This window comes from Cherax quadricarinatus, chromosome 49, assembly GCF_038502225.1.
Source record: "Cherax quadricarinatus isolate ZL_2023a chromosome 49, ASM3850222v1, whole genome shotgun sequence".
NCBI classification, from domain to species: Eukaryota; Metazoa; Arthropoda; class Malacostraca; order Decapoda; family Parastacidae; genus Cherax; species Cherax quadricarinatus.
In genome coordinates, this window is record NC_091340.1 from 14097758 (window position 1) to 14241936 (window position 144179).

A 144179-nucleotide genomic window follows, 5' to 3' on the forward strand; every position below is an offset into this window, starting at 1 on the left:
TGAGGTATAGTCTTTGTGTTGGTGTGAGGTATAGTCTTTGTGTTGGTGTGAGGTATAGTCTTTGTGTTGGTGTGAGGTATAGTCTTTGTGTTGGTGTGAGGTATAGTGTTTGTGTTGGTGTGAGGTATAGTCTTTGTGTGGGTGTGAGGTATAGTCTTTGTGTTGGTGTGAGGTATAGTCTTTGTGTTGGTGTGAGGTATAGTCTTTGTGTGGGTGTGAGGTATAGTCTTTGTGTTGGTGTGAGGTATAGTCTTTGTGTTGGTGTGAGGTATAGTCTTTGTGTTGGTGTGAGGTATAGTCTTTGTGTTGGTGTGAGGTATAGTGTTTGTGTTGGTGTGAGGTATAGTCTTTGTGTTGGTGTGAGGTATAGTCTTTGTATGGGTGTGAGGTATAGTCTTTGTGTTGGTGTGAGGTATAGTCTTTGTATGGGTGTGAGGTATAGTCTTTGTGTTGGTGTGAGGTATAGTCTTTGTGTTGGTGTGAGGTATAGTCTTTGTGTTGGTGTGAGGTATAGTCTTTGTGTTGGTGTGAGGTATAGTCTTTGTGTGGGTGTAAGGTATAGTCTTTGTATGGGTGTGAGGTATAGTCTTTGTGTGGGTGTGAGGTACAGTCTTTGTATGGGTGTAAGGTATAGTCTTTGTGTGGGTGTGAGGTATAGTCTTTGTATGGGTGTAAGGTATAGTCTTTGTGTGGGTGTAAGGTATAGTCTTTGTATGGGTGTGAGGTATAGTGTTTGTATGGGTGTGAGGTATAGTGTTTGTATGGGTGTGAGGTATAGTCTTTGTGTGGGTGTGAGGTATAGTCTTTGTATGGGTGTGAGGTATAGTGTTTGTATGGGTGTGAGGTATAGTGTTTGTATGGGTGTGAGGTATAGTCTTTGTATGGGTGTGAGGTATGGTCTTTGTATGGGTGTGAGGTATAGTCTTTGTATGGGTGTAAGGTATAGTCTTTGTATGGGTGTAAGGTATAGTCTTTGTATGGGTGTGAGGTATAGTCTTTGTGTGGGTGTGAGGTATAGTCTTTGTATGGGTGTGAGGTATAGTGTTTGTATGGGTGTGAGGTATAGTGTTTGTATGGGTGTGAGGTATAGTCTTTGTATGGGTGTGAGGTATGGTCTTTGTATGGGTGTGAGGTATAGTCTTTGTATGAGTGTGAGGTATAGTCTTTGTATGAGTGTGTGGTATGGTCTTCGTATGGGTGTGAGGTATAGTCTTTGTATGGGTGTGAGGTATGGTCTTTGTATGGGTGTGAGGTATAGTGTTTGTATGGGTGTGAGGTATAGTGTTTGTATGGGTGTGAGGTATAGTCTTTGTATGGGTGTGAGGTATAGTCTTTGTATGAGTGTGAGGTATAGTCTTTGTATGGGTGTGAGGTATAGTCTTTGTATGGGTGTGAGGTATAGTCTTCGTATGGGTGTGAGGTATAGTCTTTGTATGAGCGTGAGGTGTAGTCTTTGTATGAGTGTGAGGTATAGTCTTCGTGTTGGTGTGAGGTATAGTCTTTGTATGGGTGTGATGTATAGTCTTTGTATGAGTGTGAGGTATAGTGTTCGTGTTGGTGTGAGGTATAGCCTTTGTATGAGTGTGAGGTATAGTCTTCGTGTTGGTGTGAGGTATAGTCTTTGTATGAGTGCGAGGTATAGTCTTCGTGTTGGTGTGAGGTATAGTCTTCGTGTGGGTGTGAGGTATAGTCTTTGTATGAGTGTGAGGTATAGTCTTTGTATGAGTGTGAGGTATAGTGTTCGTGTTGGTGTGAGGTATAGTCTTTGTATGAGTGTGAGGTATAGTCTTCGTGTTGGTGTGAGGTATAGCCTTTGTATGAGTGTGAGGTATAGTCTTTGTATGGGTGTGAGGTATAGTCTTTGTGTGGGTGTGAGGTATAGTCTTTGTATGGGTGTGAGGTATAGTCTTTGTGTGGGTGTGAGGTATAGTCTTTGTGTGGGTGTGAGGTATAGTCTTTGTGTGGGTGTGAGGTGTAGTCTTTGTGTGGGTGTGAGGTGTAGTCTTTGTGTGGGTGTGAGGTATAGTCTTTGTGTGGGTGTGAGGTGTAGTCTTTGTGTGGGTGTGAGGTATAGTCTTTGTGTGGGTGTGAGGTGTAGTCTTTGTGTGGGTGAGAGGTGTAGTCTTTGTGTGGGTGTGAGGTGTAGTCTTTGTGTGGGTGTGAGGTGTAGTCTTTGTGTGGGTGTGAGGTGTAGTCTTTGTGTGGGTGTGAGGTATAGTCTTTGTTTTGGTGTGAGGTATAGTCTTTGTGTGGGTGTGAGGTATAGTCTTTGTGTTGGTGTGAGGTATAGTCTTTGTGTGGGTGTGAGGTATAGTCTTTGTGTTGGTGTGAGGTATAGTCTTTGTATGGGTGTGAGGTATAGTCTTTGTGTTGGTGTGAGGTATAGTCTTTGTGTTGGTGTGAGGTATAGTCTTTGTGTTGGTGTGAGGTATAGTCTTTGTGTTGGTGTGAGGTATAGTCTTTGTGTTGGTGTGAGTTATAGTCTTTGTGTTGGTGTGAGGTATAGTCTTTGTGTGGGTGTAAGGTATAGTCTTTGTATGGGTGTGAGGTATAGTCTTTGTGTGGGTGTGAGGTATAGTCTTTGTATGGGTGTAAGGTATAGTCTTTGTGTGGGTGTGAGGTATTGTCTTTGTATGGGTGTAAGGTATAGTCTTTGTATGGGTGTGAGGTATAGTCTTTGTGTGGGTGTGAGGTATAGTGTTTGTATGGGTGTGAGGTATAGTCTTTGTGTGGGTGTGAGGTATAGTCTTTGTATGGGTGTGAGGTATAGTCTTTGTATGGGTGTGAGGTATATTCTTTGTATGGGTGTGAGGTATAGTCTTTGTGTGGGTGTGAGGTATAGTCTTTGTATGGGTGTGAGGTATAGTCTTTGTATGGGTGTGAGGTATAGTCTTTGTATGAGTGTGAGGTATAGTCTTTGTATGGGTGTGGGTGTGATGGGTGTGACGTATAGTCTTTGTATGGGTGTAAGGTATAGTCTTTGTATGGGTGTAAGGTATAGTCTTTGTATGGGTGTGAGGTATAGTCTTTGTGTGGGTGTGAGGTATAGTCTTTGTATGGGTGTGAGGTATAGTGTTTGTATGGGTGTGAGGTATAGTGTTTGTATGGGTGTGGGTATAGTCTTTGTATGGGTGTGAGGTATGGTCTTTGTATGGGTGTGAGGTATAGTGTTTGTATGAGTGTGAGGTATAGTCTTTGTATGAGTGTGTGGTATGGTCTTCGTATGGGTGTGAGGTATAGTCTTTGTATGGGTGTGAGGTATGGTCTTTGTATGGGTGTGAGGTATAGTGTTTGTATGGGTGTGAGGTATAGTGTTTGTATGGGTGTGAGGTATAGTCTTTGTATGGGTGTGAGGTATAGTCTTTGTATGAGTGTGAGGTATAGTCTTTGTATGGGTGTGAGGTATAGTCTTTGTATGGGTGTGAGGTATAGTCTTCGTATGGGTGTGAGGTATAGTCTTTGTATGAGCGTGAGGTGTAGTCTTTGTATGAGTGTGAGGTATAGTCCTCGTGTTGGTGTGAGGTATAGTCTTTGTATGGGTGTGAGGTATAGTCTTTGTATGAGTGTGAGGTATAGTTTTCGTGTTGGTGTGAGGTATAGCCTTTGTATGAGTGTGAGGTATAGTCTTCGTGTTGGTGTGAGGTATAGTCTTTGTATGAGTGCGAGGTATAGTCTTCGTGTTGGTGTGAGGTATAGTCTTTGTATGGGTGTGAGGTATAGTCTTTGTATGGGTGTGAGGTATAGTCTTTGTATGAGTGTGAGGTATAGTCTTCGTGTTGGTGTGAGGTATAATATAGTCTTTGTATGAGTGTGAGGTATAGTCTTCGTGTTGGTGTGAGGTATAGTCTTTGTATGGGTGTGAGGTATAGTCTTTGTATGAGTGTGAGGTATAGTCTTCGTGTGGGTGTGAGGTATAGTCTTCGTGTTGGTGTGAGGTATAGTCTTCGTGTTGGTGTGAGGTATAGTCTTCGTGTGGGTGTGAGGTATAGTCTTCGTGTTGGTGTGAGGTATAGTCTTCGTGTTGGTGTGAGGTATAGTCTTCGTGTTGGTGTGAGGTATAGTCTTCGTGTTGGTGTGAGGTATAGTCTTCGTGTGGATGTGAGGTATAGTCTTCGTGTTGGTGTGAGGTATAGTCTTCGTGTTGGTGTGAGGTATAGTCTTCGTGTGGGTGTGAGGTATAGTCTTCGTGTTGGTGTGAGGTATAGTCTTCGTGTTGGTGTGAGGTATAGTCTTCGTGTTGGTGTGAGGTATAGTCTTCGTGTGGGTGTGAGGTATAGTCTTCGTGTTGGTGTGAGGTATAGTCTTCGTGTGGGTGTGAGGTATAGTCTTCGTGTGAGTGTGAGGTATAGTCTTCGTGTGGGTGTGAGGTATAGTCTTCGTGTGGGTGTGAGGTATAGTCTTCGTGTGGGTGTGAGGTATAGTCTTCGTGTTGGTGTGAGGTATAGTCTTCGTGTTGGTGTGAGGTATAGTCTTCGTGTGGGTGTGAGGTATAGTCTTCGTGTTGGTGTGAGGTATAGTCTTCGTGTGGGTGTGAGGTATAGTCTTCGTGTGGGTGTGAGGTATAGTCTTCGTGTTGGTGTGAGGTATAGTCTTCGTGTGGGTGTGAGGTATAGTCTTCGTGTTGGTGTGAGGTATAGTCTTCGTGTGGGTGTGAGGTATGGTCTTTGTATGTTGCAGCGAGGAGGAGGCTTAAGGCAAGGTGAAATATGGTGACTGAGATCAATATATTATAACGTATCCATACAGAATCAGGAGTGAAGAACCTTTAATTAAGACAGTGTGTGACCATACATGTATAGCTCAACAAGGAGAAGGATTGTTAAGTTTCTTAAGAATGTAGAGAGGTTGGAGCAATATAGATTCAGGGGAAGGTGTGAGGCTGCATCCTGTGAGTAGAGCAAGTTTGAGAGGTGAAGAATGGAGTATCCTCAAGGAATATGTGAGAGTGTTAGGTCCAAGTTAATCTTATTCTATAACGATGTAAGTTTGGAAGAACACTGTAACAGATCCAGTGGCCATATTTGGCACCTCTACAAATTCAACCATTGCTACCCAAACGCATGCCCAACATCACCGTATATATATATATATATATATATATATATATATATATATATATATATATATATATATATATATATATATATATATATATATATATATATATATATATATGTTAATGTCGTGCCGAATAGGTAAAACTGGTTATTTAGCTAGAACTCATTTAAAATTCAGTCCTTCCGAAAATTTTTTCTTACTCGTTTATGGTATATTTTTTTCATTTGTAAACACTGATAATTTTGTACCAAAAGAATCTTAGAAAACTTACCTAAATTTATTATAACAAGCGCAATTTAATTTAGCCTATTCCAACTAAATATCCCCTCAAGGAAGGTTCCTTGATGCTGGTGAGGGGCTCTTGATTTAGGGAATTGGATCTGTGCTCCAGTTCCCCGAATTAAGCCTGAATGCCTTCCACATCCCCCCCCCCAGGCGCTGTATAATCCTCCGGGTTTAGCGCCTCCCCTTTGATTATAATAATAATAATCCAACTAAATATATTTTAGATAAGTTTACAATAATTTAAAAATAAACAAATAATGACATATATATTTTTCGTTAGGTTGATAATAATTTTTGCGAAATTATTGCATACACTAATTTTTGCTTACCTTATTTAGGAAGAAGAGCACTACTATTTAAATAAAAATTGCAAGTTTTACCTATTCGGCACGACATATATACATATATGTGTCGTGCCGAATAGGTACCTATACTCAATGATCTGGTACCTTCTATTAAGTTCACAAATAGAGCATGAAATAGATAATGCTCTACCCTTCCTAGTTTTTTTTAATCCATCACGTCTACAGAAGATTCAGATTTACAGTTATTATTCTGATCATGAATCTAGGGTTAGAAGTAATGTTTCCATTACAATGTTCCTGAGAGCTTTGTGGCCTGAGTATTTAGAAAGTGAAATCAACAAGATATTTAGCATAACCACAAAACTGGGATACTTCAGGGATTTTGTTGAGGTCCTTCAATCACCTAGGAAGACTTTTTGCAGAACTGAACCTGAGGAAACTCCTGCCAGGGAAAAAGTATTGGATTTTGTATACAATGATAATTTGGTGTGCCTGTGGGAGGCACTAAAAAGTTCATTATAAACCTTACTTTCAAAAATACTGGGACAGTGAAACAGAGATTGATTATATGAAGGGAAGAGGGACAAAAGAGATTGTAAAAAAATATAGAGGAATAAGTTTATTGAGTATACCAGGAAAAGTGTACGGTAGGGTTATTATTGGAAGAATTAAAGGTAAGACAGAATGTAGGATTGCGGATGAGCAAGGAGGTTTCAGAGTGGGTAGGGGATGTGTAGATCTAGTGTTTACATTGAAGCATATATGTGAACAGTATTTAGATAAAGGTAGGGAAGTTTTTATTGCATTTATGGATTTAGAAAAGGCATATGATAGAGTGGATAGGGGAGCAATGTGGCAGATGTTAAAAGTATATGGAATAGGTAGTAAGTTACTAAATCTTGTAAAGAGTTTTTATGAGGATAGTGAGGCTCAGGTTAGGGTGTGTAGAAGAGAGGGAGAATACTTCCCGGTAAAAGTAGGTCTTAGACAGGGATGTGTAATGTCACCATGGGTGTTCGGGAGAGGGGTGGGATTAAATTATGGGGAATTAAATACAAAATGGAAATTGACAGAGTTACTTTTTGCTGATGATACCGTGCTTATGAGAGATTCAAAAGAAAAGTTGCAAAGGTTAGTGGACGAGTTTGGGAGAGTGTGTAAAGGTAGAAGGTTAAAAGTGAACATAGATAAGAGTATAGTGATGAGGGTATCAAATGATTTAGATAAAGAAAAACTGGATATCACATTGAAGAGGAGGAGTATGGAAGAAGTGAATGTTTTCAGATATTTGGGAGTTGACGTGTCAGCAGATGGGTTTATGAAGGATGAGGTTAACCATAGAATTGAAGAAGGAAAAGAGACAGAAAACGTTATCTATGGAGGCAAAGAAGGGAATGTACAAGAGTATAGTGGTACCAACACTCTTACATGGGTGTGAATCTTAGGTTGCAAATGCTGCAGCGAGGAGGCGGTTGGAGGTGGTGGAGATGTCCTGTCTAAGGGCAATGTGTGGTGTAAATATTATGCAGAGAATTTGGAGTGTGGAAATCAGGAGGTGTGGAGTTAATAAAAGTGTTAGTCAGAGAGCTGAAGAGGGATTGTTGAGGTGGTTTGGTCATTTAGAGAGAATGGATCAAAATAGAGTGACTTGGAGAGGGTATAAATCTGTAGGGGAAGGAAGGAGGATAGGGATCGTCCTCGAGAAGGTTGGAGGGAGGGGGTAAAGGAGGATTTGTAGACGAGGGGCTTGGACTTCCAGCAAGCATGTGTGAGCGTGTTAGATAGGAGTGAATGGAGCCGAACGGTTTTTGGGACCTAACGAGCTGTTGGAGTGTGAGCAGGGTAATATTTAGTGAAGGGATTCATGGAAACCCGTTATTTTTATATAGCCGGACTTGAGTACAGGAAATGGGAAGTACAATGCCTGCACTCTAAAGGAGGGGTTTGGGATATTGGCAGACTGGAGGAGTATGTTGTGTATCTTTATATATGCTTCTAGACTGTTGTATCTGGGCGCCTCTGCAAAGACAGTGATTACGTGACTCACGAAATCGTAATGACACGATTGTAAACAAACCATACTACAGGTGGGGTTTGAACCCGCGGTCAGAGTCTCAAAACTCCAGACCGTCGTGTTAGCCACTGGGCCAGCTAGCTTAATAAGATTAATCCAACTAGGTATATTTCTACACCATAGGAAGGTTAGCATAGGCACCACTGTGACTACAAATGCAAGTTTTGACAGATTATGTGTGAATGAGGTGAAAGTGTTGAATGATGATGAAAGCATTTTCTTTTTGGGGATTATCGTTCTTTTTGGGTCACCCTGCCTCTGTGGGAGACGGTCAACTTGTTGAACATATATATATATATATATATATATATATATATATATATATATATATATATATATATATATATATATATATATATACATACATACATATGCAAGGAATTCGCAAGAGCAGGCGAAATATACACAAACAATGATCTCTGGCTGAAAGAGACTCGAACCTACGAACCTTGGAACAAAGTACGCAGTGCTTTACCAATCTACCCACACTGGACCAATACCTTGGAGTCCAGCTTGCGCTAGACTTTGATCCAAGGCAGCCAGCTTTCAGGGAGAAGGCTTACAGCTTTTCATCTCATCCTCTGCATGCATCAGCCTTACTAGAGATATTAACAATGCAAGGAATTCCCAAGAGCAGGCGAAATATACACAAACACTGATCTCTGGCTGAAGGAGACTTGAACCTACGAACCTTGGAACAAGGTACGCAGTGCTTTACCAATCTACCCACAATCAGTGTTTGTGTATATTTCGCCTGCTCTTGCGAATTCCTTGCATTGTTAATATCTCTAGTAAGGCTGATGCATGCAGGGGATGAGATGAAAAGCTGTAAGCCTTCTCCCTGAAAGCTGGCTGCCTTGGATCAAAGTCTAGCGCAAGCTGGACTCCAAGGTATTGGTCCAGTGTGGGTAGATTGGTAAAGCACTGCGTACTTTGTTCCAAGGTTCGTAGGTTCGAGTCTCCTTCAGCCAGAGATCAGTGTATATATATATATATATATATATATATATATATATATATATATATATATATATATATATATATATATATTTGTGCAAAACAACCACTGTGAAAGAATAGAGAAATTCCAATCGCTTTCTAGACTACTAACATTATCAAGGAACAATAAAGGTAATGCATCAAAGAAAGGCATATAAAGGGTCTAGACAACACCTTACTATCACATCCCACAACAAAGCAACACCTGATGCGCGACTCATAAGAAAGAACACTGCAGCAGGCCCGCTGGCCCAACTAACTAGACAGGTCCTTCACACAACCCACCAACAAACTATTCTACCTAAGAATTAAGAATTTAAAAATTTAATGTTTGTCCAATGTGTTATTAAATTCTTCCCAAATTCTATTAATTATAAATGGATTTAATTTATATAAACCAGAGAAAATATTCATATTGTCAAAACTACTTTTTATGAACCAAGATTCAGTTATATTCCTGTCGACCATGGACTTGCTTGATACAACTTTCTTAACTTTTTGAAAATCAATTGGATGGTTAAAATCTCTCACATGAATAAATAGAGCATTGGAATCTTGTCCAGTTCTAATGCTATATTTATGTTGTTTTAATCTTAGTTCGAGACTTTTACCAGTTTGACCGTAATAAACTTTATTGCAAATTTTACAAGGAATCTTATAGACACATCCATCAGCATTTTGGGGGGAATTCTTGTTACACTCCAAGTTTTATTACCACTCGGATAGTTTCTTTCTGATTAGAGCATAACATTGGTCAGAGAGGTTGGGGTAATAATAGTAATCTTCTGGAAATCTTATTTTAATGAAGTATATTTATAATACAACATAAAGCCAATAATAAGGTTGAAAGGATATCGGACGTATGTTAGCAGTGGTTTGCAATTGAAGGGCGGGGTAGCAGTGGCAGTAAAGGAGACCAGCCCCTTGCGTGTCACGGGTTAGGAAGTGGGGGGTGGGAGGGTAGCGAGAGTGGATAGTGTCTGGGGTGAGAGTCGAGCTAGTTCCGTAGGTGTTTACATGCCGGCGACTAGCAATACCAGGGTAAAAGTAGATTTTATCAGAGAGGTATTGCTGTACCACTTGAGAGGTTTGCCTGCTATAACAGTAATAGGAGGTGATTGGAATTATGTGATTCGGAGTGGTGATGTAGAACCGAGAGGGGCAGGTTGTGTGTTGAGTGTCCTGAGGGATGTATTGCGGGATGTTGGGGTTGTCGATGTGGTGGGGGATACCTAGTGGGGCGTACGTTCGTCCGTAGGGGATATGAGGTGCGATTGGACAGAATCTATGTTACGCAGGGCATAGATGTGGTGAGGGTGAGAGCCTTCGATGTGGGGTTTTCTGATCACAGGGCGGTGATAGCGAATCTGATGTGGGATGGAATAGTGCGTATTTATTCTGGGTACTGGAAATTTAACGTAAGGCTTCTTAAGGAGGAGGGGGAGGGGCCTTTTTTCAGTGATTGGTGGTTGCATTTTTGGGAGGCTAGGGATAGGGTGATAGATCTGTTAGATTGGTGGGAGATGCAGGCTAAGCCTGAGATAGCGAATTTTTTTAAGGTTAGGGGATGGGAAGAGGCTAGGTGGCGTTATGGGTTGCAAAATTATCTGGAAAGACAGTTGCAAGACTGTTATGATGGGGGAGGTGGTAGGAGAGATGACATGGACAGTCTTCGGGGTAGAATAGCTGAATTACACAATGATAGGTTTGATGCAATCAGGGTTAGGGCAGGGTTAGAGGGTGTATTGTGGGGTGATAAGCCGTCTTGGTTTGTACTGCGTAAATTTCGAGAATGTCAGACGGTAACCACCATATTACAATTGGAGACAAGCCCTGGGGTGGGAGGTTACCCAGAGGGTCGGGTCCTATCCAACACGGAAAGTGTGAGTCTCTATGCTGATAGTTCGTTTAGGGAGAAACGAAGTGGGGGGGGGTCCTGGGAGGGGATTTTTGGAGGAGGGTTCCATAGTGTTTTAAGTGAGCAGGATAGAGTGGGGTTGGAGGGTGGTATAAGTGAGTTTGAGGTAGAAGAGGCATAGACGGTATACCAAATGATTTTTATATTTTGGGGTTTATTAGGCAATGCTTTGTTGGGGTATTGAATCATATGTTAACTAGTGGGAAGTTGGGCAAATCTCAAAGTACGGGTGTTATAGTTTTGGTGCCAAAGCAGAGGGGGGAAGAGTTTTGAGTGCTTATCGAGCAATATCTCTGATGTGCGCAGATTACAATGTTTTTGCGAAAATCTTAGGCAATAGATTGAAGAAGGTCATGGGGTCGGTGATACATGGGGGACAGTTTGAAATTCCAGGGAGGAATATGAGGGTAGGTCATAGATGTATCAGGGATTTCCTCGAGGGTAGTAGTGGGGGCGGTATTCTAGGTCTGGATTGGGAGAATGCTTATGATTACTTGGATAGGATTTTTTGATTGAGAGTATGGTAAGGATGGGTTTTGGAGTGAGGGTGGTGGGATGGGTGAGGACTTTGTATGCTGATGCATCGATGAGAATACAGGTAAATGGTAGGTTGGGTAGTCCTGTAAGCAAGGGGAGGGGTTTGAGGCAGGGGTGTCCGCTCTCCCAAATACTCTTTGCATGTATACAGAATCCTTTCTATGTGCTTGTTGATGGTGGGATGGAAGGGATGGGGGAGGGTGGAGGCTTTTGTGGGGATATTGTGGGTTATGTAGATGATACTACTGTTTTACTTAATGAGATAGAGGATTTAAGTAAGGTGGGAAGGGTACTTGAGATTTTTGGGAATGCTACTGGGATGAGAGTTAATAAGCAGAAATCACGGTTGCTGGAGGTACGTACTTGGGTAGACGGGACCTTGGGGGAGGAGTTTGATTGGATAACTGTAGAAAGGCTTAAGATTTGTGGGATTTTGTATCTGGCAGATGCACAGGAGAGCAGGAGGGTTAATTCAGAAATGGTAATGGACAGAGCTTTGAGTAGGCTTAGGAGTTTCCGGGCCGGCGACGTAACCTTGCATCAAAGGGTTGTGGCGGTAAATACGCTGATTTATAGTAAGGTGTGGGGAGTGGCGGAAATTTATCCCTTAAGAAGTCGGATATTATGGAATTACAAAGGAGAGTATTAAGGTATGTGTGGGGTTTTGGGAGGGTGTGGTTGGGCAAAGATGTGGTAATGACTGCAGTAAGACAGGGAGGATTGGGATTGATGGCATTAGGATCTAGGGTTAAGGCGCTATATGTTAAGCAGAGGTACATTCGGGCAGGGGAAGAAAGGGGTCTTCGAGTGGGGGAGGTGATTGGGGATGTCCGCAAATGGTGGAGTGGCAGGGTCTTAGTGGAGTGTGAAGATATGTTGAGGTTTATGATAAAGGTTTGCAATGTTAAAAAACTCAAGGTAAAACGGTTGGTGGGTGTGGGTCGTCGTCAGGAATCACTGCAGGGGATGGCAGTGTATCCCACATATGATTGGCAAGTGATATGGGTGGAATTTAGTAAACTAACAACACAGGCAGGGGTGAGGGAATTAGTATATAGATTTCTTATGGGGACTTTGGCATCGAAAGATGTGCTGAGACAAATGGGTTTTGTGAGAGAGGCGTCATGCGGTTTTTGTGGGGAAGTTGAAACTGCTTTCCATGTAGTATATTTTTGTTCTGCTTTGGAGGTTGTAAGATGGTGGATGAAGAGGGTTTTCCTTTTATTGGGGGGGGACAGATATCCCCCCTTAGGGCTTTAATGTTAGATATGGGAGGGGTGACCAACGAGGTGGGGAGAGCTATCAGGTACGTAATAGTTGATTACTTGTATGTCTCTTGGGGGATGAGGGAGGTGGAGGGAAACATTAGGATAAAAGCGTTGGCAGCGTGTTTTTATAGGACAGCGTGTTTTTATAGGACAGCGTGTAGGAACAAACAATTATATGGGGGACGATATCCGGAGGGATATCGTGGACTCACTGTTGCACGTTTACTCCGCTTGGTGTCGGGGTAAGAAGGCAAGGGGTTGGTCTCTTCAGTGGTGTGACCTATTGGAGTGATTGGATGCCTGAATGAGGTAGATTGACTGAGTTGCATGGTGTTGATGTGGGTAATAGTTTTGTAGGAAGCCGTCGGAAGGTTGTGTGCCGGATATTGAGTGTATGGGTTTATTGTGGTGTATGTCAGGGGATGGTATGGCATAATCCTTTTGTCTGGTGTGCATCTGTCCTTGTTTGGTGCCGGAAGATTCCTCGTTTTTCTAGAGGATTGTTCTAGGTACCGGGGTATTAAGTGTAACGTTCTGGTGGAGGTGTAACATGAATGTACATGACCTTGTAATAGCTCTGCACTTATGGCTGTTCATTGCATTCCCTGCAAAAGTATAATTGTTACAGTTTCGATTATGGTGTGTCACTAGTCCTGGGGTATGAAGGAAGGCAGGTTCTATTATGTAAGGATGGGGCATCATGACTGGCATATTTGATACTCTGTTTATAATGCATGTAAATCTGTGTAGAAGTATGTTGCCTATTGATACTCGTGTGTTACATGCAATATTTTGGTAGTACCTGCGGAACAAAGGTGAACCAATATATAACAGTTCCGGGGTATGTAGACCTTATGACTTTTGTATACCTACAGTGTTAAAAGTTGTATGTGAGTTTTTGTTTTTCTTTTATCATTATAAGAACCTTTTAGTATAGGGGGTTATATTCATATGTATATGTAGAGGATATACTTTATACATTTGTTTCTGGTGACAACTTTATCCTGTCATACGTTTTTTAAAGTATAATTAAAGGGATACATTATGACCTCTGCACGAGCATATATAAGTTATTTATGGAGTTTATATATACCTTTATATTTGTATGGTAGGTCATATTATATAGTGAATGTTAACCGTCAACATCATCAACCTTGAGTGTTGATAACTGGTTGGGAAGGTCGTAGTGAAGGTCGTAGTGGTCATGGACATGGCCTTGTATGACTCTGTCTTTATTTTGTTGTGTGTGTAGATGTGTATGTGGGAAGCAGTGTCTTAGGTATTGTTCTATTATTGGATGTAATATATATTTTATGTTATTTGGTGTCAAGTGAATTTACGCATTATTTCATGTATAATTCAGTCTTTTCTGTAAGTACACATGTGCACACACATGTATGTGTGTGTATATGTATGTGTATATATATACATATATATATGATTATAGGACTTACTCCTAGATGTTATATATATAAAAAAAATCTTTATATACTGTATCAAGATACAGTAATATATATATATATATATATATATATATATATATATATATATATATATATATATATATATATATATATATATATATATATATATATATATATGTCGTGCCGAATATGTAAAATTGGTCAATTAGCAAAAACTCATTTAAAATTAAGCCCTTTCTGAAATTTTCTCTTATACGTTTAAAGATATTTTTTTTCATTAATGTTAATGTAAAAAATTTTAAATTTTGCACCAAAAGAATCTTAGAAAACTTACCTAACCTTCTTACAACAAGAGCAATTTATTTTAGCCTAACCCAACTAAATATATTTTAGATTTGTTTACAATAATTTAATACTAAAGAAACGCAGTGAAATATATTTTTTTAGTTAGGTTCAGAATGATTTTGACGAAATTATTGCATACACAAATTTTCACTTGTCCTATATGGCAAGATAAGCGTTGCTATTTAAGCCAAGATCGCAAGTTCTGCCTATTCGGCACAACATATATATATATATATATATATATATATATATATATATATATATATATATATATATATATATATATATATATATATATATATATATAATCTGGGATTATTTAGTTAAAAAACACGAATATAAATTCAATGATACATTATATCAAATATTATGAATCTCCTCCAGCTCCTCTAAAGCTGGATGCGAGCCAAGTATGCCACAAGCATTTCCCCTCTAGATGGCTTTGCTAAGGCGCTGGAACTTCAAAGTAGCCGCCCTCGGGTCTCTGGTGGTGTCAATGAGTATAGAACCCTGGTCTCTGAGGTCACAGAATCTCCAATCCCACTGGGACAAATTGATAGTAATGGTGTATGTCTCTGTACTTGCTGATCTTGCACTCCTCCCTGTGATCCGCAGTACCTCCCTGTTGCAAACACTGTGATGGATGTGCCAGTCAGTGTCGACACGCAGGTATAGTCCCATGCAAAAAGCTTGCCATTCTTCCAAGTATAGATGGTGATGCCATTGGTGTGGTTTGCAGAATTGTGAGTATTGCTGGATGCTAGTGATCGGGGCTCTCTCTCGGATTTATAATATCATTGACTTCATTGTGTATTGTATGCCAGGCCTTGGTTTGGAGTAGTTAAGATCGTGTAGACCATACTGGTCAGCCTGTGCATCGCCGCAAATACACGTATATTTCATATACATTGGGGCAGCGAGGCAGAGAACCACTGTAATAAGGAGGGTCTGTGGGTATAGATGTGCTCCCATTGCCGAAATAGAAACTGTTTGGAGGACGTTCCCAAAGTGAAGCACACTCACACCTTGGAGACGGGCTGTCTCCCTATCGGATGTTGCAGCCCTGAACATGTTGGCAAGCACCTTTTCAGCAATGGCAATCCCAACTCGACTGTTCATAAGCTAGTGTTGCACTAGGTTTTGGCACTGGTATATCTAGGATCCTGTATTCCTACTGAGTCAGCAAGGTTGTCCAGAAGAATTTGTTTAATTAACTTGTCTGATGCTGAGGAGGAGGCTAAGAAAGCTGATAGAGCAATCTAGGGGAATCTCTTTACTCCCAACTCCCCAGTTTTGACTGGAAGTGAGGCTTGCAACCATTGTTCATGTTCGAGGGAAAGATTCAGTACGCTCTACAGCATGGTCTTTACGAGGGAGTCATATTTGTTGAGTTTCGGACTGCCGAAGGCTGGGGAGCACCTCAGGAAGTAGGTAAGTTTTGGGATGTGTGTGTGTCAGTGTTTTTCATTTTGCCTTCCATCGTCCTTACGTCTGAGATTTTCTTTTTTACAATCATATCAATGGCACTTGACCCAAGAGGAGCACCAAGGAGAGTGCTATTGGCTCGGTCGATGGTTCGGGCTCCTCGCAAAACAACACTAATATTTTCAAAGATCTGTCGATTAGTAGAAACTATTTTGGATTTGGGAGAGTTTTAAGATAGGCCCAGGCTCTCTCCCATGTCTTATATATTATTTATGTCCTCTAGAAGACATTCTGTAGTGCCAGCAAGGGTACCATCATCCAAGAAACAGATATTGAGCTCACTGGAGAGTCCTGTGACGTCCTTGACGACCAGACAAAAAAGGGGTGAGAGGTTCCCCCTTTTGCACACCCTCACACGAGTCAGTTTCATGGTCCCCAAACAGTACTTTAGAAATCCCACTATAACACGATTGTATGAAAGGATAGAGGGAAGAGAAGTGTCTAGAAACTGTTTGGAGAGCAGAATCCCTTCTAAGTTAAATGTGTTGGCAAAGTCCAGTTTGATCAGGGCTTTTTCATTTGACATGTTATTGATGTATACTCGTCCTGCATGGGCAGCTGTTTCACAGCCTTGTTGAATACCTAACCCGAGCCGTGTTGGTTTCAGCATTGTGGCAGCCTCGACACACCATTCTTACTGCAGCCTTCTGCGACAAGGCGTCGATGGGTTTTGCCAACCGCAATGGGCCTGATTCCTCCATCCTTTCTCCGGAGAACACATAGTGAGGCACCAAAGAAGAGGGATTTAATGGCCTCCAGGACACCGCCAGACAGGCCACACATTGGAAAATTAGATGAATTCAGACAGCAACCTCTCTGAAACATCACCATATGTTGGACTGAACACTTGTTTTAAGTGTTGTGGCTTTAAACCGGTGAAAGCCCTTCTGAGCCCTGTGGGAATGACATGGCAGCTTCCGTCTACTACTTTTTTGCTAATTTGGGCTCTGATTTTTGAGGCTTCAGGTATTCTGTTGTTTGCATTTCCCCGGCGGGTGTTTGTCGCCATAAAGGGGAGATGGATGAGGTTGCTATCTCTAGGGAATGCATTTATTGCCCTAATAACAGATGTTGTTAGGGATTTGTTCCTCCCGGGTGGAACAGCCAGACAAGCATTGTCAAACAGCAGTACGTTGTGCCAGGATCCAGTGGTTACAGGTGCATCATTGACTTTCATCAGATCAGCGAATTTGCTGGCAGCTTGAGGGTGACCTGCTTTGGGGATGTGTAACAGCATCCTTGGTGGATGTTAATTTGACTGCAGATTTTAAGTCCTTTGTAGAGGTGTGGTCAGGGTGGTTGTCAGCTTTGTCTGCTGGGAGGGGGCTGTTGGTTGTTCTCAATTGGAGCTCAGCTCTCTGGGAGCCCAGACATCCACTGTACTCACCTCGTTGTGGTTGCAGGGGTCGATTCACAGCTCCTGGCCCCGCCTCTTCGCTGGTCACTACTAGATCACTCTTCCCGCTCTATGAGCTTTATCATACCTCTTCTTAAGGCTACGTATGGATTCTGCCTCCACTACATCACTTCCCAGATTATTCCACTTCCCGACAACTCTGTGACTGAAGAAATACTTCCTAACGTCCCTGTGATTCATCTGAGTCTTCATCTTCCAAATGTAACCCCTTGTTGCTGTGTCCCATCTCTGGAACAACCTGTCTCTGTCTACCTTGTCGATTCCTCTCAGTATTTTGTATGTCGTTATCATGTCCCTCCTATCTCTCCTGTCCTCCAGTGTCGTCAGGTCGAATTCCCTTACCCTTTATCGGGCAAGTGACCATAAAATTAGAAATTCGAACTGAACTCCCTATGGTGGATAGAGTAACTCAATACGAGGCCAATGAGCCTATATAAATGGATTTCTGATGGTTAGTTTTCGAGAAATTGCTAATCTCCGAAGTCCGAAAATTTTCCCGCTTGCCCGACAAAGGGAGTAAGAATCTGAATGTTGCAAACTTGCAATTGTTAATAAAACACCCAATAACTATTTTATAAATTTATTATACAAACAGACAATATAAAAAAACATAAATGAAACTTGTATCAAAACAGTTTGTATGTATTAGAAAAATATAAAAATGAAACAAATAGCAACAAGGACACATTGCAAAGGGATAAAACTTTCAAGTCCCATATTCCTGAGATTCATGAGGAAGACCAATTATTCTATATTGCTAATTGATGGTATGGTAGTTGCTGAAGCAATTTCTATTACTCTTTATGCACAGATTTACTTTGCATACAGAACACTGGAATGAGGATGTGACCAATTTCTTCGAGTGGCTGCAATACTTGCAATCGTAATACCTTTCTTTTTCTTCACTAATTTCTGTTTTTTGGCTGGCCTTTCTTCCTCCTCATCACCACTTGACACCTCTGCATCCGGTGGCAAGTATTCATCACCACTATCCAGCAATTCTGGGTCATCTACCTCTGGTTCTGAGTCACTGTCATCCAAAATGCAGGCATATTTCGACCTGGTGCTGGAGGGCTCCCCATAAAACAATTTCTCATTGATCTGGAAGGACAATAAAAACCTTCTGTATAGATCCAGACCACTACAGAATTCATATATGCAATAGAATTTTTTTTATAAATATTTATTTTACTGAAATTATACTATGTCACTTCTCGGGCAGGTACGAAAATTTTCGTACTTCCTTTGTTGCACTTTTTTCAACTGCATGCTACACTCACATTATGCTTCACACGGACTTTATTTATATAACAAAATATGCCTAAACTATTCATGTATGCACTAAACACAACAATCAGTACTTACCAACATTGTAGAAGGTAAAATCCAAGACCATATTAGTGGCACTGGATGGAAAAAACCCACTCTGGGCGACGCCAAGCCACGAGTGTTTATGTTTTGATCTCTCAACCAATGGGAAGGCGGCAAACGCCATCATCACTTAGCTGAAGTGACTCAGGGAAGGCTTGTGATTGGTTAGAATTAAAGAACGGGAATCCAGATGCGCAGCGCGTGTAGGATGACACGCGTAAAGGTGCACGTGTTTAAGTCCGAAAATTTTCGGACCTGCCCGAATGTGTGCTCGAATGTTGTCATTTGTGAGATTCAGCCCATACTCCCTGTTGCAAACCTTGAAGAAGCCTCGTGGACGAGTTCCACCACGTTCGCTAAGTGGTAGAAATTCCTGGGAACCGGGCACACCTTGTGACATTGCTGGTGTCGTGGGCGTGGGAGGGAGCCAGCTGTAAGATGATGGGCGAAACAGCATGGCTACATGGGACGCGAGCACCTCGGGAGTACGGAGTGGTGGCGAGAGTAATTGGTGGGGCACTTAAAGGCAACACCCTCGGTCAGGCAGGAACAAGGTGTAGACTGGGATATGTGGGGAGGACCAGGGATAGGGTGCCAGGGAAAGTGGCCTTATCTGATATTATACCATTTAGAATAACGTTAGCCACTGAACACAATAATCACATTGTTCTCACTATGTATGTATGTATATATATATATATATATATATATATATATATATATATATATATATATATATATATATATATATATATATATATATATATATAAATATATATTATATATATATATATATATATAATAATAATTTATATAGATAAGGTGTATGATGAAGACATTGGTGGTAGTTTAGTAAGTGTAAGTATATAAGTGTGGGTAGAAGGTGTGGTGGAGAGAGTGGTGCTATAAAGAAGACAGGTGGTGGAGGCCACAATAACCAAGCCACAGGAGGCATATGAACACTTTTATCAATGTTATTGCTTACTAAATGACCTTGGGAGTCAAGCAGCGACCGGAAATTGGAAACGCAGTCTACCTCTTGTGAAAAAACTTTCTTTCGAGAATAGCAAGAGCCGAGAGAACTTTTTTTTATTCGCTTCTCTCTCTCTCTTTCTCTCTCTCTCTCTCTCTCTCTCTCTCTCTCTCTCTCTCTCTCTCTCTCTTTCCTGCTCTTCACTTCCTGCCTATTATTCACTGAATCTTGCTTTCTCCTTCCTTCTCTCTTTCTCTGTCCATCTACCTCTCCCTATTTCTCTCTAAATCTCTTTCTTATTTAAAGTTCTATAGGATTAAGACCCTTCAAGAGAGATGGATGTCTTGATACTGTTGGTGGTGACGGTGGTGACGGTGGTGACGGTGGTGACGGTGGTGACGGTGGTGACGGTGGTGACGATGGTGACGATGGTGACGGTGGTGACGGTGGTGACGGTGGTGACGGTAGTGACGGTGGTGACGATGGTGATGGTGGTGACGGTGGTGACGGTGGTGACGGTGGTGACGATGGTGACGATGGTGACTGTGGTGACGGTGGTGACGGTAGTGACGGTGGTAACGGTGGTGACGGTGGTGACGGTAGTGACGGTGGTGACGGTGGTGACGGTGGTGACGGTGGTGACGGTAGTGACGGTGGTGACGGTGGTGACGGTGGTGACGGTGGTGACGGTGGTGACGATGGTGACGGTTGTGACGGTGGTGACGGTGGTGACGATGGTGACGATGGTGACGGTGGTGACGGTGGTGACGGTGGTGACGGTGGTGACGGTGGTGACGATGGTGACGATGGTGACGGTGGTGACGGTGGTGACGGTAGTGACGGTGGTAATGGTGGTGACGGTGGTGACGGTGGTGACGGTGGTGACGGTAGTGACGGTGGTGATGGTGGTGACGGTGGTGAAGGTGGTGACGGTTGTGACGGTGGTGACGGTGGTGATGGTGGTGACGGTGGTGACGATGGTGACGATGGTGACGGTGGTGACGGTAGTGACGGTGGTGACGGTGGTGACGGTGGTGACGGTAGTGACGGTGGTGACGGTGGTGACGGTGGTGACGGTGGTGACGGTGGTGACGATGGTGACGAGGTTACGGTGGTGACGGTAGTGACGGTGGTGACGGTGGTGACGGTGGTGACGGTAGTGACGGTGGTAACGGTGGTGACGGTGGTGACGATGGTGACGGTAGTGACGGTGGTGACGGTGGTGACGGTGGTAACGGTGGTGACGGTGGTGACGATGGTGACGGCGGTGGTGATAGTAGTGACGGTGGTGACGGTGATTACGGCGGTAACGGTGGTGACGGTGGTGACGGTGGTGACGGTGGTGACGGCGGTGACGGTGGTGACGGTGGTGACGGTGGTGACGGTAGTGACGGTGGTGACGGTTGTGGCGGTGGTGACGGTAGTGACGGTGGTGACGGCGGTGGTGATAGTGGTGACGGTGGTGACGGTGGTGACGGCGGTAACAGTGGTGACGGTGGTGACGGTGGTGACGGTGGTGATGGTGGTGACGGTGGTAACGGTGGTGACGGTGGTGACGATGGTGACAGCGGTGACGGTGGTGATGGTGGTGACGGTGGTGATGGTGGTGACGGTGGTGACGGTGGTGACGGTGGTGACGGTGGTGACGGTGGTGACGGTGGTGATGGTGGTGATGGTGGTGACGGTGGTGACGGTGGTGACGGCGGTGACGGCGGTGACGGTGGTGACGGTGGTGACGGTGGTGACGGTGGTGATGGTGGTGACGGTGGTGACGGTGGTGACGGTGGGGTCGGTGGTGACGGTGGTGACAGTGGTGACGGTGGTGACGGTGGTGACGGTGGTGACGGTGGTAACGGTGGTGACGGTGGTGACGGTGGTGACGGTGGTGATAGTGGTGACGGTGGTGACGGTGGTGACAGTGGTGACGGTGGTGACGGTGGTGACGGTGGTGACGGTGGTGATAGTGGTGACGGTGGTGACGGTGGTGACGGTGGTGACGGCGGTAACGGTGGTGACGGTGGTGACGGTGGTGACGGTGGTGACGGCGGTGACGGTGGTGACAGTAGTGACGGTGGTGACGGTAGTGACGGTGGTGACGGTGGTGACGGTGGTGACGGTGGTGGTGATAGTGGTGACGGTGGTGGTGATAGTGGTGACGGTGGTGACGGTGGTGACGGTGGTAACGGCGGTAACGGTGGTGACGGTGGTGACGGTGGTAACGGTGGTGACGGTGATGACGATGGTGACGGCGGTGACGGTGGTGACGGTGGTGATGGTGGTGATGGTGGTGACGGTGGTGACGGTGGTGACGGTGGTGACGGTGGTGATGGTGGTGACGGTGGTAACGGTGGTGACGGTGGTGACGGTGGTGACGGTGGTGACGGCGGTGACGGCGGTGACGGTGGTGACGGTGGTGACGGTGGTGACGGTGGTGATGGTGGTGACGGTGGTGACGGTGGTGTCGGTGGTGATAGTGGTGACGGTGGTGACGGTGGTGACGGTGGTGACGGTGGTGACGGTGGTGACGGTGGTGACGGTGGTGACGGTGGTGACGGTGGTGACGGTGGTGACGGTGGTGATAGTGGTGACGGTGGTGACGGTGGTGACGGCGGTAACGGTGGTGACGGTGGTGACGGTGGTGATTGTGGTGACGGTGGTGCCGGTGGTGACGGTGGTGACGGCGGTAACGGTGGTGACGGTGGTGACGGTGGTGACGGTGGTGACGGCGGTGACGGTGGTGACAGTAGTGACGGTGGTGACGGTAGTGACGGTGGTGACGGTGGTGACGGTGGTGACGGTGGTGGTGATAGTGGTGACGGTGGTGGTGATAGTGGTGACGGTGGTGACGGTGGTGACGGTGGTAACGGCGGTAACGGTGGTGACGGTGGTGACGGTGGTAACGGTGGTGACGGTGATGACGATGGTGACGGCGGTGACGGTGGTGACGGTGGTGATGGTGGTGATGGTGGTGACGGTGGTGACGGTGGTGACGGTGGTGACGGTGGTGGTGATAGTGGTGACGGTGATGGTGTTGATAGAATTGACGGTGGTGATAGTGGTGATACTAGCGATGGTGGTGATAGTGGTGATGGTGATAGTAATGGGAGTGGTGATAGTGGTGGTAGTGGTGATAGTGGTAGTATAGGTGATAGTTCTGGTAGTGGTGATAGTGGTGGTAGAGGTGGTATTGGTGGTGGTAATATTGGTCGTGATAGCTGTGGCAGTGGTGGCGGTGATAGTGGTGACGGTGCTGGAGGTGATGGTGCGGTGCTGGAGGTGATGGTGCGGTGGTGGAGGTGACAGTAGTTACAGTGGGTGTGGTGGTGGGTGGTGGTGGGTGGTGGTGATAGTATTAGTGGTGATGTGGTGACAGTGGCATTGGTGGTGGTGGCAATGGTGGTGGTGGTGATAGTGGTGGTGGTAAAAGTAGCGATAGTGGTGGTGGTATGCGGCATGGCCTCCCAACCAGTGAACCAGGCGCTAAGAGTATAATGAGTAGAGGTCCCCCTTGTTATGCTAGCACCTTGGTTTAACCAGCCAATCACAAGGTAACCCACCAAAGTTGTGAAGTTCTGGTACTCTCATGAATCAACATCGACAGACTTACCTCTAAGTCTGATTGAATGCCGTTCTTCCCATGTCTCTTGCTTGCAACTTGTCTTTTGTACATATCCTCTGTAAATATTGCACATATTTTTGCTTACTGTTTGGTGAAGAAAATATGTAAGTATTTACTCTCCACTGCCTCTTGTTTATTTCTCGTTTCTACCTTTGCTATCATCCTACAACCAGATGTGCAGGCCACTAGACTACACCTGTCTAACCATGGTATGGGTGGGGATTGAACTCATGGCTAGTGAGTAGTAAAACTCCAGACCAACGCATTTGCCACTGGGCCAGCGGGCAGCAATAAGATTCATCCAATGGCTAACATGTTGGTCTGGAGTTTTACGACTCAGTAGCCACGAGGTCAGACCCCACCAGTGTCATGGTTTGTTTGTAATTGTGTCATTACGATTTCGTGAGTTACTACACCTGTGTTCGTAATATATATATGGGGTGCCTGTCGTGAAGTCTCTGCATTGTCTCTACAAGCTTGCCTACAGTATTCCGTTGCAAACCTTCAAAGTCGTTGTTACTTGTGTAGGACACTTAGATCATCCTAGCTACATTATAGACGTGCTCCCTTGCTAGCCATGACGCCACGAGATTCACACGTGAGACCTACTCTTACTTCTACGCTAGGCATAGCAGACTCAACAGGTAGGCCGGGCTCCTCTCGAGACTCTTAAATATACGCGTCCAAGACATCCAACGTGTGTGTTTCTTACTCCAGTTATCTCCTGACGAACCCCACGACAGTGGGCTGCTGCATTGTGTGGCAGTGAGCGTAATGCAAATTAGCGTTTGTTATAGTGGGTTATATCACCGACACTTGTTAGGTGATTGGTGACCTAATATGCCCTGCAAAATTTGCCCAGAGCCTACAACGTTGCTGGTGTATTGCTCGTTCTACAGGTACAGAGTATTAACGAGGTCCTACTGCAGGTACAGAGTATTAACGAGGTCTTACTGCTGCACAGCTTCGTTAGTGTATACGCAACAAATTAAGGTTTGACTCGAATAACATGGCGTTCCAATCTGAGATTTCAGCTCCTATAGGAGCTATTAATCGCCAATCCTCGCTTCGATTCCTTTGTAATGGGGGAGGACAAACTCTGCAGTAAAATGACCAATATCCACCTGGGAAAAAACAGGTGATGAATCGGGGTTGTCTCGGGAAGAATCAGCTTCGTTATCGCTTGAGTTGGCTAAACTTAATATTAAGAATACCAGGGAGCAACGTGATTTTGCTAAGGAGGAATTTAATAGAGACAATGAGAGAAGACAGTATCGGTGTACTATGGAAGGCAATTTCATCGTTCAGTAATCTGTATCGCTAGTACCTCGGTTTTCTGATTCTGAGACTGAGCAAGTTTTTGAATCTTTCGAAAATCAGGCTCGAGCTTTACCATTGCCAATCGAGAAACTGGATAACATTGGCTCATACAGCATTATACGGCAAATCTCAGCAATTTACAGCTGGTTTAAGTGATGAAGTTTTCGTTAATTACGAGGATGTTGTGAAAGCAGCTGTGCTCGGAGCATATCAGTGCAATCCCGTCAAATATAGGAGGGAATTTCAACTGAGCAAGTGTCAGTCCCATGTGGTCTATGTTCGTGGACAATCTAAAATGTTCAATATGTGGTGTAAGTCCACCGGTATCGTGAATTTCAGTGGGCTAGTGCACATGGTCCTCCTTGACAGTCTTTTTATGTGAGTTGGACCAGAGTTTTGTGTGTTTTTAGAAGACCATTCAGTGGCAACTGCTATGGAGGGGGCTAGACTTGGTGACATTTAAGGCCAACCGCTCCTTGTCCGAGGGGTTGGCCTGGCAGCCTGGTATGGACAGAGATCATCGTGGACGGACGTCTGAAGTTCGTCCGAAGGTGGAAGATGGAGTTGAAAAACGACGTCTGCCTCAAAAACAGCGAGGAGCAAGAGATAAGATTCCCAAACCCCATGAGAATGGTTAGAAAAAATACCTATGCTTCCCGCTGAAACAAATAATCGAAAAACAGATGTCTGTATGGCACCCTTTTACTTACATGGGACATTCCTGTTCCCTCTTAAAAGAGGAAGTATTTGCAATTTTTGAACAAACCTTATTAAACTCCTCAGTGTTATCAGAAGCTGTATTTTCTCCTTTGCATAAAACATTTATTACAAGTCAGTATTACACTGGGTATTTAACTAGGAGTATCTGGGGGATTCCTCATGAAAGATACTTTGTTGTTGCTGGGCAACACTGTTCTAAATTGTAGATGCTGTCCCAAGCCCATTGTAGCCACAGAAGAATCTTCTTCGATTTTGGCCATAACTCGGGCAATGTCCAGAGGAATGTCTAAAAAACATGCTGACCTATCCTTGGAGGGCTTCGATCTAGAGCTTGATAATTTACTTTACGAGGGAAACTGGCCAGGGCCTCGTGAATCTAGTGAAAAGTTCCTGATCAACCCTTCCTATTCTGCGGTTGCAGGATTGCCAGACGTTTCTGTTTCCATTCCAGAAGGACTGTTCTTTCAAGAAGGGCAACAAAGGGACTCTTCGTTAGCTTCTGCTCTTAAAGCTGCCGTTGGTGAATCTAACTCCAGTCACCCAGTTAAAAATGTCCTTTAAAATAATTTGTTATTTAGTATGAATATCGTAAGGAGGTAGTGGGAGTTATAAACCCAGATATTCTGGTAGCACCAAAGAAATTCAGAGCTCAGGTTTTGAAAATATCTCACAATTAATCCTTAAGAGGACATTTGGGTGTCACTTTTACCCTTTATAGGAAATTGAAGCATTTTTATTCACCAGTGTCAGCAAGTGGGTAAGCCTGGACACTACATTAATCCCGCACCACTTGTCCCGTGCCCACTGATGGAAAGCCATTTGCAGACCTAATCACTGATTGTGTGGGACCCTTACCGAAAGTTAGATAACCAATATCTGTTTTCCGTTATTGACAAAACTACTAGGTAACCTAAGGCATTAGTATTAATACTAAAGCCATTCTTAAGGCCCTCATTAAGTTTATTTCCCACTTGGCATTCCATGATCTATTCAAAAGACCAGGGCACCAATTTAACAGCAAAAACATTCAGAGAAGCTGTCCACAGTGTATCATTCTCACTCCCAGGGCGCCTTAGAAAGATTTTGCCAAACCTTAAAGACTATGATGCGTAGGCATTGCATTCATTTCCCTTCAGACTGGGATGAATCGCTTCCTCTGTGCAGGATTCAACATGATACAGCCCTTTTGACATGATTTTGGGGCATAATGTGAGAGGTCCACAGTACATGCTTAAGGAAGGATGGTTGGGAGAAGATACCTGCAAGACGCCTTTCGATCCTACATCAAGACTGCACGTGACTCGTCAGTTTTCTAAGACCAACCTAAAATCTGCTCAAAACAACATGAAACAGAAGTATGACAAATCTTCTATATTTCGCACCTTTAACCCAGCAGACAAGCTGTCGGTTCAGGAACCTATTCATGGTCACACCTTAAAAGCAAGGTTTATGGGATCGATGCAAGTGGTACAAAAGAATTCTGTTATAGACAACATGGAAGCATGTCTTGATAAACCCAGCTTGGGTATTGGATTACTGTCACCGAAGGTCCCAGTAATGACTTTGTCTTCTATTTCTGACCTGTGGATGACCCTGATTTCCTGTTCACAATTCCTGAGCTTCAAATAAGGATTTCTATCTCAGCTATCCTTCAGGATCCTCACCCTATAATGTCGGGATTTGCAGAAGAACAAGTGGCAACACTCACTCTCCTCTTGCAAAACCTATCCCGACATATTTTCAGATATTCTGAAAATATACAACCTGGGTTATCACAATATGGACATAGGAACTGCTAAACCTATTAAACGTTCTTCCTACAGAGCCAGTACTGAAAAGCCAGAAGCTACTTCAGCAGGAAGTTGCTTTTTTGCTAGAATGTGAATTGATGGAGGAATCATCCGGCCCATGAGCTTTACTGTGCATCCTTGTTAAAAAGCCTATTTGAGGATTCTGGATGTATACCGACTACTGCAAGGTGAATGTGGTCAAAATACTGGATGTTTACCCTCTTGAATTCACAGCCAATATAGTGCACTTTGCAGGTAAGGCCCCTTTTGTTTCTAAACAAGATCTCCTTAGAGGTTTCTGCTAGGTACTTTTAACAGATAAAGCAAAGGAGATTTCTACCTTCATAACTCCAGGAGGTCACTGTCAATGTACTATGAACCCATTTGGAATGAGGAACTCGCCTGCCTCATTTCAAAAATTGATCCAACAGACTATCAAAGGGCTTGAAGGCATGGCAGCTTACTTGGATAATATAGTTTCTGATACATGGGATCAACATTGCAGATGAATGATTCAGAGAACCGGCACGTTGATAAATTAGACACGTGTGCAACTCTTGGGTATCTTTATTGAGAAAACGTTTCGCCACACAGTGGCTTCATCAGTCCATACAAAGGAGAATCTTGAAGAACAGAAGGAAAATGAGGTAATCAGTCCCTCAACCTTGAGTCAATGTGGTCAGTCCATCAATCTTGAATAGAATACGGCATATGTGCGGAGAAGGAGCTTATAAACCGTATGCAGGAGAGGTGCAGCAGTCGTAGGTGGTGTCACATTTGTTCAATGTGGAACTAGGTCGTACCCAAAGCCGTGCCTATGGTTTATAAGCTCCTTCTCCGCACATATGCCGTATTCTATTCAAGATTGATGGACTGACCACATCGACTCAAGGTTGAGGGACTGATTACCTCATTCTCCTCCTGTTCTTCAAGATTCTCCTTTGTATGGACTGATGAAGCCACTGTATGGCGAAACGTTTCCTCAATGAAGATACCCAAGAGTTGCACATGTGTCTAATTTATCAAGGGATCAACATATGTCACATATTGAATACCTCCTTGACAAGTTCAGGACATTTCAGCTAACTGTAAATCTTAGTTTAAGTCATCTTTTGGCCACTCTACTATAACTTTCTTCGGTCATGAAATAGGTAGTGGCAAAGTGACACCTAAATTTGCCAAAGTTTTTGCTATTAAAAATTATCCCGTTCCTTCAGATAAGAAATCTCGGCAAAAGTTCTTAGGAATAATAGAATATTATAGGAAATTCTGTAGAAATTTTGCAGATGTGGTAGCTCCCTAACCTATCTCATCAGTCCTAAAACTAAATTTTGTGGGATCTCCAGTTGTCAAGAGACTTTTGACAGTGTTAAGCGTCTCTCTTACGCGCTACTCCCATGCTACTGTCTCCAGATTTTTTAAAAACATATATCTTACAGAATGATGGAGGGGGGAAGTGTTAATTTAAACATCTGATGAAGGATGCATGCAGTCCATGGTATATTTATTCAGGTAAATACCAGGTGTATCAGTAGGTCTATTCAGCCAATGAAAAGGAAGCCATGGCCCTGGTATTTGCCCTGGAATATTTCGGCATTTTCTTGTCCAACACATCACATGTGGTCACCATCCTCAGTGACCACGGTCCTCTGACTTACCTCAGCCCAGCGAGGAACATAAATACTCGTGTCATGCATTGGACATCATGGTTGTAACCTTTCCATATGTCACAATGCTGGCAAAGATAATGTGTTGGCAGACATCCTCTTCAGATCATAATTTATTAGGATGTTTTAGGGATAAATGGGTAGTAAGCTCATTTACTTTCCTTATTGCCATAAAGTAAAATTTGAATAAATCTGGCCATAAGATTTTTATTTAGGGAACACTTTGCTCCCACTTGTAAATGTCTTGAAGCAACGTGAGTCCTGCTCTCTGCTGTCTTGCTCCGAGCTTCTGCCTGACTTGAAAATTCCTTTGAGTTGAACACTTTCTGTACATATCGTCTGTGTATATTGTATATATTATTGCTGTTTGGTGAAGGAAATTTAGGTATTTACTCAGCTGTCTTTTACTCATTACTCGTTTCTATTTTCGTTATGGTGCTACAACCAGGCCACTATACTACACTTTTTCTCGTAATATGGCGAGAGTAGTGACTTTGGTAATAATAGTGGTGATAGTTATGGCGGTGTTAGTGGTGGTTGTAGTGGTGGTTGTGGTGGTGGTGATAGTGGTGGTAGTGATAGTAAAGACGGTGTTGGGATAGTGGTGATTGTGATAGTGGTGGTAGTGACAGTGCCGAGGGTGATGATAATTGTAGTGGTGGTGACAGTAAGACACAGTAAGACGCAGTAAGACACAGTAAGACGCAGTAAGACACTGCTCCATTACTTCCTACGTGCTTCCTCCAGCCTCTAATGCTTCACTTATTCTTAAAACACTTAAAGAAGTTTAGAAATTTTCTCCTGTGAAGAATTTGCATATTACATCACTGTTAGTTGGTAAAGCCTTCCTTAGTGGGTGGTTGCAGTGTTAAGATTGTCACGGTAAGTGGGTAAAACCATACTTAGTGGGTGGTTGCAGTGTTAAGATTGTCACGGTAAGTGGGTAAAACCATCCTTAGTGGGTGGTTGCAGTGTTAAGATTGTCACGGTAAGTGGGTAAAACCATCCTTAGTGGGTGGTTGCAGTGTTAAGATTGTCACGGTAAGTGGGTAAAACCATACTTAGTGGGTGGTTGCAGTGTTAAGATTGTCACGGTAAGTGGGTAAAACCATACTTAGTGGGTGGTTGCAGTGTTAAGAGTGTCACGGTAAGTGGGTAAAACCATACTTAGTAGGTGGTTGCAGTGTTAAGATTGTCACGGTAAGTGGGTAAAACCATACTTAGTGGGTGGTTGCAGTGTTGAGATTGTCACGGTAAGTTGGTAAAACCATACTTAGTGGATGGTTGCAGTGTTAAGACTGTCACGGTAAGTGGGTAAAACCATACTTAGTGGGTGGTTGCAGTGTTAAGATTGTCACGGTAAGTGGGTAAAACCATACTTAGTGGGTGGTTGCAGTTTATGATTGTCACGGTAAGTGGGCAAAACCATACTTAGTGGGTGGTTGCAGTGTTAAGATTGTCACGGTAAGTGGGTAAAACCTTACTTAGTGGGTGGTTGCAGTGTTAAGATTGTCACGGTAAGTGGGTAAAACCATACTTAGTGGGTGGTTGCAGTGTTAAGATTGTCACGGTAAGTGGGTAAAACCATAGTAATGAGTATGGATATATTGACTTATGCTCTGATATTAAGAATCTTAATAGTAACTGTCATGGAGTAACTCTGGGTAATGATAATTTCAGAAATTGTGTAAAAACAAAGATGAATAGGAAAAATGTGCAGAAGAAAAAACATATGATGGTATTTTATGCTAACAGTCGAAGTGCAAGAAATAAAATTAATGAACTACGTTTGGTAGCATGTGCTGGGAACCTTGATATCATTGCATTAACTGAAACGTGGTATGATTTAAAGAGTCGGGATGTTACTGCTGAGTGTAATATTCAGGGATTTAAGTTGTTCAATGTGGATAGATGTAATGGGAAGGGGGGAGGAGTTGCATTGTATGTTCGAGAAAATATTAATTGTTGCATAAAAACAGGTATAAAAATAGATGGAGCAGTAACAGAGTCTGTTTGGGTAGAGTTCGTGGAGGGTCAAGAAAAACTAATTTTAGGTGTAATATACCGACCTCCAGGCTTGGATCACGATAGAGGGAGACTTCTTTGGGAAGGCTTCTGGACACAGTAACATAGTCATAGTAGGGGACTTTAACTTTAGTCAAATTGACTGGAATTCTTAGACAGGTAATCTAGAGTCCAGTGACTTTATGGAAACAGTTCAGGACTGTTTTCTGAAACAGAGCGTAACTGAGCCTACCAGGGGTAATAATTTGCTAGACCTAGTCTTGTCAAATAAGGAAACACTCGTGAATAGTCTGGAGATCACTTAAGAGCTTGGCGCAAGTGATCACAAATCCATCACTTTTAGCATTAATTGGGAATGCAAGAATAATGATAATACAGTAAAAATCCCTGATTTTCGTTCTGCCGATTATAATGGACTAAGGGAACATCTGTCTAATCTTGATTGGGGTTATCTAGCTAATGATTTTATTGACGATAATCATACCCATGAATATGAAGGGATCTGCTTTTATGATTGTTTTCTTAATAATGTACACAGTGCCCAGAGTATATACATTCCCCAGAGAGAAATTAGGTCTAATAATAATGATCCCAAATGGGTTAACAGGAGGCTAAAGCATCTATTAGGGGAGAAAAGGGGAATTTATAGGCGCATCAGAAGAGGAGAGGTTAACCTTACTGACCAATATGTTCAGCTTAAAAGAGAAGTAAAAAAGGCGATTAGAAAGGCTAAACGTGACTATGAAATTAGAGTTGCTAATGAAACAAAGACTAATCCAAAGGGGTTCTTTCAAGTGTATAGGACGAAGGTGAAGGAAAAAGTAGGACCTCTGAAATCTGGGAATGTACAGCTGACGGATAATGAACTGGAAATGTGTTCCTTATTTAATGACCATTTTTTGTCAGTTTTTACACAGGAAGATGTAAATGAGATTCCAGTAATTAACAATTATTTAGTTCCTGATGAATTTAAGTTAGCTAATATTACTGTCACGAGGAACATGGTTATTAAACAGATAGACAAACTGAAACAAAATAAGTCCCCAGGACCCGATGAGTTGTTTTCAAGGGTACTTAAGGAATGCAAGATGGAGCTTAGTCAGCCATTAACGAGTGTATTCAATGCGTCCATCCTTACCAGTGTTGTGCCAGAGATGTGGAAGATGGCTAATGTGGTTCCTATATTCAAATCAGGGGATAAGTCCACACCTTCAAATTACCGTCCAATAAGCCTGACATCTATAGTGGGCAAGTTATTAGAATCAATTATAGCTGACATTATCAGAAGTCACCTTGAAGAACATAACTTGTAAAGTAAAAGGACACAAGTGCAACTAATGTGACATTTATTGTGGCAACGTTTCGCTCTCCAGGAGCTTTATCAAGCCATTACAAACAATACATGGACACAGAGGGTATATAAAGGCTCAGAGTGAGGTGAATACTAGTGAGGTACCATTCCGATGTTCACTAGTGGTAGTAGTAGTAGTAGTAGTGGTAGTGACAAAAGCAAACAATTCGTACATGAGTAAAAGGATATAAAAGCTATTACTTGGGTAACATAAAAATAGGTTGGACAAATATAAACTGGAATGAGGCAGGTTGTTTCAGTGTTCACTCTCTGTGCTTTGTGTAGTATAACAGGAGAGACTATGTGATGGCAGGGTTTACTGTTTTCAGGAGGATTCTTGCTAAGACTTCGGAGATGGTGAAGCTGCCGTTGTTTTGTTTAATTGTATTCGAAACAGCGATCAGTGCTGATTCAAGGCACTTGCGTGTGCGGAAATTAGTTTCTTTTATCACTAATTGGGCGTCTCTGAATTTCATAAGATGATTGGTGGAATTTCGGTGTTGTACACAGGCGTTGTTTAAGTTGTCGTTCCTACATGCGTATATGTGAGACACATATGCAACAGTTAGGTATCTTTATTTCGAAACGTTTCGCCTACACAGTAGGCTTCTTCAGTCGAGTACAGAAAAGTTGATAGAAGCAGAAGATACTTGAAGACGATGTAATCAGTCCATCACCCTTAAAGTTTTGAGGTGGTCAGTCCCTCAGTCTGGAGAAGAGCATTGTTCCGTTGTCTGAAACAATATGAAGTTGAAGTGACAGAATGGGGCTTTATATAGTGCCAGGAGGTGAGACGTAGGTTGCTTTGGGAGGGCAGGTCCCTCTCAAACCCAGCCGTTCTCACTAGTAGAGGTTGTCGAAGTTGATGGTCTGTACCAAGATACCCTTGTGTTGCAGTGTCTGACAGAATGAACATTAAAATGGTATAAAATACCGACAGATTGTTAGGTAAGACACATATGCAACAGTTAGGTATCTTTATTTCGAAACGTTTCGCCTACACAGTAGGCTTCTTCAGTCGAGTACAGAAAAGTTGATAGAAGCAGAAGATACTTGAAGACGATGTAATCAGTCCATCACCCTTAAAGTTTTGAGGTGGTCAGTCCCTCAGTCTGGAGAAGAGCATTGTTCCGTTGTCTGAAACAATATGAAGTTGAAGTGACAGAATGGGGCTTTATATAGTGCCAGGAGGTGAGACGTAGGTTGCTTTGGGAGGGCAGGTCCCTCTCAAACCCAGCCGTTCTCACTAGTAGAGGTTGTCGAAGTTGATGGTCTGTACCAAGATACCCTTGTGTTGCAGTGTCTGACAGAATGAACATTAAAATGGTATAAAATACCGACAGATTGTTAGGTAAGTATCTTCTGCTTCTATCAACTTTTCTGTACTCGACTGAAGAAGCCTACTGTGTAGGCGAAACGTTTCGAAATAAAGATACCTAACTGTTGCATATGTGTCTTACCTAACAATCTGTCGGTATTTTATACCATTTTAATGTTCATTCTGTCAGACACTGCAACACAAGGGTATCTTGGTACAGACCATCAACTTCGACAACCTCTACTAGTGAGAACGGCTGGGTTTGAGAGGGACCTGCCCTCCCAAAGCAACCTACGTCTCACCTCCTGGCACTATATAAAGCCCCATTCTGTCACTTCAACTTCATATTGTTTCAGACAACGGAACAATGCTCTTCTCCAGACTGAGGGACTGACCACCTCAAAACTTTAAGGGTGATGGACTGATTACATCGTCTTCAAGTATCTTCTGCTTCTATCAACTTTTCTGTACTCGACTGAAGAAGCCTACTGTGTAGGCGAAACGTTTCGAAATAAAGATACCTAACTGTTGCATATGTGTCTTACCTAACAATCTGTCGGTATTTTATACCATTTTAATGTTCATTCTGTCAGACACTGCAACACAAGGGTATCTTGGTACAGACCATCAACTTCGACAACCTCTACTAGTGAGAACGGCTGGGTTTGAGAGGGACCTGCCCTCCCAAAGCAACCTACGTCTCACCTCCTGGCACTATATAAAGCCCCATTCTGTCACTTCAACTTCATATTGTTTCAGACAACGGAACAATGCTCTTCTCCAGACTGAGGGACTGACCACCTCAAAACTTTAAGGGTGATGGACTGATTACATCGTCTTCAAGTATCTTCTGCTTCTATCAACTTTTCTGTACTCGACTGAAGAAGCCTACTGTGTAGGCGAAACGTTTCGAAATAAAGATACCTAACTGTTGCATATGTGTCTTACCTAACAATCTGTCGGTATTTTATACCATTTTAATGTTCATTCTGTCAGACACTGCAACACAAGGGTATCTTGGTACAGACCATCAACTTCGACAACCTCTACTAGTGAGAACGGCTGGGTTTGAGAGGGACCTGCCCTCCCAAAGCAACCTACGTCTCACCTCCTGGCACTATATAAAGCCCCATTCTGTCACTTCAACTTCATATTGTTTCAGACAACGGAACAATGCTCTTCTCCAGACTGAGGGACTGACCACCTCAAAACTTTAAGGGTGATGGACTGATTACATCGTCTTCAAGTATCTTCTGCTTCTATCAACTTTTCTGTACTCGACTGAAGAAGCCTACTGTGTAGGCGAAACGTTTCGAAATAAAGATACCTAACTGTTGCATATGTGTCTTACCTAACAACCTGTCGGTATTGTATACCATTTTGATGTTCATGCGTATATGTGTTCATTGAGGCGGGTGTCGAGGTTTCTTGCTGTTTCACCTACGTAGATCTTGTCACAGCCTCCACAGGGTATAGTGTAAACTCCTGCATTGACTGGTTCGTGGTGCTTGGGTTTTGTCCTGGTTAGATCCTTTATTGAAGTGGTAGAAGCGATGGCGACTCTGGTGTTAGCTTGTGAAAGTACTTTTGAGACGTTTAGTGCAACCTGGCTGTTGGGAAGAATTATAACTTTGTTGGGAGCGATGTTGATGCGTGGAGAATTGATGATCTGAAGAGCTCTTTTCTTGCAGTCTTTGATGAAAAAAGAAGGAAATTGTAACTCAGTGAATGTTTGGTGAATGTAAGTACATTCCTCGTCAAGAAACTCAGGACTACAAACTCGGTATGCTCTTAGGAAAAACCCGATGATGATGCCTCTTTTGGTCTTGGTATCTTGACTGGAATAGAAGTGTGTGAGATCATTTTTATTGGTGGGTTTCCGATAAACTTGAAATCTTAGGTTGTTGTCTACTTTGTGAATGAGGACGTCGAGGAAAGGTAGCTTGTCATTGGACTCTTCTTCTAGTGTAAACTGAATCGCTGGTTCAACTGCGTTGAGCCTTGCCTGAAGATCCCGTACATCAAAACGTTTTGGAGTTATTACGAGGACATCGTCCACGTAACGTAACCAAGTGACGCTTGAAGGGATGATGTTGGCGAAGTGTTCGGACTCTAGGTGTTCCATGTATAAGTTGGCTAGGACGGCACTTATTGGGGACCCCATTCCCATGCCGTAGGTTTGTTTGTAGAGCTTGTTATTGAAGGAAAAACAGTTGAAGTTAACACAGAGTTCAATCAAGTCAACAAAATCTCCGGGAGGTAAAGGAAGATTAAGGTCCTGGTTGACTTTACGTCGTAGAACCTCGATGGCTTTTTTGGTAGGTACTTTTGTGAAGAGGGAAGTCACATCCAAACTGTTTAGTTTCTTGTTACGGATGGAGAGGTTACGGATGCGGTTGAGAAGGTCGCCTGAGTGTTTAAGATGAGCGGGGCTGATGGTCCCCAGAAGAGATTTTGTTGACTTGATTGAACTCTGTGTTAACTTCAACTGTTTTTCCTTCAATAACAAGCTCTACAAACAAACCTACGGCATGGGAATGGGGTCCCCAATAAGTGCCGTCCTAGCCAACTTATACATGGAACACCTAGAGTCCGAACACTTCGCCAACATCATCCCTTCAAGCGTCACTTGGTTACGTTACGTGGACGATGTCCTCGTAATAACTCCAAAACGTTTTGATGTACGGGATCTTCAGGCAAGGCTCAACGCAGTTGAACCAGCGATTCAGTTTACACTAGAAGAAGAGTCCAATGACAAGCTACCTTTCCTCGACGTCCTCATCCACAAAGTAGACAACAACCTAAGATTTCAAGTTTATCGGAAACCCACCAATAAAAATGATCTCACACACTTCTATTCCAGTCAAGATACCAAGACCAAAAGAGGCATCATCATCGGGTTTTTCCTAAGAGCATACCGAATTTGTAGTCCTGAGTTTCTTGACGAGGAATGTACTTACATTCACCAAACATTCACTGAGTTACAATTTCCTCCTTTTTTCATCAAAGACTGCAAGAAAAGAGCTCTTCAGATCATCAATTCTCCACGCATCAACACCGCTCCCAACAAAGTTATAATTCTTCCCAACAGCCAGGTTGCACTAAACGTCTCAAAAGTACTTTCACAAGCTAACACCAGAGTCGCCATCGCTTCTACCACTTCAATAAAGGATCTAACCAGGACAAAACCCAAGCACCACGAACCAGTCAATGCAGGAGTTTACACTATACCCTGTGGAGGCTGTGACAAGATCTACGTAGGTGAAACAGCAAGAAACCTCGACACCCGCCTCAATGAACACATATACGCATGTAGGAACGACAACTTAAACAACGCCTGTGTACAACACCGAAATTCCACCAATCATCTTATGAAATTCAGAGACGCCCAATTAGTGATAAAAGAAACTAATTTCCGCACACGCAAGTGCCTTGAATCAGCACTGATCGCTGTTTCGAATACAATTAAACAAAACAACGGCAGCTTCACCATCTCCGAAGTCTTAGCAAGAATCCTCCTGAAAACAGTAAACCCTGCCATCACATAGTCTCTCCTGTTATACTACACAAAGCACAGAGAGTGAACACTGAAACAACCTGCCTCATTCCAGTTTATATTTGTCCAACCTATTTTTATGTTACCCAAGTAATAGCTTTTATATCCTTTTACTCATGTACGAATTGTTTGCTTTTGTCACTACCACTACTACTACTACTACTACCACTAGTGAACATCGGAATGGTACCTCACTAGTATTCACCTCACTCTGAGCCTTTATATACCCTCTGTGTCCATGTATTGTTTGTAATGGCTTGATAAAGCTCCTGGAGAGCGAAACGGTGCCACAATAAATGTCACATTAGTTGCACTTGTGTCCTTTTACTTTACATATTGTCGGTAATTCTACCAACTTTATTACAGAACATAACTTGATAAATGAATCTCAGCATGGATTCACGAGAGGTCGTTCCTGCCTGACAAACTTGCTGACGTTCTTCAATAGAACATTTGAGGCAGTTGACAGTGATAAGGAATATGATATTGCTTATTTGGATTTTAGTAAAGCTGACATTATCAGAAGTCACCTTGAAGAACATAACTTGATAAATGAATCTCAGCATGGATTCACGAGAGGTCGTTCCTGCCTGACAAACTTGCTGACGTTCTTCAATAGAACATTTGAGGCAGTTGACAGTGATAAGGAATATGATATTGTTTATTTGGATTTTAGTAAAGCCTTCGACAGAGTACCTCACAAGAGACTCTTAAGAAAAGTGGCAGCTCATGGTATAGGAGGTAAAGTTCTAGCATGGATTGAGGCATGGCTTACCAATAGAAAGCAGAGAGTTACAATTAATGGAGTGAAATCTGAATGGGGATTAGTCACTAGTGGCGTTCCACAAGGATCAGTTTTAGGCCCTCTCCTGTTCATAATTTACATTAATGACCTTAATGAAGGGATTACTAGTGACATGAGTAAGTTTGCTGATGATACAAAGATAGGCCGTATAATTCACTCTGGGGAGGATATCAATGAACTCCAGGACGATTTGGACAACTTAATGTCTTGGTCTGAAAAATGGCAGATGAAGTTTAATGTGGATAAGTGTAAGCTGTAATAAAGTTGGTAGAATTACCGACAATATGTAACTAATGTGACATTTATTGTGGCACCGTTTCGCTCTCCAGGAGCTTTATCAAGCCATTACAAACAATACATGGACACAGAGGGTATATAAAGGCTCAGAGTGAGGTGAATACTAGTGAGGTACCATTTCGATGTTCACTAGTGGTGGTAGTAGTAGTAGTAGTAGTAGTGGTAGTGACAAAAGTAATACAATATGGTAGAGCAATTAATTCGTACATGAGTAAAAGGATATAAAAGCTATTACTTGGGTAACATAAAAATAGGTTGGACAAATATAAACTGGAATGAGGCAGCTTGTTTCAGTGTTCACTCTCTGTGCTTTGTGTAGTATAACAGGAGAGACTATGTGATGGCAGGGTTTACTGTTTTCAGGAGGATTCTTGCTAAGACTTCGGAGATGGTGAAGCTGCCGTTGTTTTGTTTAATTGTATTCGAAACAGCGATCAGTGCTCGCTGTTTCGAATACAATTAAACAAAACAACGGCAGCTTCACCATTTCCGAAGTCTTAGCAAGAATCCTCCTGAAAACAGTAAACCCTGCCATCACATAGTCTCTCCTGTTATACTACACAAAGCACAGAGAGTGAACACTGAAACAAGCTGCCTCATTCCAGTTTATATTTGTCCAACCTATTTTTATGTTACCCAAGTAATAGCTTTTATATCCTTTTACTCATGTACGAATTAATTGCTCTACCATATTGTATTACTTTTGTCACTACCACTACTACTACTACTACTACTACCACTAGTGAACATCGAAATGGTACCTCACTAGTATTCACCTCACTCTGAGCCTTTATATACCCTCTGTGTCGATAAATTAGACACATGTGCAACTCTTGGGTATCTTTATTGAGGAAACGTTTCGCCACACAGTGGCTTCATCAGTCCATACAAAGGAGAATCTTGAAGATTCTCCTGTTCTTCAAGTTTCTCCTATGTATGGACTGATAAGAACATAAGAACATAAGAAAGGAGGAACACTGCAGCAGGCCTGTTGGCCCATACTAGGCAGGTCCTTTACAATTCATCCCACTAACAAACATTTGACCTACCCAATTTTCAATGCTACCCAAGAAATAAGCTCTGATGTGCAAGTCCCACTCAAATCCAACCCATCCCACTCATGTATTTATCCAACCTAAATTTGAAACTACCCAAAGTCCTAGCCTCAATAACCCAACTAGGTAGACTGTTCCACTCATCTACTACCCTATTTCCAAACCAATACTTTCCTATGTCCTTTCTAAATCTAAACTTATCTAATTTAAATCCATTACTGCGGGTTCTCTCTTGGAGAGATATCCTCAAGACCTTGTTAATATCCCCTTTATTAATACCTATCTTCCACTTATACACTTCGATCAGGTCTCCCCTCATTCTTCGTCTAACAAGTGAATGTAACTTAAGAGTCTTCAATCTTTCTTCATAAGGAAGATTTCTAATGCTATGTATTAATTTAGTCATCCTACGCTGAATGTTTTCTAACGAATTTATGTCCATTCTGTAATATGGAGACCAGAATTGAGCTGCATAATCTAGGTGAGGCCTTACTAATGATGTATAAAGCTGCAGTATGACCTCTGGACTTCTGTTGCTTACACTTCTTGATATAAATCCCAGTAATCTATTTGCCTTATTACGTACGCTTAGGCATTGCTGTCTTGGTTTAAGGTTGCTGCTTACCATAACCCCCAAGTCCTTTTCGCAATCTGTATGGCTAAGCTCTACATTATTTAACTTATAAGTGCTAGGGTTATGGACACTCCCGAGCTTCAGAACCTTGCATTTATCTACATTGAACTGCATCTGCCACTTTTCTGACCAAGAGTAGAGTTTGTCTAAATCCTCCTGAAGTTCCCTAACATCTACGTTTGAATCAATTATCCTACCTATCTTCGTGTCATCGGCGAATTTGCTCATATCACTAGTAATTCCTTCATCAAGATCATTGATATATATTATAAACAACAACGGGCCCAAAACTGATCCCTGTGGAACCCCACTTGTTACTGATCCCCACTCGGATTTAACCCCATTTATGGACACTCTCTGCTTCCTGTCTGTGAGCCATGATTCGATCCACGAGAGCACCCTTCCCCTAATGCCATGAGCTGCTACTTTCTTCAACAGTCTTTGGTGCGGAACTCTATCAAATGCCTTACTAAAATCTAAGTAAACAATATCAAATTCTTTATCGTGATCAACAGCCTCAAAAGCTTTACTGAAGAAAGTTAATAAATTAGTTAGACAAGACCGGCCTCTTGTGAATCCATGCTGAGTATCATTAATCAAGCTATGCTTATCGAGATGGCTTCTTATAATCTCAGCTATAATTGACTCTAGTAATTTGCCTACAATTGAGGTCAGGCTTATTGGGCGGTAATTTGACGGTAACGACTTGTCCCCTGTTTTAAAAATAGGAATTACATTAGCCATCTTCCACATATCAGACACTACACCTGTTTGAAGAGATAAATTAAAAATATTAGTTAATGGTTCACAGACTTCCATTTTGCATTCCTTAAGAACCCTTGAAAAAACCTCATCAGGACCCGGTGACTTATTTTGCTTCAGTCGGTCTATCTGCTTCACAACCATCTCACTAGTGACTGTGATGTTACATAATTTATCTTCTTCTGATCCACTATAAAAATTAATTACCGGAATATTATTAGTGTCTTCCTGTGTAAAAACCGAGAGAAAATAATTATTTAAAATCGAGCACATTTCATTCTCTTTGTCAGTAAGATGCCCATAGTTATTTTTAAGGGGACCTATCTTATCTCTGACTTTTGTTCTATAGACCTGGAAAAAACTTTTTGGGTTAGTTTTAGAATCCCTAGCAACTTTAATTTCATAGTCCCTTTTAGCTTTTCTTATCCCCTTTTTAATGTCCCTCTTAATGTCAATATACTGATTCATAAGATGACCCTCGCCTCTTTTGATACGTCTATAATTTCCTTTCTTATGCCCTAGTAGATATTTCAGCCTATTATTCATCCATTTTGGGTCATTTTTATTTGATCTAATTTCCTTATAAGGGATAAACGTTCTTTGAGCAGCATGTATTGTGTTCAGAAAACTGTCATATTGATAGCTCTCTTCGTTACCCCAGTCAACAGATGATAAGTGTTTTCTAAGCCCATCGTAATCTGCTAAGCGAAAATCTGGGACTGTTACTGAGTTATCCCTACTATCATACTTCCATTCAATTCTAAATGTAATTGATTTGTGGTCGCTAGCACCCAGTTCCTCTGAAACTTCTAAATTATTAACAAGGGATTCATTGTTTGCCAGAACTAAGTCAAGCAGGTTATTACCCCTTGTAGGTTCTGTCACAAACTGCTTCAAAAAACAATCCTGAACTACTTCTAAGAAATCGTATGATTCTAAATTCCCAGTCAAGAAATTCCAATCAATATGACTAAAGTTAAAGTCTCCTAGAATTACTACATTATCGTGCCTTGTGGCCCTAACAATTTCCTCCCATAGTAGTCTCCCCTGGTCCCTATCTAAATTTGGGGGACGGTATATCACACCTAAAATTAATTTTTCATGCCCCTCTGAAAATTCTATCCAAACAGACTCTGTATGTGTTACTTCAGACTTAATACCCGTTTTTATGCAACAGTTCAAGCGATCTCGGACATACAGTGCCACCCCACCCCCCTTCCTGATACTTCTATCTACTTGGAACAATTTGAAACCCTGAATGTGACATTCTGCAGGCATGTCCCGACTTTTTGAATTAAACCACGTCTCAGTAATGGCAAATACATCTATGCTACCTGCACTAGCAACTAGTCTCAACTCGTCCATCTTATTCCTAGCACTGCGACAATTTGTGTAATAAATATTTAATGACCCTCCTCTCTCTTTACCCTTCCTGCTCCTTTCTGTTATTCCACTAAACCTATTACTGTCCTTGTCAATTAGTGCCACTGGCTTTCCAATATCCACCTCATTTTGCCTATTACTAGTTCTCCTAGTACTCGTGTTACTACCCTGCGACTTCACGTCAGTGGTGACGTGTACTTAGCTCTGTGAAGACCTGTTTGTGTGCTCTTGAGTGGTGACCTGTACTTTGAGTGCTGACCTGTACTTAACTCTGAAGAAGTGTCTTGTTTGCTCCCGTGGACTGAACCAAGATGCCCTCCATCGAGCAACTTTACCAGCAACTTAAGGAAGAATTGAAGGCAGCGAAGATGGAGATACGGCGATTGACCGAGGAAAACAAGAGGATTCTTAGTAGTCCTCCTGTTTCGAGTCCTCAGGTCAAGAAGGGATCGTGGTCAGTGGCTGGACAGCAGGGGACGACGAAGTTGACGATCAAGAAGACGAATGGAAAGCCGGAAGCGATGAAGAAGAAAGGGACTGCTGTTGAAACTCCCGTGGAAACCTCCAACGCATTCTCGGTGCTACCCGACGAATGTGAGTCTACTACTGGGATCGTCACGACGAACGACAAGGAAGGTAAGAATATTGTTGTTGTTGGGGATAGCCAGGTTAGATACATGGATAGGGCATTCTGCTTGAAGGACAGGAGTAGGAGACAAAGGGTATGCTTTCCTGGGGCTGGGATGGAGGACATTGTTAGCCGGCTTGACAACATCATGAACGGTAATGGGATCAATCCTATTATTTGCCTCAGTGCTGGAGGCAGTGATGTAGGCAAGCGTAGAAGTGAGGATTTAGTTAGAAAGTTCAGGACAGCTATAGACATGATTAGGAAGAAGGGGGGGCGCCCTGTTATATGTGGCATTTTGCCAAGAAGAGGTGTTGGTAATGAATGGTTGTCCAGAGCAATTGGTATTAATTGTTGGCTGGATAAACACTGTAAGGATAATGCAGTACCATTCATTGACAACTGGGACAACTTCTATGGCCGAAATGACATGTATGCCAGGGATGGGGTTCACTTATCCAGGGCAGGTGTGGGTTTTCTTGCTAACTCAGTTGAGGGGGTTGTTAGGACTTTAAACTAGGATTAGTTAGAGGTATGGGTTTAGAAATGATTAATAATGAGTATGGATATATTGACTTATGCTCTGATATTAAGAATCTTAATAGTAACTGTCATGGAGTAACTCTGGGTAATGATAATTTCAGAAATTGTGTAAAAACAAAGATGAATAGGAAAAATGTGCAGAAGAAAAAACATATGATGGTATTTTATGCTAACAGTCGAAGTGCAAGAAATAAAATTAATGAACTACGTTTGGTAGCATGTGCTGGGAACTTTGATATCATTGCATTAACTGAAACGTGGTATGATTTTAAGAGTCGGGATATGACTGCTGAGTGTAATATTCAGGGATTTAAGTTATTCAATGTGGATAGATGTAATGGGAAGGGGGGAGGAGTTGCATTGTATGTTCGAGAAAATATTAATTGTTGCATAAAAAAAGGTATAAAAATAGATGGAGCAGTAACAGAGTCTGTTTGGGTAGAGTTCGTGGAGGGTCAAGAAAAACTAATTCTAGGTGTAATATACCGACCTCCAGGCTTGGATCACGATAGAGGGAGACTTCTTTGGGACGAAATTGTTAGGGCTTCTGGACACAGTAACGTAGTCATAGTAGGGGACTTTAACTTTAGCCAAATTGACTGGAATTCTTTGACAGGTAATCTTGAGTCCAGTGACTTCATGGAAACAGTTCAGGACTGTTTTCTGAAACAGAGTGTAACTGAACCTACCAGGGGTAATAATTTGCTAGACCTAGTCTTGTCAAATAAGGAAACACTAGTGAATAATCTGGAGATCACTGAAGAGCTTGGCGCAAGTGATCACAAATCCATCACCTTTAGCATTAATTGGGAATGCAAGAATAATGATAATACAGTAAAAATCCCCGATTTTCGTTCTGCCGATTATAATGGACTTAGGGAACATCTGTCTAATCTTGATTGGGGTTATCTAGCTAATGATTTTATTGACGATAATCATACTTATGAATATGAAGGGATCTGCTTTAATGATTGTTTTCTTAATAATGTACACAGTGCCCAGAGTATATACATTCCCCAGAGAGAAATTAGGTCTAATAATAACGATCCCAAATGGGTTAACAGGAGGTTAAAGCATCTATTAGGGGAGAAAAGGGGAATTTATAGGCGCATCAGAAGAGGAGAGGTTAACCTTACTGACCAATATGTTCAGCTTAAAAGAGAAGTAAAAAAGGCGATTAGAAAGGCTAAACGTGACTATGAAATTAGAGTCGCTAATGAATCAAAGACTAATCCAAAGGGGTTCTTTCAAGTGTATAGGACGAAGGTGAAGGAAAAAGTAGGACCTCTGAAATCTGGGAATGGACAGCTGACGGATAATGAACTGGAAATGTGTTCCTTATTTAATGACTATTTTTTGTCAGTTTTTACACAGGAAGATGTAAATGAGATTCCAATAATTGTAATAAAGTTGGTAGAATTACCGACAATATGTAAAGTAAAAGGACACAAGTGCAACTAATGTGACATTTATTGTGGCAACGTTTCGCTCTCCAGGAGCTTTATCAAGCCATTACATTGTAATGGCTTGATAAAGCTCCTGGAGAGCGAAACGTTGCCACAATAAATGTCACATTAGTTGCACTTGTGTCCTTTTACTTTACATTCCAATAATTAACAATTATTTAGTTCCTGATGAATTTAAGTTAACTAATATTACTGTCACGAGGAACATGGTTATTAAACAGATAGACAAACTGAAACAAAATAAGTCCCCGGGACCCGATGAGTTGTTTTCAAGGGTACTTAAGGAATGCAAGATGGAGCTTAGTCAGCCATTAACGAGTGTATTCAATGGGTCCATCCTTACCAGTGTTGTGCCAGAGATGTGGAAGATGGCTAATGTGGTTCCTATATTCAAATCAGGGGATAAGTCCACTCCTTCAAATTACCGTCCAATAAGCCTGACATCTATAGTGGGCAAGTTATTAGAATCAATTATAGCTGACATTATCAGAAGTCACCTTGAAGAGTATAACTTGATAAATGAATCTCAACATGGATTCACGAGAGGTCGTTCCTGCCTGACAAACTTACTGACGTTCTTCAATAGAACATTTGAGGCAGTTGACAGTGATAAGGAATATGATATTGTTTATTTGGATTTTAGTAAAGCCTTCGACAGAGTACCTCACAAGAGACTCTTAAGAAAAGTGGCAGCTCATGGTATAGGAGGTAGGGTTCTAGCATGGATTGAGGCATGGCTTACCAATAGAAAGCAGAGAGAACATTAAAATGGTATGAAATACCGACAGATTGTTAGGTAAGACACATATGCAACAGTTAGGTATCTTTATTTCGAAACGTTTCGCCTACACAGTAGGCTTCTTCAGTCGAGTACAGAAAGGTTGATAGAAGCAGAAGATACTTGAAGACGATGTAATCAGTCCATCACCCTTAAAGTTTTGAGGTGGTCAGTCCCTCAGTCTGGAGAAGAGCATTGTTCCAGACTGAGGGACTGACCACCTCAAAACTTTAAGGGTGATGGACTGATTACATCGTCTTCAAGTATCTTCTGCTTCTATCAACCTTTCTGTACTCGACTGAAGAAGCCTACTGTGTAGGCGAAACGTTTCGAAATAAAGATACCTAACTGTTGCATATGTGTCTTACCTAACAGAAAGCAGAGAGTTACCATTAATGGAGTGAAATCTGAATGGGGATTAGTCACTAGTGGCGTTCCACAAGGATCAGTTTTAGGCCCTCTCTTGTTCATAATTTACATTAATGACCTTGATGAAGGGATTACTAGTGACATGAGTAAGTTTGCTGATGATACAAAGATAGGCCGTATAATTCACTCTGAGGAGGATATCAATGAACTCCAGGACGATTTGAACAAATTAATGTCTTGGTCTGAGAAATGGCAGATGAAGTTTAATGTGGATAAGTGTAAGGTACTTGCCCTTGGTAATGAAAATAACCCTCGAAGCTATAATCTAGGTGAAGTAGAGCTTGGTCATACAGAATGTGAAAAAGACTTGGGAGTCATGGTAAGCAGAAATCTAAAGCCAAGACAGCAGTGCCTCAGTGTGCGGAACAAGGCCAACAGATTACTTGGATTTATCTCAAGAAGTATAAGTAACAGAAGTCCAAAAGTTATTTTACAGCTCTATACATCACTAGTGAGGCCTCATTTAGATTATGCTGCTCAGTTTTGGTCCCCTTACTACAGGATGGACATAGACTCATTAGAGAACATACAGAGAAGAATGACTAAAATGATTTACTGTGTAAGGAACCTCCCTTATGAAAATAGACTTAAAGCCTTAAATCTCCACTCTCGGGAGAGGCGTAGAATGAGGGGAGATATTGATAAATTAGACACATGTGCAACTCTTGGGTATCTTTATTGAGGAAACGTTTCGCCACACAGTGGCTTCATCAGTCCATACATAGGAGAAACTTGAAGAACAGGAGGAGAATGAGGTAATCAGTCCCTCAACCTTGAGTCGATGTGTTCAGTCCATCAATTTCCTCCTGTTCTTCAAGTTTCTCCTATGTATGGACTGATGAAGCCACTGTGTGGCGAAACGTTTCCTCAATAAAGATACCCAAGAGTTGCACATGTGTCTAATTTATCAACATGTCGGTTCTCTGAACCATTCATCTACAAACCCGAGGGGAGATATCATTGAAGTGTATAAGTGGATGACGGGCATAAACAAGGGAGACATTAATAAAGTACTGAGGGTGTCGAACCAGGTAAGAACCAGGAATAATAAGAACATAAGAATGTAGGAACACTGCAGAAGGCCTACTGGCCCATACGAGGCAGGTCCAAGTCCCTACCGGCTTAAGCCAATGCACCCAACCTAGTCAGGTCAGGTCACATTGACTTAAGGGAGGAACACGGCAACCGACCTGTTAGCACAAGCTATCAGGTCCAACTCACACCCACCCACATCTACTCATGTATTTATCCAACCTATTTTTAAAGCTACACAACGTTCTGGCCTCTATAACTGTACTTGGGAGTTTGTTCCACTCATCCACAACTCTATTACCAAACCAGTACTTTCCTATATCCCTCCTGAATCTGAATTTTTCCAACTTAAAACCATTGCTGCGAGTCCTGTCTAGGCTAGATATTTTCAGCACACTATTTACATCCCCTTTATTTATTCCTGTCTTCCACTTATAAACCTCAATCATATCCCCCCTAATTCTACGTCTTTCTAGAGAGTGCAGTTTCAGGGCCCTTAGTCTATCCTCATAGGGAAGGTTTCTGATACATGGGATCATCTTTGTCATCCTCCTTTGTACATTTTCCAGAGAATTTATATCCATTCTGTAATACGGTGACCAAAACTGTGCAGCATAATCTAAATGAGGCCTAACCAAGGATGTATAGAGTTGAAGAACAACCTGAGGACTCCTATTATTTATGCTTCTTGATATGAAGCCAAGGATTCTATTAGCTTTATTGCGAACACTTATGCACTGTTGTCTTGGTTTCAGATTACTGCTAACCAGAACTCCTAAATCTTTTTCGCAATCCGTAATATTAAGATCTACATTATTTAGTTTATATGTGGCATGGTTATTGTCCTGTCCAACATTTAGAACTTTGCATTTGTCTATATTAAACTGCATCTGCCACTTCTCCGACCACTGCATCAGTCTATTCAAATCTTCCTGGAGTGCTCGAATGTCCTCGTCAGAATGAATTCGACGGCCTATTTTGGTGTCATCGGCAAACTTGCCGATGTCGCTCTTTATGCCCTCATCTATGTCGTTTATGTAGATTGTGAACAGCAGGGGGCCCAACACTGACCCCTGTGGAACACCGCTCGTGACGCTTCCCCACTCTGATTTCTCCCCATTTATGCAAACTCTCTGCTGCCTATTTGTCAACCATGCCTCTATCCAGGAAAAAATTTCTCCTCCTATTCCATGTGCTTTAATTTTCCTCAATAGTCTCTGATGTGGGACCCTGTCAAAAGCCTTACTGAAGTCCATATACACAATATCATATTCATTACCATGATCTACCTCCTCAAATACCTTAGTGAAAAAAGTTAATAAATTCGTAAGGCAGGAACGCCCCTTTGTAAAACCATGCTGAGATTCGTTGATTAATTTATGCTTTTCAAGGTGGCTACGAACTGCCTCGGCAATTATTGATTCCATAAATTTTCCCACTATGGAGGTTAGGCTTATTGGTCTATAGTTCGAAGCTAAGGACCTGGATTTAAGTTGGATAAATTTAGATTTAGAAAGGACATAGGTAAGTACTGGTTTTCTAACAGAGTTGTAGAGGCGTGGAACAGTCTTCCCAGTGGGGTGATAGAGGCTAGGACCTTGGGTAGCTTTAAGAAGAGACTGGACAAATATATGAGTGGGAGGGGCTGGGTTTGATTGGTGTCAAGGGGTACGGGAGTTATTTCTTGAGTAGCTTTAGGTAGATGTCGTTTTGATAAGGACCTGCCTCGTATGGGCCAGTAGGCCTTCTGCAGTGTTCCTACATTCTTATGTTCTTATACTTAGTGGGTGGTTGCAGTGTTAAGATTGTCACGGTAAGTGGGTAAAACCATACTTAGTGGGTGGTTGCAGTTTATGATTGTCACGGTAAGTGGGTAAAACCATACTTAGTGGGTGGTTGCAGTGTTGAGATTGTCACGGTAAGTGGGTAAAACCATACTTAGTGGGTGGTTGCAGTGTTAAGATTGTCACTGTAAGTGGGTAAAACCATACATAGTGGGTGGTTGCAGTGTTAAGATTGTCACCGTAAGTGGGTAAACCATACTTAGTGGGTGATTGCAGTGTTAAGATTGTCACGGTAAGTGGGTAAAACCATACTTAGTGGGTGGTTGCAGTGTTAAGATTGTCACGGTAAGTGGGTAAAACCATACTTAGTGGGTGGTTGCAGTGTTAAAATTGTCACGGTAAGTGGGTAAAACCATACTTAGTGGGTGGTTGCAGTGTTAAGATTGTCACGGTAAGTGGGTAAAACCATACTTAGTAGGTGGTTGCAGTGTTAAGATTGTCACGGTAAGTGGGTAAAACCATACTTAGTGGGTGGTTGCAGTGTTAAGATTGTCACGGTAAGTGGGTAAAACCATACTTAGTGGGTGGTTGCAGTGTTAAGATTGTCACGGTAAGTGGGTAAAACCATACTTAGTGGGTGGTTGCAGTGTTAAGATTGTCACGGTAAGTGGGTAAAACCATACTTAGTGGGTGGTTGCAGTGTTAAGATTGTCACGGTAAGTGGGTAAAACCATCCTTAGTGGGTGGTTGCAGTGTTAAGATTGTCACGATAAGTTGGTAAAACCATCCTTAGTGGGTGGTTGCAGTGTTAAGATTGTCACGGTAAGTGGGTAAAACCATACTTAGTGGGTGGTTGCAGTGTTAAGATTGTCACGGTAAGTGGGTAAAACCATACTTAGTGGGTGGTTGCAGTGTTAAGATTGTCACGGTAAGTGGGTAAAACCATACTTAGTGGGTGGTTGCAGTGTTAAGATTGTCACGGTAAGTGGGTAAAACCATACTTAGTAGGTGGTTGCAGTGTTGAGACTGTCACTATTAATGGGTCGGTTACAAAATGCGATATCTATTAGGTAAGGATATTCATCCTTCTCTAGCATCTAGTGTTTCTGGTTTAATAACAGTTTGTCAGAGAGTATTCTAGTCCATTTATCCTGTAAATTATGTGGCTTCTCAATAGCGCTTCTTGGATTGCTTGTAGATGAACACAAACCAATCAAAGTTGAAATCTTTAATAACAAAAGTGTCTGGGTGGCAATAATTACAGTTAATGTTAACTTGAATAATTAAGGAGATAATCTCCTACACAAATCTTAGAGTATAACATATTATGTTTATATATATAACTTATTCTAATACTGTACATAAAATCAAACGGTTCTATGGGTACATCAGATAGTATACAGTAATATTGTTAATAGTTACCGTCTGGTTAGATGCTAATGATGAGAAGTACTCAAAAGTACACGGGTAATGGTTTGTAAGTGTTTATTTGTGTAAGTGCTCGGTATGTGCTCGGATTGACTCAGCTTACACTTAGAATGTGACTGACAGTGTATCCCTAAATAATCTAACTTCTGGACAATCAAGTCAATCAAACAGCTTGCTTGAACAGTATGACGATCTTTTAGCCAAACAGCAATAATGCTCGAAGCAGTAGTGAACAGCACAGCGTCTGGCAAGGAATCGAGGAGAACAAATCGACCTTAACTGAGGACCTTCAGCAGATTCTTCTGAAAAGGCTAAACTCCTTTATTAGTGAAATTAAGTTCAGCATTTCTGATTTACCGACTACGACAGTGTAAAGATGACAGAACAAATGTAGGTCTAGAGTTGAACTTGGAACCAGAGATATAGAGAGTGTCTTACGACACACAACCTCTGAAAACCTCAAATATCTCCGGCTCACCACTGGAGACATACACTACCAAAAACAGTGTAAATAACCCGAGCTGAGGAGAACAGTGTTCTCCCGGACAGATCAGAGACGGAAGTGTTTCCAACACCAGGACCAGCGAGAGAAACAGGGCCGGCAGATACATCTTCGAGTGACTCTTACCAGCTTATGCCTGGCACAAACTACAAAACAAGCGGGCAGGTAGTTTATATCGTTGGTGCAGCCAATCAAAAACTCTCCTTCAATGAGCACAATGAGAGATGTAGCTGCTACATCCTAACTACATACATAAGCTAATAATGTAAGTCAAATAATAACATAAACCGTAAAATTTTCATTTTAGCTATTAACGAAAAACATCAGCAGTATAATATTAAATAAAAAAGCAATATATACATAATATTTATTGCGTCCTATTCTGGGGAGGCAACATGGTCAAGCATTCCTTAGTGGGTAGTGACACTGTTGAGACTCACTGTTAGTGGGTAAAACATTCCTTTGTGAGTGGTGGTAGTGTTGTGACTGTCATTGTTAGTGGGTAGAACCTTACTTAGTGGGTGGTGGCAGTGTTGTGACTCAATGTTATATGCAACAGCCATGTGTAGCAACCATATGTACATGTGTAGCACCTATGAGTACATATGTAGAACCCATGTGTACATGTGTAACATGTATGTTTATATGTGTAGTATCCATGTGTACATGTGTAACACCTATGTGTACATACGTAACAACCATGTGTACATGTATAGCATCCGTGTGTACATGTGTAGCACTCATGTGTAACAACCATGGGTGCTACACATACGTGCAGCACCCATGTATAGCACATAAGTGTTGCTATTTCTCTTCTCATACTCCCCTGTCTTTCCATCTCCTCTCACCACAGTCTCCTGCTTAACCTTCCTGCTCTTTTCATTCCCTTCGGTGCTTGGGATGGTGCACCACCTCTCTGAGATGGTGCACCACTTCTCTGGGATGGTGCACCGCCTCCCTGGGTGGTGCTCACCCGCGCGGATAAAGACCAGTCCACATTGTTGGCCGTCAAAGGCATGCCAGAACTGCCCCTCCTCCCGCACTCCAAATTGACTGGTGGTTCTGCTGACTCATAAACCAGTCGCTGGAAGAGCCCGAGTAAGAGAAATTTCTGATTGTGCAAAGACGCTCCACTGCTCAGGATCGACCCCAGAAAACTGGGGGACACTAAGCAAAATAGGATTGGCTGTCGGCCTGGGGATGAGGAGAAGCCTCGGGGCTCAGGGAACGATGGCGGACTTTCGTAAGCAAAACAGAATTGGGTTTCTGAGGCGAGACGAAGCCGTCAGCGAGGCTATTTTCTGCCAGGATGAGAACAACCGGCCTCCAGCTCTTTATTGCACCTCTCAAGATGCATAGTTGACATTTAGCAGCGGTGGCAGAGACGCAGAGAGATGTGTCCTCAACACCAGTGGTGAGAGATGAGTCCTCTGAGAGACTCAACACCAGAGGTGAGAGATGAGTCCTCTGAGCGACTCAACACCAGAGGTGAGAGATGAGTCCTCTGAGCGACTCAACACCAGAGGTGAGAGATGTGTCCTCTGAGAGACTCAACATCAGAGGAGATAGATGTGTCCTCAACACCAGAGGTGAGAGATGTGTCTTCTGAGAGATTCAGCACCAGAGGTGAGAGATGTGTCTTCTGAGAGACTCATCATCAGAGGTGAGAGATGTGTTCTCTGAGAGACAACACCAGAGGTGAGAGATGCGCTTTCTGAGAGACTCAACACCGGAGGTGAGAAATGTGTCTTCTGAGAGACTCAGCACCAGAGATGTGTCTTCTGAGAGACTCAACACCAGAGGTGAGAAATGTGTCTTCTGAGAGACTCAGCACCAGAGATGTGTCTTCTGAGAGACTCAACACCAGAGGTGAGAGATGTCATTACTGTAGGTATCACCTAAGGAGGAGGATACTTCCAGATTCTTGGATCAAGAACTCAATGTACAGTTATTTCGTATACTGGTGTGTGTGTGTGTGTGTGTACTCACCAAATTGTGGTTGCAGGGGTCGATTCATAGCTCCTGGCCTCGTATGTGTGTGTGTATGTGTGTGTGTACGCACCTATTTGTGCTCAGCTATTTGTGGTTGTAGGGATAGAGTCGTAGCTCCTGGCCCCGCCTCTTCGCTGGTCTCTACTAGGTTCACTCTTTGCTCCAAGATCTTTATCGTACCTCATGTTAAAGCTAATAATGGATCCGACGTCCACTACGTCACTCTAGACTGTCCCACTTCCTGACAACTTTGTAATTTGGCTTCTCCGGTCCTTCTCCTGTTGCTTTCATTTCCACTGTTAACTCTACAATGTAGTCGAAGCTCAGGACCACGTGATCACTAGCTCTGAGGAGCCTTTTAAATGTGATGTCCGAAATGTCTGAACTGCTCAAGGTGAATACGAGGTCCAGCCTTGTTGGTTCATCCCCTTCTCTCTCTCTCTCTGGTAGTGTCCCTACTATGTTGGTGCATGAGGTTTTCTAGTACCGCCTCCATCATCATAACCCTCCACGTTTCTGGTTCCCCATGTGGCTTCAGGTTTTCCCAGTCAATCTCCTTGTGATTGAAATCACCTACAACTAGTAACTTTGCCCTACCCATGTGGGCCCTTCTGGCCACCTCAGCTACTGTGTCTACAGTTGCTCTGTTGCTCTCATCATGCTCTTGTCTTGGCCTCCTGCTATTCTCTGACGGGTTGTACATCCCTTTAATCACCACCTTGGGAAAACTGTAATCTCAAAACTCCACTGGTTTTTGATGAGCAGTGCAACTCCTCCTCCCCCTCTGTTTACTGCGTCTTTCCTCCTGATCTCATATCCGGATGGAAAGATCACATCTGTTATCATCCATGTGACCTTCGTTTTCATGAGTACTATGATGTTTGGGGATGCCTTCATGATTCCTTTGTGCCACTCCTCACACTTATTTGTTATTCCATCTGCATTGGTGTACCATACCTTCAGATTCTTTTCCAATACTGTGTTCTGGAGCGTTTATGGGGACTGGGGGAGTGGGAGATCTATGAGGATGGTATGGGAGGTTGCTGTGAAGGTGGAGCCTGTGATGGGGGGGGGGCTGTGGTTGCAGAGTGTGGGCTGTTTTGGGTTAATTTGATGGTTGCAATGGGGTTGTTGGGGTTAAGGGTGTTCTCTGGGTGGTTCTGAGGGAGGTTGTGTTTGCTGGTCTTCCCGAATCTGGGTTCCCCTGCCCATCTCTCTTTAGTGCCCTTGCGTCTTTGTAACCTCTCAGTTTCAGTCATTCCTCTTACGTTCTGTCACGGTCGGGTACACTCACTGGTAAACTGATGAGCCCCTGAGTCGTGGTTTCTGATGCAGGATTCTGTTTCACCTTTTCTGACTTGAAAATCGACTGGACGATTTTTTTTACTCTTGAGTATCCCTCTATTCTCTGAAAATTTGTCAACTGGGTTATGTCTTCATCTCCTGTCTATTTCATGATATTTTCAATCAATATCTCTTTCCTTGCCCATGTTATCTTTCTCCTGAAGCCCATGAATAAAGACTGACCTCTCACATTGCATTTCCTCTCCATATTTTAGGGTCCGACGGCCTGACAGCGCCTCTGCAGGGGACCTGTCGCCTTCCCTTCCTTCAATTCCTTTCCTGTCAGCTGTACCTGTACCCAGTGGCATGCCACCTGTACCCAGTGGCATGCCACTTTCACTCCATGACTTTTCCTGGGCCTCACAGTGGCCTGATAGGGCCTCAGCATAGCACTTATCTAATATTTTTCCTTCGGTCCCATCGCTGGTTACCATCGCCATGATGTGTGTACTCATCCAGTTGTGGCTGCAGGGGTCAAATCATAGCACCTGGCCCTGCTTCTTCAATGGTCGCTACTAGGTTTATTTTCCCCTGCCTCATGAGTTTCACCATACCTCTTCTTAAAGGTAGGTATGGATCCTGCCTCCACTACATCCACTACAGTGTGTGTGTGTGTAGGTGTGTGTGTGTGTGTGTGTGTGTGTGTGTGTGTGTGTGTGTTAAGTGAGGCAGCAGGAGTGTACTAATCACTCTCCTGAGACAAAGTTGATGTCTCCTCAGTGATTAGTTTAGCCATCAGGGTATTGTGCGGCGAGAGGGAGGTGGTGGTAGTGGTGGTGGTGGTGGTGGTGATGGTGAAGGTGGTGGTGGTGGTGGTGGTGGTGGTGGTGGTGCTGGTGGTGGCGATGGAGGTATCCGTGGTAGTGGTGGTGGTATTGTTGTTGGTGTTAGTAGTGTCGGTGGAGAGAGGCAGTATGGGGTGGAGGGAGGCAATGTCTGGTGGAGAGAGGCAGTGTGTGGCGGATGGAAGTAGCGTGTGGTGGAGGGAGGCAGTGTGTGGTGGAGGGAGGCAGTGTGTGATGGTGTAAGACAGTGTTCAGTGAAGAGAGGCAGTGTATGGGGGTGTGAGGCAGTATGGGGTGGTGGTGGGAGGAAGTGTGTAATTGAGAGAGGCAGTATGTGGTGGAGGGAGGTAGTGTGTGATGAAGGTAGGCAGTGTGTGGTGGAGGGAGGCAGTGTGTGGTGGAGGGAGGTAGTGTGTGTGGTGGAGGGAGGCAGTGTATGGTGGAGGGAGGTAGTGTGTGTGGTGGAGGGAGGCAGTGTGTGGTGGAGGGAGGCAGTGTGTGGTGGAGGGAGGCAGTGTGTGTGGTGAAGGGAGGCAGTGTGTGGTGGAGAGAGGCAGTGTGTGGTGGAGAGAGGCGGTGTGTGGTGGAGCGAGGCAGTGTGTGGTGGAGAAAGGCAGTGTGTGGTGGTGTTAGGCAGTGCATGGTAAAGCGAGGCAGTGTTTGGTGGAGGGAGGTAGTTTGTGGCAGAGCGAGGCAGTGTGTGGTGGAGCGAGGCAGTGTGTGGTGGAGCGAGGCAGTTTGTGGTGGAGGGAGGTAGTTTGTGGTGGAGCGAGGCAGTGTATGATGGAGAGAGGCAGAGTATGAGGTGTGAGGCAGCGTGTGGTGGTGGTGGGAGGCAGTGTGTAATTGAGGGAGGCAGTGTGTAGTGGAGGGAGGTAGTGTGTGGTGGAGGGAGGCAGTGTGTGGTGGAGGGAGGCAGTATGTGGTGGAGCGAGGCAGTGTATGGTGGTGTGAGGCAGTGTGTGGTGGTTGTGGGAGGCAGTGTGTAATTGAGGTAGGCAGTGTGTAGTGGAGAGAGGCAGTGTGTGGTGGAGAGAGGCAGTGTGTGATGGAGCGAGGCAGTGTGTTGTGGAGGGAGGCAGTGTAGTGTATGGTGGTACAAGGCAGTGTGTGGTGGAGGGAGGTAGTTTGTGTTGGAGCGAGGCAGTGTGTCGTGGTGGTGGGAGGCAGTGTGTAATTGAGGTAGGCAGTGTGTAGTGGAGAGAGGCAGTGTGTGTGGTGGAGGGAGGCAGTGTAGTGTGTGGTGGAGCGAGGCAGTGTGTGGTGGAGAAAGGCAGTGTGTGGTGGTGTTAGACAGCGCATGGTGAAGCGAGGCAGTGTGTGGTGGAGCGAAGCAATGTGTAGTGGAACGAGGCAGTGTGTGGTGGAGGGAGGTGGTTTGTAGTGGAGTGAGGCAGTGTGTGGTGGAGCGAGGCAGTGTGTGGTGGGGCGGGGCAGTGTGTGGTGGAGGGAGGTAGTTTGTGGTGGAGCGAGGCAGTGTATGGAGAAGAGAGAGGCAGAGTATGTGGTGTGAGGCAGCGTGTGGTGGTGGTGGGAGGCAGTGTGTAATTGAGCGTGGATATGTGTAGTGGAGGGAGGTAGTGTGTAGTGGAGGGAGGCAGTATGTGGTGGAGGGAGGCAGTATTTGGTGGAGCGAGGCAATGTATGGTGGTGTGAGGCAATGTGTGGTGGTATTGGGAGGCAGTGTGTAAAATTGAGGTAGGCAGTGTGTAGTGGAGCGAGGCAGTGTTTTGTGGAGGGAGGCAGTGCAGTGTGTGGTGGATCGAGGCAGTGTAGTGTGTGGTGCAGCGAGGCAGTGTGTGGTGGAGCGAGGCAGTGTGTAGTGGAGCGCGGCAGTGTATGTTGGAACAAGGCAGTGTGTGGTGGAGCAAGGCAGTGTGTGGTGGAGCGAGGCAGTGTGTGGTGAAGCGAAGCAATGTGTGGTGGAGCAAGACAGTGTGTGGTGGAGGGAGGTAGTTTGTGTTGGAGAGAGGCAGTGTGTGATGGAGCGAGGCAGTGTTTTGTGGAGGGAGGCAGTGTAGTGTGTGGTGGAGCGAGGCAGTGTAGTGTGTGGTGCAGCGAGGCAGTGTGTGGTGGAGCGAGGCAGTGTGTAGTGGAGCGCGGCAGTGTATGTTGGAACAAGGCAGTGTGTGGTGGAGCAAGGCAGTGTGTGGTGGAGCGAGGCAGTGTGTGGTGAAGCGAAGCAATGTGTGGTGGAGCAAGACAGTGTGTGGTGGAGGGAGGTAGTTTGTGGTGGAGCGAGGCAGTGTATGATGGAGAGAGGCAGAGTATGTGGTGTGAGGCAGCGTGTGGTGGAGGTGGGATGCAGTGTGTAATTGAGGGAGGCAGTGTGTAGTGGAGGGAGGTAGTGTGTGGTGGAGGGAGGCAGTGTGTGGTGGAGGGAGGCAGTATGTGGTGGAGCGAGGCAGTGTATGGTGGTGTGAGGCAGTGTGTGGTGGTTGTGGGAGGCAGTGTGTAATTGAGGTAGGCAGTGTGTAGTGGAGAGAGGCAGTGTGTGGTGGAGAGAGGCAGTGTGTGATGGAGCGAGGCAGTGTGTTGTGGAGCGCGGCAGTGTATGGTGGAACAAGGCAGTGTGTGGTGGAGCAAGGCAGTGTGTGGTGGAGCGAGGCAGTGTGGTGAAGCGAAGCAATGTGTGGTGGAGCAAGACAGTGTGTGGTGGAGGGAGGTATTTTGTGTTGGAGAGAGGCAGTGTGTGGTGGAGCGAGGCAGTGTTTTGTGGAGGGAGGCAGTGTAGTGTGTGGTGGAGCGAGGCAGTGTAGTGTGTGGTGCAGCGAGGCAGTGTGTGGTGGAGCGAGGCAGTGTGTAGTGGAGCGCGGCAGTGTATGTTGGAACAAGGCAGTGTGCGGTGGAGCAAGGCAGTGTGTGGTGGAGCGAGGCAGTGTGTGGTGAAGCGAACCAATGTGTGGTGGAGCAAGACAGTGTGTGGTGGAGGGAGGTATTTTGTGTTGGAGAGAGGCAGTGTGTGGTGGAGCGAGGCAGCGTGTGGTGGAGCGAGGCAGTGTGTGGTGGAGAAAGGCAGTGTGTGGTGGTGTTAGGCAGTGTATGGGGAAGCGAGGCAGTGTGTAGTGGAGGGAGGTAGTTTGTGTTGGAGCGAGGCAGTGTGTGGAGGAGCGAGGCATTATGTGGTGGAGCGAGGCAGTGTATGGTGGTGTGAGGCAGTGTGTGGTGGTGTTGGGAGGCAATGTGTAATTGAGGTAGGCAGTGTGTAGTGGAGAGAGGCAGTGTGTGGAGAGAGGCAGTGTGTGATGGAGCGAGGCAGTGTGTTGTGGAGGGAGGCAGTGTAGTGTGTGGTGGAGCGAGGCAGTGTAGTGTGTGGTGCAGAGAGGCAGTGTGTGGTGGAGCGAGGCAGTGTGATGGGAGCGCGGCAGTGTATGGTGGAGCAAGGCAGTGTGTGGTGGAGCAAGTAAGTGTGGGGTGGAGGGAGGTAGTGTGTGGTGGAGCAAGGCAGTGTGTGGTGGGGCGAGGCAGTGTGTGGTGGAGCGAGGCAGTGTGTGGTGGAGAAAGGCAGTGTGTGGTGGTGTTAGGCAGTGCATGCGAAAGCGAGGCAGTGTGTGGTGGAGGGAGGTAGTTTGTGGTGGAGCGAGGCAGTGTATGGTGGAGAGAGGCAGAGTATGTGGTGTGAGGCAGCGTGTGGTGGGGTGGGAGGCAGTGTGTGGTGGAGGGAGGCAGTATGTGGTGGAGAGAGGCAGTATGTGGTGGAGAGAGGCAGTACGTGGAGGAGCGAGGCAATGTATGATGGTGTGAGGCAAGGTGTGGTGGTGGTGGGAGGCAGTGTGTAATTGAGGTAGGCAGTGTGTAGTGGAGAGGGACAGTGTGTGGTGAAGAGAGGCAGTGTGTGATGGAGCGAGGCAGTGTTTTGTGGAGGGAGGCAGTGTAGCGTGTCGTGGAGCGAGGCAGTGTGGTGGAGCGAGGCAGTGTGTAGTGGAGCTCGGCAGTATATGGTGGAACAAGGCAGTGTGTGGTGGAGCAAGGCAGTGTGTGGTGGAGCGAGGCAGTGTGTGGTGAAGCGAAGCAATGTGTGGTGGAGCAAGACAATGTGTGGTGGAGGGAGGTATTTTGTGTTGGAGAGAGGCAGTGTGTGATGGAGCGAGGCAGTGTTTTGTGGAGGGAGGCAGTGTATGGTGGAGAAAGGCAGTGTGCGGTGGTGTTAGGCAGTGTATGGTGAAGCGAGGCAGTGTGTAGTGGAGGGAGGTAGTTTGTGTTGGAGAGAGGCAGTGTGTGGTGGATCGAGGCAGTGTGTGGTGGAGCGAGGCAGTGTGTGGTGGAGAAAGGCAGTGTGCGGTGGTGTTAGGCAGTGTATGGTGAAGCGAGGCAGTGTGTAGTGGAGGGAGGTAGTTTGTGTTGGAGCGAGGCAGTGTGTGGTGGAGCGAGGCAGTATGTGGTGGAGCGAGGCAGTGTATGGTGGTGTGAGGCAGTGTGTGGTGGTGGTGGGAGGCAATGTGTAATTGAGGTAGGCAGTGTGTAGTGGAGAGAGGCAGTGTGTGGAGAGAGGCAGTGTGTGATGGAGCGAGACAGTGTGTAGTGGAGGGAGGCAGTGTAGTGTGTGGTGGAGCGAGGCAGTGTAGTGTGTAGTGCAAAGAGGCAGTGTGTGGTGGAGCGAGGCAGTGTTTGTGGTGGAGCGCGGCAGTGTATGGTGGAACAAGGCAGTGTGTGGTGGAGCAAGGCAGTGTGTGGTGGAGCGAAGCAATGTGTGGTGGAGCAAGGCAGTGTGGGGTGGAGGGAGGCAGTGTGGGGTGGAGCGAGGCAGTGTGTGGTGGAGAAAGGCAGTGTGTGGTGTTAGGCAGTGCATGGTAAAGCGAGGCAGTGTGTGGTGGAGGGAGGTAGTTTGTGACAGAGCGAGGCAGTGTGTGGTGGAGCGAGGCAGTGTGTGGTGGAGGGAGGTATTTTGTGGTGGAGCGAGGCAGTGTATGATGGAGAGAGGCAGAGTATGTGGTGTGAGGCAGCGTGTGGTGGTGGTGGTGGGAGGCAGTGTGTAATTGAGGGAGGCAGTGTGTAGTGGAGGTAGTGTGTGGTGGAGGGAGGCAGTGTGTGGTGGAGGGAGGCAGTATGTAGTGGAGCGAGGCAGTGTACGGTGGTGTGAGGCAGTGTGTGGTGGTGGTGGGAGGCAGTGTGTAATTTAGGTAGGCAGTGTGTAGTGGAGAGAGGCAGTGTGTGGTGGAGAGAGGCAGTGTGTGATGGAGCGAGGCAGTGTGTTGTGGAGGGAGGCAGTGTAGTGTATGGTGGAACAAGGCAGTGTGTGGTGGAGGGAGGTAGTTTGTGTTGGAGCGAGGCAGTGTGTGGTGGTGGTGGGAGGCAGTGTGTAATTGAGGTAGGCAGTGTGTAGTGGAGAGAGGCAGTGTGTGTGGTGGAGGGAGGCAGTGTAGTGTGTGGTGGAGCGAGGCAGTCTAGTGTGTGGTGCAGCGAGGCAGTGTGTGGTGGAGCGAGGCAGTGTGTGGTGGAGAAAGGCAGTGTGTGGTGGTGTTAGGCAGTGCATGGTGAAGCGAGGCAGTGTGTGGTGGAGCTAGGCAGTGTGTGGTGGAGCGAAGCATTATGTAGTGGAACGAGGCAGTGTGTGGTGGAGGGAGGTAGTTTGTGGTGGAGTGAGGCAGTGTGTGGTGGAGCGAGGCAGTGTGTGGTGGGGCGGGGCAGTGTATAGTGGAGAGAGGCAGAGTATGTGGTGTGAGGCAGAGTGTGGTGGTGGTGAGAGGCAGTATGTAATTGAGGGGACAATGTGTAGTGGAGGGAGGTAGTGTGTGGTGGAGGGAGGCAGTATGTGGTGGAGCGAGGCAATGTATGGTGGTGTGAGGGAATGTGTGGTGGTGGTGTGAGGCAGTGTGTAATTGAGGTAGGCAGTGTGTAGTGGAGAGAGACAGTGCATGGTGGAGAGAGGCAGTGTGTGATGGAGCGAGGCAGTGTTTCGTGGAGGGAGGCAGTGTAGTGTGTGGTGGAGCAAGGCAGTGTAGTGTGTGGTGCAGCGAGGCAGTGTGTAGTGGAGCGCGGCAGTGTATGGTGGAACAAGGCAGTGTGTGGTGGAGCAAGGCAGTGTGTGGAGCAGCGAGGCAGTGTGTGGAGGAGAAAGGCAGTGTGTGGTGGTGTTAGGCAGTGTATGGAGAAGCGAGGCAGTGTGTAGTGGAGGGAGGTAGCTTGTGTTGGAGCGCGGCAGTGTGTGGTGGAGTGAGGCAGTGTGTGGTGGAGCGAGGCAGTGTGTAGTGGAGAAAGGCAGTGTGTGGTGGTGTTAGGCAGTGTGTGGTGAAACGAGGCAGTGTGTGGTAGAGCGAGGCAGTGTGTGGTGGAGCGAAGCAATGTGTGGTGGAGCGAGGCAGTGTGTGGTGGAGGGAGGTAGTTTGTGGTGAAGCGAGGAAGTGTGTGGTGAAGCGAGGCAGTGTGTGGTGGAGCGAGGCAGTGTGTGGTGGAGGTAGGCAATGAGTGGTGGAGAGAGGTAGTTTGTGGTGGAGCGAGGCAGTGTATGGTGGAGAGAGGCAGAGTATGTGGTGTGAGGCAGCGTGTGGTAGTGGTGGGATGCAGTGTGTAATTGAGGTATGCAGTGTGTAGTGGAGAGAGGCAGTGTGTGTGGTGAAAGGAGACAGTGTGTGGTGTAGCGAGGCAGTGTGTGGTGGAGCGAAGCAATGTGTGGTGGAGCAAGGCAGTGTCTGGTGGAGGGAGGTAGCTTGTGTTGGAGCGAGGCAGTGTGTGGTGGAGTGAGGCAGTGTGTGGTGGAGCGAGGCAGTGTGTGGTGGAGCGAGGCAGTGTGTGGTGGAGCGAGGCAGTGTGTGGTGGAGCGAAGCAATATGTGGTGGAGGTAGGCAGTGTGTGGTGGAGGGAGGTAGTTTGTGGTGGAGCGAGGCAGTGTGTGGTAGATCGAGGCACAACCACCACCACTTCTAGCACAACCACCACCACTACTAGCAATACCATCACCACTACTAGCACAGCCACCACAACCACTACTAGCACAACAACCACCACTACTAGCACAGCCACCACAACCACTACTAGCACAACCACCACCACTACTAGCACAACCACCACCACTACTAGCACAACCACCACCACTACTAGCACAACCACCACCACTACTAGCACAGCCACCACCACTACTAGCACAACCACCACCACTACTAGCACAACCACCACCACTACTAGCACAACCACCACCACTACTAACAATTCCACCACCAGTACTAGCACAACCACTACCACTACTAGCACAACCACCACCACTACTAGCAATACCACCACCACTATTAGCACAACCACCACCACTACTAACAATACCACCACCACTACTAGCACAACCACCACAACTACTAGCACAACCACCACCACTACTAGCACAACCACCACCACTACTAGCACAACCACCACCACTACTAGCACAACCACCACCACTACTAGCAATACCATCACCACTACTAGCACAGCCACCACCACTACTAGCACAGCCACCACAACCACTACTAGCACAACCACCACCACTACTAGCACAACCACCACCACTACTAGCACAACCACCACCACTACTAGCACAGCCACCACCACTACTAGCACAACCACCACCACTACTAGCACAACCACCACCACTACTAGCACAACCACCACCACTACTAGCAATTCCACAACCAGTACTAGCACAACCACTACCACTACTAGCGCAACCACCACCACTACTAGCAGTACCACCACCACTACTAGCACAACCACCACCACTACTAACAATACCACCACCACTACTAGCACAACCACCACCACTACTAGCACAACCACCACCACTACTAGCAATACCGTCACCACTACTAGCACAACCACCACCACTACTAGCACAACCACCACCACTACTAGCACAACCACCACCACTACTAGCAATACCGTCACCACTACTAGCACAACCACCACCTCTACTAGCACAACCACCACCACTACTAGCACAACCACCACCACTACTAGCAATACCGTCACCACTACTAGCACAACCACAACCACTACTAGCACAACCACCACTACTACTAGCACAACCACCACCACTACTAGCAATACCGTCACCACTACTAGCACAACCACCACTACTAGCACAACCCCCACCACTACTAGCACAGCCACAACCACTACTAGCACAACCACCACCACTACTAGCACAACCACTACCACTACTAGCACAACCACCACCACTACTAGCACAACCACCACCACTACTAGCACAACCACCACCACTACTAGCACAACCACCACCACTACTAGAACAACCACCACCACTACTAGCACAACCACCACTACTACTAGCACAACCACCACCACTACTAGCACAACCACCACCACTACTAGCAATACCACCACCACTACTAGCACAACCACCACCACTACTAGCACAACCACCACCACTAATAGCACAACCACCACCACTACTAGCACAACCACCACCGCTACTACCAATACCGTCACCACTACTAGCACAACCACCACCACTACTAGCACAACCACCACCACTACTAGCACAACTACCACCACTACTAGCACAACCACCACCACTACTAGCACAACCACCACCACTACTAGCAATACCGTCACCACTACTAGCACAACCACCACCACTACTAGCACAACCACCACCACTACTAGCAATACCGTCACCACTACTAGCACAACCACCACCACTACTAGCACAACCACCACCACTACTAGCAATACCGTCACCACTACTAGCACAACCACCACCACTACTAGCACAACCACCACAACTACTAGCACAACCACCACCACTACTAGCACAACCACCACTATTACTAGCACAACCACCACTACTAGCACAACCACCACCATTACTATCACAACCACCACCACTACTAGCAATACCGTCACCACTACTAGCACAACCACCACCACTACTAGCACAACCACCACCACTACTAGCACAACCACCACCACTACTAGCACAACCACCACCACTACTAGCACAACCACCACCACTACTAGCACAACCACCACCACTACTAGCACAACCACCACCACTACTAGCACAACTACCACCACTACTAGCACAACCACCACCACTACTAGCACAACCACCACCACTACTAGCAATACCGTCACCACTACTAGCACAACCACCACCACTACTAGCACAACCACCACCACTACTAGCAATACCGTCACCACTACTAGCACAACCACCACCACTACTAGCACAACCACCACCACTACTAGCACAACCACCACCACTACTAGCAATACCGTCACCACTACTAGCACAACCACCACCACTACTAGCACAACAACCACCACTACTAGCACACTCACCACCACTACTAGCACAACCACCACTACTACTAGCACAACCACCACTACTAGCACAACCACCACCATTACTATCACAACCACCACCACTACTAGCAATACCTTCACCACTACTAGCACAACCACCACCACTACTAGCACAACCACCACCACTACTAGCAATACCGTCACCACTACTAGCACAACCACCACCACTACTAGCACAACCACCACCACTACTAGCACAACCACCACCACTACTAGCACAACCACCACCACTACTAGCACAACCACCACCACTACTAGCAATACCACCACCACTACTAGCACAACCACCACCACTACTAGCACAACCACCACCACTACTAGCACAACCACCACCACTACTAGCACAACCACCACCACTACTAGAACAACCACCACCACTACTAGCAATACCGTCACCACTACTAGCACAACCACCACCAATACTAGCACAACCACCACCACTACTAGCACAACCACCACCACTACTAGCACAGCCACCACCACTACTAGCACAACCACCACCACTACTAGCACAACCACCACTACTACTAGCACAACCACCACCACTACTAGCACAACCACCACCACTACTAGCACAACCACCACCACTACTAGCACAACCACCACCACTACTAGCACAACCACCACCACTACTAGCAATACCGTCACCACTACTAGCACAACCACCACCACTACTAGCACAACCACCACCACTACTAGCACAACCACCACCACTACTAGCACAACCACCACTACTACTACCACAACCACCACCACTACTAGCACAACCACCACCACTACTAGCACAACCACCACCACTACTAGCACAACCACCACCACTACTAGCACAACCACCACCACTAATAGCAATACCGTCACCACTACTAGCACAACACCACCACTACTAGCACAACCACCACCACTACTAGCAATACCGTCACCACTACTAGCACAACCACCACCACTACTAGCACAACCACCACCACTACTAGCACAACCACCACCACTACTAGCAATACCGTCACCACTACTAGCACAACCACCACCACTACTAGCACAACCACTACTAGCAATACCGTCACAACTACTAGCACAACCACCACCACTACTAGCACTACCACCACCACTACTAGCACAACCACCACCACTACTAGCACAACGACCACCACTACTAGCACAACCGTCACCACTACTAGCACAACCACTACTAGCAATACCGTCACTATGATAACCTTCATAAAGAGACTTAAATTGTTTTATCGATACATTCTTTAGCGCCTTCTTGCTCGGGAAAGTAGTGGGCGGTGGGTGGGTTAGGTGGGCTCTGTGGGTGTGTGAGATGGGTGGTGTGAGTGGGTGAAGTTGGTGGTGTGGGTTGGTGAGGAAAGTGGTGGGTGGGGGTGGTGGGTGAGATGGGTGGTGTGGGTGGGTGAGGTTATTGGTGGGTGGGGAGGGAGAGGTGGCAGGGTGGGTGGGTGAAGTGCATTGTATGGGTTTGTGAGGTAGGCAGTGGGTGGGTAGGCGATATAGGGGTGAGGTAGGTGGGTGAGTTGGATGAGGTGGACGTTAGGAGGGTCGGTGGGTGATGTGGGTGGGTTGGTAAGTTACGTGGGTGGGTGGATGAGGTATGTGGTGTGAGTGGGTGAGGTAGTTGGGTTGGTGAGGTGGGCGGTTGGTGGGTGGATGGTTGGGTGAGATAGGTGGGTAGTGAGTAAGGTGGGCGGTGGGTGGGCGGTGTGGGCAGATAGGCGGTTGGGAATGGTGAGTGGGTGAGGTGGGCGGTGTGGGTTTGTGAGGCTGGCAGTGGGTGGGTGATGTGGGTGGGTGAGGTGGGTCGGTGACGGAGGGCGGTGTGGGTTCTTGAGATTGGCAGTGGGTGGGTGATGTGGGTGAGTGAGATGGTCGGTTGGTGGGTGGTGTGAGGGTGAGGTAATTGGGTGGGTGAGGTGGGCGATGGGTGATATAGGGGTGGGTGGGTCGGTGGGTGGTGTGAGGTGATGTGAATGGGCGATGTGGGTGTGTAGGTGAGTTAGGTGGGTGAGGTGGGCTGTGTGGGTGGGTTTATATGGAGTTTACCTGGAGAGGTAGGTTGGTGGGTGGTGGGTGAGTTGATGGGTGGGTGATGTCGGTGGGTGATGGGTGAGGTGGGCAGTGGTTGGGTGAGATGGGCAGGCGGTGTTTGAGGAGGGCGGTGGATGGGTGAGGTTGGCAGTATGTATGTGGGTGAGGTGGGTGGGTTTATGGTGGGGGGTTGGCGTGACTGAGGTTCGTGGGTGGTTGAAATGGGGTGGTTGAAATGGGGTGGGTGAAGTGGGTGGGGTGAAGTGGGTGGATGGGTGAGGTGAGCGGTGGGTGGGTGGGTAAGGTGAGTGGGTAAGTTGAGTAGGTGGTGGGTCGGTCAGTGGGTGTGGGGTTGGTAGGTGAGGTGTGAGGTGGGCGGGTGTGGGTGAAATAGGCGGTATTTGTTGGAGAGGTGGGCGGTGTGGCTGGGTGAAGTGGGCGTTATGGGTGGGAGGGTGAGGTGGGCGGTGGGTGGGTTGGTGTGTGAGATGAGCGGCGTGGGGGGGTAAGGTGGTCGGTGGGTGGTAGGGTGGGCGGTGGGTGGGTGGTGTGAGGGTGGGCGGTGGGTGGGCGTATATGTCAGTTTTTTTCTTTTATTCAATAAAACAGTAAAGTTTTTATCTTCTTTATTTACCTGTTAATTTTTAAGTTTATTTTCGGTTAGTTTGTAATAAAATTTTATTATTTAATATTTTGACATTAATTTTTAAGATAATTATCAAAATGTCTTAGAAATTTCCGGTTCATAAATTATCTATAATAATTTAAATGACATTATTATTAATAATAATAGTATTTATATTATCATATTTATTTAAATTTTATAATTATTATTATTATTATTATTAATTATTATTATTATTATAATTATTATTATTATACATCTATCACTACGGAACACCCTAACAGGAGCTGTGAATCGACCCATGCAACAGTAAGTAAGTACACAACAGTTAGTAAGTACACAACAGTTAGTAAGTACACAACAGTTAGTAAGTACACAACAGTTAGTAGTACACAACAGTTAGTAGTACACAACAGTTAGTAGTACACAACAGTTAGTAGTACACAACAGTTAGTAGTACACAACAGTTAGTAAGTACACAACAGTTAGTAGTACACAACAGTTAGTAAGTACACAACAGTTAGTAGTACACAACAGTTAGTAAGTACACAACAGTTAGTAGTACACAACAGTTAGTAAGTACACAACAGTTAGTAGTACACAACAGTTAGTAAGTGCACAACAGTTAGTAGTACACAACAGTTAGTAAGTACACAACAGTTAGTAGTACACAACATTTAGTAAGTACACAACAGTTAGTAGTACACAACAGTTAGTAGTACACAACAGTTAGTAGTACACAACAGTTAGTAGTACACAACAGTTAGTAGTACACAACAGTTAGTAGTACACAACAGTTAGTAAGTACACAACAGTTAGTAGTACACAACAGTTAGTAGTACACAACAGTTAGTAGTACACAACAGTTAGTAGTACACAACAGTTAGTAGTACACAACAGTTAGTAAGTACACAACAGTTAGTAGTACACAACAGTTAGTAGTACACAACAGTTAGTAGTACACAACAGTTAGTAGTACACAACAGTTAGTAGTACACAACAGTTAGTAGTACACAACAGTTAGTAAGTACACAACAGTTAGTAGTACACAACAGTTAGTAGTACACAACAGTTAGTAGTACACAACAGTTAGTAGTACACAACAGTTAGTAGTACACAACAGTTAGTAGTACACAACAGTTAGTAGTACACAACAGTTAGTAAGTACACAACAGTTAGTAGTACACAACAGTTAGTAGTACACAACAGTTAGTAAGTACACAACAGTTAGTAGTACACAACAGTTAGTAAGTACACAACAGTTAGTAGTACACAACAGTTAGTAGTACACAACAGTTAGTAAGTACACAACAGTTAGTAGTACACAACAGTTAGTAAGTACACAACAGTTAGTAGTACACAACAGTTAGTAAGTACACAACAGTTAGTAGTACACAACAGTTAGTAAGTACACAACAGTTAGTAGTACACAACAGTTAGTAGTACACAACAGTTAGTAGTACACAACAGTTAGTAGTACACAACAGTTAGTAAGTACACAACAGTTAGTAAGTACACAACAGTTAGTAGTACACAACAGTTAGTAGTACACAACAGTTAGTAGTACACAACAGTTAGTAAGTACACAACAGTTAGTAGTACACAACAGTTAGTAGTACACAACAGTTAGTAGTACACAACAGTTAGTAGTACACAACAGTTAGTAAGTACACAACAGTTAGTAGTACACAACAGTTAGTAAGTACACAACAGTTAGTAGTACACAACAGTTAGTAAGTACACAACAGTTAGTAGTACACAACAGTTAGTAAGTACACAACAGTTAGTAGTACACAACAGTTAGTAGTACACAACAGTTAGTAGTACACAACAGTTAGTAAGTACACAACAGTTAGTAGTACACAACAGTTAGTAAGTACACAACAGTTAGTAAGTACACAACAGTTAGTAGTACACAACAGTTAGTAAGTACACAACAGTTAGTAGTACACAACAGTTAGTAGTACACAACAGTTAGTAGTACACAACAGTTAGTAGTACACAACAGTTAGTAAGTACACAACAGTTAGTAGTACACAACAGTTAGTAGTACACAACAGTTAGTAAGTACACAACAGTTAGTAGTACACAACAGTTAGTAGTACACAACAGTTAGTAGTACACAACAGTTAGTAGTACACAACAGTTAGTAGTACACAACAGTTAGTAGTACACAACAGTTAGTAAGTACACAACAGTTAGTAGTACACAACAGTTAGTAAGTACACAACAGTTAGTAGTACACAACAGTTAGTAAGTACACAACAGTTAGTAGTACACAACAGTTAGTAGTACACAACAGTTAGTAGTACACAACAGTTAGTAGTACACAACAGTTAGTAAGTACACAACAGTTAGTAGTACACAACAGTTAGTAAGTACACAACAGTTAGTAGTACACAACAGTTAGTAGTACACAACAGTTAGTAAGTACACAACAGTTAGTAGTACACAACAGTTAGTAGTACACAACAGTTAGTAGTACACAACAGTTAGTAGAACACAACAGTTAGTAGTACACAACAGTTAGTAGTACACAAGAGTTAGTAGTACACAACAGTTAGTAGTACACAACAGTTAGTAGTACACAACAGTTAGTAGTACACAACAGTTAGTAGTACACAACAGTTAGTAGTACACAACAGTTAGTAAGTACACAACAGTTAGTAGTACACAACAGTTAGTAGTACACAACAGTTAGTAGTACACAACAGTTAGTAGTACACAACAGTTAGTAAGTACACAACAGTTAGTAGTACACAACAGTTAGTACACAACAGTTAGTACACAACAGTTAGTAGTACACAACAGTTAGTAGTACACAACAGTTAGTAGTGCACAACAGTTAGTAGTACACAACAGTTAGTAGTACACAACAGTTAGTAGTACACAACAGTTAGTAGTACACAACAGTTAGTAGTACACAACAGTTAGTAGTACACAACAGTTAGTAGTACACAACAGTTAGTAGTACACAACAGTTAGTAGTACACAACAGTTAGAAAGTACACAAAGTACACAACAGTTAGTAGTAGTACACAACAGTACACAACAGTTAGTAAGTAGTAGTAGTACACAACAGTTAGTAGTACACAACAGTTAGTAGTATACAACAGTTAGTAGTATACAACAGTTAGTAGTACACAACAGTTAGTACACAACAGTACACAACAGTTAGTAGTACACAACAGTTAGTAGTACACAACAGTTAGTAGTACACAACAGTTAGTAGTACACAACAGTTAGTAGTACACAACAGTTAGTAGTACACAACAGTTAGTACACAACAGTTAGTAGTACACAACAGTTAGTAGTACACAACAGTTAGTAGTACACAACAGTTAGTAAGTACACAAGAGTTAGTAGTACACAACAGTTAGTAGTACACAACAGTTAGTAGTACACAACAGTTAGTAGTACACAACAGTTAGTAGTACACAACAGTTAGTAAGTACACAACAGTTAGTAGTACACAACAGTTAGTAAGTACACAACAGTTAGTAGTACACAACAGTTAGTAAGTACACAACAGTTAGTAGTACACAACAGTTAGTAGTACACAACAGTTAGTAAGTACACAACAGTTAGTAGTACACAACAGTTAGTAGTACACAACAGTTAGTACACAACAGTTAGTAGTACACAACAGTTAGTAGTACACAACAGTTAGTAGTACACAACAGATAGTAGTACACAACAGTTAGTACACAACAGTTAGTAGTACACAACAGTTAGTAGTACACAACAGTTAGTAGTACACAACAGTTAGTAGTACACAACAGTTAGTAGTACACAACAGTTAGTAAGTACACAACAGTTAGTAGTACACAACAGTTAGTAGTACACAACAGTTAGTAGTACACAACAGTTAGTAGTACACAACAGTTAGTAGTACACAACAGTTAGTAGTACACAACAGTTAGTAAGTACACAACAGTTAGTAGTACACAACAGTAAGTAGTAAGTACACAACAGTTAGTAGTACACAACAGTTAGTAAGTACACAACAGTTAGTAGTACACAACAGTTAGTAGTACACAACAGTTAGTAGTACACAACAGTTAGTAGTACACAACAGTTAGTAGTACACAACAGTTAGTAAGTACACAACAGTTAGTAGTACACAACAGTTAGTAGTACACAACAGTTAGTAGTACACAACAGTTAGTAGTACACAACAGTTAGTAGTACACAACAGTTAGTAAGTACACAACAGTTAGTAGTACACAACAGTTAGTAGTACACAACAGTTAGTAGTACACAACAGTTAGTAGTACACAACAGTTAGTAGTACACAACAGTTAGTAGTACACAACAGTTAGTAGTACACAACAGTTAGTAGTACACAACAGTTACAGTACACAACAGTTAGTAGTACACAACAGTAGTACACAACAGTAGTAGTACACAACTGTTAGTAGTACACAACAGTTAGTAGTACACAACAGTTAGTAGTACACAACAGTTAGTAGTACACAACAGTTAGTAGTACACAACAGTTAGTAAGTACACAACAGTTAGTAGTACACAACAGTTAGTAGTACACAACAGTTAGTAGTACACAACAGTTAGTAAGTACACAACAGTTAGTAGTACACAACAGTTAGTAGTTAAACAACAGTTAGTAGTACACAACAGTTAGTAGTACACAACAGTTAGTAGTACACAACAGTTAGTAGTACACAACAGTTAGTAGTACACAACAGTTAGTAGTACACAAGAGTTAGTACACAACAGTTAGTACACAACAGTTAGTAGTACACAACAGTTAGTAAGTACACAACAATTAGTAGTACACAACAGTTAGTAGTACACAACAGTTAGTAGTACACAACAGTTAGTAAGTACACAACAGTTAGTAGTACACAACAGTTAGTAGTACACAACAGTTAGTAGTACACAACAGTTAGTAGTACACAACAGTTAGTAGTACACAACAGTTAGTAGTACACAACAGTTAGTAGTACACAACAGTTAGTAGTACACAACAGTTAGTAGTACACAACAGTTAGTAGTACACAACAGTTAGTAAGTACACAACAGTTAGTAGTACACAACAGTTAGTAGTACACAACAGTTAGTAGTACACAACAGTTAGTAGTACACAACAGTTAGTAGTACACAACAGTTAGTAGTACACAACAGTTAGTAGTACACAACAGTTAGTAGTACACAACAGTTAGTAGTACACAACAGTTAGTAGTACACAACAGTTAGTAAGTAGTAGTAGTACACAACAGTTAGTAGTACACAACAGTTAGTATTAAACAAAAGTTAGTTAGTACACAACAGTTAGTAGTACACAACAGTTAGTAGTACACAACAGTTAGTAGTACACAACAGTTAGTAGTACACAACAGTTAGTAGTACACAACAGTTAGTAGTACACAACAGTTAGTAGTACACAACAGTTAGTAGTACACAACAGTTAGTAGTACACAACAGTTAGTAGTACACAACAGTAGTAGTACACAACAGTTAGTAAGTACACAACAGTTAGTAGTACACAACAGTTAGTAGTACACAACAGTTAGTACACAACAGTTAGTACACAACAGTTAGTAAGTACACAACAGTTAGTAGTACACAACAGTTAGTAGTACACAACAGTTAGTAGTACACAACAGTTAGTAGTACACAACAGTTAGTAGTACACAACAGTTAGTAGTACACAACAGTTAGTAGTACACAACAGTTAGTAAGTACACAACAGTTAGTAGTACACAACAGTTAGTAGTACACAACAGTTAGTAAGTACACAACAGTTAGTTAGTACACAACAGTTAGTAGTACACAACAGTTAGTAAGTACACAACAGTTAGTAGTACACAACAGTTAGTAGTACACAACAGTTAGTAGTACACAACAGTTAGTAGTACACAACAGTTAGTAGTACACAACAGTTAGTAAGTACACAACAGTTAGTAGTACACAACAGTTAGTAGTACACAACAGTTAGTAGTACACAACAGTTAGTAGTACACAACAGTTAGTAGTACACAACAGTTAGTAGTACACAACAGTTAGTAGTACACAACAGTTAGTAGTACACAACAGTTAGTAGTACACAACAGTTAGTAGTACACAACAGTTAGTAAGTACACAACAGTTAGTAGTACACAACAGTTAGTAGTACACAACAGTTAGTAGTACACAACAGTTAGTAGTACACAACAGTTAGTAGTACACAACAGTTAGTAGTACACAACAGTTAGTAGTACACAACAGTTAGTAGTACACAACAGTTAGTAGTACACAACAGTTAGTAGTACACAACAGTTAGTAGTACACAACAGTTAGTAGTACACAACAGTTAGTAGTGCACAACAGTTAGTAGTACACAACAGTTAGTAGTACACAACAGTTAGTAGTACACAACAATTAGTAGCACACAACAGTTAGTAGTACACAACAGTTAGTAGTACACAACAGTTAGTAGTACACAACAGTTAGTAGTACACAACAGTTAGTAAGTACACAACAGTTAGTAGTACACAACAGTTAGTAGTACACAACAGTTAGTAAGTACACAACAGTTAGTAGTACACAACAGTTAGTAGTAGTACACAACAGTTAGTAGTACACAACAGTTAGTAGTACACAACAGTTAGTAGTACACAACAGTTAGTAGTACACAACAGTTAGTAGTACACAACAGTTAGTAGTACACAACAGTTAGTAAGTACACAACAGTTAGTAGTACACAACAGTTAGTAAGTACACAACAGTTAGTAGTACACAACAGTTAGTAGTACACAACAGTTAGTAGTACACAACAGTTAGTAGTACACAACAGTTAGTAGTACACAACAGTTAGTAAGTACACAACAGTTAGTAGTACACAACAGTTAGTAGTACACAACAGTTAGTAGTACACAACAGTTAGTAGTACACAACAGTTAGTAGTACACAACAGTTAGTAGTACACAACAGTTAGTAGTACACAACAGTTAGTAAGTACACAACAGTTAGTAGTACACAACAGTTAGTAAGTACACAACAGTTAGTAGTACACAACAGTTAGTAGTAGTACACAACAGTTAGTAGTACACAACAGTTAGTAGTACACAACAGTTAGTAAGTACACAACAGTTAGTAGTACACAACAGTTAGTAAGTACACAACAGTTAGTAGTACACAACAGTTAGTAAGTACACAACAGTTAGTAGTACACAACAGTTAGTAGTGCACAACAGTTAGTAAGTACACAACAGTTAGTAGTACACAACAGTTAGTAAGTACACAACAGTTAGTAGTACACAACAGTTAGTAAGTACACAACAGTTAGTAGTACACAACAGTTAGTAGTACACAACAGTTAGTAGTACACAACAGTTAGTAGTACACAACAGTTAGTAAGTACACAACAGTTAGTAGTACACAACAGTTAGTAGTACACAACAGTTAGTAGTACACAACAGTTAGTAGTACACAACAGTTAGTAGTACACAACAGTTAGTAGTACACAACAGTTAGTAGTATACAACAGTTAGTAGTACACAACAGTTAGTAGTACACAACAGTTAGTAGTACAAAACAGTTAGTAGTACACAATAGTTAGTAAGTACACAACAGTTAGTAGTACACAACAGTTAGTAGTACACAACAGTTAGTAAGTACACAACAGTTAGTAGTACACAAGAGTTAGTAGTACACAACAGTTAGTAGTACACAAGAGTTAGTAGTACACAACAGTTAGTAGTACACAACAGTTAGTAGTACTCAACAGTTAGTAGTACACAACAGTTAGTAAGTACACAACAGTTAGTAGTACACAACAGTTAGTAGTACTCAACGGTTAGTAAGTACACAACAGTAGTAGTACACAACAGTTAGTAAGTACACAACAGTTAGTAGTACACAACAGTTAGTAAGTACACAACAGTTAGTAGTACACAACAGTTAGTAGTGCACAACAGTTAGTAAGTACACAACAGTACACAACAGTTAGTAGTACACAACAGTTAGTAGTACACAACAGTTAGTAGTACACAACAGTTAGTAGTACACAACAGTTAGTAGTACACAACAGTTAGTAGTACACAACAGTTAGTAGTACACAACAGTTAGTAGTACACAACAGTTAGTAGTACACAACAGTTAGTAGTACACAACAGTTAGTAGTACACAACAGTTAGTAGTACACAACAGTTAGTAGTACACAACAGTTAGTAGTACACAACAGTTAGTAGTACACAACAGTTAGTAGTACACAACAGTTAGTAGTACACAACAGTTAGTAGTACACAACAGTTAGTAGTACACAACAGTTAGTAAGTACACAACAGTTAGTAGTACACAACAGTTAGTAGTACACAACAGTTAGTAGTACACAACAGTTAGTAGTACACAACAGTTAGTAAGTACACAACAGTTAGTAGTACACAACAGTTAGTAGTACACAACAGTTAGTAGTACACAACAGTTAGTAGTACACAACAGTAGTACACAACAGTTAGTAAGTACACAACAGTTAGTAAGTACACAACAGTTAGTAGTACACAACAGTTAGTAGTACACAACAGTTAGTAGTACACAACAGTTAGTAGTACACAACAGTTAGTAGTACACAACAGTTAGTAGTACACAACAGTTAGTACACAACAGTTAGTACACAACAGTTAGTAGTACACAACAATTAGTAGTACACAACAGTTAGTAGTACACAACAGTAGTACACAACAAGTACACAACAGTTAGTAGTACACAACAGTTAGTAAGTACACAACAGTTAGTAGTACACAACAGTTAGTAGTACACAACAGTTAGTAAGTACACAACAGTTAGTAGTACACAACAGTTAGTAGTACACAACAGTTAGTAAGTACACAACAGTTAGTAGTACACAACAGTTAGTAGTACACAACAGTTAGTAGTACACAACAGTTAGTAAGTACACAACAGTTAGTAGTACACAACAGTTAGTAGTACACAACAGTTAGTAGTACACAACAGTTAGTAGTACACAACAGTTAGTAGTACACAACAGTTAGTAAGTACACAACAGTTAGTAGTACACAACAGTTAGTAGTACACAACAGTTAGTAGTACACAACAGTTTAGTACACAACAGTTAGTAGTACACAACAGTTAGTAGTACACAACAGTTATTAGTACACAACAGTTAGTAGTACACAACAGTTAGTAGTACACAACAGTTAGTAGTACACAACAGTTAGTAGTACACAACAGTTAGTAGTACACAACAGTTAGTAGTACACAAGAGTTAGTAAGTACACAACAGTTAGTAAGTACACAACAGTTAGTAGTACACAACAGTTAGTAGTACACAACAGTTAGTAGTACACAACAGTTAGTAAGTACACAACAGTTAGTAGTACACAACAGTTAGTAGTACACAACAGTTAGTAGTACACAACAGTTAGTAGTACACAACAGTTAGTAAGTACACAACAGTTAGTAGTACACAACAGTTAGTAGTACACAACAGTTAGTAAGTAGTAGTAGTACACAACAGTTAGTAGTACACAACAGTTAGTAGTACACAACAGTTAGTAAGTACACAACAGTTAGTAGTACACAACAGTTAGTAGTACACAACAGTTAGTAGTACACAACAGTTAGTAGTACACAACAGTTAGTAGTACACAACAGTTAGTAGTACACAACAGTTAATAGTACACAACAGTTAGTAGTACACAACAGTTAGTAGTACACAACAGTTAGTAGTACACAACAGTTAGTAGTAGTACACAACAGTTAGTAGTACACAACAGTTAGTAGTACACAACAGTTAGTAGTACACAACAGTTAGTAGTACACAACAGTTAGTAAGTACACAACAGTTAGTAGTACACAACAGTTAGTAGTACACAACAGTTAGTAGTACACAACAGTTAGTAGTACACAACAGTTAGTAGTACACAACAGTTAGTAGTACACAACAGTTAGTAAGTACACAACAGTTAGTAGTACACAACAGTTAGTAAGTACACAACAGTTAGTAGTACACAACAGTTAGTAGTACACAACAGTTAGTAGTACACAACAGTTAGTAGTACACAACAGTTAGTAGTACACAACAGTTAGTAGTAGACAACAGTTAGTAGTACACAACAGTTAGTAGTACACAACAGTTAGTAGTACACAACAGTTAGTAGTACACAAACAGTAGTAGTAGTTAGAACACAACAGTTAGTAGTACACAACAGTTAGTAGTGCACAACAGTTAGTAAGTACACAACAGTTAGTAGTACACAACAGTTAGTAAGTACACAACAGTTAGTAGTACACAACAGTTAGTAGTACACAACAGTTAGTAGTACACAACAGTTAGTAGTACACAACAGTTTGTAAGTACACAACAGTTAGTAGTACACAACAGTTAGTAGTACACAACAGTTAGTAGTACACAACAGTTAGTAAGTACACAACAGTTAGTAGTACACAACAGTTAGTAGTAGTAGTAGTACACAACAGTTAGTAGTACACAACAGTTAGTAGTACACAACAGTTAGTACACAACAGTTAAGTACACAACAGTTAGTAGTACACAACAGTTAGTAGTACACAACAGTTAGTAAGTACACAACAGTTAGTAGTACACAACAGTTAGTAGTACACAACAGTTAGTAGTACACAACAGTTAGTAGTACACAACAGTTAGTAGTACACAACAGTTAGTAAGTACACAACAGTTAGTAAGTACACAACAGTTAGTAGTACACAACAGTTAGTAAGTACACAACAGTTAGTAGTACACAACAGTTAGTAAGTACACAACAGTTAGTAAGTACACAACAGTTAGTAGTACACAACAGTTAGTAGTACACAACAGTTAGTAGTACACAACAGTTAGTAGTACACAACAGTTAGTAAGTACACAACAATTAGTAGTACACAACAGTTAGTAGTACACAACAGTTAGTAGTACACAACAGTTAGTAGTACACAACAGTTAGTAGTACACAACAGTTAGTAAGTACACAACAGTTAGTAGTACACAACAGTTAGTAGTACACAACAGTTAGTAGTACACAACAGTTAGTAGTACACAACAGTTAGTAGTACACAACAGTTAGTAGTACACAACAGTTTGTAAGTACACAACAGTTAGTAGTACACAACAGTTAGTAGTACACAACAGTTAGTAGTACACAACAGTTAGTAAGTACACAACAGTTAGTAGTACACAACAGTTAGTAGTACACAACAGTTAGTAGTACACAACAGTTAGTAGGTACACAACAGTTAGTAGTACACAACAGTTAGTAAGTACACAACAGTTAGTAAGTACACAACAGTTAGTAGTACACAACAGTTAGTAGTACACAACAGTTAGTAGTACACAACAGTTAGTAGTACACAACAGTTAGTAGTACACAACAGTTAGTAGTACACAACAGTTAGTAGTACACAACAGTTAGTAGTACACAACAGTTAGTAGTACACAACAGTTAGTAGTACACAACAGTTAGTAGTACACAACAGTTAGTAAGTACACAACAGTTAGTAGTACACAACAGTTAGTAGTACACAACAGTTAGTAGTACACAACAGTTAGTAGTACACAACAGTTAGTAGTACACAACAGTTAGTAGTACACAACAGTTAGTAGTACACAACAGTTAGTAGTACACAACAGTTAGTAAGTACACAACAGTTAGTAGTACACAACAGTTAGTAAGTACACAACAGTTAGTAGTACACAACAGTTAGTAGTACACAACAGTTAGTAAGTACACAACAGTTAGTAGTACACAACAGTTAGTAAGTACACAACAGTTAGTAGTACACAACAGTTAGTAGTACACAACAGTTAGTAGTACACAACAGTTAGTAGCACACAACAGTTAGTAAGTACACAACAGTTAGTAAGTACACAACAGTTAGTAGTACACAACAGTTAGTAGTATACAACAGTTAGTAGTATACAACAGTTAATAGTACACAACAGTTAGTAGTACACAACAGTTAGCAAGTACACAGCAGTTAGTAGTACACAACAGTTAGTAAGTACACAACAGTTAGTAGTACACAACAGTTAGTAAGTACACAACAGTTAGTAGTACACAACAGTTAGTAAGTACACAACAGTTAGTAGTGCATAACAGTTAGTAAGTACACAACAGATAGTAGTACACAACAGTTAGTAGTACACAACAGTTAGTAAGTACACAACAGTTAGTAGTACACAACAGTTAGTAGTACACAACAGTTAGTAGTACACAACAGTTAGTAAGTACACAACAGTTAGTAATTTCACAACAGTTAGTAGTACACAACAGTTAGTAGTACACAACAGTTAGTAGTACACAACAGTTAGTAGTACACAACAGTTAGTAGTACACAACAGTTAGTAGTACACAACAGTTAGTAGTACACAACAGTTAGTAGTACACAACAGTTAGTAAGTACACAACAGTTAGTAGTACACAACAGTTAGTAGTACACAACAGTTAGTAGTACACAACAGTTAGTAGTACACAACAGTTAGTAGTACACAACAGTTAGTAGTACACAACAGTTAGTAGTGCACAACAGTTAGTAAGTACACAACTTTTAGTAGTACACAACAGTTAGTACACAACAGTTAGTTAGTACACAACAGTTAGTAGTACACAACAGTTAGTAGTACACAACAGTTAGTAGTACACAACAGTTAGTAAGTACACAACAGTTAGTAGTACACAACAGTTAGTAGTACACAACAGTTAGTAGTACACAACAGTTAGTAGTACACAACAGTTAGTAAGTACACAACAGTTAGTAGTACACAACAGTTAGTAAGTACACAACAGTTAGTAGTACACAACAGTTAGTAGTACACAACAGTTAGTAGTACACAACAGTTAGTAGTACACAACAGTTAGTAGTACACAACAGTTAGTACACAACAGTTGTACACAACAGTTAGTAGTACACAACAGTTAGTAAGTACACAACAGTTAGTAGTACACAACAGTTAGTAGTACACAACAGTTAGTAGTACACAACAGTTAGTAGTACACAACAGTTAGTAGTACACAACAGTTAGTAGTACACAACAGTTAGTAGTACACAACAGTTAGTAGTACACAACAGTTAGTAAGTACACAACAGTTAGTAGTACACAACAGTTAGTAAGTACACAACAGTTAGTAGTACACAACAGTTAGTAGTACACAACAGTTAGTAGTACACAACAGTTAGTAGTACACAACAGTTAGTAGTACACAACAGTTAGTAAGTACACAACAGTTAGTAGTACACAACAGTTAGTAGTACACAACAGTTAGTAGTACACAACAGTTAGTAGTACACAACAGTTAGTAGTACACAACAGTTAGTAAGTACACAACAGTTAGTAGTACACAACAGTTAGTAGTACACAACAGTTAGTAGTACACAACAGTTAGTAGTACACAACAGTTAGTAGTACACAACAGTTAGTAGTACACAACAGTTAGTAGTACACAACAGTTAGTAGTACACAACAGTTAGTAGTACACAACAGTTAGTAGTACACAACAGTTAGTAGTACACAACAGTTAGTAGTACACAACAGTTAGTAGTACACAACAGTTAGTAGTACACAACAGTTAGTAGTACACAACAGTTAGTAGTACACAACAGTTAGTAGTACACAACAGTTAGTAGTGCACAACAGTTAGTAGTACACAACAGTTAGTGGTACACAACAGTTAGTAGTACACAACAGTTAGTAGTAACAAACAGTTAGTAGTACACAACAGTTAGTAGTACACAACAGTTAGTAGTACACAACAGTTAGTAGTACACAACAGTTAGTAGTAGTACACAACAGTTAGTAGTACACAACAGTTAGTAGTACACAACAGTTAGTAGTACACAACAGTTAGTAGTAGTACACAACAGTTAGTAGTACACAACAGTTAGTAGTACACAACAGTTAGTAGTACACAACAGTTAGTAGTACACAACAGTTAGTAAGTACACAACAGTTAGTAGTACACAACAGTTAGTAAGTACACAACAGTTAGTAGTACACAACAGTTAGTAGTACACAACAGTTAGTAGTACACAACAGTTAGTAGTACACAACAGTTAGTAGTACACAACAGTTAGTAGTACACAACAGTTAGTAAGTACACAACAGTTAGTAAGTACACAACAGTTAGTAGTACACAACAGTAGTACACAACAGTTAGTAAGTACACAACAGTTAGTAAGTACACAACAGTTAGTAGTACACAACAGTTAGTAGTACACAACAGTTAGTAGTACACAACAGTTAGTAGTACACAACAGTTAGTAGTACACAACAGTTAGTAGTACACAACAGTTAGTAGTACACAACAGTTAGTAAGTACACAACAGTTAGTAGTACACAACAGTTAGTAAGTACACAACAGTTAGTAGTACACAACAGTTAGTAGTACACAACAGTTAGTAGTACACAACAGTTAGTAAGTACACAACAGTTAGTAGTACACAACAGTTAGTAAGTACACAACAGTTAGTAGTACACAACAGTTAGTAGTACACAACAGTTAGTAAGTACACAACAGTTAGTAGTACACAACAGTTAGTAAGTACACAACAGTTAGTAGTACACAACAGTTAGTAAGTACACAACAGTTAGTAGTACACAACAGTTAGTAGTACACAACAGTTAGTAAGTACACAACAGTTAGGCCTCACAATTTTCCCGTCGTGGAAATCCCCCCCATCCCCCCCCAAAAAAAAAAATCCCACAATACAACATTGTTGGGCGATAAGACTGAAGTTTCTATTACAATTTAAAAGTTGTGGGAGAAATATCAAATTGGGAAATTAGGAAGTTGTGGAGGACACTGCTCTTGCCAGAGTCACACTTCACAAGATGTGAGCTTAGAGCTTGAGTGTACTGGAGCAGGAACTTTTGTACACTTGAGTCTTTGTAGCTGGAGTAACTGTGACGTGATAAAGCTCTGTGGAGTGAAACATTACTTGATAAAGCTCTACATAGTGAAACGTGCCTTGATAAAGCTCTACATAGTGAAACGTGCCTTGATAAAGCTATATACAGTGAAACGTGCCTTGATAAAGCTCTACACAGTGAAACGTGCCTTGATAAAGCTATATACAGTGAAACGTGCCTTGATAAAGCTCTACACAGTTAAAGGTGCCTTGATAAAGCTCTACACAGTGAAACGTGCCTTGATAAAGCTATATACAGTGAAACGTGCCTTGATAAAGCTCTACACAGTGAAACGTGCCTTGATAAAGCTATATACAGTGAAACGTGCCTTGATAAAGCTCTACACAGTGAAACGTGCCTTGATAAAGCTATATACAGTGAAACGTGCCTTGATAAAGCTCTACACAGTTAAACGTGCCTTGATAAAGCTCTACACAGTGAAACGTGCCTTGATAAAGCTATATACAGTGAAACGTGCCTTGATAAAGCTCTACACAGTGAAACGTGCCTTGACAAAGCTATATACAGTGAAACGTGCCTTGATAAAGCTATATACAGTGAAACGTGCCTTGATAAAGCTCTACACAGTGAAACGTGCCTTGATAAAGCTATATACAGTAAAACGTGCCTTGATAAAGCTCTACACAGTTAAACGTGCCTTGATAAAGCTCTACACAGTGAACTATGACTTAATAAAGCTCTACACAATGAAACATGACTTGATAAAGCTCTACACAGTGAAACATGATAAAGCTCTACACAGTGAAACGTGTCTTGATAAAGCTCTACACAGTGAACTATGACTTGATAAAGCTCTAGATAGTGAACTATGACTTGATAAAGCTCTATACAGTGAAACATGACCTAATAAAGCTCTAGATAGTGAAACATAACTTGGTAAAGCTCCACACAGTGAACTATGACTTGATAAAGCTCTACGGAGTGAAACACGACTTGATAAAGCTCTACGGAGTGAAACACGACTTAATGAAGCTCTACACAGTGAAACATGATTGATAAAGCTCTACGCATTGAACTATAACTTGATAAAGCTCTACGCAGTGAAACGTGACTTGATAAAGTTCTCCAGAGTGAAGCATGACTTGATAAAGCTCTACAAAGAGAGTAACAAGACTTGATAAAGCTCTACACAGAGAGTAACAAGACTTGATAAAGCTCTACAAAGAGAGTAACAAGACTTGATAAAGCTCTACACAGAGAGTAACAAGACTTGATAAAGCTTTACAAAGAGAGTAACAAGACTTGATAAAGCTCTACAAAGAGAGTGACAAGACTTGATAAAGCTCTACAAAGAGAGTAACAAGACTTGATAAAGCTCTACAAAGAGAGTAACAAGACTTGATAAAGCTCTACACAGAGAGTAACAAGACTTGATAAAGCTCTACAAAGAGAGTAACAAGACTTGATAAAGCTCTACAAAGAGAGTAACAAGACTTGATAAAGCTCTACAAAGAGAGTAACAAGACTTGATAAAGCTCTACACAGAGAGTAACAAGACTTGATAAAGCTCTACAAAGAGAATAACAAGACTTTATAAAGCTCTACAAAGAGAGTAAGAAGATTTGATAAAGCTCTACAAAGAGAGTAACAAGACTTGATAAAGCTCTACACAGAGAGTAACAAGACTTGATAAAGCTCTACAAAGAGAGTAACAAGACTTGATAAAGCTCTACAAAGAGAGTAACAAGACTTGATAAAGCTCTACAAAGAGAGTAACAAGACTTGATAAAGCTCTACAAAGAGAGTAACAAGACTTGATAAAGCTCTACACAGAGAGTAACAAGACTTGATAAAGCTCTACAAAGAGAGTAACAAGACTTGATAAAGCTCTACACAGAGAGTAACAAGACTTGATAAAGCTCTACAAAGAGAGTAACAAGACTTGATAAAGCTCTACACAGAGAGTAACAAGACTTGATAAAGCTCTACAAAGAGAGTAACAAGACTTGATAAAGCTCTACACAGAGAGTAACAAGACTTGATAAAGCTCTACAAAGAGAGTAACAAGATTTGATAAAGCTCTACAAAGAGAGTAACAAGACTTGATAAAGCTCTACAAAGAGAGTAACAAGACTTGATAAAGCTCTACACAGAGAGTAACAAGACTTGATAAAGCTCTACAAAGAGAGTAACAAGACTTGATAAAGCTCTACAAAGAGAGTAACAAGACTTGATAAAGCTCTACACAGAGAGTAACAAGACTTGATAAAGCTCTACAAAGAGAGTAACAAGACTTGATAAAGCTCTACAAAGAGAGTAACAAGACTTGATAAAGCTCTACACAGAGAGTAACAAGACTTGATAAAGCTCTACAAAGAGAGTAACAAGACTTGATAAAGCTCTACAAAGAGAGTAACAAGACTTGATAAAGCTCTACAAAGAGAGTAACAAGACTTGATAATGCTCTACACAGAGAGTAACAAGACTTGATAAAGCTTTACAAAGAGAGTAACAAGACTTGATAAAGCTCTACAAAGAGAGTAACAAGACTTGATAAAGCTCTACAAAGAGAGTAACAAGACTTGATAAAGCTCTACACAGAGAGTAACAAGACTTGATAAAGCTCTACAAAGAGAGTAACAAGGCTTGATAAAGCTCTACACAGAGAGTAACAAGACTTGATAAAGCTCTACAAAGAGAGTAACAAGACTTGTTAAAGCTCTACAAAGAGAGTAACAAGACTTGATAAAGCTCTACAAAGAGAGTAACAAGACTTGATAAAGCTCTACAAAGAGAGTAACAAGACTTGATAAAGCTCTACAAAGAGAGTAACAAGACTTGATAAAGCTCTACAAAGAGAGTAACAAGACTTGATAAAGCTCTACACAGAGAGTAACAAGACTTGATAAAGCTCTACAAAGAGAGTAACAAGACTTGATAAAGCTCTACAAAGAGAGTAACAAGACTTGATAATGCTCTACACAGAGAGTAACAAGACTTGATAAAGCTTTACAAAGAGAGTAACAAGACTTGATAAAGCTCTACAAAGAGAGTAACAAGACTTGATAAAGCTCTACAAAGAGAGTAACAAGACTTGATAAAGCTCTACACAGAGAGTAACAAGACTTGATAAAGCTCTACAAAGAGAGTAACAAGGCTTGATAAAGCTCTACACAGAGAGTAACAAGACTTGATAAAGCTCTACAAAGAGAGTAACAAGACTTGTTAAAGCTCTACAAAGAGAGTAACAAGACTTGATAAAGCTCTACAAAGAGAGTAACAAGACTTGATAAAGCTCTACAAAGAGAGTAACAAGACTTGATAAAGCTCTACAAAGAGAGTAACAAGACTTGATAAAGCTCTACAAAGAGAGTAACAAGACTTGATAAAGCTCTACAAAGAGAGTAACAAGACTTGATAAAGCTCTACAAAGAGAGTAACAAGACTTGATAAAGCTCTACAAAGAGAGTAACAAGACTTGATAAAGCTCTACAAAGAGAGTAACAAGACTTGATAAAGCTCTACAAAGAGAGTAACAAGACTTGATAAAGTTCTACAAAGAGAGTAACAAGACTTGATAAAGCTCTACACAGAGAGTAACAAGACTTGATAAAGCTCTACACAGAGAGTAACAAGACTTGATAAAGCTCTACACAGAGAGTAACAAGACTTGATAAAGCTCTACACAGACCAATACATTTTGTGTCAATAATATTTTACAACATCATAGTATATTATTTTTTGGAATAAATATTACCTTTATTTTTGCTGTCGAGCCAAATTCTCTTTACTTGTAAGGAATTTGAGAAAAAAATTGCTTTAAGAGTTCTAAGAGGTTCTTTCATTGTCTCGAGAAGGCTTAGGTTCCCTGTTTATTCTTAAGGTGCGAAGTTTCCCACTTACCAATGCACCTACTTACTCGTAATTATGTACCTACTTTTGTAATTAGGTTTCTCAGAATGGTTTTTAAGGTCTTTTTCTACTAGACTCTCCACTCTGAGAGTACTTAAGCTTCTGATTATGCTTTTAATTATTCACTGTATTTATAATGAGAGGTGTATATATATATATATATATATATATATATATATATATATATATATATATATATATATATATATATATATATATATATATATATATATATGTATGTAAGCAAAAAGAAAACAGTAAACAGGTGATATCAGAATATGCAAAACAACCATTGTGAAAGAGTAGCGAAATTCCAGAAACTTTCGTGGCTTCTCACATTATCAAGGAACTATAAAAAACAAAACATCAAAGGAATATAAAGGGTGAAGATCACACCTCACCATCACGTCACCACAACACAGCTACACCTCACACACACGTGACAACACCCGACTCTGAAACCCACCTAATACTCTAACCAAGAATTAAGATTTATTACTTGTCTAATGTATCATTAAATTCTTCCCAAATTTTATTAATTATAAATGAATCCAATTTATATAAACCAAAGGAAATATTCATATTTTTTTCCTGTCGACCATGTATTTGAACATAAGAACATAAGAACATAAGAAAGGAGGAACACTGCAGCAGGCCTGTTGGCCCATACTAGGCAGGTCCTTTACAATTCATCCCACTAGAAAAACATTTGCCCAACCCAATTTTCAATGCTACCCATGAAATAAGCTCTGATGTGCAAGTCCCACTCAAATCCAACCCCTCCCACTCATGTACTTATCCAACCTAAATTTAAAACTACCCATAGTCCTAGCCTCAATAACCCAACTAGGTAGGCTGTTCCACTCATCAACTACCCTATTTCCAAACCAATACTTTCCTATGTCCTTTCTAAAGGACATAGGAATCTTGTCCAGTTCTAATGCTATATTTATGTTGTTTTAATGTTAGTTCGAGACTTTTACCAGTTTGACCGTAATAAACTTTATCGCAAATTTTACAAGGAATCTTATAGACACATCCGTCAGCATTTTGGGGGGAATTCTTTATCAAAAGTTTTTTTTTTTTACTGTATCAAGATTTTTAAGACTTTTAACATCAAAGTTGTATTTGAAAATCTTGATACAGTAAAAAAAACTTTTGATAAAGAATTCCCCCCAAAATGCTGACGGATGTGTCTATAAGATTCCTTGTAAAATTTGCGATAAAGTTTATTACGGTCAAACTGGTAAAAGTCTCAAACTAAGATTAAAATAACATAAATATAGCATTAGAACTGGACAAGGCTTAGAAAGTTGTATTAAGCAAATCCATGGTTGACAGGAATAAAATATAATCATGTTCCATAAAAAGCAGTTTTGAAAATAATATGAATATTTCCTTTGGTTTATATAAATTGGATTCATTTATAATTAATAAAATTCGGGAATAATTTAATGATACATTAGACAAGTAATAAATCTTAATTCTTGGGTAGAGTATTAGGTGGGTTTCACAGAATCGGGTGTCGTCACGTGTGTGTGAGGTGTAGCTGTGTTGTGGTGATGTGATGGTGAGTTGTAGTCTTCACCCTTTATATGCCTTCATTTGATGTTTGTTTTTTATAGTTCCTTGATAATGTGAGAAGTTACGAAAGTGCCTGGAATTTCGCTATTCTTTCACAGTGGTTGTTATATATATATATATATATATATATATATATATATATATATATATATATATATATATATATATATATATATATATATATATATATATATATCATAAATGGCCTGGGACACCTGGTCGTAATGAGAATTAGAGCAAACAAACTCAGCAGTAGACTATAATGCATATTTACCTTCACCCACCATATATAGGTATATATACTATGTACAATATGCACAGATAGAATATTTAGTGTATACCACAGCGACAGATGGCAAAGCAGAAGCCAGAGAGAGTGCACCGTACTCAACCAGCAGGTAGGCAAGTCTGCCAGTACTTACCGCAAGTGAACCATGTTGCTTCAGCTTTGGTGGGCTTGCCTGTGATTTGTCAATGGACCAAGTTAATGATTTAATGATGGATACCCTATCGATCGTTAAACCCTTAGCACCCAGTTTCCTGGTTGGGAAACAGCCTATATGGGAGCATGACATACACCGAATAAATTGTAACATACTCTTTGCATGCCACATCTAACCCCAAAAGGGCTCTAATAGCCAGAACTAGGCCTCCACTTCCATGGGTAGCGTGTTGTCATGGCTCAACTTTTCTCGAGACTCAAAGTTAAACTATATCCTAGAGCGAGGCAGCAGATCAGTAGGGCTAATGTTGGTTCAAGACACATGAGGATGACAGCAGAAAGTCCCTTCATTATAAAAGAGCCCCATCAACATCATTAAGAAACATTTATGAAGGAGGAAAAAGAACTAAGCTACCTATATTGTCCCTAACACATCCTAACCTAAACTAAACATGGAAAAGTAAATTGACCAGCCCATTTTTTGTCTTTACTGGCAATATGTACAACTCTAATGTCCATCTCATCAGACGTGTGCAGTGGTTTTTCATGGAGTTGAGGTAGACAAGTGGGTTGTGATCACTGTAGACTGTGACCATTTGGGATGACTGCCCCACGTAGACCTCGAAATGTTCCAATGCAAGTATCAGAGCTAGGGCTTCTTTCTCTATAGTAGGCCCTTTGGTGAGGTTGATACCTAGCAGAGAAGTATGCTACAGGCTGCAGGCACTCTTCCCCAGATTTTTGTAGTACTGCCCCTACCCCGACTCACATGCATCAACCTGTAACACAAAAGGTTTTGAAAATTCGGAAGACAGGAGAATGGGTGCAGTACAAAGTAACCTTTTGGCTTTATTCAATGCTTGATAACACTCTGGGGTCCAATGAAATTTTTGTTTCTGACTGGTAAGTGAGGTTAGGGGGGCTACATCGTCTGCAAAGTTCTTACAGAATCATCTATAGAAACCTTCCATCTCTTAGAAATGCTGGAGGGACTTTCTATTATAATGGTACTGGGTAATTCTTAATGGCAAGAATTTTAGCAAACTTAGGGGCAACTTTACCACTACCTACTTCATTTTCCCAAAAAGCAGTAGAAGACTGGCCAAAGGATGACTTCTATAGATTTACAGCTAACTGAAAACTCCTAAACTTCTCAAAGAGATCTTTAAGTCAGGAAGCATTCTTGTCCCACATATCGGAAACTACTACTATATCATCCAGATAACCTGCCATGCTTTCAAGTCCTTTAATAGCCTGTTGAATGAGCTTCTGGAACGTTGGTGGAGAGTTCTGCATTCCGAATGGGGTCACTATACTGATAGTGACCTCTTGGAATAATGAAGGAAGAGATTTCCTTCACCTTATCTGTCAAAGGGACCTGACAGTAACCTTTAAGGAGGTCTAGTTTGGAAACAAAAGTAACCTTACCCACAAAGTCCACTACGTCTTCCAAACGTGGCAGAGGGTAAGCATCTGGAATAGTGACCTCACTCACCTTATGGTAGTTTGTACACATTCGAAAACTTCCCATCAGATTTCTTAACAAGGATGCAGAGTGAAGTACACAGATTGGATGACTACTCCACTAAACAATGTTCTAACAGAAATGCTACATCCTCTTGAAGTAGCCTCTGTTTTTCAGTATTAGCTCTGTAGGGGGAGAGTTTAATTGGCTTAGTCTTCATCATGATATCCCAGGGTACATTGTTTGGGGACATCCAAAAATATGTCAGGGTAAGTTTGTAAGCGGGCAGTTAAGCTGGGCAGTAAGGCTTATTATTTGATTTTTAGTTAGCCCCACCATTAAAGGTGCTTGAGGAGGACAGAATTAGGAAGCTTAACTTGAATTTCTGGAATGGCATGTAAAGAATCAGCAATGACAATCAGTAATGATTGTCCTCTACAGAGGCAGAGGACAATCATTACTGGAACTTTATGTGGGTTATTAAATATTTTGATCTGATTTATTTTGTAAATTTTACTTTTCGTGAAGGAGGGATGTTAATGTTGCAGTTTTATAACTAAAATGTAAACACCCTTTCTGGCAAGACAGTGACGGAGTGAATATTGATGAAAGTTTTTCCTTTTCGGGCCATCCTGCCTTGGTGGGAAACGGCCGGTGTAATAAATAAAAAAAATAATTGGAAGTTCCCACATAATTTACATTAGAGATTTTACTTATGATTTGCATTGGTCCCATGAGTCTAGCTTTTAAGGTGTGGCCAGGTACAGGTTCCTGTACCATCACCTTGTTTCCTGGATTGAAGGAGCGAAACCTTGCCTTTCTGTCATACCTCTGTTTCAGAGTGTTTTGAGCAGATTTTAAGTTAGCCTTAGCCAACTGACAGGCCACCTGCAACTTTGAAGAAGGGTTGTAGAGTGCTATGCAGGTGTCTTCTCCCATCCATTCTTCCTTGAGCACTCGCAGAGGGCCTTGTACATTGTGACCGCAGTTTAGCTCAAATGGACTGTACCCTGTTGATTCATGGACTATTTCTCTCATTGCAAACAACAACAGAAGAAGTAATTCATCATAGTCTGTAGAAAAATGCATGCAAAAGGTTCTCATCATTTAAAGCACCTGTGAGCACTTGCACTTTGCCGTACAATGTTCCCCCGGCCACCTCAATGCTTGAACCTGTTTTTCAAATGCCTCGAAAAACTGTTCAGACTCAGACTCAACAAAGCGAGGTACTAACAGCACTGCCCCTTGCACACTAAAGTAGTCACCAACAGTCTACTTAAATTGCCTCCTCTCCTTCTCTCTATTTAACTCCTCTTTAGCAAATGCTCGCTGCTCTCTGGTTGTTTCGAGATTAAATTTAGCTAATTCAAGTGCCAACGAAGCTGACTCGCCCAAAGACAAACCTGGTGCACTACCTGCTTCACGAGACTGCTGGTCTGATTGCTCTGGTGTTAGCTCTCCCACATTATGAAGGAACCTAAGCGGAGATCTGCGATTAATAGCCCCTGTGGCGGGAGATACCTTAGTTTGGTGCGCCATAGTTGCTTCGTGAATTTATTAAAGATCGAAGATCGTTGGTGTTCTATGCCAATGGAATGAGCAATTCGCCAGCAACGAAGGTTTAGGAGAGTATACTTAAACACCAACCACCTTACCCTTGTTGGTGGCATAACCCACTATAAAATGCTGTTTGCAATGCACGCAACAATAGCAATAACACTGTACCACTTGCAGGATACACACACAGTAGCAAGACTGACAGGTAATACAAAAAGCAATAGTGATGCAGTCTGAACGATACCAAGATCAGCTCTTGCTCCAGCTCCAGCTCCCGGATAGGGATCCCATATTATGAACACAGGTATATTATAGCCTGCGACCTGGTCGTAATAGGTTTTAAAGGGAAGCAAACAAACTCAGCAATAGTATGTAAGTTGTATTTCCTGCGCCAGGTATAATTTGCAAGATATATACATGTACAGCTATGTACAGAGGGCAAATAGTAAGTGTACCATATGGTGACAAGATAGCAAAAGCAGAAGCCAGAAAGAGTGCAGTGTATCAACCAGCAGCTCAAGCAAGTCTGACAATTCACTTGACACAAGTGAACCACGTTGCTTCAGCTTTGGCGGACTTGCCGGTGATTGGCCAATGAACCAATGTACTGATTTAATGATGGGTATCCTATGATCATTAAACCCTTAGCACCTGGTTTGTTGGTTAGGCAGCCTATATGGGAGTGTGGCATATGGTGAATAGATTGTAACATACTCTTTGCATGCCACACCTACCTAAATCAGCCTTAAAACATAGATCTATCAATTTGAACTAATTTTGCAGCTACCCAATGTTAATGTCGGGTGGAAGGATGTGTTCAGGGTCCCCACAACTGCAGCATCAAATTATTTACATCGAATCCAGTCATCGAATTCTTTGGTACCAATCAATTTTCACATCCTCCCCACCTGCAAAGGTAGATGCTAAGTCTAGATCAAGTTCATTTTCCACATGCCCCCACAGTGGGCCCTGGTCATGAACGCTATCTGACCACTCTTGTTGAGGAGACGCTGGTCTAACTTCGACTGTCCAGTTTCCATCGTGTGGACCACTAGGGGTAGAAGCTTGTCGGTTCCCACAGTTTTAACGCCTTTCATTTTAACTTTCTCCTCTCTCACATGTCTAGCCTTGTCTAAGTAGCTCTGTACTTTCCCAACCAGCAGCCCATATGCCCTGGTAGCCTTCCTTCCCACTGAAACGAAGTTCCCTGGGTTTATTGACAATCTATTTCCACTTTGAGGTGTCCCATAAAAGTGTTTTCCCAAAGTGGTTGAGTGTCCTTTACTTCTTGCTGGTTCGACTTACCTGGCGGTTCATCTTGTACTCCAATACTCACTTTAACTACTCCCTCTGCTATCATGGTTTCGGAATACACTGGTCTGCATTTGAAATGTTTTTAACTTTTATTCATGATTGCGTTCTTACATATTCTTGGGCTGCTGATTGTAAATATCTAAACCATTTTGAATAAACTACAAATTAATGATAAAAAATGTGAATATATAATAAATTGTTAATTTATTAAAATTAGGCAAGTAATCATGGAAAAGCACATTCTGTTAGTTTTAAGAACATATGAATTCCAGATCAACATGAATCAAATCAAATTATTTTATTAAAAAAATATGTTCCTAATGGTTAGCCTACATACTGAATCAAAGGAAGGAGGACCGCTTTGATTTTCGCTTGTGCTGTGCATCGAGACCATTACGTTTCAAAGACTAGCAGTAATCCACAATCATGCTGACATTCCATTTGCCCTGGTATCGAGTTTCCATAGTGCAAATATCCTGATGGAACCGCTCTCCTTGTTCCTCACTGTAGTCGCCACAATTGTTGGGAAAATAGTCAAGATGTGAGTGCAAAAAGTGCATCTTCACACTCATTCTAGACCTAAGTTGCTGGAAACTTGAAATCAGGTCTTGGATCATTTTTTTCATATTCTGGAGAACGCATGTTTCCCAGGAAGTTGTAGACAATCTGCTTGAATGAAAATCAGACATTCACCTCGACACCTGCTAATGCTTCATCAAAATGCTTGTCCTTCATCAATTGCTGAATCTGAGGGTCAACAAAGATTCCTGCCTTTAGCTTGCCTTCACTTATACGAGGAAACTTTGACTCCAGGTACTTGAAAGCAGTTCCATTCTTGTTCAAGGCCTTCACAAAATTTTTCATAACTCCTAATTTGATGTGGAGTGGTGGCAGCAAAATTTTCTTGGGGTCAATTAGTGGAACAGTTTTCACGTTGTGATTTCAGGGTGAGAAGCTGATTCTTGGTGGCCAGCCTTGTTGTTCATAGTGCTGGCTGTCTGCCCTACTATCCCAAAGACACAGAAACAGGGATACTTGGTGTATCCACCTTGAAGACTTAGTAGGAGAGCAATAACGTTTAAATCATCACAAATGAGAAAATTGTGATTCTGGTACTTGATTACAGATATTAGTGTCTGCATATTTGCGTAAGATTCTGACATTTGGACACTATGGCCAAATGGGACAGATGTAACATTTAAGTCGATAAGGTAAGCATTTTAATTGGTAATATACCACTTTCTCATTTACTTATGTTATACGAAAAGAGAAAAGTAACGTTTTCGTATAACTTGACAACCTGATGTGACAGAGATGAATAAAAAACCCAATGAATCACTATTTTCCATATATATATATATATATATATATATATATATATATATATATATATATATATATATATTATATATATATATATTATATATATATATATAAACACGCTAGATAACAGGGATATCTTGCTACTCCAACTTACACTTTGGTCACACTTCACAGACATGCACATGCATATATATATATATAGATACATCTTGGTTTTTCTCCTTTTTCTAAATAGCTCTTGTTCTTCTTTATTTCTGCTATTGTCCATGGGGAAGTGGAAAAGAATCTTTCCTCCGTATGCCATGCGTGTCGTATGAGGCGACTAAAATGCCGGGAGCAATGGGCTAGTAACCCCTTCTCCTGTAGACATTTACTAAAAAATAGAAGAAGAAAAACTTTATAAAACTGGGATGCTTGAATGTGCGCGGATGTAGTGCAGATGACAAGAAACAGATGATTGCTGATGTTAGGAATGAAAAGAAGTTGGATGTCCTGGCCCTAAGTGAAACAAAGCTGAAGGGGGTAGGGGAATTTCGGAGGGGGGAAATAAATGGGATTAAATCTGGAGTATCTGAGAGAGTTAGAGCAAAGGAAGGGGTAGCAGTAATGTTAAATGATCAGTTATGGAAGGAGAAAAGAGAATATGAATGTGTAAATTCAAGAATTATGTGGATTAAAGTAAAGGTTGGATGCGAAAAGTGGGTCATAATAAGCGTGTATGCACCTGGAGAAGAGAGGAATGTAGAGGAGAGAGAGAGATTTTGGGAGATGTTAAGTGAATGTATAGGAACCTTTGAACCAAGTGAGAGAGTAATTGTGGTAGAGGACCTGAATGCTAAAGTAGGAGAAACTTTTAGAGAGTGTGTGGTAGGTAAGTGTGGGGTGCCAGGTGTAAATGATAATGGGAGCCCTTTGATTGAACTTTGTATAGAAAGGGGTTTAGTTATAGGTAATACATATTTTAAGAAAAAGAGGATAAATAAGTATACAATATATGATGTAGGGCGAAATGACAGTAGTTTGTTGGATTATGTATTGGTAGATAAAAGACTGTTGAGTAGACTTCAGGATGTATATGTTTATAGAGGGGCCACATATATATCAGATCACTTTCTAGTTGTAGCTACACTGAGAGTAAAAGGTAGATGGGATACAAGGAAAATAGAAGCATCAGGGAAGAGAGAGGTGAAGGTTTATAAACTAAAAGAGGAGGCAGTTAGGGTAAGATATAAACAGCTATTGGAGGATAGATGGGCTAATGAGAGCATAGGCAATGGGGTCGAAGAGGTATGGGGTAGGTTTAAAAATGTAGTGTTAGAGTGTTCAGCAGAAGTTTGTGGTTACAGGAAAGTGGGTGCGGGAGGGAAGAGGAGCGATTGGTGGAATGATGATGTAAAGAGAGTAGTAAGGGAGAAAAAGTTAGCATATGAGAAGTTTTTACAAAGTAGAAGTGATGCAAGGAGGGAAGAGTATATGGAGAAAAAGAGAGAGGTTAAGAGAGTGGCGAAGCAATGTAAAAAGAGAGCAAATGAGAGAGTGGGTGAGATGTTATCAACAAATTTTGTTGAAAATAAGGAAAAGTTTTGGAGTGAGATTAACAAGTTAAGGAAGCCTAGAGAACAAATGGATTTGTCAGTTAAAAATAGGAGAGGAGAGTTATTAAATGGAGAGTTAGAGGTATTGGGAAGATAGAGGGAATATTTTGAGGAATTGTTAAATGTTGATGAAGATAGTGAAGCTGTGATTTCGTGTATAGGACAAGGAGGAATAACATCTTGTAGGAGTGAGAAAGAGCCAGTTGTGAGTGTGGGGGAAGTTCGTGAGGCAGTAGGTAAAATGAAAGGGGATAAGGCAGCCGGGATTGATGGGATAAAGATAGAAATGTTAAAAGCAGGTGGGGATATAGTTTTGGAGTGGTTGGTGCAATTATTTAATAAATGTATGGAAGAGGGTAAGGAACCTAGGGATTGGCAGAGAGCATGCATAGTTCCTTTGTATAAAGGCAAAGGGGACAAAAGAGGGTGCAAAAATTATAGGGGATAAGTCTGTTGAGAATACCTGGTAAAGTGTATGGTAGAGTTATTATTGAAAGAATTAAGAGTAAGACGGAGAATAGGATAGCAGATGAACAAGGAGGCTTTAGGAAAGGTAGGGGGTGTGTGGACCAGGTGTTTACAGTGAAACATATAAGTGAACAGTATTTAGATAAGGCTAAAGAGGTTTTTATGGCATTTATGGATTTGGAAAAGGCGTATGACAGGGTGGATAGGGGGGCAATGTGGCAGATGTTGCAGGTGTATGGTGTAGGAGGTAGGTTACTGAAAGCAGTGAAGAGTTTTTACTAGGAACGAGAGGCTCAAGTTAGAGTATGTAGGAAAGAGGGAGATTATTTCCCAGTAAAAGTCGGGCAGGGTGGCCCGAAAAAGAAAAACTTTCACCATCATTCACTCCATCACTGTCTTGCCAGAAGGGTGCTTTACACTACAGTTTTTAAACTGCAACATTAACCCCCCTCCTTCAGAGTGCAGACACTGTACTTCCCATCTCCAGGACTCAAGTCCGGCCTGCCGGTTTCCCTGAATCCCTTCATAAATGTTACTTTGCTCACACTCCAACAGCACGTCAAGTATTAAAAACCATTTGTCTCCATTCACTCCTATCAAACACGCTCACGCATGCCCGCTGGAAGTCCAAGACCCTCGCACACAAAACCTCCTTTACCCCCTCCCTCCAACCTTTCCTAGGCCGACCCCTACCTCGCCTTCCTTCCACTGCAGACTGATACACTCTTGAAGTCATTCTGTTTCGCTCCATTCTCTCTACATGTCTGAACCACCTCAACAACCCTTCCTCAGCCCTCTGGACAACAGTTTTGGCAATCCTGCACCTCCTCCTAACTTCCAAACTACGAGTTCTCTGCATTATATTCACACCACACATCGCCCTCAGACATGACATTTCCACTGCCTCCAGCCTTCTCCTCGCTGCAACATTCATCACCCATGCTTCACACCCATATAAGAGCATTGGTAAAACTATACTCTCATACATTCCCCTCTTTGCCTCTAAGGACAAAGTTCTTTGTCTCCACAGACTCCTAAGTGCACCGCTCACCCTTTTCCCCTCATCAATTCTATGATTCACCTCATCTTTCATAGACCCATCCGCTGACACATCCACTCCCAAATATCTGAATACATTCACCTCCTCCATACTCTCTCCCTCCAATCTGATATCCAGTCTTTCATCACCTAATCTTTTTGTTATCCTCGTAACCTTACTCTTTCCTGTATTCACTTTTAATTTTCATCTTTTGCATACGCTACCAAATTCATCCACCAACCTCTGCAACTTCTCTTCAGAATCTCCCAAGAGCACATTGTCATCAGCAAAGAGCAACTGTGACAACTCCCACTTTATGTGTGATTCTTTATCTTTTAACTCCACGCCTCTTGCCAAGACCCTCGCATTTACTTCTCTTACAACCCCATCTATAAATATATTAAATAACCACGGTGACATCACACATCCTTGTCTAAGGCCTACTTTTACTGGGAAATAAGCTCCCTCTTTCCTACATACTCTAACTTGAGCCTCACTATCCTCGTAAAAACTCTTTACTGCTTTCAGTAACCTACCTCCTACACCATACACCTGCAACATCTGCCACATTGCCCCCTATCCACCCTGTCATACGCCTTTTCCAAATTCATAAATGTCACAAAAACCTCTTTAGCCTTATCTAAATACTGTTCACTTATGTGTTTCACTGTAAACACCTGGTCCACACACCCCCTACCTTTCCTAAAGCCTCCTTGTTCATCTGCTATTCTATTCTCCGTCTTACTCTTAATTCTTTCAATAATAACTCTACCATACACTTTACCAGGTATACTCAACAGACTTATCCCCCTATATATATATATATATATATATATATATATATATATATATATATATATATATATATATATATATATATATATACATATGCCATGCCATGCGCTGGCATGGCAAGACGTGTGGCGGGCTAGCTGCGGGATTTTCAATTATAACTCCGGATCAACGAGGCTGACCAGGTTAAGACTCAACAGGACTTATTGTGAATATCCTGGGAAGATTCCAGTGAAGCGAGAAGACATTTCAGTGCACCGTTTCAAGGTAAATTGTGGAAGTGTTGTGCAGTTTGTAAAGGTTGGTGAGTGGTGGTAGTGAGGAAGACGGCCAGTGGAGGGGTGGGGAGTACAAGGCCTACACTGTGTATGAGTACCGGCCAAGATTATCGTACATATAAACCTCGAAAAGCTCTTACAAAAACATGTATATCCAGCACCATGCACCATGCTTCCAGTTAACTTGTAAATGATTGTGTCGATGCATGGACTATTTAGAGGCATATGTTATGGGAAAACAATGTGAAATTAATGTTAACGAGGGAGTGACCAGTCAGTGCATCCACCCCCACGTCACGGGGGTGGGTGGAGGAGGCGGGATGTGTAACTAGATGGTGAGTGAACACATTGGTTCAGCAGTGCCCATACCCACATTGTTCATAGCGTACATGGGAAACAAATAAAGTTATGTGTATTGTAAGACAGTGTGAACAATATATAGTGCGCAAGTCCATGTGTATTGTACTTCCCGGGATAACCCCACTCAACAACCTGCGCCTCCCCCACCTAATTCCCAGGGGAAGTTTTTCGCTTCCCCTTCCAGCCCCTCAAACTCCACCAGGCCACCACGGTCAAGTTCACTACCTTCCACGCACCATACCCACCCAGCATGTCATATTCCACTCCTATTGTCTAGTCTAGCAGATGGATGCCAACCAGGAGGAAGCAAGCAGCCAGGGAAATGGCACGGTTGGCAATACTAGGAGAGGCAAGTGTCGGTCATGCTTACAGCTTCGTTGTCTCAACTCGAATGGTTTCCTCCGCAAACACGGTAGTTGCCCTGGTTCAGGATGTCCTCCTGTGGAAAGTGATGATCCAGAGCCACCTCAGGCACCTGAACCCTCTCCAACAGATTTCATCTCATCAGACAATCTCTTGGAAGCAATTAAAGCAACAGGTACCAGGACACTCACACATATTCCCAAAGCAGCCCGTCCACACGCAGCTGGGAAACTTACAGACCTCCTGAAAAAAGTAAACGATGGTTCCACTATCTTAAATGCTCCACCAACCATCAAGGTATGGCACAACTTGCTACTTTTTGGCAATGTCTGCTTAGCTGTGCCGGAAAGAAGGGGAAAGAGGCTAGCCTCAATGATAATTAAATCCTTAAGAGATTTTCCTAGAGTTGGTAAGCTCATTCGCCTTCCCCGTCAACACAAAAAAGGGAGAGGCAGAACCCCCACTCACTCTACTGACAGTGAAAAAGTCAGAGTCCAGGTGAGCAAGAAAATTGAAGAGGGCAACACAGTGGGGGCAATAAGAATTATTACCAGTGAAGATACAGTTGCTCCCAGGGATGCTGACACGGCTGAAGCACTTAGAGGAAAGCACCCTGCCAGGGAAACCAGTGGCACCAACAGTTCCAACACCTCTGTCCCCACTATGGAACCATTGATAGTGGAAGACTCAGACATTTACAAAGCAATAATGTCATTCCCATCTGGCTGTGCTGGGGGTTACACTGGAATAAGGCCACAGCATTTAAAGGAAATGGTTAATCCAGTTATTGGGGAAATTGCTGAGACACTGCTTTCAGAGATCACAAGGTTCGTCAACAATTCCTTGGCTGGTCTGATCCCTGATGAAATTAGACCTTTCTTTTTTGGTGCAACACTTTGTGCACTTAAAAAGAAGGATGGAGGAATTCGGCCAATTGCAGTAGGCAACACCTTACGCCGCCTCGTATCCAAAGCTGCTGTCCGAAGTATTCGTGCACAGGCAGCCATGATGCTTCAACCAAACCAACTTGGCTTTGGGGTCTCTCAAGGAAGTGAAGCAGCGGTTCATGCAACAAGGGCGTATATCAACAACCTGCCTGAGGACAATGCAGTGGTAAAATTAGATTTCAAGAATGCGTTCAATCTCCTGAAAAGAGACGTGGTATTAGCAGCAGTACAAGAACATTTCCCTGGTCTCTTCCCTTTTGTTTCAGCCGGGTATAGCAAGGAATCAATGCTTCTCTTTGGAGAGCATGAAATTACATCATCGGAGGGTGTCCAACAAGGAGATCCTCTTGCACCATTCTCTTCTGTATAGCAGTTAGGGAAATCACAGTCAGACTGACCAGCGAGCTAAACATCTGGTTCCTAGATGATGGCACACTAGCAGGTACAAAAGAGTCCCTCCTACATGACCTTACACAGGTAATGACACGGGGACAGGAAATGGGTCTCATCCTGAATCCATCCAAATGTGAAATCATCTCAGTCAGTCAACAAGTGATAAATGCAGTGAGATCAAAACTACCAGGAGCAGCAGTCATTGCCCCCACAAATAGTGTCTTGCTAGGAGCACCTCTGGGAAGCAATGCCATTGACACAATTCTCAGGAAGAAATTGGAAGAGTTAAGGAGAATGGAACAACGAATAGGCAATCTGGACACCCACGATGCCTTGTACCTTCTCACAAAGTGCTTGAGTCTGCCCAGGTTGACATATTTCCTAAGATGTGCACCTTCATATGATAACCCTATACTGCACGAATATGACAGTATTCTGAGGCAGATTTTTACGAAAGTACTTAACCTTACTCTAGAAGACGGGCAGTGGAACTAAGCTACACTTCCAGTCAGACTAGGAGGCATTGGTGTCCGCAAGTCATCACAGATTGCGTTACCTGCTTTTCTGTCCTCGTGTATTGCATCCAGAGAGCTTGTAGCAGCGATTCTCCCTGAACATCTTAGGGACAAGATAGGAGTCCAGGACCAAAAATTCATTGACGGAGCAATGATCTGGGATAATCTAACGGGCTCTGGAGCCAGACCTGCTCCCCCCAACAACTACAAACAATCGCACTGGGATGGTCCAATACTGGAAAATATTGCCTCAACAATGCTTCAGTGTGTGTCAGGGAAGGATAGAGCCCGCCTCCTGGCAGTGAGAGCCCCTCATGCTGGGGACTTTCTGTTGGCTGTTCCCAACTCCAGCCTTGGCACACGTCTCGACCCACAGACCATCTGCATCGGTGTTGCCCTTCGACTTGCCGCCCCTATTCTCGCCGAACACAGGTGTATTTGTGGCAGTGAAGCAGCAGACCGATTCGGGTACCATGGTCTTGTGTGCCGTAAATCCGAGGAAAAGATTGCAAGACATGAGGAGGTTAATAACATTATCAAGAGGAGCCTCACAACAGCTGGATGCCCAGCAGTAAGGGAGCCACCCCAACTATGCAGATCTGATGGCAGCCAGAAGCGTCCAGATGGTATCACCCTTCAAGCCTGGACAGATGGGAAGCAGGTGGTGTGGGACTATACATGTGCATCTACCTTGGCTGATACCTATCTCCAATACACCAGGGAGGAAGGAGGGGCAGCTGCCAGCTTCAGGGAGTCCCAAAAGTCTAGAAAATATGGAGAACTTGCCCATCATTATATGTTTGTTCCCATAGGCTCAGAGACCCTTGGCTCATGGGGAAAGAGTGCATCTAAATTCCTTAAGGAGCTGGGAAAAAGACTCATCAGGGTAACTAGGGATCCCAGGGCAGCTAGTTTTCTGTTCCAGCGGCTCAGTGCGGCTGTTCAAAGGGGTAATGCCTGCTGTATTTTGGGCACACGCCCCAGCTCTGAGGAGCTGGATGAGATTTTCGCCTAATAATCGGTGATACACACGTAACAACATGTACCGTATATGCCACCTTTATATCAATAATGTATCTCTTAAATCTTCTGTACCATATTATGTAATAAAATATTCTTATTAGTAAAAAAAAATAAATATGAAAAGATGGGGTGGTAGGGGAAGTGGAATATTCAAACGGCTTCAGGAAGAAATCCAAATATTTTTCCTTGAAGCCTTTTTATCCACTTCTCTGAGGCTATGGGTCCCACAATTTACACCAGAGGTGGACCCCATTATATATATATATATATATATATATATATATATATATATATATATATATATATATATATATATATATATATATCTATATATATATATATATGTGTAATATATCCAACTGGGGACCTGTATAAGCCAATACTTTCCTTAATAGTCCCTCTTCTGGACAGTAAGTTTTGCATCTAATCGGCTCCCTCCAGAATTCTAACATTTTTGACTGTGTCGGTGGTAATACCTTGATCTAGCAGCTTTACACCAAGCTACTTCAGTCGCTGAACTGCTGCATCAAGGCCTCTAGCAAAGTTATACTGCTTCTTCGATGTCTACCTTATTTAACGGTGACATCTACATCATCAAGTACTGGGTGAGTCCTCACTTATAGCCCCTCCCAGTGCCACAGTAACTCTGCTGGTGGCCTTCAACTTTAATTTAGCCGCCAGCTTCTCTGTTATCATAGACTTCTGTGCTCCAGCGTCAAAGAATACTGGAGTTGTTTCGGATCTCTTCCCGTTCACAACCCCTGCAGTGATAGTAGCTAAATCAGCACAACCTCTGTAACTCCCACACGAACTAGAGACTTCGTCCACACTCATTACGTTGGCTACCACTTCAAGCACAGACTCCTCTTTCTATCTCACTATCAGACACATCCTTACTAGCCTGGGGTTCCCTTTCATTAAAGGGACAGTGCAGCATGATGCTTGCCTCGGCCGAAAATATAGAACTCCCAAAGATGTGCCTGGCAACCCTCTGCCTCGTGTTCACAACAACACCTTAAGCAGAGCTGCAACTGTCTTAGTGTCTGTTGTCTACTGCTCAGTGCTGCATAATTAAAACACCTCGTACTAGTGTGTTCACCTTTACAGAACACGTATATGTTAGTCCGAGGGCCTCTGAAGTTATGTTTAGAGGTTTTTGTACGAAACACTTCTTGGCCACAGTATACTCCAACATTCTTGGCCACAGTATACTCCAACATTCTTGGCCACAGTATACTCCAACATTCTTGGTCAAAGTACAAACCAACATTCTTGGCCACAGTATACTCCAACATTCTTGGTCAAAGTACAAACCAACATTCTTGGCCACAGTATACTCCAACATTCTTGGTCAAAGTACAAACCAACATTCTTGGCCATAGTATACTCCAACATTCTTGGTCAAAGTACAAACCAACATTCTTGGCCACAGTATACTCCAACATTCTTGGTCAAAGTACAAACCAACATTCTTGGCCACAGTATACTCCAACATTCTTGGTCAAAGTACAAACCAACATTCTTGGCCACAGTATACTCCAACATTCTTGGTCAAAGTACAAACCAACATTCTTGGCCACAGTATACTCCAACATTCTTGGTCAAAGTACAAACCAACATTCTTGGCCATAGTATACTCCAACATTCTTGGTCAAAGTACAAACCAACATTCTTGGCCATAGTATACTCCAACATTCTTGGTCAAAGTACAAACCAACATTCTTGGCCATAGTATACTCCAACATTCTTGGTCAAAGTACAAACCAATATTCTTGGCCATAGTATACTCCAACATTCTTGGTCAAAGTACAAACCAACATTCTTGGTTATAGTACACTCCAACATTCTTGGCCATAGTATACTCCAACATTGTTGGTCATACCACACTCCAACATTCTTGGTCATAGTACACTCCAACATTCTTGGTCATAGTACATTCCAACATTCTTGGCCGTAGTACACTCCAACATTCTTGGTCACAGTATACTCCAACATTCTTGACCACAGTATACTCAACATTCTTGGCCACAGCATACTCCAACATTCTTGGCCACAGCATACTCCAACATTCTTGGCCACAGTATACTCCAACATTCTTGGCCACAGTATACTCCAACATTCTTGGCCACAGTATACTCCCACATTCTTGGCCACAGTATACTCCAACATTCTTGGCCACAGTATACTTCAACATTCTTGGCCACAGTATGCTCCAACATTCTTGGCCATAGTATACTCCAACATTCTTGGCCACAGTATACTCCAACATTCTTGGCCACAGTATACTCCCACATTCTTGGCCACAGTATCCTCCAACATTCTTGGCCACAGTATACTTCAACATTCTTGGCCACAGTATGCTCCAACATTCTTGGCCTCAGTATACTCCAACATTCTTGGCCATAGTATACACCAACATTCTTGGCCATAGTATACTCCAACATTCTTGGCCATAGTATACTCGAACATTCTTGGCCATAGTATATTTGAACATTCTTGGCTATAGTACACTCCAACATTCTTGGCCATAGTACACTCCAACATTCTTGGCCATAGTACAAACCAACATTCTTGGTCATAGTACACTCCAACATTCTTGGCCATAGTATACTCAAACTTTCTTGGTCATAGTACGCTACAACATTCTTGGTCATAGTACACTTCAACATTCTTGGCCATTGTACACTCCAATATTCTTGGTCATAGTACACTCCAACATTCTTGGACATAGTACACTCCAACATTCTTGGCCATAGTATACTCCAACATTCTTGGCCATAATATACTCCAACATTCTTGGCCATAGTATACTCCAACATTCTTGGCCATAGTATACTCCAATATTCTTGGCCATGGTATACTCCAACATTCTTGGCCATAGTATACTCCATTCTTGGCCATAGTATACTCGAACATTCTTGGCCATAGTATACTCGAACATTCTTGGCCATAGTATACACCAACATTCTTGGCCATAGTATACTCCAACATTCTTGACCATAGTATACTCAAACATTCTTGGTCATATTATACTCCAACATTCTTGGCCATAGTATACTCCAACATTCTTGGCCATAGTATACTTCAACATTAGTGGTCATAGTATACTCCAGCATTCTTGGCCATAGTATACTCCAATATTCTTGGCCATAGTATACTCCAACATTCTTGGCCATAGTATACTCGAACATTCTTTGTCATAGTATACTCAAACATTCTTGGCCATAGTATACTCGACCATTCTTGGCCATAATATACTCCAACATTCTTGGCCATAGTACACTCCAACATTCTTGGCCATAGTACACTCCAGTATTCTTGACCATAGTATACTCCAACATTCTTGACCGTAATATACTCCAACATTCTTGGCCATAGAATACTCTAACATTCTTGGCCATAGTACACGCCAGCATTCTTGACCATAGTATACTCCAACATTCTTGGCCATAATATACTCCAACATTCTTGGCCATAGAATACTCCAACATTCTTGGCCATAGTACACTCCAACATTCTTGGCCATAGTACATTCCAACATTCTTGGCCATAGTATACTCCAACATTCTTGGCCATAGTACTCTCCAGCATTCTTAACCATAGTATACTCCAACATTCTTGGCCATAGTACACACCAACATTCTTGATCATAGTACACTCCAACATTCTTGGCCATAGTACACTCCAACATTCTTGGCCATAGTACTCTCCAACATTCTTAACCATAGTATACTCCAACATTCTTGGTCATACTATACTCCAACATTCTTGGCCATAGTACACTCCAACATTCTTGGCCATAGTATACTCGAACATTCTTGGCCATAGTATACACCAACATTCTTGGCTATAGTATACACCAGCATTCTTGGCCATAGTATACTCCAACATTCTTGGCCATAGTATACACCAACATTCTTGGCTATAGTATACACCAGCATTCTTGGCCATAGTATACTCCAACATTCTTGGCCATAGTATACACCAACATTCTTGGCTATAGTATACACCAGCATTCTTGGCCATAGTATACTCGAACATTCTTGGCCATAGTATACACCAACATTCTTGGCTATAGTATACACCAGCATTCTTGGCCATAGTACACTCCAACATTCTTGGCCATAGTATACTCCAACATTCTTGGTTATAGTACACTCCAACATTCTTGGCCATAGTACACTCCAACATTCTTGGCCAAAGTACACTTCAACATTCTTGGCCATAGTTCACTCCAACATTTGTGATATGGGCTTTATATTTGTCTCCCGAGAGTTTATAGTAATTATTTATTGTATTATAGGGTAGTGGCTTCTCTCTCACTTGTACTCAGATGAGACACGACATGTTTCAGCCCCTCAGTGAGTTGTTGTATCGTAAAATGGTTAGTCCAGTACTTCAGATGTAATTCCTGTATTGTAGTACCGGCTAATTTTCTTAAAACTGCCTGGCTAACAGACTATTTAGAATTCCCCGTCATGCAAATCTCTGAGGCTGTTTGTTAAACTCATTAATTGAATACAGAACTTCTCTAGGCTCCGACTGCTGTGACAGCAGCCTTCTAAATCCAACAGCTGATACCATGTGGCTATGTTTATCTATATTCACAAACATGTCTTTCAATTGGTCCTTGGCATGCTTGTAATTGGCATCGGTGGTTGGGTAGTGCCTGACCAGGTCTTAAGCTGGGATCGTCAATAATGCAGTTTGACCGCATCCAACAAATCAGACTGTTGTCTATCCCGGCCTTAAAACTGATCCCAAACGTGATGTACTCTGTTAAGGTATCATTATACGTTGGGAAATTTAATTGTGGTAACCTAGGCAATATAATTACTGTAGTCTAACTGCTTGTAACTCCAGCTGTATTAGTGCCAGTACCTGGCACGTTTGCCTTTATGCCTTCAGTTGATCATTTCACCCTTGTCATGACACGCTTCATTCTCTTTGGCAAATTTGTCCTGAGATTGCTTGTAAATGTCACTGGGCTTATTATTCTCAATAGTTTATTGCTCATATAACAAGAATGCCGTCTCATAGGCCTCCCACTTTTCATCTATAAGCTTCAGACAGCCTTGTAAATCATTGCAATCTACATTAATGCGTTGACTTCCCTGTATATGTTGCGTGCTCCTTTCAAGTGCCCTTTGTATGCGGCCTCTTACCGTTTTAACCTCACTAGCACTGAAAGGAACTCTGCTTGATTTTATTCCACCATGGTCGTATTTTAGTGTCCTAGTGGCGAAAGCTCTTGCTTCACACGGTGAGGGGTCCGGGTTCGATTCCCGGCAAGGGTAAAAACATTGGGCGTGTTTCCTTACACCGATTGTCCATGTTCACCCATCAGTAAAGTTGGTACTTGGGTGTTAGTGGACTGGTGTGGGTCGCATCCTGGGACACTGACCTAATTTGCCCGAAATGCTCTGCATAACAAGCGACTTTCTATATAGTAGTATGTCACTGATGTCAGCTATGGTCTGTATACCTTGTACATGTACTTATAGTAAATAAAGATATTATTATTTAACATTATTAATTCGTCGGTCGTACAACTTGAATTAGCTCCCGCACAACATCACACAGAGTTGGGGAAGAACAAATGCGTCTCGATGCTCTTCAATAAGTGTATCAATTTTCATCATATACTGATTCGACTCTGAATATTGAACGTCGTCAGCCTTCAAACTTAACTGAAATGGTTTAGTATGCAAGTTTACATACTGAATACGGTTCTTTAATAGTTTATAATTTATGCTTCATGCGATTCGACTGTAATCATAGGCAGCAATTTTGTACTTTCCTCCTGGTGGTGGGAACCCGTGTTCTACCAGGATTATTGTGATTCTCGAGCCACAGTTCTCGTGAAAGGAATCTGCTACTCGTAAAATACTTTCTACGATATTAATAGGTACACAGCCTGGAACAATATCATTACCTCCCAGAAACAAAACTGTCAGGTGATGTGAATGGCTTCCTGCCATCTTCCATCGCGAAACTTTATTAAAATTTAATACTCTAACCCCAGGTGCTCTGAATATCTTTACAACCTGGGATCTCTGGGAAGGTAATTGTTAGTTGACTGTGACCTACCAGCGCAGTTTCCTACATATATCGTTGTTAAGATACCTTAATCTAGGACTTTGTTTATAGGTGGAGAGTATACTTAACCTAGTAAACTCTATTTACCGTCCACTGATACTTACATAGCTTAATCTATACACTGGTACAAGCCATAACCCTACACACTAATATGAGTCAAGAATAACAAAAAATTACACTGTACGAAACGCAGTCTTTAAACAAGACTAAAATTCACTCTATTAGCACAGATAAAAGTTACAATGCTACTTGTTATCAACCCAACAAATACATAAAATTTGTGTGTGAAAGTAACTTGGCCTAACTGCGCCTAACTTGCCTAATTCATTGTAATCAGTTAGATGAGCTAAATCTAGCCTAACTTTTATAACTGTTGTGAAACAGTTAGTGTGTAAATATTGTAAATATTCAAACTTACAAATTTGTTTAGCCTACTTATTACATCAGGGTAAATAGTTCAGTATACAAGTATCTTTAACCTATTTCTGGCTTGCTAATTACTGTAAATAACTTAACGTGTGTGTAGTTAAAGTTGCTGCCTTAGCCTAACTTGTGTAAATCACCAAGTACAATCTATGAGCAAAGTTAGACTAACTTCCCTGGTAAGTAACTGCGGCTTAGCTTTATCAAGGCTTAAACTAGCTAACTCCACAATCCACCTTCAAAGGGTCAATAAAGTAATCTATGTTGGAACTTGTGAGACGACCATCCTGGCGATCACTGTTGACACAGATAACACAAGACTCCTCGAGTTCCGTTCTCACACACATCCCTAGGGTACACTTGCCTGGTTAGGCAAAACTCTCGCTTCACACGCTGAGGGGTCCGGGTTTGATTCCCGGCAAGGGTGAAAACATTGCGCGTGGTTCCTTACACCTGTTGTCCATGTTCACCCATCAGAAAAATGGGTACCTGGGTGTTTGTCGACTAGTCTGGGTCATATCCTGGAACAAAATTGACCTAATTCGACAGAAATGTTACATATAACAAACGGATTTCTATATAGTAGTATGTCATTGATCTCAGCTAGGCCATAGGCCTAGTACATATACCTTGTATATGTACTAGTAGAACCAAAGACATTTATTTATTTATAATCATCTATGCTACAGGAAATTCCTTCCTCCATACACGAACAAGAACAGACAAACTTGGATTGTGGAGTCGATACTAACTAGAAATCCCCTGATTCTACCCAGGCTACTTAGATTTCTAATGACTTTCCTCCTCACTTCAAGATGCCAGGTGGACTGAAGGACTGATTCCTGCAAGTTGTTAAATATTATTAACCCAGGCCTACACCTTGAGGAACCCTAAATTCATGGGGGTTTCCCTAACTAACATGTATGTACACACAGGGATACTAACTTCTGGTCTAATATTCAATGGGTAGTTACTTTTACAATCTTAGCTGCTAATTTACCTTAGTGTGGTCTTCGGCCCTCTCCCAACCACAAGCAAACTATTCTGTGTTTCCCCCAGTAATTTTGTAAACCAGGTGGGATACTGAGCTTAGAGCTCCTAGTGAGTTGTTGTGGTCATGGAAGCTGATGCCAGAAGCGTGAGGGAGGGCCCTGCTTGCCTCTACTTCACCTTGCTTGTGCAAAGAGATGCTAGCTTTCACAATGTACCTAATCTCCTTACTTAATATAACATATTAATATCTAAGGCTGCGTTACTAACTCTAATATTATTTGCTAACAATTTAAACCTATCTATATCATCCTTAGAAAGTAGATCTACCATTATGAACTAGTCTTGCAGCTGCTCAGTGTTACTGACGGGTGGAACAATGTGTTCAGGGTCCCCACAACTGCGGCATCAAATTATTTACATTGAATCCGGCCGTGGAATTTTTTGGTACGAATAAATTCCCACATCAGTGTTTGCAGTCTTGAGGCAGTGTTAGTGACAATGGTACAATACTTGTGTAGTATATGCGTATTTGTTCACTTGAACGGCTCTCCTAGGCCACCATTTTCGGGGTTCGTTCTTGGGGTGAATAGTGAGGTAACAATAACACTAATAGGTAGACTGTTATGGTGCACTGGCGAACAAGATGGAGCCTGGCCTTCTTGTACGCCTGCCCCCGATCCTGGTAGGAATCTAACTAGGCCGAAGCCCTAAGCGGGCCTTCGGCCTAGTTACATTACAGTAACTGACAGAGCGCCCCACATAGAGGTGAATATATAAGTATATACTACACAAGTATAGTACCACTGACATAGGCAGTGGTACAATACTTGTACCACTTGAAGACAGTGTTGGCGGCCTTAAAGACATTGTTGGCATCATTGAAGACGATGTTGGCACCCTTGAAGACAGTGTTGGCACCCTTGAAGACAATGTTGGCAGCCTTGAAGACAGTATTGGCAGCCTTGAAGACAGTGTTGGCAGCCTTGAAGACAATGTTGGCAGTCTTGAAGACAGTGTTGGCAGCCTTGAAGACAGTGTTGGCAGCCTTGAAGACAGTGTTGGCAGACTTGAAGACAATGTTGGCAGCCTTGACGACAGTGTTGGCAGCCTTGAAGGCAGTGTTGGCAGACTTGAAGACAATGTTGGCAGCCTTGAAGACAGTGTTGCCACCCTTGAAGACAGTGTTGGCACCATTGAAGACAATGTTTGCAGCCTTGAAGACAGTGTTGGCAGCCTTGAAGACAGTGTTGGCACCATTGAAGACAATGTTGGCAGATTTGAAGACAGTGTTGGCAGCCTTGAAGACAGTGTTGGCACCCTTGAAGACAGTGTTGGCACTCTTGAAGACAATGTTGACAGCCTTGAAGACAGTGTTGGCAGTCTTGAAGACAGTGTTGGCACCCTTGAAGACAGTATTGGCAGCCTTGAAGACAGTGTTGGCAGCCTTGAAAACAGTGTTGGCAGCCTTGAAGACAGTGTTGGCAGCCTTGAAGACAGTGTTGGAACCCTTGAAGACAGTGTTGGAACCCTTGAAGACAGTGCTGGCAGCCTTGAAGACAATGTTGGCAGCCTTGAAGACAGTGTTGGCAGCCTTGAAGACAGTATTGGAAGCCTTGAAGACAATATTGGCAGCCTTGAAGACAGTGTTGGCAGCCTTGAAGACAATGTTGGCAGTCTTGAAGACAATGTTGGCAGCCTTGAAGACAATATTGGCAGCCTTGAAGACAGTGTTGGCAGCCTTGAAGACAATATTGGCAGCCTTGAAGACAATGTTGGCAGCCTTGAAGAGAATGTTGGCAGTCTTGAAGACAATGTTGGCAGCCTTGAAGACAGTGTTGGCAGCCTTGAAGACAGTGTTGGCAGCCTTGAAGACAATGTTGGCAGTCTTGAAGACAATGTTGGCAGCCTTGAAGACAATGTTGGCAGCCTTGAAGACAATGTTGGCAGTCTTGAAGACAGTGTTGGCAGCCTTGAAGACAATGTTGGCAGTCTTGAAGACAATGTTGGCAGTCTTGAAGACAGTGTTGGCAGCCTTGAAGGCAGTGTTGGCAGCCTTGAAGACAGTGTTGGCAGCCTTGAAGACAATGTTGGCAGTCTTGAAGACAATGTTGGCAGCCTTGAAGACAATATTGGCAGCCTTGAAGACAGTGTTGGCAGCCTTGAAGACAATGTTGGCAGTCTTGAAGACAATGTTGGCAGCCTTGAAGACAATGTTGGCAGCCTTGAAGACAGTGTTGGCAGCCTTGAAGACAGTGTTGGCAGCCTTGAAGACAGTGTTGGCAGCCTTGAAGACAGTGTTGGCAGCCTTGAAGACAGTGTTGGCAGCCTTGAAGACAGTGTTGGCAGCCTTGAAGACAATGTTGGCAGCCTTGAAGACAGTGTTGGCAGCCTTGAAGACAGTGTTGGCAGCCTTGAAGACAGTGTTGGCAGCCTTGAAGACAATGTTGGCAGCCTTGAAGACAGTGTTGGCAGCCTTGAAGACAGTGTTGGCAGCCTTGAAGACAGTGTTGGCAGCCTTGAAGACAGTGTTGGCAGCCTTGAAGACAGTGTTGGCAGCCTTGAAGACAGTGTTGGCAGCCTTGAAGACAGTGTTGGCAGCAGAGACGAGAAAACAGAGTTAACTCAGTCTGGGTGAACTTATAAAAATAAAACTCTAACTTAAGTTACATCACCATGGAGACGTCACTGTCAGTGAAGACGTCACTGTCAGTGAAGACGTCACTGTCAGTGAAGACGTCACTGTCAGTGAAGACGTCACTGTCAGTGAAGACGTCACTGTCAGTGAAGACGTCACTGTCAGTGAAGACGTCACTCTCAGTGAAGACGTCATTGTCAGTGAAGACGTCAGAGTCAGTGAAGACGTCAGTGTCAGTGAAGTCGTCAGTGTCAGTGAAGACGTCAGTGTCAGTGAAGACGTCACTCAGTGAAGACGTCACTGTCATTGAAAACGTCATTGTCAGCGAAGACGTCAGAGCCAGTGAAGACGTCAGTGTCAGTGAAGACATCAGTGTCAGTGAAGACACTGTCAGTGAAGGCGTCACTGTCAGTGAAGACGTCATTGCCAGTGAAGACATCAGTGTCGAAGTAAGCGTCCAAGTCTGTTTCACAGAACCTGGGTACTAATGAGGCTGCCCTGTGCAGGTCAAAGGTCAAGGTTGGAGTAGCGGACGACTTACTCTTTTCCTCCTCTTTTTGCCTCTCGAATCTGATGTTTTCCCTCTCGAACTCTTCTTTATACAGCAGGCGCTGGGATTCCAGTTGCTCTGTTTGCAACTTTATAAGATGTTCCAGACGTTGAAAGTGTTCGAGTGAGATACGAGTCAAAGGTACTGTAGGAATGGGAGGAGTGTGTCCCTCTAGGCGAAGCTTGGGACGAGCTCTATCTCCGGTCGTCCTCACATGACCAGGGCTAGCTAATGGGCTCTCATTACACGAATCAGCTGGCACGTTGTCCCGAGACATAGCCTCTGCTCCCAAAGTGAGGCCTTCAAATGAAGCCACCAAATGAGCTACTCCTAGGGACAAAGATTCCTCCGAGGGTGTCTTGCCATGCGAGTCCAACATTGGAACAGTGTCAGAGGCCTGATAAAACAATATGTTCTGTATTATAGAACGGACGGAACTCGCTCTATAACGATTGTTATAAGAAACTCCCAAATTTCTAGCCAGTTGCCAGCATTGTTGTAGTGGTAAAGTCTTCAGTGTATCTGGAGTCAGGTCCTTCACCAACTGTGATATGTCACGATCCATGGTCAAGAAGTTCAAAGATCCCGAAACAGGCCCCCACTTGTTACGGTTCGAATCTTAATCTTTAGCCAGGTTAGTGCACTCCGTAACAATACACTTCATAGAATGAGAAGATACTTCCAAACTTAGAAATGTAAGGCACAAATAATAGTTACTCAGTCTTTTCCTAGTCTCTTTTTATTTAAAAGCTTAAATACTTTAGATATTCACAAATATCTATTAAATATTACTTTGTCAGAAACTTTCCTTCACATAAGAAAACTCTTAAATAGAAAGTGCATCATAGACCCCCTCTGGAGACTGTCAATATGGTCACTACACTTGTTAATGATCAGAGGAATATTACTGCTTCCTCAATAGTGACATTACTTGTACGCAAGTACAAGAGAAGTAACACTTTCACTGAGTAACTCCCTGGCTTAAGGAATATATCACAAAGTTCTAAGCTTGACACTGGTCGTCACATCGTAAACTGAGGGTAACAATACATAACTGTCCACAGACTTCACTTCAGAATAAATCTCAAGCTGGTTCAGGAGTTTCTACAACACAATTCTCTATCCAAGTGAGAATAAGGTGGAGTACTGGAGGGTAGCTCAGTCAATGCACACTGAGTCGACAGAGAGAGTGAACTGAATTAACACAGTTAATCCCTACATGACATCAACTCGCTGTTACTTACCTACTCAACACATTACTCAAAATACATACATATATATATATATATATATATATATATTTATATATATATATATATATATATATATATAATATATATATAGATATATTTAGTAGTAGGTTGGTAGACAACAACCACCCAGGGAGGTACTACCGTCCTGCCAAGTGAGTGTAAAACGAAAGCCTGTAATTGTTTTACATGATGGTAGGATTGCTGGTGTCTTTTGTCTGTCTCATAAATATGCAAGATTACAGGTACGTCTTGCTACTTCTACTTACACTTAGGTCACACTACACATACATGTACACGTTTATTTATACACACTCATCTGAGTTTTCTTTGATTTTATCTTAATAGTTCTTGGTCTTATTACTTTTCCTTTTATATCCATGGGGAAGTGGAATAAGAATCTTTCCTCCGTAAGCCATGCGTGTTGTAAAAGTCAACTAAAATGCCGGGAACAATGGGCTAGTAACTCCTTTTCCTGTAATAATTACTAAAAAGAATAAGAAGAAGAAAATTGTCAAAGTGGGAAGTCTGAATGTGCGTAGATGCTGTGCAAATGATAAGAAAGAGATGATTGTGGATGTTATGAATGAGAAGATACTGGATGTCCTAGCTTTAAGTGAAACAAAGCTGAAGGGGGTGGGAGAGTTTCAATGGAGAGGAATAAATGGGATTAGGTCAGGGGCTTCAAATAGAGTTAGAGCTAAAGAAGGAGTAGCAATAATGTTGAAGGATAAGCTATGGCAGGAAAAGAGGGACTACAAATGTATAAATTCAAGGATTATGTGGAGTAAAATAAAGATTGGATGTGAAAAGTGGGTTATAGTAAGCGTGTATGCACCTGGAGAAGAGAGAAGTGTAGAGGAGAGAGAGAGATTCTGGGAAATGTTGAGTGAATGCGTGGAGAGTTTTGAATCAAGTGTGAGAGTAATGGTGGTTGGGGATTTCAATGCTAAAGTGGGTAAAAATGTTATGGAGGGAGTAGTAGGTAAATTTGGGGTGCCAGGGGTAAATGTAAATGGGGAACCTTTAATTGAGCTATGTGTAGAAAGAAATTTGGTAATAAGTAACACATATTTTATGAAAAAGAGGATAAATAAATATACAAGGTATGATGTAGCACGTAATGAAAGTAGTTTGTTAGATTATGTATTGGTGGATAAAAGGTTGATGGGTAGGCTCCAGGATGTACATGTTTATAGAGGGGCAACTGATATATCGGATCATTATTTAGTTGTAGCTACAGTTAAAGTAAGAGGTAGATGGGAAAAGAGGAAGGTGGCAACAACAAGTAAGAGGGAAGTGAAAGTGTATAAACTAAGGGAGGAGGAAGTTCGGGCGAGATATAAGCGTCTATTGGCAGAAAGGTGGGCTAGTGCAAAGATGAGTAGTGGGGGGGTTGAAGAGGGTTGGAATAGTTTTAAAAATGCAGTATTAGAATGTGGGGCAGAAGTTTGTGGTTATAGGAGGGTGGGGGCAGGAGGAAAGAGGAGTGATTGGTGGAATGATGAAGTAAAGGGTGTGATAAAAGAGAAAAAGGTAGCTTACAAGAGGTTTTTACAAAGCAGAAGTGTTATAAGAAGAGCAGAGTATATGGAGAGTAAAAGAAAGGTGAAGAGAGTGGTGAGAGAGTGCAAAAGGAGAGCAGATGAAAGAGTGGGAGAGGCACTGTCAAGAAATTTTAATGAAAATAAGAAAAAATTTTGGAGTGAGTTAAACAAGTTAAGAAAGCCTAGGGAAAGTATGGATTTGTCAGTTAAAAACAGAGTAGGGGAGTTAGTAGATGGGGAGAGGGAGGTATTAGGTAGATGGCGAGAATATTTTGAGGAACTTTTAAATGTTGAGGAAGAAAGGGAGGCGGTAATTTCATGCACTGGCCAGGGAGGTATACCATCTTTTAGGAGTGAAGAAGAGCAGAATGTAAGTGTGGTGGGGGTACGTGAGGCATTACGTAGAATGAAAGGGGGTAAAGCAGTTGGAACTGATGGGATCATGACAGAAATGTTAAAAGCAGGGGGGGATATAGTGTTGGAGTGGTTGGTATTTTTGTTTAATAAATGTATGAAAGAGGGGAAGGTACCTAGGAGAGCATGTATAGTCCCTTTATATAAAGGGAAGGGGGACAAAAGAGATTGTAAAAATTATAGAGGAATAAGTTTACTGAGTATACCAGGAAAAGTATACGGTAGGGTTATAATTGAAATAATTAGAGGTAAGACAGAATGTAGGATTGCGGATGAGCAAGGAGGCTTCAGAGTGGGTAGGGGATGTGTAGATCAAGTGTTTACATTGAAGCATATATGTGAACAGTATTTAGATAAAGGTAGGGAAGTTTTTATTGCATTTATGGATTTAGAAAAGGCATATGATAGAGTGGATAGAGGAGCAATGTGGCAGATGTTGCAAGTATATGGAATAGGTGGTAAGTTATTAAATGCTGTAAAGAGTTTTTATGAGGATAGTGAGGCTCAGGTTAGGGTGTGTAGAAGAGAGGGAGACTACTTCCCGGTAAAAGTAGGTCTTAGACAGGGATGTGTAATGTCACCATGGTTGTTTAATATATTTATAGATGGGGTTGTAAAAGAAGTAAATGCTAGGGTGTTCGGGAGAGGGGTGGGATTAAATTATGGGGAATCAAATTCAGAATGGGAATTGACACAGTTACGTTTTGCTGATGATACTGTGCTTATGGGAGATTCTAAAGAAAAATTGCAAAGGTTAGTGGATGAGTTTGGGAATGTGTGTAAAGGTAGAAAGTTGAAAGTGAACATAGAAAAGAGTAAGGTGATGAGGGTATCAAATGATTTAGATAAAGAAAAATTAGATATCAAATTGGGGAGGAGGAGTATGGAAGAAGTTAATGTTTTCAGATACTTGGGAGTTGACGTGTCGGCGGATGGATTTATGAAGGATGAGGTTAATCATAGAATTAATGAGGGAAAAAAGGTGAGTGGTGCGTTGAGGTATATGTGGAGTCAAAAAACGTTATCTATGGAGGCAAAGAAGGGAATGTATGAAAGTATAGTAGTACCAACACTCTTATATGGGTGTGAAGCTTGGGTGGTAAATGCAGCAGCGAGGAGACGGTTGGAGGCAGTGTAGATGTCCTGTCTAAGGGCAATGTGTGGTGTAAATATTATGCAGAAAATTCGGAGAGTGGAAATTAGGAAAAGATGTGGAGTTAATAAAAGCATTAGTCAGAGGGCAGAAGAGGGGTTGTTGAGGTGGTTTGGTCATTTAGAGAGAATGGATCAAAGTAGAATGACATGGAAAGCATATAAATCTATAGGGGAAGGAAAGAGGGGTAGGGGTCGTCCTCGAAAGGGTTAGAAAGAGGGGGTAAAGGAGGTTTTGTGGGCGAGGGGCTTGGACTTCCAGCAAGCGTGCATGAGCGTGTTAGATAGGAGTGAATGGAGACGAATGATACTTGGGACCTGACGATCTGTTGGAGTGTGAGCTGGGTAATATTTAGTGAAGGGATTCAGGGAAACCGGTTATTTTCATATAGACGGACTTGAGTCCTGGAAACGGGAAGTACAATGCCTGCACTTTAAAGGAGGGGTTTGGGATATTGGCAGTTTGGAGGGATATGTTGTGTATCTTTATACGTGTGTGCTTCTGAGCTGTTGTGTTCTGGGCACCTCTGCAAAAGCAGTGATAGTGTGTGAGTGTGGTGAAAGTGTTGAGTGGTGGTGGGGGTGTTTTCTTTTTGGGGATTTTCTTTCTTTTTTGGGTCACCCTGCCTCGGTGGGAGACGACCGACTTGTTGAAAAATATATATATATATATATATATATATATATATATATATATATATATATATATATATATATATATATATATATATATATATATATATATATATATATACACATCATGAATTAACTGAAGTCGACGGAAATTTCTTCACCAGGATACCGTCAGAGTAATAAAAACATTCTTCCTTACCCGCAGCTTCCATCTCGGTAAGCGCTTGATCCCCTGCCTGTTTCAACGACGGGTCTCCAAGCTGTTCTTTCACTAAATTTTCCCGATTATTGTTATCATCATCATCATCATCATCATCCAGGGCTTGTGGAATGGGCAGAAAGCAGGTTTCATCCCAGGAAAGGGAAGGACTACTCCAGTTCAGGGGATCAAGAGCCCCTCACCGGCATCAGGGAATCCACCACTGATTTGGGTCGCCTCCTTCACCTGGCCTTCTCAGGTTCACCTACCGCCAGGCACTCCTTCACCTGCTCCTATTACTCCTTTAAGGATCCCTGCTTGAGGTCCTGGGTCTTGAAGACCTTCAGGGGAAAGGTCTTGTTGAAGGTCCCGTCTTGAGCAGGTCCTCAGGGGAGACAATCTCATAACACGATGCCCTTGTCAACTGAGGGAAGTGCTCCACCATCCTACCTCCTTTATTAAAGAAGAAGGAAATTCACCATCTCTGTTTCCTCTCTCTCTCTCTCTCTCTTTCTCTCTCTCTCTTTCTCTCTCTCTCTCTCTTTCTCTCTCTGTTACTAGATATTTACACGAAGAGGTGTATTTTTCTTAACATATACGTGCGGAGAAGTATGTCTGGTGGTGATCATATTACGTGCAACCTCTGACCTAAATGTTGTCGATAGGATTTAAACCCCATTAACTATTAACCAATCTCTCTCTCTCTCTCTCTCTCTCTCACACACACACACACACATCATTGCTTCGTCTCTGTCCTCAATATCTTTATCTTCTTTTCTCGTCAGTGTTTCCTATCCTTCTTCCCTCTCTCCCTTCTTTCTCTACTCTCCACGCTCTCCATTCTCTGCCTCTCACATTGCTCCATGTCTTCGCTCGCCCTCTCATCACTCCCTCTCATCCCTCCCTCTCGTCTCTCCGTCTCGTCCACTCCCTCAAGTGAACACTCAGGGTAAGTCAGTGGAGCAGTTCCAACCAGTGGGTTAACTCTCCCCTTCTCTCTACCTCCTTCACTCCTTTCTTCCTTCCTACTATCACCATCTCTTATTTATTCTTCTTATTTACCTCCTACTTTCCATCTCTTGAAATACATCTATATCTACTTCAATTAACTCCATCTCTCCATTTACTTACATCTTTATCCTGTAGAGTCTCTCTTATCCCATACCTTTCTCTCCTTCTTTACTCTTAATACCTCCTTCCCTCTTTTCTACCTTATCCTTCCCCTCATCTTAAAACTACTTCATTTGTAATATTTTAATCGCGTGTGTACTCAGCGAGGCTCCTCCAGCTCTTGGTCCAGAATCTTAGCAGCGTATCAATACAACGATCTATATAAGTTAGCATCTTGCTCTCTGTCGTACTTAAAAACTCTCGATACGTCTTACCTACACTCAGCTCCTCCTCCCAAGCATCCCACTTTTATTCTGTCCTCTGCATAAGTATTTCCTACCGTCTGTGTACCTCAGCTTCCATCTAAGTCGCTTGTTGGTGACTTCTACCCCAAGATCTTCAATGTCGTGATCATGTCTCCCTTGGTTCTTTATTTACCAGTGGCAGATGGGTTTGGTTCCCTTGTTTTTCTACGTCGATCATTCCTCGCAAGTTTCAGGTCTAATTTGGATGGAACTGTTTAGAACTTTGCAAGCTTTTGTGTGCTTGGTAGACATGATACGATAACAAAGATGTCAACACAAGAGGTACTAGAACCCTGACATGATGCGACATTATCATGACCAGGGTAAGTTGAGCCTCAATGTGGTATGTAAGTACCCTGGTGAGGATACTGTTATATCAGTTTTCAGGTGTCTCTCCTAGTTTGTTCATCTTTGTGTTCTTATACTGCGTCTTCTTCTTCCTATAACACAATGTTCTTCACTTGCTGTCCATCTTGGTGTTCTCTGGCCTCCTATACATGTTATAACAGTGTTCTTCACCTGTTGTTCCTCCTGGTGTTCTCTGGCCTCCTACATATGTTATAACACAGTGTTCTTCACCTCTTGTTCCTCCTGGTGTTCTCTGGCCTCCTACATATGTTGTAACACAGTGTTCTTCACCTGTTGTTCCTCCTGGTGTTCTCTGGCCTCCTACATATGTTATAACACAGTGTTCTTCACCTGTTGTTCCTCCTGGTGTTCTCTGGCCTCCTACATATGTTATAACACAGTGTTCTTCACCTGTTGTTCCTCCTGGTGTTCTCTGGCCTCCTACATATGTTATAACACAGTGTTCTTCACCTGTTGTTCCTCCTGGTGTTCTCTGGCCTCCTACATATGTTATAACAGTGTTCTTCACCTGTTGTTCCTCCTGGTGTTCTCTGGCCTCCTACATATGTTATAACACAGTGTTTTTCACCTGTTGTTCCTCCTGGTGTTCTCTGGCCTCCTACATATGTTATAACACAGTGTTCTTCACCTGTTGTTCCTCCTGGTGTTCTCTGGCCTCCTACATATGTTATAACACAGTGTTCTTCACCTGTTGTTCCTCCTGGTGTTCTCTGGCCTCCTACATATGTTATAACACAGTGTTCTTCACCTGTTGTTCCTCCTGGTGTTCTCTGGCCTCCTACATATGTTATAACAGTGTTCTTCACCTGTTGTTCCTCCTGGTGTTCTCTGGCCTCCTACATATGTTATAACACAGTGTTCTTCACCTGTTGTTCATCCTGGTGTTCTCTGGCCTCCTACATATGTTATAACAGTGTTCTTCACCTGTTGTTCCTCCTGGTGTTCTCTGGCCTCCTATATATGTTATAACACAGTGTTCTTCACCTGTTGTTCCTCCTGGTGTTCTCTGGCCTCCTACATATGTTATAACAGTGTTCTTCACCTGTTGTTCCTCCTGGTGTTCTCTGGCCTCCTAAATATGTTATAACACAGTGTTCTTCACCTGTTGTTCCTCCTGGTGTTCTCTGGCCTCCTACATATGTTATAACAGTGTTCTTCACCTGTTGTTCCTCCTGGTGTTCTCTGGCCTCCTATATATGTTATAACACAGTGTTCTTCACCTGTTGTTCCTCCTGGTGTTCTCTGGCCTCCTACATATGTTATAACAGTGTTCTTCACCTGTTGTTCCTCCTGGTGTTCTCTGGCCTCCTACATATGTTATAACACAGTGTTCTTCACCTGTTGTTCCTCCTGGTGTTCTCTGGCCTCCTACATATGTTATAACACAGTGTTCTTCACCTGTTGTTCCTCCTGGTGTTCTCTGGCCTCCTACATATGTTATAACACAGTGTTCTTCACCTGTTGTTCCTCCTGGTGTTCTCTGGCCTCCTACATATGTTATAACACAGTGTTCTTCACCTGTTGTTCCTCCTGGTGTTCTCTGGCCTCCTACATATGTTATAACACAGTGTTCTTCACCTGTTGTTCCTCCTGGTGTTCTCTGGCCTCCTACATATGTTATAACACAGTGTTCTTCACCTGTTGTTCCTCCTGGTGTTCTCTGGCCTCCTACATATGTTATAACACAGTGTTCTTCACCTGTTGTTCCTCCTGGTGTTCTCTGGCCTCCTACATATGTTCAATAATTCAGTAAGGTTTAGGTTTGTCTCCTAGACTTACTGTTTGATGGGGTCGTCTGAAGCAACCAATAGAAATAACGACCTCGTTTGACCTGCACTATTGCCAACAATGGTTCAATTTGTGGCTGAGGTAGCGGTCCTGGTCCATGTTTCAGTGCTGGTCCAGGTGGCAGTCGTGGTCCAGGTCTCCTGCACTACATGATGCTTCAGGAGGTTTGTCAGTGAGTAGTTCAGGTGATGTATCACGGTGCACCGTCTCCCTCCTGCCTTCCTTCACTCCCTCCTACCCTTCCTTCTCTGTTTAATTCCTCTCCTCCCTTGCCTTTCCTTGCCTCCATCCTCCCCTTCCCTTCCCTGCCTCCATCCTTCCCTTCCCTGCCTCCATCCTTCCCTCCCCTCCTCTGCCTCCAGCATCCCCTCTCTTTCTCTTTACCTGGACAAGACGTGACACGTAACGTATTGAATATAGCTCCCTCTGTATACTTAATGAATGTATCGTTCTGCTTAACCACCCCTGATGCTGCCTCTCTTGTGTGATGCTGCGCCTGTGGTGTGATGCTGCCCCTCCTGTGTGATGCTGCCCCTCCTGTGTGATGCTGCACCTCTGGTGTGATGCTGCCTCTCTTGTGTGATGCTGCGCCTCTGGTGTGATGCTGCCCCTCCTGTGTGATGTTGCCCCTCTTATGTGATACTGCCCCTCTTGTGTGATGCTGCCCCTCCCCTCCTGTGTGATGCTGCCCCTCCTGTGTGATGCTACCCCTCTTATGTGATGCTGCCCCTCCTGTGTGATGCTGCCCCTCTGGTGTGATGCTGCCCCTCCTGTGTGATGCTGCCCCTCCTGTGTGATGTTGCCCCTCTTATGTGATGCTGCGCCTCTTATGTGATGCTGCCCCTCTTGTGTGATGCTGCGCCTCTGGTGTGATGCTGCCCCTCCTGTGTGATGCTGCCCCTCCTGTGTGAAGTTGCCCCTCTTGTGTGATACTGCCCCTCTTGTGTGATGCTGCCCCTCCCCTCCTGTGTGATGCTGCCCCTCCTGTGTGATGCTACCCCTCTTATGTGATGCTGCCCCTCCTGTGTGATGCTGCCCCTCTGGTGTGATGCTGCCCCTCCTGTGTGATGCTGCCCCTCCTGTGTGATGTTGCCCCTCTTATGTGATGCTGCGCCTATTATGTGATGCTGCCCCTCTTGTGTGATGCTGCGCCTCTGGTGTGATGCTGCCCCTCCTGTGTGATGCTGCCCCTCCTGTGTGATGTTGCCCCTCTTATGTGATGCTGCCCCTCCTGTGTGATGCTGCCCCTCCTGTGTGATGCTGCCCCTCCTGTGTGATGCTGCCCCTCTGGTGTGATGCTACCCCTCTTGTGTGATGCTGCCCCTCTTATGTGATGCTGCCCCTCCTGTGTGATGCTGCCCCTCTGGTGTGATGCTGCCCCTCTTGTGTGATGCTGCCCCTCTGGTGTGATGCTACCCCTCTTGTGTGATGCTGCCCCTCTTATGTGATGCTGCCTCTCCTGTGTGATGCTGCCCCTCTGGTGTGATGCTGCCCCTCCTGTGTGATGCTTCCCCTCCTGTGTGATGCTACCCCTCTTGTGTGATGCTGCCCCTCTTGTGTGATGCTGCCCCTCCTGTGTGATGCAGCCCTCCTGTGTGATGCTACCCCTCTTGTGTGATGCTGCGCCTCTGGTGTGATGCTGCCCCTCCTGTGTGATGCTGCCCCTCCTGTGTGATGTTGCCCCTATTGTGTGATACTGCCCCTCTTGTGTGATGCTGCCCCTCCCCTCCTGTGTGATGCTGCCCCTCCTGTGTGATGCTGCCCCTCTTGTTTGATGCTGCCCCTTTTGTGTGATGCTGCACCTCCTGTGTGATGCTGCCCCTCTTATGTGATGCTGCCCCTCTGGTGTGATGCTGCCCCTCCTGTGTGATGTTTCCCCTCCTGTGTGATGCTACCCCTCTTGTGTGATGCTGCCCCTCTTGTGTGATGCTGCCCCTCCTGTGTGATGCAGCCCTCCTGTGTGATGCCACCCCTCCTATGTGATGCAGCCCTCCTGTGTGATGCCACCCCTCCTGTGTGATGCAGCCCTCCTGTGTGATGCCACCCCTCCTGTGTGATGCAGCCCTCCTGTGTGATGCCACCCCTCCTGTGTGATGCCACCCCTCCTGTGTGATGCCACCCCTCCTGTGTGATGCCACCCCTCCTGTGTGATGCAGCTCTCCTGTGTGATGCCACCCCTCCTGTGTGATGCAGCCCTCCTGTGTGATGCCACCCCTCCTGTGTGATGCCACCCCTCCTGTGTGATGCCACCCCTCCTGTGTGATGCCACCCCTCCTGTGTGATGCCACCCCTCCTGTGTGATGCAGCCCTCCTGTGTGATGCCACCCCTCCTGTGTGATGCAGCCCTCCTGTGTGATGCCACCCCTCCTGTGTGATGCCACCCCTCCTGTGTGATGCCACCCCTCCTGTTCTATATTACTCTTCCATTGTATGTGTGTTGTGTCCTTGTGTCTGCTAGAGGGAGACGTGTCAGCAAGCGTACTGAAGCCGCTGAAATATTTCAGGCGGCGGCGCTGGGGAACCCGTGAGAAACGTTAAAGAATTTTAATAAACTTATGTTACTATAGAGTAACGATTGGAGCTGCACCCTTACAGAGCAGCAGTAGAGGTGCACCCTTACAGAGTAGCAGTGGAGGTGCACCCTTACAGAGCAGCAGTGGAGGTGCACCCTTACAGAGCAGCAGTAGAGGTGCACCCTTACAGAGCAGCAGTGGATGTGCACCCTTACAGAGTAGCAGTGGAGGTGCACCCTTACAGAGCAGCAGTAGAGGTGCACCCTTACAGAGCAGCAGTAGAGGTGCACCCTTACAGAGCAGCAGTAGAGGTGCACCCTTACAGAGCAGCAGTAGAGGTGCACCCTTACAGAGCAGCAGTAGATGTGCACCCTTACAGAGCAGCAGTAGAGGTGCACCCTTACAGAGCAGCAGTAGAGGTGCACCCTTACAGAGTAGCAGTGGAGGTGCACCCTTACAGAGCAGCAGTAGAGGTGCACCCTTACAGAGCAGCAGTAGAGGTGCACCCTTACAGGGCAGCAGTAGATGTGCACCCTTACAGAGCAGCAGTAGAGGTGCACCCTTACAGAGCAGCAGTAGAGGTGCACCCTTACAGAGCAGCAGTAGAGGTGCACCCTTACAGAGCAGCAGTAGAGGTGCACCCTTACAGAGCAGCAGTAGAGGTGCACCCTTACAGAGTAGCAGTGGAGTTGCAACCTTACAGAGCAGCAGTAGATGTGCACCCTTACAGAGCAGCAGTAGAGGTGCACCCTTACAGAGCAGCAGTAGAGGTGCACCCTTACAGAGCAGCAGTAGAGGTGCACCCTTACAGAGCAGCAGTAGAGGTGCACCCTTACAGAGCAGCAGTAGAGGTGCACCCTTACAGAGCAGCAGTAGAGGTGGACTCTCACAGAGCAGCAGTAGAGGTGCACCCTTACAGACTAGCAGTGGATGTGCACCCTTACAGAGCAGCAGTAGAGGTGCGCCCTTACAGAGCAGCAGTAGAGGTACACCCTTACAGAGCAGCAGTAGAGGTGCACCCTTACAGAGCAGCAGTAGAGGTGGACTCTCACAGAGCAGCAGTAGAGGTGCACCCTTACAGACTAGCAGTGGATGTGCACCCTTACAGAGCAGCAGTAGAGGTGCGCCCTTACAGAGCAGCAGTAGAGGTACACCCTTACAGAGCAGCATAGAGGTGCACCCTTACAGAGCAGCATAGAGGTGCACCCTTACAGAGCAGCATAGAGGTGCACCCTTACAGAGCAGCATAGAGGTACACCCTTTCAGAGCAGCAGTAGAGGTGCACCCTTACAGAGCAGCAGTAGAGCTGTACCCTTACAGAGCAGCAGTAGAACTTCACCCTTACAGAGCAGCAGCAGAGCTGCACCCTTATAGAGCAGCAGCAGAGCTGCACTCTTACAGAGCAGCAGTAGAAATTCACCCTTACAGAGCAACAGTAGAGCTGCACCCTTACAGTTCCGCAGTAGAGGTGCACCCTTGCAGAGAAACAGTAGAACTGCACCCTTACAGAGCAGCAGCAGATCTGCACCCTTAGAGAGGAGCAGTAGAGCTGCACCCTTACAGAGCAGCAGTAGATGTGCACCCTTACAGAGCAGCAGTAGAGGTGCACCCTTACAGAGCAGCAGTAGAGGTGCACCCTTACAGAGTAGCAGTGGAGGTGCACCCTTACAGAGCAGCAGTAGAGGTGCACCCTTACAGAGCAGCAGTAGAGGTGAACCCTTACAGGGCAGCAGTAGATGTGCACCCTTACAGAGCAGCAGTAGAGGTGTACCCTTACAGAGCAGCAGTAGAGGTGCACCCTTACAGAGCAGCAGTAGAGGTGCACCCTTACAGAGCAGCAGTAGAGGTGCACCCTTACAGAGCAGCAGTAGAGGTGCACCCTTACAGAGTAGCAGTGGAGGTGCACCCCTACAGAGCAGCAGTAGAGGTGCACCCTTACAGAGCAGCAGTAGAGGTGCACCCTTACAGGGCAGCAGTAGATGTGCACCCTTACAGAGCAGCAGTAGAGGTGCACCCTTACAGAGCAGCAGTAGAGGTGCACCCTTACAGAGCAGCAGTAGAGGTGCACCCTTACAGAGCAGCAGTAGAGGTGCACCCTTACAGAGCAGCAGTAGAGGTGCACCCTTACAGAGCAGCAGTAGAGGTGCACCCTTACAGAGTAGCAGTGGAGGTGCACCCCTACAGAGCAGCAGTAGAGGTGCACCCTTACAGAGCAGCAGTAGAGGTGCACCCTTACAGGGCAGCAGTAGATGTGCACCCTTACAGAGCAGCAGTAGAGGTGCACCCTTACAGAGCAGCAGTAGAGGTGCACCCTTACAGAGCAGCAGTAGAGGTGCACCCTTACAGAGCAGCAGTAGAGGTGCACCCTTACAGAGCAGCAGTAGAGGTGCACCCTTACAGAGCAGCAGTAGAGGTGGACTCTCACAGAGCAGCAGTAGAGGTGCACCCTTACAGACTAGCAGTGGATGTGCACCCTTACAGAGCAGCAGTAGAGGTGCGCCCTTACAGAGCAGCAGTAGAGGTACACCCTTACAGAGCAGCAGTAGAGGTGCACCCTTACAGAGCAGCAGTAGAGGTGGACTCTCACAGAGCAGCAGTAGAGGTGCACCCTTACAGACTAGCAGTGGATGTGCACCCTTACAGAGCAGCAGTAGAGGTGCGCCCTTACAGAGCAGCAGTAGAGGTACACCCTTACAGAGCAGCATAGAGGTGCACCCTTACAGAGCAGCATAGAGGTGCACCCTTACAGAGCAGCATAGAGGTGCACCCTTACAGAGCAGCATAGAGGTACACCCTTTCAGAGCAGCAGTAGAGGTGCACCCTTACAGAGCAGCAGTAGAGCTGTACCCTTACAGAGCAGCAGTAGAACTTCACCCTTACAGAGCAGCAGCAGAGCTGCACCCTTATAGAGCAGCAGCAGAGCTGCACTCTTACAGAGCAGCAGTAGAAATTCACCCTTACAGAGCAACAGTAGAGCTGCACCCTTACAGTTCCGCAGTAGAGGTGCACCCTTGCAGAGAAACAGTAGAACTGCACCCTTACAGAGCAGCAGCAGATCTGCACCCTTAGAGAGGAGCAGTAGAGCTGCACCCTTACCGAGAAGCAGCAGAGCTGCACATTTACAGAGCAGCAGCAGAGCTGCACTCTTACAGAGGAGCAGTAGGTGCACCCTTACTGAGCAGCAGTAGAGTAGAGTTGCGTCGCTGCAGAGCAGCAGTAGAATAGAGCCGGGCTAAAACAGAGATAAACTCTACTTACAGTCTAAGACGGTGAGAGGACGTTCCCATCTGGTCAAAGTGGGGAGGTAAACACGGCCATGTAAATAAACCAGAAGGCTGTTTGCCCAGGGTTGGTGGTTGAGGGGGGCGGGGTTCCCCATGATGGTACTGTCTTGGGGGCTTACCATTGTGGCACTGTAGTTGGGGAGAACGATGATGTGACTGTGAGGAAGTCGACCCAAACCCAGACTGGGTACATCTACAGAGGTGGACCAGAGTACGCGTTCCAGGGTACACATACAGAGGTGGTTCAGGGTACACCTACAGAGGTGGACCAGAGTACACGTGCCAGAGTACATATACAGAGGTGGACCAGAGTACACGATCCAGGGTAAAAATACAGAGGTGGACCAGAGTACACGTTCCAGGGAACACCTACAGAGGTGGTCCAGGGTACAAGTTCCAGGGTACACTTACAGAGGTGGGCCAGGGTACACGTTCCAGGGTACACCAACAGAGGTGGTTCAGGGTACAAGTTCCAGGGTACACTAACAGAGGTGGACCAGGGTACACGTTCCAGGGTACAATTAGAGTTGTCCAGGGTACACGTTCCAGGGTACACTTAAAGAGATGGTCCAGGGTACACGTTTCACTTACAGAGGTGGATCAGGGTACACGATCCAGGGTATACCTACAGAGGTGGACACGTTCCAGGGTGGTATAAACCTTGGTAATAAATACCGACAAGTTGGTTTAGAAAGACACGTAAGCAAACACTATAACATATTTATTAGAAAACGTTTCGGTCCTGGAACCTTGATCACTTCTAAGGGTACACGTTCCAGGGTACACTTAGAGAGGAGGACAGGGTACACGTCCAGGGTACACTTACAGAGGAGGATCAGGGTATACGTTCCAGGGTACACCTACAGAGGTGGACCAGGGTACACGTTCCAGGGTACACTTACATAGGTGGTCCAGGGTACACGCTCCAGGGTACACCTACGGAGGTGGTCCAGGGTACACGTTCCAGAGTACACCTACAGAGGTGGTCCAGGGTACACGTTTCAGGGTATACTTACAGAGGTGGTCCAGGGTGCACGTTCCAGGGTACACTTACAGAGGTGGTCCAGGGTACACGTTCCAGGGTACACCTACGGAGGTGGTCCAAGGTACACGTTCCAGAGTACACCTACAGAGGTGGTCCAGGGTACATGATCCAGGGTACACCTACAGAGGTGGCCCAGGGTGCACGTTCCAGGGTACACTTACAGAGGTGGTCCAGGGTACACGTTCCAGGGTACACTTACGGAGGTGGTCCAGGGTACATGTTCCAGAGTACTCCTACAGAGGTGGTCCAGGGTACACGTTCCAGAGTACACCTACAGAGGTGGTCCAGGGTACACGTTTCAGGGTACACTTACAGAGGTGGTCCATGGTACACCTTCCGGAGTACACCTACATAGGTGGCCCAGGGTACACGTTCCAGGGTACACCTACAGAGGTGGTCCAGGGTACACCTACAGAGGTGGTTCAGGGTACACCTACAGATGTGGTCCAGAGTAAACGTTCCAGGGTACACTTACAGAGGTGGTCCAGGGTACACGTTCCAGGGTACACTTACAGTGGTGGTCCAGGGTACACCTACAGAGGTGGTCCAGGGTACATCTACAGAGGTGGTCCAGAGTAAAAGTTCCAGAGTACACCAACAGAGGTGGTCCAGGGTACACGTTCCAGGGTACACTTACAGAGGTGGTCCAGGGTACACCTACAGAGGTGGTCCAGGGTACATCTATAGAGGTGGTCCAAAGTAAAAGTTCCAGAGTACACCTACAGAGGTGGTCCAGGGTACATGTTCTCCAATACGTGTACCTGGGGTCCTGGCCGCAGTATCTCTAAGTGTCATTGATAAGTTGAAATTGAATTAGAATCTCAAAGCTTAGCGGTGAGTGTTAATGTTTGTGTGTAAGAGTGTTAATGTTTGTGTGTAAGAGTCTTAATGTTTGTGTGTAAGAGTCTTAATGTTTGTGTGTAAGAGTCTTAATGCTTGTGTGTAAGAGTGTTAATGTTTGTGTGTAAGAGTGTTAATGTTTGTGTGTAAGAGTCTTAATGTTTGTGTGTAAGAGTCTTAATGTTTGTGTGTAAGAGTCTTAATGTTTGTGTGTAACAGTCTTAATGCTTGTGTGTAAGAGTGTTAATGTTTGTGTGTAAGAGTCTTAATGTTTGTGTGTAAGAGTCTTAATGTTTGTGGGAGAATATACAGGAGTGTGACAGAACATACAGGAGTGTGACAAAATATACAGGTGTGTGGCAGAACATACAGGTGTGTGACAGAATATACAGGTGCGTGACAGAACATACAGGTGTGTGACAGAACATAGAGGTGTCTGACAGAGCATACAGGTGCGCGACAGAACATACAGGTGTGTGACAGAACATACAGGTGTGTGACAGAACATACAGGTGTGTGGCAGAACATACAGGTGCGTGACAGAACATACAGGTGTGTGCCAGAACATACAGGAGTGTGACAGAACATACAGGAGTGTGACAGAACATACAGGTGCGTGACAGAACATACAGGTGTGTGACAGAACATACAGGTGCGTGACAGAACATACAGGTGTGTGACAGAACATAGAGGTGTCTGACAGAGCATACAGGTGCGCGACAGAACATACAGGTGTGTGACAGAACATACAGGTGTGTGACAGAACATACAGGTGCGCGACAGAACATACAGTTGTGTGACAGAACATACAGATGTGTGACAGAACATACAGGTGCGCGACAGAACATACAGGTGTGTGACAGAACATACAGGTGTGTGACAGAACATACAGGTGCGTGACAGAACATACAGGAGTGTGACAGAACATACAGGTGTGTGACAGAACATACAGGTGTGTGGCAGAACATACAGGTGTGTGACAGAACATACAGGTGCGTGACAGAACATACAGGAGCGTGACAGAACATATAGGTGTGTGACAGAACATACAGGAGCGTGACAGAACATACAGGTGTGTGACAGAACATACAGGTGCGTGACAGAACATACAGGAGCGTGACAGAACATATAGGTGTGTGACAGAACATACAGGTGTGTGACAGAACATACAGGAGCGTGACAGAACATATAGGTGTGTGACAGAACATACAGGTGTGTGGCAGAACATACAGGTGCGTGGCAGAACATACAGGTGCGTGACAGAACATACAAGTGCGGGAAAGAACTTGCAGGTGTGTGACAGAACATACAGGTGTGTGCCAGAACATACAGATGTGTGACAGAACATACAGATGTGTGGCAGAACATACAGGTGTGTGACAGAACATACAGGTGTGTGGCAGAACATACATGTGCGTGACAGAACATACAGGTGTGTGCCAGAACATACAGGTGTGTGACAGAACATACAGGTGTGTGACAGAACATACAGGTGTGTGACAGAACATACAGGTGTGTGACAGAATATACAGGTGTGTGGCAGAACATACAGGTGCGTGACAGAACATACAGGTGTGTGCCAGAACATACAGATGTGTGACAGAACATACAGGTGTGTGACAGAACATACAGGTGTGTGACAGAACATACAGGTGTGTGACAGAACATACAGGTGTGTGACAGAACATACAGGTGTGTGGCAGAACATACAGGTGCGTGACAGAACATACAGGTGTGTGCCAGAACATACAGATGTGTGACAGAACATACAGGTGTGTGACAGAACATACAGGTGTGTGCCAGAACATACAGATGTGTGCCAGAACATACAGATGTGTGACAGAACATACAGGTGTGTGACAGAACATACAGGTGTGACAGAACATACAGGTGTGACAGAACATACAGGTGTGTGACAGAACATACAGGTGTGTGCCAGAACATACAGGTGTGTGACAGAACATACAGGTGTGTGCCAGAACATACAGGTGTGTGACAGAACATACAGGTGTGTGACAGAACATACAGGTGCGTGACAGAACATACAGGTGTGTGACAGAACATACAGGTGTGTGACAGAACATACAGGTGTGTGCCAGAACATACAGGTGTGTGCCAGAACATACAGATGTGTGCCAGAACATACAGATGTGTGACAGAACATACAGGTGTGTGACAGAACATACAGGTGTGACAGAACATACAGGTGTGACAGAACATACAGGTGTGTGACAGAACATACAGGTGTGTGGTGTATACTCCCTCAACATACGAACATTTCTTACTTCTCCCCCTGCCTCGGGACCTCTTGGGTGAGGGAGAAACGAATCCCCTGGGGGATGGTGCGACTAATCCCCTGGGGGAGGGAGAAATTAATCCCCCCTGGGGGAGGGAACAACAAACTCTCTCTGAGGGGGGAACAATAACCCACCGGGGAGGGAGCAACACGTCCCCTTGGGGGAGGGAGCAACGACCCCCTGGGGGAGCAACGACCCCCCTTGGGAGAGAGCAACGACCCCCCTTGGGAGAGAGCAACGACCCCCCTTGGGAGAGAGCAACGACCCCCAGGGGAGGGAGCAAGGACCACCTGCGGAAGGGAGCAACAAAACTGACACAATAGCGTCAATATTAATACAGTTTTACCTTCAACATTCACCTAAGATTTACCACACTTCCAAAGTTCCAGTGAAACATACTCTCTCACCAGTCTTACTGGCCAGTCATGATCACATTTCTCTCTCTCTCTCTCTGTTTGTCTGTCTCTTTGTCTCTGTCTCTCTGTCCTTTCTGTCTGTCTGTCTGTCTGTCTGTCTCTCTTTCTATTTGTCTTTTTCTCTTTCTCTCTCTCTCTCTCTCTCTCTCTCTCTCTCTCTCTCTCTCTCTCTCTCTCTCTTTCTCACTCTCTCTCTCTCTCTCTCTCTCTCTCTCTCTCTCTCTCTCTCTCTCTCTCTCTCTCTCTCTCTCCTGTTCATTTACACACACACACACACACACACACACACACACACACACACATATATATATATATATTATATATATATATATATATATATATATATATATATATATATATATATGTATATATATATATATATATATATATATATATATATATATATATATATATATATATATATATATATATATATATATATATATATATATATATATATATATATATATATATATATATATATATATATATATATATATATATATATATATATATATATATATATATATAAACAAAATTTATTATATATATATATGTGTGTGTGTGTGTGTGTGTGTGTGTGTGTGTGTGTGTGTGTGTGTGTGTGTGTATGTGTGTGTGTATCTGCACACCGAGACAAAAAACACCTCTTTGTACATGTACACTAAGAAACACTCACCTCTTGGTATATCCTCTATGTCCTTGCTACCCGGGGGTGTCACATCTTCTAAGTCTAACCATTTTGCTGTTAATTTCAAAGTTTGTAGAGAGCAATTTAGAAAGCACCGTTTCAGGAGATTGTCTTAGACAGCATATATCGTATATAGGGAATAACGGCCTCCTGGACCGTGTTTTGCTATGCTAATGTTCCCTGATTATAGCCGAGGGGGCGAGGTATACTTGCCCATTTGAGACAGAAAATGTTTGTATTCAGGCTACATTAAAGGGGGAACGATAAACCCGTGTGGGTGCCTCAGCAGGGAGAGGTGATGAGATTTGATCCAGCGAGGAGGAAGATACAGGTGAGAGTGAGTATTCTGTCTGGTGACGTGAGTTGCTAACTGTCAGGTCTGTCTGGCTCTTTGAAGGCTCTATGTTTCAGTGTTTCTTAGTCTCTGGGGAAGTTTTATATCCGTTTTAATGTTTGCTACTCTCTGGGGAAGCTCTATGTTTGTTTCAGTGTTTGTTAGTCTCTGGGGAAGCTCTATGTTTCAGTGTTTGTTAGTCTCTGGGGAAGCTCTATGTTTTTTTCAGTGTTTATTAGTCTCTGGGGAAGTTCTATGTCCGTTTTAATGTTTGTTATTATCTGGGGAAGCTCTATGTTTGTTTTCAGTGTTTGTTAGTCTCTGAGAAGCTCTACATCCGTTTTAATGTTTGTTAATATCTGAGGAAGCTCTATATCCGTTTTAATGTTTGTTAGTCTCTGGGGAAGCTCTATGTTTGTTTCAGTGTTTGTTAGTCTCTGGGGAAGCTCTATGTCCGTTTTAATGTTTGTTAGTCTCTGGGGAAGCCCTAAGTCTGTTTTAAAGTTGTGTCCTATTCACTGGGCAGCTCTTTATTTCTCTGGAGCTGGTTTCTAGTGTATATGGAGGTTTCCCTGCGTCTAAAACTATTTCTAAATCTATGGAGGGGCACCTTGGGTATCTAAGAATGTTTGGTGTTCTCTGCTTTGAGTCCTGTGTTCAGTTAGAGCGCTTTTCACATCTATGTCGAGGCTCTCTAGCCGTATAGAGCTCTGTCACTGTTTCATGATAGTGTAACAGTGAGAGGGAGACTGGTGGTGGTGGTGGTGGTGGTGGTGGTGGTGGTGGTGGTGGTGGTGGTGGTGGTGGTGGTGGTGGTGGTGGGTGGTGTTAGTGGTAGTGATTGTGGTGGTGCTGGTGCTAGTAGAAGTGGTGGTGGTGGTGGCGGTGCTAGTTGTAGTGGTAATGGTGCTGGTAGTGGTAGTGGTGGTGGTGGTAGTGGTGGTGGTGGAGGTGGTGATGGTAGTGGTGGTGATGGGGCTTGTTGTTATGGTGGCGGTGGTGGTAGTATTGGTGGTGGTAGTGGTGCTGGTGGTGGTGGTGGTGGTGGTGGTGCTGGTGGTAGTAGTGGTGGTGGTGGTGCTGCTGGTAGTAGTGTTGGTGCTGGTGGTGGTGGTGCTGGTGGTGGTGGTGGTGGTGGTGGTGCTGGTGCTGGTAGCAGTGGTGGCTCACACGTACACACACGTGACCCAGCAAGCTGGACACAGCTTTGGGCAGCTTAGCTCAGCTTAGCTGGTCAATTTACAGCCCGCATGATGTAAGAGCAATATGAAGCTTATACAATCTGTCCCCCAATGTTTATTATTATTATTATTATTATTATTATTATTATTATTATTATTATTATTATTATTATTATTATTATTATTATTATTATTATTATTATTAGCATTATTATCAACATTATTATTACTACTACTACTACTATTTTACTAAACCCATGTATATATATATATATATATATATATATATATATATATATATATATATATATATATATATATATATATATATATATATATACATATATGTATATCTTTCAACACACCGGCAGTATCCCACCGAGGCAGGGTGGCCTAAAAGGAAAAACGAAAGTTTCTCCTTTTACATTTAGTAATATATACAGGAGAAGGGGTTACTAGCCCCTTGCTCCCGGCATTTTAGTCGCCTCTTACAACACACATGGAATATGGAGGAAGAATTCTGTTCCACTTCCCCATGGAGGTAATAGGGAATAAACAAGAACAAGAAGTAATAAGAAAATAGAAGAAAACCCAGAGGGGTGTGTATATATATGCTTGTACATGTATGTGTAGTGTGACCTAAGTGTAAGTAGAAGTAGCAAGACGTACCTGTAATCTTGCATGTTTATGAGACAGAAAAAAGGACACCAACAATCCTACCATCATGTAAAACAATTACAGGCTTTCGTTTTACACTCACTTGGCAGGACGGTAGTACTTCCCTGGGTGGTTGCTGTCTACCAACCTACTACCACAGGACGGTAGTACTTCCCTGGGTGGTTGCTGTCTACCAACCTACTACCACAGGACGGTAGTACCTCCCTGGGTGGTTGCTGTCTACCAACCTACTACCACAGGACGGTAGTACCTCCCTGGGTGGTTGTTGTCTACCAACCTACTACCACAGGACGGTAGTACCTCCCTGGGTGGTTGTTGTCTACCAACCTACTACCACAGGACGGTAGTACCTCCCTGGGTGGTTGCTGTCTACCAACCTACTACCACAGGACGGTAGTACCTCCCTGGGTGGTTGCTGTCTATCAACCTACTACCACAGGACGGTAGTACCTCCCTGGGTGGTTGTTGTCTACCAACCTACTACCACAGGAGGGTAGTACCTCCCTGGGTGGTTGCTGTCTACCAACCTACTACCACAGGACGGTAGTACCTCCCTGGGTGGTTGCTGTCTACCAACCTACTACCACAGGACGGTAGTACCTCCCTGGGTGGTTGCTGTCTACCAACCTACTACCACAGGACGGTAGTACCTCCCTAAGTGGTTGCTGTCTACCAACCTACTACCACAGGACGGTAGTACCTCCCTGGGTGGTTGCTGTCTACCAACCTACTACCACAGGACGGTAGTACCTCCCTGGGTGGTTGCTGTCTACCAACCTACTACCACAGGACGGTAGTACCTCCCTGGGTGGTTGCTGTCTACCAACCTACTACCACAAGACGGTAGTACCTCCCTGGGTGGTTGATGTCTACCAACCTACTACCACAGGACGGTAGTACCTCCCTGGGTGGTTGCTGTCTACCAACCTACTACCACAGGACGGTAGTACCTCCCTGGGTGGTTGCTGTCTACCAACCTACTACCACAAGACGGTAGTACCTCCCTGGGTGGTTGCTGTCTACCAACCTACTACCACAGGACGGTAGTACCTCCCTGGGTGGTTGCTGTCTACCAACCTACTACCACAGGACGGTAGTACTTCCCTGGGTGGTTGCTGACTACCAACCTACTACCACAGGACGGTAGTACCTCCCTGGGTGGTTGCTGTCTACCAACCTACTACCACAAGACGGTAGTACCTCCCTGAGTGGTTGCTGTCAACCAACCTACTACCACAGGACGGTAGTACCTCCCTGGGTGGTTGCTGTCTACCAACCTACTACCACAGGACGGTAGTACCTCCCTGGGTGGTTGCTGTCTACCAACCTACTACCACAGGACGGTAGTACCTCCCTGGGTGGTTGCTGTCTACCAACCTACTACCACAGAACGGTAGTACCTCCCTGGGTGGTTGCTGACTACCAACCTACTACCACAGGACGGTAGTACCTCCCTGGGTGGTTGCTGTCTACCAACCTACTACCACAGGACGGTAGTACCTCCCTGGGCGGTTGCTGTCTACCAACCTACTACCACAGGACGGTAGTACCTCCCTGGGTGGTTGCTGTCTACCAACCTACTACCACAGGACGGTAGTACCTTCCTGGGTGGTTACTGTCTACCAACCTACTACCACACGACGGTAGTACCTTCCTGGGCGGCTGCTGTCTACCAATCTACTACCACAGGACGGTAGTACCTCCCTGGGTGGTTGCTGTCTACCAACCTACTACCACAGGACGGTAGTATCTCCCTGAGTGGTTGCTGTCTACCAGCCTACTAACACAGGACGGTAGTACCTCCCTGGGTGGTTGCTGTCTACCAACCTACTACCACAGGACGGTAGTACCTCCCTTGGTGGTTGCTGTCTACCAACCTACTACCACAGGACGATAGTACCTCCCTGGGTGGTTGCTGTCTACCAGCTTACTACCACAGGACGGTAGTACCTCCCTGGGTGGTTGCTGTCTACCAACCTACTACCACAGGACGGTAGTACCTCCCTGGGCTGTTGCTGTCTACCAACCTACAACCACAGGACGGTAGTACCTCCCTGAGCGGTAGCTGTCTACCAACCTACTACCACAGGACGGTAGTACCTCCCTGGGCGGTTGCTGTCTACCAACCTACTACCACAGGACGGTAGAACCTCCCTGGGTGGTTGCTGTCTACCAACCTACTACCACAGGACGGTAGTACCTCCCTGGGTGGTTGCTGTCTACCAACCTACTACCACAGGACGGTAGTACCTCCCTGGGGGTTGCTGTCTACCAACCTACTACCACAGGGCGGTAGTGCCTCCATGAGTGGTTGCTGTCTACCAACCTACTACCACAGGACGGTAGTACCTCCCTGGGTGGTTGCTGTCTACCATCCTACTACCACAGGACGGTAGTACCTCCCTGGATGGTTGTTGTCTACCAACCTACTAACACAGGACGGTAGTACCTCCCTGGGCGGTTGCTGTCTACCAACCTGCTACCACAGGACGGTAGTACCTCCCTGGGCGGTTGCTGTCTACCAACCTACTACCACCGGACGGTAGTTCCTCCCTGGGTGGTTGCTGTCTACCAACCTACTACCACAGGACGGTAGTACCTCCCTGGGCGGTTGCTGTCTACCAACCTACTACCACAGGACGGTAGTACCTCCCTGGGTGGTTGCTGTCTACCAACCTACTACCACAGGACGGTAGTACCTCCCTGGGTGGTTGCTGTCTACCAACCTACTACCACAGGACGGTAGTACCTCCCTGGGTGGTTGCTGTCTACCAACCTACTACCACAGGACGGTAGCACCTCCCTGGGTGGTTGCTGTCTACCAACCTACTACCACAGGACGGTAGTACCTCCCTGGGTTGTTGTTGTCTACCAACCTACTACCACAGGACGGTAGTACCTCCCTGGGTGGTTGTTGTCTACCAACCTACTACCACAGGACGGTAGCACCTCCCTGGGTGGTTGCTGTCTACCAACCTACTACCACAGGACGGTAGTACCTCCCTGGGTGGTTGTTGTCTACCAACCTACTACCACAGGACGGTAGTACCTCCCTGGGTGGTTGCTGTCTACCAACCTACTACCACAGGACGGTAGTACCTCCCTGGGTGGTTGTTGTCTACCAGCCTACTACCACAGGACGGTAGTACCTCCCTGGGTGGTTGTTGTCTACCAACCTACTACCACAGGACGGTAGTACCTCCCTGGGTGGTTGTTGTCTACCAACCTACTACCACAGGACGGTAGTACCTCCCTGGGTGGTTGCTGTCTACCAACCTACTACCACAGGACGGTAGTACCTCCCTGGGTGGTTGTTGTCTACCAACCTACTACCACAGGACGGTAGTACCTCCCTGGGTGGTTGCTGTCTACCAACCTACTACCACAGGACGGTAGTACCTCCCTGGGTGGTTGCTGTCTACCAACCTACTACCACAGGACGGTAGTACCTCCCTGGGTGGTTGCTGTCTACCAACCTACTACCACAGGACGGTAGTACCTCCCTGGGTGGTTGCTGTCTACCAACCTACTACCACAGGACGGTAGTACCTCCCTGGGTGGTTGCTGTCTACCAACCTACTACCACAGGACGGTAGTACCTCCCTGGGTGGTTGTTGTCTACCAACCTACTACCACAGGACGGTAGTACCTCCCTGGGTGGTTGCTGTCTACCAACCTACTACCACAGGACGGTAGAACCTCCCTGGGTGGTTGCTGTCTACCAACCTACTACCACAGGACGGTAGTACCTCCCTGGGTGGTTGCTGTCTACCAACCTACTACCACAGGATGGTAGTACCTCCCTGGGTGGTTGCTGTCTACCAACCTACTACCACAGGACGGTAGTACCTCCCTGGGTGGTTGCTGTCTACCAACCTACTACCACAGGATGGTAGTACCTCCCTGGGTGGTTGCTGTCTACCAACCTACTACCACAGGACGGTAGTACCTCCCTGGGTGGTTGCTGTCTACCAACCTACTACCACAGGGCGGTAGTACCTCCCTGGGTGGTTGCTGTCTACCAACCTGCTACCACAGGACGGTAGTACCTCCCTGGGTGGTTGCTGTCTACCAACCTACTACCACAGGACGGTAGTACCTCCCTGGGTGGTTGCTGTCTACCAACCTACTACCACAGGACGGTAGTACCTCCCTGGGGGGTTGCTGTCTACCAACCTACTACCACAGGACGGTAGTACCTCCCTGGGTGGTTGCTGTCTACCAACCTACTACCACAGGACGGTAGTACCTCCGTGGGTGGTTGCTTTCTACCAACCTACTACCACAGGACGGTAGTACCTCCGTGGGTGGTTGCTGTCTACCAACCTACTACCACAGGACGGTAGTACCTCCCTGGGTGGTTGCTGTCTACCAACCTACTACCACAGGACGGTAGTACCTCCCTGGGTGGTTGCTGTCTACCAACCTACTACCTAGAATATATATATATTTAAGTCCTTTCTAAAATTTCCCGTTATAGCTTTAAAGATATATATTTTTAATTTATATTAACATAAAAATTAATAATTTTGTACCAAGAGTATCTAAGAAAAATTAACTAACCTTATTATAACAACCGCAATTTAATTTAGCCTAATCCAACTAAATATATTTTAGATAAGTTTACAATAATTTAATAATAAACAAACACAATGATATATATATTTTATTCGTTAGGTTCCGAGTGATTTTTGTAAAATTATTACTTTCACAATTTTTTCGCTTGCCTTATTCGGCAAGAAGAGCGTTGCTATTTAAACCAAAATCACAAGTTTACCTATTTGGCACGACATATAGATATACACACAAGATCATTGTGACCTGTGGGTCACCCTGTTCTCTACATTATCACTGCGAACTTTGGGTCACACTTGTCTACAAGGTAACTGTGACCTTTGGGCTATACTGTCGTCTAGAAGATAACTATGATCTCTGGGTCATACTGTCAACAAGGTAACTGTGGCCTCTGCGTCACACTATTGTCTTCAGGGTAACTGTGACCTTTGGGTCACACTGTTGTCCACAAGGTAACTGTGACCTCTGAATCACACTGTTGTCTAAAAGATAACTGTTACATCTGGGTCACACTGTTGTCTACAAGGTAACTGTGACCTCTGGGTCACACTGTTGCCTACAAGGTAACATTGACCTCTGGATGAGAATGTTGTCTACACGGTAGCCGTGACCTCTGGGATACACTGTTATCTGCAAGGTAACTGTGACCTCTGGGTCACACTGTTGTCTACAAGGTAACTGTGACCTCTGAGTCTCGCTATTTTTTTAACGAGAATATAAAAACTGTTTTGGAGTGCGTTGTGATCCTGGTTGATTCCAACTAACAATTCCATCCCATTTAACAACCATTCAGTCCTGAAAATATCGCTGTATACAGCTTTACTCTGGCAATGAACGTAACAGAGCTCCAAACAAAGTGAAACATGACTTGATGAAGCTCTACATGTAGTGCAACGTGACTTGGTAAAGCTTCACTAGCGAAACGTGACTTGGTTTAGCTTTTCAGAGAGAAAGGTGACTTGATGACGCTCTACAGAGCGGAACGTCCACTGTTTTAACAAGTCACTGTCCATAAAGTGGACAGTGACTTGTTAAAACTCTACATGAAGTCAAACGCGACTTACTAAAGCTCTACGGAGTGAAACGTGTCTTGGTAGAGCTCTAAACAGAGACTTAATCATGCTCTTCACAGAGCGAAACATTGCCACTATCAAACATTCCTTCCCGCCCTTGGTTTCACGCCCATATGATCCCACATACGGTATCCTGGTCCTCGTCACCGCATCAAGAACATTTACATAAGATCAGAAGGCTTATCCCACTCATTATGGAGTCAGAATCAGGCAGGTGAGGCGATTCAGTTCCTTTGTATGGGTTGACAACAGGATAATGGCTTGCAGCACTTTAATGAAGGAGATTTTAAGAGCGAGTTATTTACATAGATCAGTGATTATTAATTGACTGAGTTATCACTCGTCATTAAATATTTTTTTTACGTTAGTGGCTGTTTTCAGGGAGCATTTTAATATGTGTGTGTGTGTGTGTGTGTGTGTGTGTGTGTGTGTGTGTGTGTGTGTGTTTCTTTAGGTACGTCTACATATACCATTCGTTAGTTTAAGAAGTTCATGTGCTCAACTATATTGAACAACATACACATAGACACACACACACACAAGCCTACCACATACACTGTAGTATGCTCAGAGTATGTTACATTTTATTGGGCATATGTTACACACCCACATGGGCATGCGTCCCTACCAGTGAACCAGGCTCTACGTGTTTAACGATCAGGGGCCCCGTCGTTATACCAGTACCTTGGTATTGCAACCCCTGAATGGGTTGCAATATATATAATGTATATTATGATTATGAACATAATGTATATTACCTTTTCATATAATTTTATATTGCTTATATTTGCGATAATAGCTAAATCGTGAATATATTGCTTTATAATATTATTTGACTTAGTTACCTGTTGTTAGGTAGGATGTAACATATTATGTGCTCAGTTCAAGTCTTGATTGTCTAACTACTGTAATTATCGCTTGTGGCTCGTTAGACTGCCGGCTTCTGTTTCTGAGCTGCAGCTGTCCACGGAGCTATCACGTGATCGAAGGGGGGGGGTGTCCTCACCTCGCCTGAAATATTCAGTCTGGTCTAGACTCTCTTGGTGGTTGGACAGATTGTCTGTCTCATTATTCTTGTTAGTTCTGTAGAACTCTGTTCACAGAACATTGGATAGACTTAGTGATTTTCGACGTTGTACTGAGGTTGTGTGTCTCAAAGACACTCTGAGTAACTCAGGTCCTGAGCTGTAGCTTCTGACCTAATTTGTACTGGTATCTGTGTATTATCACAGTCGGGGATTTTCTTATGCTGAACTTAGATTCAGTATTATGGGAGTTTTATGACTTTTGTGGAGGATCTGCAGATGATCCCTACTTAGTGTCGTTATATTATCTCCTTGTTCCTGATTCTGTGTCGCAGTTGCTTGTTATATTGCTATTGGGCTTAGCATTCTTTTTGTTGTTCAAGCAGACTGTTCTGACTGCCAGTTGGTCAAGAAGTTAGTTTATTTGAGGACTTTGTCAGTCACTTGCTTAAGTCTAGTCGAGTCGTGAGACATAGTGAACTACTTAGAGCACTTACACACATACACACAAACTTACTTGTACATATTTGTAATATCTTATTAAATGTTAATGTACCAGACGGTACTTAAGAATTATAAATGTGATATGTGCTTTCAGCACAATACTATTGTATACGGGAGAAGCTTTTAGAATCGCGTTTTTTGTAACACTTGGCTCAACCAGCCAGTCACAGGGTAGCTCGCCATTGCTAGGAAGCGACGTGGGATGTTCCTGAAGCAGCTTTGGCAGGCTTACCTTACCTGCTGGTCGCTACAGTTCTCACCGTGTCTTGTGCTCGCATTCACCTCATTGTACATAGTTGTAAATACTATACATAGGCTATACATACACAGTAAATACCAGTTCATTTAGGTGACGGAAATGGGAGCTTATTCTGTGGCCTTTTTGCTAATTACTAATTGGTTATGTTACGACAAGGTGTACAGGCCAATAGTCTACACGTGTGCATGTAATAAACACACACACATACACATACACATACACAAACACACACACACACATTAATTTGAACGTGGATGGTTTTACTTGAATCGTGAGTGAAGGGCGGTGGGCCGCGGGTCAGTGCTGCTGGTGGCAGTGTTGACATTAGTGATGTAAAAAAATAAGTGATTAACGACAAGTCAAGGTTGTGACCTTAATCAGAAAAAGTGCAAATCATTTATGAATAATTTGAATGACTGAGTGATTTGGAAAAAATGATAAAACAAGGTTGAGAGACCAAGGCTCCGGCAGTTGGTGTTGTCAGATGTGAACTGTGAATACAATTAGTATCATAAGGTACAGCTTATGTTGAGAAATGGTTTACCAGCTAAGTTTATAGTTTAAATATAGGGAAAACTTAGCTTAGAAAGAGAGCTCATCGCCTGCCCAGCCGCCCCTGCAGACGAGGTCTTGAGAAGATCACTTCTCAACGGGCTGAAATTAATTATATTTTGTAAGATTATAAATTACCCCTAGGGGGTGTTATGTCAGCATATTTCATTCACTGATTGCTGACAAACTTACTTGTGTGGACTCAAAAGTCCACTTATCACCGGGGTTTATGATAAGACTAACTCGTAACTTCGACTCAACTGCGCAGTCAATAGTAGTACATCACGAGTTAGAACACTTACCTGGGTATATGTATCTGACCCGTAGTTACGCCCGGATATCCGTTGAGTTGATTGAAGAATAGTGTTCTTTGAAGAATGTCGCACTACACTCTGTTGGATCGCAACACTCGTTGTTACACTGTTTATCAACATTAGTTCATTTATTCACCATCTGTTTACTAGAGAAGTTGAACACTCTTCTCTGTAAGTGTTTATTGTGTTTTTGAGACACTTTATACGCACTAACACACGGATCAGCGTTCTTTGTTGGTTATTCCAGCGTCAGTGTGACTCTCAGTAGACTCAAAAGTAATCTGAAATCACAGCGTCCTCCACCGTCACTGTCCCTCGCACATAAAGGAAAAGCTTCCTTGCCAAACTTCCTCCATGAAGCAAAGCAGAATGCTTGATTCTTGCTGTCTTAAGCATAGACAACAATGTACACTATCTTTACCATGGTAATAAAGTGGGAGCAGGATTTTCCTTAATTGTCCTGCTAAGGTAAGAGATGGACTGTCTTTTATTAAATTACACTTTGCAACACTGGAGTCTTGCAAGGAGCGTCGGTCGCTTGACCACGTCGCATACTCGTACTGCATCTGGGATCAATTACTTGCTGTAGCAGTAAACAAGATGCTTGCCCCTTCTGAGAGGGCTGGGCCCCTCAGGGCTGAAAGGGGCTGAAAGGGCCTGAAGGGGGCTGTGGAGAAAATTTCTCCACAGGTTAAGTCCACAATACTAAGGACAAAAAAGTGAGAATAAACGGTATTAATGGGACTGAGTCAGTGACGTAACTAGAATGAGAAGAGGACATAAATAAGTGGTATATACATCTTGCGATATTATAAGAAAACACACGAGGAGGATTTCAATTACACTGTGACTGTAAACGCCAAATATTCATCCATATATGGAACAATTTGTGGGTGTCTCTGTGCCAAGGGATAAGTAGTGGTAACCCTGATTGAATATTTGGTAAAACTTGATAACTAATTATTAAAACTAATTTACAACAGTATGAGCAGTGATGAGTGTATCTCGCGGTGCCTGGAAAACATCTCCTGTGCAATAGTAAAATAATCGTAATTGTTATTAAATATAATTAGGAACAGAGTGAGAGAAAATTTAAAAGCACTTCAGGATAGTGACCAAGCAGACCAGTATAACATATACTGTCAGTTACATGGGCAGTGCTGATAGATTTATGTTTTCTTCTCTAAAAAGATCTCAGGTACACCAGTGGGTAATATAATAGCATCGACACCATGCCTAACCCTTCTAGGGTAGGGTAGGTGCCTGAGCCCGAGCCTTTAGCTCATAAGACTGTCATTCTCATTTGCCCCCTTGGGGCGGGGATGACAGACCAGAGAGGCCTAGCTTGTGGCTAGGCCTGGGGACAGTTGGTCATAAAGATGAGGAGGTACTTGTGCCTCCTCCCATGGGAGACTTAGGTCTCAGACACTCCCTGAAGAGGGAGCCAAGGCCGGGCCACCACTTGGAGAAGGCCCGGGCCGGGAGAATACCGGCGAATCTTTAATAATAATAATAATAATATAATAGCAATTGCTACTATATAATTAATTAGGGAGTGAGACATAATTCTACAAACCATCAGATGAGCGGTGTAGCCCAGAGTACATAAAGCAGGATGGTCCCATTCATCGCTGCCACACCAGCGCCATCAGAGGAGCGGTGTAGCCCAGAGTACATAAAGCAGGATGGTCCCATTCATCGCTGCCACACCAGCGCCATCAGAGGAGCGGTGTAGCCCAGAGTACATAAAGCAGGATGGTCCCATTCATCGCTGCCACACCAGCGCCATCAGAGGAGCGGTGTAGACCAGAGTACATAAAGCAGGATGGTCCCATTCATCGCTGCCACACCAGCGCCATCAGAGGAGCGGTGTAGCCCAGAGTACATAAAGCAGGATGGTCCCATTCATCGCTGCCACACCAGCGCCATCAGAGGAGCGGTGTAGACCAGAGTACATAAAGCAGGATGGTACCATTCATCGCTGCCACACCAGCGCCAGACTATTCAGGGCTACCATCCAGACTATTCAGGGCTACCATAGTTCCATGACTCAGATCAAGAAAATATGGAAGTCAAATATATATTTTTGCACAGTGATTTGTTGAACTATATATTTAAGTGATTGTCTTTATTTAATTCAAAATTATTAAAGAAATATTATTTAAATTCGTCTAAAACAATAGGTTAGGATTACCTGGAGAAGATTTCTGAGGTCAGCGCCCCCGCGGCTCGGTCTGAGACCAGGCAAGGTTAGTTTGATAGCATTATAGGTAGCCACTCAGCTTCATACCTGAACGGACAGGTGCTGAACCAGCCTGGTGCTGAATAGTCTGGTGCTGAACCAGCCTGGTGCTGAATAGTCCGGTGCTGAACCAGCCTGGTGCTGAATAGTCCGGTGCTGAACCAGCCTGGTGCTGAATAGTCCGGTGCTGAACCAGCCTGGTGCTGAATAGTCCGGTGCTGAACCAGCCTGGTGCTGAATAGTCCG